Source organism: Thermobia domestica, chromosome 15, assembly GCF_964235325.1.
Source record: "Thermobia domestica chromosome 15, izTheDome1.hap1.1, whole genome shotgun sequence".
Taxonomy (NCBI): domain Eukaryota; kingdom Metazoa; phylum Arthropoda; class Insecta; order Zygentoma; family Lepismatidae; genus Thermobia; species Thermobia domestica.
Genome location: NC_137468.1, coordinates 103,328,416 through 103,450,311, shown reverse-complemented (window position 1 = coordinate 103,450,311; position 121,896 = coordinate 103,328,416). Strand labels below are relative to the sequence as shown.

The window sequence follows — 121,896 nt, the reverse complement described above, 5'->3', positions numbered from 1 at the left end:
GCAACGCTTACCCTTCTTTCAAGACCTCCATTAAAAATAGTAAATTTGATTCGTTAATCAGTAAAGATTATAAGTACTAAAAGTAATAATACGTGAAACGTACATATTCATAACTTGGTCTCTCTAGCTCATAGGCCTAGACTAAGCAAACTTATTAATCTAGAAAGCATACCTGAAATTAAGAAAACGTCTAGAGCATTTGCAAATTACTCAACTCGTTCATTCTTTTCCGATTGAAATAGAAGTTATAAAATTCTTCTTTCAGATTTTATTGATTTTTTAAGAAAAAGTTGTGAGACTGGTTTTACTTAAATGACAATTTCAAGAATTAAAATTGCTCGCCTTTCTTTAAAAGTTCTAGAATATCTGGAAACTCCAAAAGCACTAAAATCTCTTGAAATTTTCACAGGAAATGTGATCCAGTGCAAGTGATTTCACTGAATCTTAATTTCTAAAAGCATCTTCCACATTTGTCTGACTGTCTGGCCTACAATCCCTACACGTGCTCAAACTTCTTTACTGAGCAAATGCACTAAACAGGATTTGGTTTGACTAAGTAAATGTTATGTGAACCTCAACAGGTCGTCAAGAAACAATCACTTAGATCGGAAATCAAAAGGTTAAAATAAGAAGTCAGTCCGTTATACCTCTCGCATTAGAGTTAGACATACGTAGCTATCAGAGAGCCGAAAACAGCATATTTTCATTTGGGGAAATTTCTAAGGAAATCTATAAAGATCATTAAGGATCTGAAGCTTAATAAAGAGAAATAAATAAATAAGAAAAAACAACCTCTATCCTCCGGAAAGAGGTGTAGATGAGCTCAGTCAAATATCAAAGCTAAAACTCTCAGCCAAAACGCTATCCGTATCTATGGGGGAACCTAGCTGAAACTTGTCAGCGTCTAGACTAAATAACAGAAGAACTAAAGCGACTCCAATGTCCTCACCTCAGTCGGTGTCGAATCTCTAAGAATATGGTGGTGTAACATTAGATTCCTTTTGTACTCATTTCAACTGCTATGATCGTGACGTCACAGAGGCAAAAAAAAAAAAAAAATCAGCAACAACCCAGAGAGGGCCTCCAATGAACCTGTGTGTGCTGGCAGAAAAAAAAAAAGTTTCCACTGAAACTGCTCACCCCTCATCCCTCTATGAATTGGCGGGGAACAAGACATATGCTGGAAGCTGGCAATGAACGTTTCTAACTCAATAAAACTAGGAGAAAAAAATATTTTTCGATTATACACGGGCTGCAAATAGAACTAAAAATAATGTACAAATAACAATGATGTTATAATAGCTTAAACCTAAACCAGATCTGGTGTTTCTAAAACTATACAATCATTTATGAAATTAATATGTATATTATATATATAGGATACAAGTGACAAAGACTTTCAAACCTCAAGAGATTTCGACATATTGCCATCTCATTTTAACAACTGCAACGTCCCCTTTTTTCTTCCCACCTTTTTCCCCCTTATGGGGAAAGTATCAAAAATGCTTAAACACGTCCTTATTTCAAATGAAAGTATAAATACCAAAATTCACGTCTCCTAGCTTAAATGGATTTAGAGATGTGATAATCCCGTTATAATAAAACTAAACCCAACTTTTTTCTTCCCGCCTTTCTTGCTTCTCTTGTAAGGCAAATATTAAACATGTCAAATTAGTTTAACATTTTGGGGACGCAATACATCAACACACTAAAAAAACATCAAGCTTATGATTCAGTATTGAGTGCTATGCCAAATTAAACGTAACTGAGGCTTATAAACCACACCTGCCCTCTCTACGTTTACATATCACACCCATCAACGGAACGATTGGTTGTGTATATATGCCACGCCCGTCTCCAAAGGGTTAAATGGGAAGTACATATAAAGTTAACAAATTTAATGTCTCTCCCCTTCAAAGATATGAACGTTTTAATAATTAACATCCCAAATCACCCCTTCCGAATTTTGAAAATTTTTTAGTGGTATCTTACGTCAGAAGTCCTATGCTTTTCATATCAACATATTTCTAAATCTTGAGGGACTTCGAGATATGGCCATCTTATAACTGCAACCCTACCCTATTTTCTTCCAATCTAAGGAAATCAAAAAACGCTGAAACACCTCTTCAAATAACATGTCTACTCTTGGGGAATTTCGGGGCCGCGGTGGCTCAGTGGTAGAGCGTTCACCTCTGGTGCATGGGGTCCCGGGTTCAAACCCTGCTCCCGCCAAGTGAACTTCGTGGTGGACAAACACTGTGCGTGGGTTTTCTCGGGGTTCTCCCGTTTCCTCCCACTTTTTTCATTCCACCATTTCATTCATTTCTCATAATCACAGTCTCCTTTAGCCTACCCGGCATAACCGTGGGACGTAAAACTCAAGATTTCATTTCATTTTTTCTTGGGGAATTTCAAAATATTCCATGTTATTTTAAAACTTACAAACCAACCATTTTTCTTCCCTTCTAGGGCAAATATCAAAAATTGTGAAACATGTCTACGTATTTTAAATGAGAAGTCCAAATACCGAATTTCATGTCTCTAACCTTAAGATGTCCAAATTGCGGAATATCTTATAATAATTGTAACTACCACCCCTTTTGCCTTCTCACCACGTTTTCTTCCCTTCAAGATGAAGTATCAAAAAACACTGAAAACAGTGTATTTTAAATGAAAATCCCTTATACCAAATTTAATGTCTAACAGACATTCTGAGATATAAATATTTATGATAATTGGCACCCCTCTTTCTCCCCTAATCCATCGATTTCCAAAAATCATTTCTTAGTGGAACCTTACCTCAAATTCTATGCCCTGTCCAAATTTCAAGCTTAAGCGGTTTGGCCTGGACGTTAATCAATCAATCAAGGCTTCTTTTATATAGCTCTACAGATTGCAACCCGTAGTTATAGATTCAAGTTTGAATACTGAATTCGTATAGTTTGGAAGTCTACCGTAGTTTCACACTGCGAAACGAAACTAACTTGTTTCATTATTAGTATTAATATTATTTACTTACTAGTAAAATTCCATACATAATTAAGGCTATTTAATAGAGACACGGTATCTTCAAAAGATACTTCCATAGTTGATAAAGTTACAGCTAAGTTTCATCGTCTATAGAAGTGTTTTCCAACCGGTATCGCGACACTTCTTTTTTAGTTTAAAGCCCCATGATTATGCAGTTTAAGCTGAGAGAGACTATGATTAAGGCAAGTGAATGATGGAAGAATTGGTGCAAAGAGAAAGTGGGGGGGGGGGATGGGAGTAACCCGAGAAAACCCACGGACACTATGTTACCCACCACAAACTTATTTAGCCGGGGATCGAACCAGGGAGTCCACACACCAGAGGCAAGCGTTCTTCTACCGAGACGCCGTTCACTCTCTCCTCGCAACACAATTGTTACAGTCTCATAGGGTATCGCGCAATTTTATGATATAAATAACATGAAGCATTTCATAATTACTTAAAATCAATTTTGAGACAGTACCGGCACCAACAATGCTCAATCCTTACGTTATAGTAACTTCAAGTTGTACTCTATTATAATTTATATATTAATAAAAGAAATAAAATAAGCCTGTCGCGATGTTGTAGACGTTCATTAAGTCGTCCGCCAAAAAAAAGTATGGAAATCTCGTCTGGCCTATGGTATGAAAATCATGTGCTTGATACTTTATTCTCTATGAGAATATGTGCTATTGTTTTGATTCCACATCAAATAGTAGGTCCATGTGAACATTTTAACGGTTGAGTGGCTAACGCGAAAACATCTGTGCGTGTGGGACCATGTTTGATTCCTGTTAGGAATATGTGTCTTGGATAAAACCAGAATAATAGTTCAGGTTCCACAACGGTTTATGTATTTTATGCTTTATTTGCTTCAGTACAAGTTTTGTTTGGTATTTGCTCACTACATAACGTCTCAGCGCTGAAAGGGAAAGTTTAACTTGATCAATCAATAAGTTCAAGTCTGATGCAATTTCTATGATTGTTTTTTAAAGGATGAACGTTCACAAACTAGCATCGTCGAATCAAGAGCTTATTTCGGTAAGTCGCATCAGTATCTAGATATAGGTATCATTTCTTTACATTCTTTGTTTTCTTTCATATTCACTGACAGTATTACTGCAAATAATAAATCAGATGCATGAAGTCATCATATGTGGTCACCTACGAATTAAGACCGTTTTCAGAATTTTATGTCTGATCAACTTGCTTTAAAAAAACTGATGAGAGTGATACAAAGGGATACAGATGGACTTACTATTATGTTTGAGATACGGTAGTCAGATATATTTACCACAAGATATTCAATACCAGCGATTTTGGGCAGTGTCTTACATCTGGTGACTTACAAGCTGATTTCCTTAGTGGTTTAAATAGTTTCAGTTTATCGACGAAGAACGTACTTTAGATTTCAGTGGACAGTTCCAATGTAAACATCAAAATGCTGTGTGATCCTCAATTTTTTTAAAAGATGGACGATAAAAATGGTTTTATTTCGGAACTTGCTCACTTAATGCTGGACATTGTGCCTACAAAACTGTTCAGTGAAAGAACATGTGGAATATTGATTTTACTTTCATAAGATACTAAAGGCAACTTAGTATCTTACGAAAGGTTTTCCTTCGAGGAGAGAGCAGCACTTTTATGGTTTTCATATATGACAATTATATATCTAGTTGTCAAGATCCAGATGGGCTATTTCTCTTTTAAGACTGCGTATGTTACTCTGTGGAAGAATGGAGAGAAAATAATTTCCCTGTAAGCATAGATCCGAAGGATGTAAGGATCTAGATTTATTTTTTCGGACAGACTCTGGAAGGCAACCTAGGTTTTTGATAAGAGAAAGTGTACCAGCGAAGAACTACCACAGAAAAAACTAATGCAGTTAAGGGAACAAAACTACGAGTCGCTAGAAATTTCATACTAATAAGAGGGAACACGATAATGCAGTTCTGCAGAAGGTAAAGACTGATCTAACGAATATCTTCCGGCTTCTGAAAATCGACGTATCTTCTGTAGAACTCCAATTTAACTAGTAGGGCCATAATTTTAACCAAGATGCTTGCATTCTTGAAAATTCAGTGATACATCATAGTAATGCCTCTTTCCATACTGCAATGCAGACATTTCTACACTCTTGCCTGATTTTATATATGTAAGTGCATTTTCGTTGAAGGCAGTTACTTCGAACACTATAGTTTCCTCCCTACCATCTAATGCACATTTTTCTTTTTACCGAATATCTGAAGTTTTTCTTAGCGACATTATTCATTCTTTCCCTCAAATCATAAATATTACGCGTGTTCTATCATTATTTACTTTCTTTTGCTATCATAGAATACAAATGTCTATTATTACTACTACATAATTTAGAGTGATAGGCGACTGGCCACTACTATTGCCTACATACTACTAGCATCACACAATCCTACCTGACTTGTTTTTTTAAACATAACCGTGCTGCACTTAGCAAGAAGTAAGCAAGTCTCTTAAACCAACAACTGTTCACAGTGGGGAAAAATCATTTAATTCTAGAATTAGTGTGTGTGGTTAGAAATTATGATTCATGTGTTACAGACAAGAAACTGCTACGTTCCATATAGAATGGTTTTCTTTCACCATACGAAAAAACTAACTGCTTACAAACTTTTGATCTGTATGTATATACACGTTTGTTGGCTACTACTACACAAGAGTGACTTTTCGCTAAAAAAGTTGTCTAAAATATTGGCACTAACACACTTTTAATATCTATATCATAATATATCTATTCTTTTTAAGTAATCTTTTTATATATTGACAAACTTACTAACCTACAATTAAATCAAGTCAAAATTCATATTGGCTTTCATAATCTGCAATCTCACCATCATAATTACTTACCGAGCTGCACTGTATTTGTTAACCCACACATCGAGAGCTCTAGGAAATTGAACAATAAAATATATTAAAAATTAAGATAGGTCTTGTGTTTGGATATTGAAAAGAATAAACTTATTTTTCGACTTTTACTGGTAATTCATAATATACACATTTTGTTTACACACCACTGCTGAAAGCCAATTGACGAATTTGATAGGATTTGAATTTTCTTTTTTAAACTTTCGACACGTAAGAAATAATAATAATCTTTAAAAAGAAAAATGGTGCATTTTTAATGTTCATATCAGCAGCACTTACAACAACCTTCCCGTGTCAGTCTAATCACCATCAAACTTTTCATTAAGTTTGTACATGAGCACTAAATGTCTACACAGGTTAAGAAATTTACACTTTTAAATGCTTCTTCCTTTAACCAGTTTGTTCAGCAAGTTTCTCTGCCTTTTCTTCTACTTCAATGATGGGACCTACCATGTAAAATGCAACTTCGGGCAAATGATCCAATTCTCCAGCCAAAATTTTCTGAAAGCCCTGAAATTATAAATATTTTAGTCAGTTCTCGATTTTATTATAGATTAAATGTTTTAAGAAAAACATTCACAGTACTATAACACGACTTCAATGAAAAATCTTACTTTTTATAATTGTTCACACTACGCTATTCATTACAATAGCAAACCCTTCATAATTTTATTCAATACAATCTAATTACGTCTATCTTAAATCAATTTTATTGAAACATTTTCTCTACGCTTTCAATTCATTTTGAAGAATATAAGGCCTATACAAAAGATTATTAAAAAAAAAAAAAAAAAAAAAAAAAAAAAAATCAGTTACTAAAGGAAAGGTCCTCCAGAAGAGTAGATAGAAACATCAGAATATCACTATGGCACTTTAATAGCCATTGCAATAGATTTTAGCCCTATGGTACAAAGTCCCATCTTTTTTTTCTTTTTTTTCTTTCTCTGGTAACAACCGTCAATGCATTTTTTGGTAGTATTCTCCATGTGATGCAAAGTTAACCTTCGTCTACGTTTTAGCCTGAAATACGAATTAACATTAACAGATCAGGATTTCATGTTTCTTCATAAACGCTGGGACTGAAACTAGTAATACACAAAACATTGGTGTTTAGTACCAAAGAAATCGAAAGGATAACATCCGTATCTATAAAATACGCAGCATTATGCGTATTGATAATGGGTACTCGATTAATTATTCGAAATATCCTTAGGAATACAGTTTACTACCATTTTATTTGGTGGCAAGTTAGTTTCACAATTATTTTCTGCAAAATTTTAGTGTATATTTCTCCTTTAATTGAAGTAACAAGGTGTCACTGGTGACTGGCCATTGGTAATTCATTAAATAATGCTACTTAAATTCCTGATTTAAGTTTCCTTAAGATTTAAAAATTCAACTTCCTATGTATATATATATATATATTAGAATGAAAAAAATGTCGTAAGACAAATGACTCCAATTCATAATATCTTATTCTCGTAAATTACATCAAAACTCCTAGTAAGTACCAAATGGATCTACCTTTGTTATAGTCAAAAGACTATCACTATTTTATTACCCGTGACCAAAATTCGGAATTTTGGTAAGTAAATAAATTATTCCAGGTGTTTTGAATTTCATTAATTTGAAAGATACTGTAAAAATAACAAATCAAATTTCAAGGTTATTGCACAAGACTTTCAGTATTAAAGAATAGGTGGATACATTATAAATTGCAAAATAGTACTACAGACAAGGAAAACAGGTTTTACAAAACTTAAAACTATACTTTATCTGTAATGAAAGGGTTGCATTTGTGTGTGGCCAATTCCTATCGACGATCAGATCTCGGAAACAGCTCTAGAAACATGCCATCTTCACTAATATAATCCAATTTGTGTAGATTTGCTAGATCTCATTGAAATTTTCAACAACAAAAAGTTACTTTTCTATTCAACGTTTTAAGGGTTGTTTTGAACTCTTAAATAATACTGTCGCTAGGGTGTTTGTTAAGGCAAAGAAATAACGAGAAGGAAAATTACGCTTTTTCAAACGATCGTTCCTCCAATTTGAAAGCTCCAACTTCGGCCATTCTCAGTTTAGGTATTTTTAGAAATGCAGAATGATACGCTATGTAGATAGCACAAGTTCAGCTTGTCTGCTGATTAAAAATCCTCATAGTTCAAGTTGAATTACACCCAGATAACTAAAATCAACAGTCAGACTTTCTTCGACAGCATGCAAAATAATAGAAACTGATATGGAATCACTAGGGTTCAGTGACAAAGCCTCTTTCCACATTTCGGGTAGAGTGAATAAGCCCCATGTTCGAATCTGGAGGGACGGAAAATCTACATGCCTAGTATGTCTGATCATATCGGGACTAAACTGAACGTATTTGTAATATAACCCATGAGAAGGTATACGGCTCCTTTTTCTGATGTGGAGATGGTAACAGTAATTCCTCGCACCTGGATGTTACAGACATGGCTTCTTCCACAGCTAAAATACGCCATCCTAAGCTTCATTCATCTCCTAATAAGACGAGGTAACCCTCTTTCACATTCAGAAGTGACTACCAAACAGATTGTTCATATGGTCGTGTCGGTAGTAAACTTCTTCCTCGCCCTACGCGTTCTCCAAATTATTATTATTTTCTTTCTTCATAGGGATGTGTTACAAGCTACCCTTACCACCTAACATGAATAAGCTACCGGTACGCATCACAGAAGAAATTACATAGATCGATCGTGATGTTCCAACGTGCATGGTAGGACTCGAGGCTCGATATTATAAGGGCTTCACAATGAACATCATTGTTGTGGAAAACAATTTCCAAAACTGAGGTACCTACTCATGTATCTAAAAAAGGAACACTTTTGTATGTGTACTAGTAAATCGAGGGCGCCAAATTCAATGATTACCTCTGCTTTTTCTACTATAATACTCAGAAATTCGACAAACCATATGGTTTCTTTGTATTAAGATCTATATCTTTAGTGAGTGCCACCGATCTTGTCTACAATTTTAGTTCTGTCGTAAATTCTTCATACCAGAAAGACATTAAAGACAGAATTCCTAGTTAAGATGTTAACATTGTAAGTCTAATAAAAGGGGAAGAATCCACAGAAGTTATTGAAGAAAAACAATCTGAATTTTATGACCACGATTATTACACTAAAGAAGACAGATGATTAATGGAAGTGAAATATGAAAGGGAACTTGGAAAGCTCGAGAAAATCCACGGACATGAATAATGTCCACCACAAAATCTTATGACCGGGGATCAAACCAGGAATTCCTCTCACTACACAAGCGGTATACCACTGAGCCACCATGACCCCTAAATTGAAATGCAAGATTAGCCGTTCACAAGGAATGAGAAAAAAATATTAAATAACCAAAATAAAAGTGAGGAAAATTTAACTGAAATGTAGTGAAATGTTTTTGTCCACACATCAGTACACGTATTTTGGCAGCTGAAAATGTTGAAATGAAGTGAAATGTTTCAGTTTATCGTCCCACGTTTGTGCCCAGCTGAGGAAAACTGATGATTAATGAAAGTGAATAACTGATTTTTTTTTTTTTCTGCTCTCCCACCGGAACCACGTGCACCAAAGGCACACGTGCCAGTCATTGACTTCGCCTTCTCCGCTGGTCTAAAGTGTTAAAGTTAATTATTTAACTGAACTGACCGACCATAAACATTTTAATCAAGGTTTATATCAATGGTTGGTCCGCGACTATATACATAGTCTATCTCATTTACAAAGGTGATTTTCTGTGATTAAAATACCACTCAAAATTGACATTTTAAAAAGTATTTTTCAGGATTAGCTGGTTTAAATGCTAGTTTTTTTTTTTGTTTTTTTTTTTAAACCCAACTGGTTTAAACTAAAAAACGAAACTTGATGAACACACATTTGTGAGTTATCACGTTTCATTCCCGTATATTATTCGTATTATATTCAGACAAATTCCCCATTCATTACTCAAAGAGATTATACTACAAAGGCAACTTTTTTTTTTTATATAAGTTTATGAACGTTTCTTTTGTGATTTTTTATAGTTTATTATTATTGTTATGCAACTGCAATCAAAGATAAGTTCTAAATATTGTTTCGTTTTAATAATGTTTACTATTGATAAAATACATCGAAATGCCATACTTTTTTTAAGGGGGTCATACAAACTCCTCGAGAGGCATTTATTGAAATCAGAAGTATCTTTGGCATCTATTTATGTATAAATGGATCAGAGCCAAAGTGGACTAAAGTAATTCGTATCTTTATTCACTTTCCTTACTGATATGCAAATTAAGTCGTCGTATTTCTTTAACTTGGACTAATAAAAGTCGTAATGAACTAACTTGGAGTAAATTAGTTCTTCTGTACTCTGTAATATTTTGAAGTTGTCCACATCTAATTCTGAATATGGTTTCACTTGTGCAACTGTATCTTTTTGTCCTTCTGAAATGACTGACAATTAGATAAACAAGTATGTAAAGATCAGTACAACGTATTTTTATCAGGAACCCTTCGAGAGTGAGTCGGCAGACGTATCGCATTTGTGGCCAATTAGTCCCGGTTTCGAGTTCAAATGGAGGACAATTTCACTCGGATGTTAGCCGAGAAGCTGTTTGGATTCTACTTTAAGCTTATGTGACCCCTTCCAGCATAACCCTGTTGCATAAAACGCCAAGGCGAAACAAACTTATTTCTGTCCATATGTGATATAAATACATAGTGCAAATTTTATATTATATATATATATATATATATATATATATATATATAAAGCTTAAACCAAAAAACTGGAAAACCGGTTTTTTTTTTTTTGTTTTTTTTTCAATAAAAACTGGTTTGTTTGACAACTCTGGCATTTTTGACCTTAGTTTTTCTTTTTAACAAAATCAATCAGAAGAACAGTCATAGCACGAGATCTACAGACTTCAATCTTGACCAAAATTGACACGGAAGTAGATCTGGACCTGCTCAGTATGAATATGAAATTTTCATGTGCAGATCTTTGGTTCCTGAGTTATTAACCACAAAAGTTGGGGTTTATGAAGTCAAACTTAAAAAAAAAAAAAAAAAAAAAAACACTTAAACGTTAATTTGTGTCATCAAGTAAACTATGTAATGGTTAGCTACGCTGTGAACGCAGTGTATTCTTGTAATGAAGTGTTGCTGAAAGACGATTTTTTTCCTCACTACAACAGGGAAACTTTCCTATTTAAGCTACTTGTATGTGGCCTTTGTTAATTTAATAAGAATACGAAGAAAAAAAAACTGAAATGTCATGTATTCTTCCCCATAGATGGAATGTAAATAGTGTTAGCTCAATTGATAGATCTTGATTTACGTCACAGTATTCAAGTTTCCTACATATGATTAAAGCATATTGCCTTTGAAAGATTAAAAAGAGACTACATTGTTACAATTAGCTGCAGTAAATTTATGTCCACACGGTCGAACAGTGGATTCAACAGAAGCTGAATTTCCCTTTTGTCACAGAAGTCACTTATTTTCGACAGCCAATCTGCAAACTATACTCTGACATTCACATACCTTAATAGTTTCCTCTAATGGTACCAGCTTTCCAGGGTGGCCTGTGAACACTTCGGCTACCTGGAAGGGTTGTGACAAGAACCTCTGGATCTTACGTGCTCTGGCTACAGTTAACTTATCTTCTTCAGACAATTCATCCATACCCAAAATAGCGATGATATCTTGCAAAGACTTGTAGTCCTGGAAACATATGTAAAACACTCTTAATAGTGATTCACAAAAATGATTAAAGTATAACGTATGCAATTCTATTACTAGCAGGCAAGATCATTGGAAGATTAATTTCCACATCAACCCTATACTAAAAATAAAACTAATAGCAATTTTAAACTCTCAAACACAAATGTCTCATTAAAAAGTTAATCGTTTTCGTGAATCCACTTGGTCTAACCAGGGAACTGTACGAATGGGGCACTCGAGTTGCCGGACGAGGTGCATCACATGTGAAAGAGGATGTAAAAAGATGCCCATATGCAAAATTATAGCGGCTGAGGGCAACATGGACGAGCGTGAGAGGCGGAAGAAGTGGGGCCTACAATGGGACTTAATAACACAGAAATATGCAGAATCACACGTTTCGCTCCCGAATGGTGAAAGAAATGCATGTGAAATGTATAGGAAGTGGAACATGAGAAGAGGTGCTATATTGTGGGGGATATGGACATCATGGGCGCCATCTTGAAAGTAGCCATCTTGAATTTGAATTCATAATGTTAAATGAAAAGTGGGGCATGTGGTATATCAATTAAGACTGAAATTTTACCAGAAATGCATTGGTGCGATTAATTTTATAGTTTCTTTATTGTGAGTTAAGAAATACGAACATGGAACAACGTCTGGAGGGGATATATGGACATAGGCTACATATCCAATGTTTCATTTGAGGCCTGTTAAGGTATAAGTCAATTGTCCAGTAAAGAGTACATGACAAAAAGATATACTGTACGCATATGACAGTGATCGTGTGGAAAACCATATTATCTAAACCATTCGCAGAATGTACTCACTAGATGCACTTCTATAAGAGTACAAAAAGTGTGTTCACATGCAATTCACTGGGAATTTTGAAGGGGATAAAGATTGCTGTATGGTTGTGAACAATATACGTACTTGCCTAAAACACATTTCATTACACCGTGAGTCGTTTAAAATACAATAACATGAATCATAATATAGGCAATTACAAATAAATATAGGCGAAAAAAGATACCATGGCAGTCTATTAAATAGTTGATGTGGAGGGTATCGATAAGAATGTGCTGGAAGCAAAAGACATTTTCGCAGTGTGCACACCTGACGAATCTGGGATTAGTACACTGATCTTCCTGACAATTTGCTGCTATGTCAGAATCAAAACAAAAGGTCATTATGGAGTTTGGAATTTCCCCGGATGTTCTTCAAGGTATCCGGCTACGTAGAAAGCACGCACGTCAGTTATTCATATCGCTCGCGCAGTCTCTCTCTGTTAGCACAGAATGTTGTCGATGGTTCTGTATTACCTGCTCCGACCTCTATCGTTTGTAACTTCTTTTTCTTACGCACAACTAATTTGCATCTAGCCACAGAGTTTATAATGATCTACATTGAAATTGCAATTGAAATGTAATGCAACAAGGAACCACATTTACAACATTTTATATTACAATATGTGATAATTTTAACCAATTACGTCTATAAGTCACAGCATTGTAATATCAGTCACTTATTCCGACATTCTTTGTATTGTTCAGTGTTCAAAGCCCTACGTGCCAAAATTCCATCATTGTAGACTTGTAATGTAACAAACAATACATACGAATCAGAAACTGTCGTCAGCCTCAACCTAATTACCTTTGGATTTTTTATTCTTAAGGTTTATTTCATGGGTATGAGACATTTGTTTACCCATCTCTGTGCGCTTTCTTACCTGCTCGTTTTTTCTAATTCACAAGACAGTTACAATAGCAGTTTTCACACCAATGAATTTCTGGTAAAATTTCAGTCTTAATTGATATACCACATGCCCCACTTTTGATTTAACATTTTGAATTCAAATTCAAGATGGCTACTTTCAAGATGGCGCCCATGATGACCATATCCCCCACAATATAGCACCTCTTCTCATGTTCCACTTCCTATACATTTCACATGCATTTCTTTCACCATTCGGGAGCGAAACGTGTGATTCTGCATATTTCTGTGTTATTAAGTCCCACTGTAGGCCCCACTTCTTCCGCCTCTCACGCTCGTCTATGTTGCCCTCAGCCGCTACAATTTTGCATATGGACATCTTTTTACATCCTCTTTCACATGTGATGCACCTCGTCCGGCAACTCGAGTGCCCCATTCGTACAGTTCCCTGGTAACTTTCATTTATAAATTATCACCAATATTTTTGTAGCTTCAGACAAGAGCATGACAAATCAATCCGAGTACATAATCAATAGTATCATTTTGAAAACAAGTACGATGTTTCATACACATCAGCTACACCCCGTTCTCTTCAAATATGCTACAACGCACACCTTGACACGAAGAGATTATACGTACCCTTGAAAATTCACATATTTAAGACCGGGTTCAGTTTTAGGAAGTGCCTTTCAAAACTAAAAATTTGTTTATTACGAAAAGTATCCTAGTTTCCGAGCCCAATCGGTGATGCGTATATATATTTACGTATTTATGAACTCTCAAAATACGTATTTATTGAGAGTTCATAAATAACAAATACACAGCTGCTAATGGGATTATGTCAAGTTCGTAACATTGCTTTTGATTTAACACTTACTACTACTTAATATTTGATTAACAAAGTCGTATGCGATAGTTACTAGAGCATTTCTATCTCACCTATGCCCCTTCTGGCGCTGCTGTCGATATGTGATTTCTAGTACCTCTCTCGAAAGAGGAGGGACAAGTTTGTGCGGCCGAGATCTTTCAATTGTTAAATGCGGAAGTGTTGCCACAATGAATTATTTCTCGGACCTCGGTGTGCTCTGCCTTATTAGCCGCTCTTAAGTTACCACGTTCCAGTAGAGAAAAGGGACACCACCATCTAACAGTCTTTGAGTTACGTCACAGTCGGAAGAAACAAGAAATTGGTTCTTCGACGGAAATACATCTGAGCGTCCTCATTACAAGATGGATGGAAAGCGGTGACCGAGTTTAGAAATATCAAAAATAATATTTTGGCCAAACTGGAATAGGCTACAGGGCTATGACGTAGTTGGGTCCAAGTTACGGTTTGTAATGTGGATGAGAATTGGTATGGTTTATAACGACTTGTTTCAGTTCATTCGAGAAGCAGTACGATTCACACCTATGCGTGAGCTGGATCTCTCCGCAGTCTATCGTAACCCGCAAAGACCCATCTGTGGTCTGTAGGGCAAGTAAATAATTAGCTCCGAGACTTATCTCACTTAGCTGAATTAACTTAAGGCCAAAGTGTACTTGTTTCTAAGTCACTTTGTGTAGTCGCGAATTTTACTCGTCGTTACATTTTGTTTTATAGTGTAGGAATGGTTGTAATTATGTAAGTCTTATATTTCCAGTATGCATAACTGATTAATCAAGGTGATTCGAGAAAGTTAACCAGGTCTCATTATGACGTTGGCCCATTGTATTCTGGAATAGATAGGGAGCTTAATATCGCTTTCTCTCGAAATTCGTCTTCATGGCGAATGACTCTGGGTACACTTGAAATTACACTGTGTAATACTTATGCTACATATTAATGCTGTCAATCAAGGCTGGAATGTTATGCTTTGGACAGCACGGTCCTCGAACCCAGGATCTTTGATACTTTATACTACCTTTGTTATGATCCTTTATAATTAACTCAGAAAAGAACAAGAATTTACTACAATAAAATGAATAGGAAGTTCCAATTGATTTCTTTCATTTAATGGCTAATTTGTAACAGTGAATACCTAGATTATTTCTTGACTATGTTCTAAATTTACATAAACCGACTGAAATCATTTCTAAACATTTCTAGATGTGCAAATGTACGTAGAAGAGTAATCTACGATCTTCACTCGTCAAGACCAAGCGACTGAATGACAAATTGACAACATAGCTGAGGTCATTCACTTCTTTTCCCTAACCACAGGGAGGGTTTTACCCGCCCGCCAGAGGGTTGCGGGAGTAAAGTCGAAGTATAGTTCGCCTAGTTTTCGAGGGCTCAGGTGGAATAGACAGGCTCTAATACCTTTACAGATGTTAGAAATTGGTTTGAATTGATGGAACCCTGTGGCTTACAGAATGATTTTTGGCAATCTTGCGCTTTTAGTGCCTTTTTCATGGCCTGTCAATTTCATTTGATTTGATTTGACTTTAGCGTCCCTTTCAGCAGTGGTCTATATGAGACATGAACCTAGCCCTTTACGTCGGATCCGAACCATAAGATCTACGGTTTTTATCTTATTACTGACGAAAACGCTTGAAAGAAGCCTAAAGGACGTTAACCATATTCCCTAATCACTGAGACACTTCTGATTTATTCAATACACAGTAAAACCTGTTAACTCTAAGTTGACTACCCACTTAACTTGGCCTCATTGTTGTCGAACTGCATTTTTCCGTAAGATATTAATTATTATTCTAAATTGATCGCTTAAATTTACCTCTGTATGTTAGACATCTGAACATTTAGAACATACGAGATAATTCTAATTTCTTACAAATCATTGTGAACATCTTTTGTGTCTGGAAGGTCAATTAACCTATGGAAGAAAAAAATTTGACCACAGTGTAACTTCTCCAAAATTATAGGAGGTATAGTACTATGTAATATTTCTTATGTCTCCGCGTGTATGAAAAGGCCCCATTCATTTTTCACACTACAGCAGTCCACACTGATTTAAAAAATGCAATAAAATCTGAGTTTTATGTCCCCCGGTTATGCCGGTTAGGCTAAAGGAGACGATCATGAGTAATGAATGAAATGGTGGAATGAAGAAAATGGGAAGAAACGGGAGAACCCCGAGAAAACCAACGCACACGGTGTTTGTCCACCACAAAGTTCACTTGGCGGGGGCTGGGATTGAATCCGGGACCCCAAGCACCAGAGGTGAACGCTCTACCACTGACCACACTGATTTAAAGATGTAGATGTCTTATATCTGTTACACATGTTCCAAGCCTCTTTCTCCTGAAAATCTTGCAAGAAATTTATAATAAATAACGATAGATTTCTTTTTGCAAAGCGTAAACAGAAAAACAGAATACGCACAACTCGTTCAGTCCTTGGTCAAATCCCTGTAAGAAAAAATCTGTTTGGGAATCCAGACTAAAACTTGGGGTGAGACGGGATAATTCCAGTTTCTCCTCCAAACTAATTTTATTTGCACCTACTGTAATTGGCAGGCAGAATAGAATAAATAATGTACCGTATTGTTTCTAAGTAATTAACATATTGAAATTCCAACATTTAAATCAGTGCGAATGGTAAACTCAGATCGATATTTCTTACAAGTAATGTTCTTATACTACAAAAATAATTTCTATTACCGTATGTACTATGTAGTTGGTAGGTTGGTTCGGAGCTTAAAATCACTTTCAGCGCCGAGGCTGATATTTAGATCTATAGATGAACGCAGAATCAAGCCAAATGAGCTCTCACAGGGAATTAAAACATCTGTCCTACCCCAAAGTTGCGCACGCTAACCATATAACCATGAGCGCTTTACGATACAAAATGATAGGTAGTTAATAACTAGTTATTACACTAGCAATGTGTATGTTGTATCTAATACGTATAATAGCTATTGCTTCAAAATATTCTCTTTTGTAAGTTATTGGCCATCTGGTCTAAACTGACCATTTTTCAATTGAACTCAAGACAAGTTTCACTGTAGTTTCCTAAATTTATCAAAATTTAAATTATTCTATTGTACAGAAATATTAGCTGAATTTCAATACATGACTAATAGCTTCCGTTATAATTGAAATCCGTGTATTACGGTACTACAATGAATGATTTTCTAAGATCTGTCTGAAATGCCACATTATCATACCTGCAAAATTTTCTGGACACCACGAGCTACATCATAATGTTCCTGTCCAATGACGTTGGGATCCATAATTCGAGATGTGGAATCCAATGGATCTACAGCAGGGTAGATTCCCAACTCTGCAATGGCTCTGGACAACACCGTAGTGGCATCCAAGTGAGCGAAGGTGGTGGCAGGAGCGGGATCAGTCAAGTCATCAGCAGGTACATAAATAGCCTTCGCAAAAAGAAAGATATTTAAATACAAGAAATATACATAGTTACAATTTCACACAAATATATAGCACCTTATGACGTAAAATTAACTGTAAAGAACATTAATGAATTTTATTAATAGACCGAAACTTCCAAGTACAGAAAATACAAACGAAACAGAAGATACCACAAATAAACTAGCTGTTGTTTAATGCCTCAATGCCCTTACAGAACAATAGGAGATTGGGAATGGGTGCGTTATACTGCAAGTCTTTTTGAACCCATCAATGTCAATTTCAGTATGGTGGAATGAAGAAAGTGGGAGGAAACTAAAGAACCTCGAGAAAACCCACGCACACGGTGTTCGCCCATCACAAAGTTCACTTGGTGCGAGCTGAGATCGAACGATGGACCCCATACATCAGAGGTGAACGCTCTACCACAGCCACCGCGGGCACTTGAAAATTAATGAAAAAGATATTAACGATCACAATTTTACGACGAAAGAATAAATCAAAGTGAAATAACATGATTCCTTTGACTCATGCATCATGTAATAACATGATCTCCAACAGCAAGTATTTATCTGTTCAAATAAAATACGCGTGGCAAAGCGGATTATTGTACTTATACGTACCCAAAGCAAATCAATCACAAATATGTTACATACATCAAGCTGTTAATCAGTGCTTATTTTCTGAAGGAAAGAAACAAGGACATGCGTGTCATTACAGCGATTTCCACTTTTAACAAATTCTCCGACACACTTTCATCATCTCTGGATCGCTTACACTATTAAAGAAATCACGCTGCAAACGTACGTGTCAAAATCTACACAGGAAAAAGGAATTAGGAACTGCCATTTATTGATCGTATTACCTTTTAAATGTATATAATATAAACCTGCTTCAGCCTTTGAATGAATCGATTTAAACTGATGAAAACATTCCATAAATACAAAAATAAAAATGACCAAAGAAATAGCATTTAAAGAAAAAAAACTTAAGGTGCCGGTACTCCATACCCATACGTACAGCTACAAAAAAATACAGCTTTTAAAGATTCTCGTATCAGAAAACCGGATACAAGATTAACCGAGAAATAAACAGTACCAGAAATCACAAGATTAGGGGTTATAAGATTGAATTTATCAATTCTCCCCATATCCTCGTATTCCTCTTATAAATTCTAAACTGCTATTATTTCGATGAATAACTACAATTTAAAGATCATTTACATTAAATCATTAGTACTATAGTTTCTTCTTCCTTACCTGTACTGATGTAATGGATCCCTTCTTTGTGGTTGTGATACGCTCCTGCATGGTACCCATATCAGTGGCCAAAGTTGGCTGATACCCTACAGCAGAGGGGATACGACCCAGCAAAGCTGACACCTACAAATCAAAGAACAAAATTTAATAAAATCCTAGCCAAAACAATTTTAAAAATACAAACAAGGAACTTACACAAAAAAAAAAAAAAAAAAATCCAAACGACGAACTTATAAATAAAATACATCTCTGGTTTACATTAATGTAAATATTATTAGCCAATAACCAAAGAAATTACCTCTGAGCCAGCTTGAGTGAACCTGAAGATGTTATCAATGAAAAGCAACACATCCTGTCCCTCCTGATCTCTGAAATATTCGGCAACAGTCAGACCAGTCAGAGCTACTCGAGCACGAGCACCAGGTGGCTCGTTCATCTGTCCGTACACCAAAGCTACCTATGGAATAAAAAATAAAATTTACGTTTAAAAAATACTGAGTAACTGATGTTCAAAACTGCTAACGTTAACAAAATATTATAAGTTTAAATCACGCTAGTTAAACAACCTTACCGATCTCAACAGTTAAATTTTGATTCATTTTTGCCTTCCAAGCATCTATCTGTATACGATACTTGCAACATCGTATGTTACTTTATATTTTTCATGTATATTATGACAATATTTGTACTAGATTTAGCAGTATTAACCACCAAAAACATTCTAACACTAAGGAGTGATTGGCACATTTAACTGAGAAAATCAAATTAATTTTAAAATTAAATCTGGATGGATTAACCAAATACGCGTAAAACCTTGAAAAGCATATACCCAGAATATATTACTACCTTATAAAAACTAGAAAGAGAAACTTTTCTTTTACTACATAAATGCTGAAAATTATCAAAAATTACGTGAAATTATGTTATGAAAATAAAATACTTTAATGATTTTTATCAGGGTTGAAAAAAAAACGTTTTTTTAAAAAAAATCAAAAAGAACGTTTTTTATGTTTAAAACATGTTTTTTTTTAAAGTTTTAAACGTTTAAAACAAAGTACTTTGTTTTAAACAAAAAAGAATGTTTAAAATGTTTATTTTGTTTAAAACAATAATCTAAATACGCATATATATTACATTTTTACAGTCTTAGGTATTGCTTGCCATCTATATTCAACCGCTAGATCAAATTTCGGGAACTTCCCTAATCTCGACCCGCCCAAATATTCAATTCCGGAGAAAGAAATCGGGATTTTCCCGATCTCCGTTCACGGATTATGTAGTTTAGTTTCTTAGTGTTACGTTCTACTGGTCGTCTGCATTCTTAATCTTTAAACGCCCATTGACATAACTGCTGTGTCAGGGCTTTAAACCTCAATGGCTCATCTTAAACCTCAAATTAAGGCTGGAAGATGGTTTTGGTACCAATTTATTCCTGAAAGATGCAACTTTGCTAGTGTGCATTTTGTGTATATGGTAGGAGGGTAAATATCGTGTTTTTTTTCAACAGTATTTTTGGGGGGGGGGGCCATTCCCCCTCTTGGGGGATACATTCATAAAAATTGTTACATGAAGCAATGAAGTAGGCCGCTACATGGTAATATCGTGTATTTGTACTTCTTGCTTATATGGGGGAGAAGGGAGGAGGCAAAGTTAGCCATTTTTTGGAGTTTAAGTTTTTTTGACGTAAATTACATTTATTTTTACAATAAACATCAATAGCTCAGCCTCCAATTAAGCTAGAAAGATGATTTGGTACCAAAGTGTTTTTGAGGGATGAAGCTTTCCGTCAGTTGCATTTTATGTATATAGGGGTACGTATGTACGGCCGAGAAAGGGAGGATGAAGTTCGTTTTTTAATTTTTCATCAAATTTTTTTCATCAGGTTTTGGCGGGTATTCCTCCCCCCCTTTGTGGTACATCCATAAAAATTGGTATGTAAAGCAATGAGGTAGTCCCCTACATGATAGTAACCTGTATGTGTCCTTGTTGTTTATAGAGCAAGAGGGGGTCAAATTTGGTTAATTTACATTTATTTTCTGGACGGTCCCATATAACACAAGATATATTTCACTGAAGTGGTCTAGAAGCATAATTCTTGTTCGTATACATGATGTGTGCACCAAAAATGATTTGCATATAGACGTGGTACTAGTGGGGGAGGGGAGAAAATGTCTAATTCAATGAATGTTTTCTGCGCTTTTTTTTTTTTTTTTTTTTGAAAATACTTCCTACATAAAACGAATTCATTACGCAATGGCAGCAATGGCTACCATTTCTTACATTATTGTCACAAGTATGTGGCCTACACATTCATCATTTTGTCAGCGTAGGGTGGCTGCAAGGGTTGCCAGGGCCCCGCAAAGTCAATATTTTCATATTTTTTATGATTTCATATTCTTTTTCTACGAATACGGCGGGAATTTCACGAATGTTACCTCATTGGAATTTGTGGTCTATAAGCTTTCCAATGGTGTATAACTCATGACTCTGTGATAATTAGGGAGGTCACCAGAGCCCCGAACGTGAGAGTCTACCATTTTGTTAAAATTCCTGGCGGGCTTCTAGAGTTAATTGTGTTGTTATGCCGTAGACATTAATCATTATTAGCTACCCATGTTGCAGATAGAGATTTATCTTGAAAACTGTTTAGTAAAAATGTCATTTGCTCCTTGTAGGCTAGTCACTGCTCTTTTCTATGAGTTGTATTGTATTTGTCAGAGCATTTCTTCTAGCTTATGATGTGAGAACTCTTCATTATTATGGAAATGATAGTGATCAAAAAATACCCAAGTTTTGAATTTGTGAATTTGGATCTTAGAATAGTGTATAGTGTGTTTAATCTCAGTTATTCTTGGAAATTAAGAAATGTTGAAATACTTCATTTAAATTTCTGTTGGTTTAATTATACGCACATTGATGTGCAGAATTTCGTTCAGTAATTGCTGTTATAATAAGAATATAACTCTGCTTGTAATTTACTCCATGCACAAATCCTGCGGAGGATGGGTTGTTTATTAGAAAATTAAATTAACTTACTCAATCTGATATTTTAGTTATTTTAAACATGTTCAACCACCATCGAAAAAAAAACACGTTTAAAACGTTTTGTTTAAAACATTTAAAACAAACTGAGTAAAATAACAGCCCTCGTTTTAAACATGTTTTAAACATTTTGTTTTAAACATATCAACCCTGATTTTTATCTTTATTTTGATGAACCTACCTAGGTAAATTTAAAATAAGTTGGTCATTCATCCCAGAATTTTGAAACCAAAATGGTATCAATTTCACTGTGTGAAATTGCTCTTCAGTGCATTAACCCTTCAAGTGAATTGTTCTAGAGTAAATTCAAGGTATTTGATGTTAACGAACTACAAATGTTTTTTCTACGAACAGAAACGATACCGGAATGTGAGTTCAAGAATCAAAATAAAAATTTCCTAATGGACATGCACCAAAGATTGCAAGGAATCGCCGAAACGTATATTAAAAAGTTAATAATATGGGTATTTAAGAGAGTTCAACATTAGTTTACTATTATATTTTTTCAATAGTAGACACTAATTTACAATGTCTGTTCTCTAAAAAGTATATTTGGAGTGTTGTATAAAAAGTAATAAGTTTTAGCTACATGATTTTTTATCCTGCCCGCCTAAACTGTTATATCCGAAACAACTGCACCCCACAATCAATACAGAAAGACTTCAGCCAACGAAAAGAAAGTTTATCGTTACTAGAAACGCGAATGAAGACTCCAGGATTATACATACCTTAGATGTTTTATCCTTGAGGGAAATAACTCCGGACTCAATCATTTCATGGTACAAGTCATTGCCTTCACGCGTTCGCTCACCCACGCCAGCGAATACTGAGTAGCCACCATGAGCTTTGGCAACGTTATTAATAAGTTCCATAATCAATACAGTTTTTCCTACACCAGCACCACCGAACAGACCTTCAAACAAAAAAGAAAATGTTCACGAGTGAGAAAATTAAGCACATAATGAATTTATGAACAACTGCGTTTCCTAATGAACAAGTTGATTCACAACTTGCAACCGTGAACTTTTTCTCATTTAACTAGACCAAATTGTCCCAATAGGAGTAAATTAAGAGATGATTATTACTATTATATATACGAATTCTTTTTGTCCACGGCTTAACCTTGAATAACTGATTTTCACAACTTTTTAAGCCAACAGCGATTAAATTACTACCTGTTTTACATCACCAGGAAATACATACTAACAAACAAGTTTTAGTAAATTCAATACAATTGTAAAATCGCTCAATAAAACTACTTCATGAAATATTTAGTTCAATGTCCTTATGTCCTATAGACTACGGAAACCTAGTTAAATTACTTTGCCTGGAATCGAACAAGCTTTAAGTTTGTAAAAGTGCGCCGGAAAATAGCGTCTGTTCCTTTTATAATACGTAATATCGAAACTACAAAAACTAAATTTTTACCACATACGAATTATAATGGAAACAACTTCAAGCGCAATCTAAGCAAAATATCTCACAAGGTACTCGCTTTGCTTTTCAGTTGAGTTTAGCTTAAAAGGCTTTGAACGTATATTATACGGTTAAGGACTCATGTCTAATTTTTAGGATGCTTAGAACTAACTGTTTAACCTCTTGACACACAAATCGCATTATAAATTAAATTACTCAAATTTATTTTTTAACATTCCAAACGCTATACTTAACCAGAAAAAGAAAGTACACCTAGGACATTACGCCATAGAAGTAAAACAGTATCATGGTATACATCATGGTTCACATTGAAATTCTGACATTTGATTTTCCTGACTTTTCACAACTAAGTAAAATTTCCTGATTTTATGCACTAACGATCTTTTAATAAATCAGCACTGATGACACGCTTAACCCTAGGAACACCAAGGGGGAAGCCTTTGAGGCCCACATTATTTTTGTTACATTTCTAATTGTATAAAAAAATCTAAAAAAAAATTGATATTGTCAAGCTTGACCCCATTCATCATAAAACGTACTTGCTTAGTTTTTAGAGTTTTATTTTTTCTATTTATAAATAAAGAAAGTGATGTGGGCCTCAGAGCCCCCCCCCCCAGGTAGTACTAAGGGGCTATTCACCGCATACTCTAACTGCTATATTCCAGGGTTTAGGCTATTTATTTTATTTTTCTTTGAAACAATTTTGGTATTACAACATGCTGGGGCACAGTTATTCGGGTTCAGTGTTGCCAACTGCACATTATAAAAACTAAGTATGTACATTTTCTGTTTTTTTTTTTTTTTTTCCCACCGAAATAAAATAAGGAATACTGGTGTCCCAGCAGTAGTGGGACATGTTTGACATTTGTCCATTAGCTACATGTCGATATCAACATACACGTTGGCCACATTTCAATATCAATCACACGATCCCACTAGTGACATTCATTTAGTTTGTCCAGTTTCTTTGTGAGTCCCCTTGCACAATTTCAACTTGGCCTCAGTTGTTGCATCCTTATTGGTATGCAACCGTGCATATCATATTGCATCGGTTTGAGGGAATATTATTGGTGAATTGGCAATGGCCTTCAGGTTCTTGACCCTAATCCTTACATTTCCGACGCTTTGAACTCACGTTTACTGAGTATGAGTGCATTTCTGGGCATTTTTCGTTACATGTTTCCACACATGTGAATCACCCAGCTTCATCTGTTGTGCTCTACCGACACACCAGATGTCTTTCTAGAGTATTTGAGTACAAATTCGTTACATTTAATACTCAGAACGTCACTGTTGGCCAGCATCCGTACCTGGCGATTATGCAACCACACACAACAGGCATGAAAGTGTCCGCTATTTTGTATTTGTTCCAGATATCGACTTAATACAAACGAATTATTGTTACCTGGTAGAAACTATATCAATTCATATCCATTTAGACCAATTTTCTTTTGGCAGATTATCCGGGACTCCCTACGTTCCTTTGGGAAATCCCTTGCGCGTGCATCGTAGGATTGTGAAACATGCAAAATTCAATACAGCAGGTATAACTTCTTCAGTGAATTTTTTACCCGCCCTCTACGTTGGATAGTTTCCGAACTATTGACGTCCGAAAGTCATTTTCCCACGCTTTCGGCACCTTGTAGATCCGAAACTATGTCCGATAGCCGAAAGTTCAAGAGAACTTTTTTTCTTGTCTCAGTGGCAGGAGTCACCTCCCAAGAGTTGTAACACTTATTTTGCAACACCCGATATATATATATATATATATATATATATATATATATATATATATATATATATATATATATATATATATATATATATATATAGTAATGTTTTATGGGTAGAGTAAATAATAGACCGAGATTTTATCCAAGACCAAGGATATAATGACCAAGGTTTGCAGGTTATAATGTTCTGTACGGGTAACCCCTTAGCTTCATATGAGCCTCCAGGGTTCTCAAGGAGTAGGTTCTAGGGGACCTCAGCTCATAGCAGCCTTCACGGGCTCAGAAGTATGGTATTGTTTAAGGTGACATGTGCTTTTGTCGTGATGTGGGGATCCTTACAATATATATAAGGAAAGAGAAGTTTCAATAGTTCAATAGTGATGTGATGGGAAAGAACTATGCTGCTGCACCTCTGTTAAGTATTTTTAATCATAGAATCTACAAGCAGCAGCCTATAACACTGACTGAAGATGCATATTTCATAGGAAATTGTCAGTTCGTTATTCTGTGGCTGTCGCCAAAGTGCAATTGCGAAAGAACTTAAAGACTTTTAAATTAATGACATAGAAGGCAGTGAGCTCAATATAGCAAGGTGGAAATAACCCTGTCAGATTTTGATGCAAAACACAGTGATTTGAACATTTTATTTGATAATGCACATGGAATAAATGGAAGCAGTGGTACGTTTCTTGCAAGAAATCCCTTGTAATATTCATCATATTGTAGTGGTGTTAGTTTGCAAAACTGACAGACAAGTCGTTGCTTGTTTGCTTACGTTTTACATGTTCATTCCATAGGTGCAAAAACCTGACGTTGAGCTACTAGAAAAATTGTAAGTTACATTGTGTTGGCAACACTGCTTCTCTGGTGGCATCCCCTATAGTGTCCAATGAACGTCCCTCACACTATCTTTTAGCGAAAAAATAATTTGAACGAATTACGCCATTTCATGGATAATCGGGATGAAATTACAAAATATTAATCCTAAATTCATTGAAATACTGAAGCATGCCCCACTCTTCCCCATTCTATCCCACTTGACTGTACAACCACCAAAATGCTTTTAGAAGCCGCCTTTGTACAGCCATGAACTTTAGAAACTGGAGGTTGGATAGATAAGAAATGATAGTTTTTTCCAGTAGCAGAATAGTTTCACTGTATGTTTGATAGTTGGACAACCAACATGACAGAAAATACATGCCCGAAAACATAACATGCCAGGATATTACTCCACTTGGAGCAAGAAAGTATTTGCAGGTAAAAGCATCATTTAGAGAAACAATCACGAGATAAATATGCAGAAATTCCATTCACTTTACGTTCTAAGAGATAGAAATTAATGCAAAGAAAAGGAAAATAATACTATGCATCATACAGAGACCGAAAAAGTATGGAAAGCGAAACAAAATAAGATGAAAATAGGAAAAAAGCGAAAGACATGGGAATAAATGAAATTATAACGCTTAATGTAAACAGTGTTTGCGTCTTTCCCCCTTCCCCCCGTCTCGGGTTTTTCTCGCTTTATGGGATAAATCTCTTTCAGTATCAATCGTGACCATGATTTACAATGTTTAATTCCTTGAAAAAAGTAACAGTAAATCCAGGCTGCGAATCGAACACGGGAACTGTAGAACGACAAGCGCACACGCTATCCACTCAGCTACAAAGGCCGCATCAACTCTTCTTAAATCATCCATTACACCCACTATTATCAAATGTGTTGTTAAATCAGCCATTGTCCGCGAGTTACATTAGTTGATTTGAAGTTTTAATTTTATTTACGGCCTTTAGCCGTCTACGGCTAATAGGCCCTTGTTTTCATTAAAAGCATTTGTTCTGTAGATTAAAATCAAGAATAAATTAATCTATTATGAATTAATCTGTTGGGTGCATCAACACACACATTTATATATATATATATATATATATATATATATATATATATATATATATATATATATATATATATATATATATATATATATATATATATATATATTATCGGATTGATTAAGAATTGAGTTATTTCGTAAATTTATGAAACGGGTCTTGAAGGAGGTCGTCGCAACAGTAATGACATCTCGTAGCGTTGTTACGTAACACACGCAATATAAATAAAGCTTCAAAACCAAAAGTTACAAGTTCTGCCGTCGGTAAGTCGGTAAGATGTCTGCCTGTTGAGTGGAACAACGCCGGTTCAAATCTCGGCTGGTTCACTGATTTTTCTTTCCAAATACATTTCTATATGTTTGTATGTCATTGATAATTGTTTTATTGCATTTTTTGTAGATTAAATTAGTGGAGGTTAAGTAAAGTCAGGAAGGTTAAGATAAATACATGACTGTTTATCCGTGTGTGCAGTCCAGAGATGGAGTCAGTGGGTCAATTGTAAGTGGGTCGTGGATCAATAGGATGTGACTCACTGCGACAACCCACCATGACCTACTCTGACCCAACACCCATTCTGACCCACCGACCCACTGACTCACCAACCCATTCTGCTCAGTGCATTGTAGACAACTAGCTGCTTCTGAGCACTGGTGAATTCGTCTACGTTTTACTTTCAAGCCTCCATTTTTCTTCTTTTTTCATTTGTTTCTATTGAAGAAAGAACTTCAGGCACTCTTGCAGAACTTCAGGCAATTGACCATATTTGCAATTGTAATAATACCAATAGGACTTACTTCTTGACTTTTCAGACACAGCCTGTGAGCTTTTAGAGGAGTTAACTACTGGAAAAAAATTGAATCACCTATAATGTATGAATTATTATATAAAAAATTGAATATAACTGTGTGTGTGTGATCATCATGATCAAATTAAAAAGTCAACTGAAATGACATTTGGCATGTACATAGTTAGGCCGTAATCTCAATATTTTTTAAAACTCTTATTTGGGGGAGGGGCATTTTCTATATATAGGGTTGGTTTCTAAAAATAATCGAGAACGACCGATATTAGTTCAGAAACAAACTGAAAAGCAATTATTGAGAAATAAAAAACTACAGTGTTACGCATTTTACATCTACTGCTTTTTATTATAATAATTGCTGGAACTTGTGTTTATATATGCAGCGTTTAAAGCATAAGGGTATCACGTCAAAGTTGAGGAAAATGGACAGAAAATTTGTACTGTAACCTTAATTACGTGGGAATTTTAAATTTCTACGGGATGCTTAATTATATGGCTAATTTTAGAATTCTCTTTACTTTGATTACTTTACCTTGATTTGAGACTTTCAAATTTCACCCTATTTTTCACTGAGAATGTCTAAGTCAAAGAAATTATTATATATGATAAATTTAGATTCATCGCAATTTGGCCCATGACAAACACTTTACCACTGTATATCGCAAAGATCAGATTCATCGGTATTGTAACAGAGCGGTGCTTGAGCGTTGAACTGTAGAAATTCAAACTCCGATTAGTGATAATTTCACAGCCTTGTTTTATTACAAGTGTAAACTTTATTCAGTGGAGAAGAGAGCGTGGATCATGGGTCAGAGTTGCTGACTATGGGTTTTGGTGGGTCACGGTGGGTGGTGGGTCATGGTGCCTTCGAGGTCACGGTTGTGTGTCGTGGATAAAGTTTTCATTGACCCACGCCACCTCTAGACAGTTATATATATGGACCACTAACCCACTATAATCAACTGACACATGATCCACGGACTCTACCACTAAAGAGTTTACGCTTGTAATAAAACCAGGTTGTGAAATTCTAACTTATCTGAGTTTGAATTTCTACAGCCAATCGCTCAAGCATCGCTCTGTTACAATAACGATGCATCTGACCTTTATGATATAAAATGGTAAAATGTTTGCCATGGGCAAAATTACGATGAATTTCAATTAAATTATCATGATCTAATTATTTCCTTGAATTATCGATACTTTTCAGTGGAAAAACGGATGAAATTTTTGAAGTCCCAAATCAAGGTAAGTAAACCAACGTACAGAAGCTTACATTACAAATTTTATGTCTATTTTTATCACAACTTTATCGGTTGATTGCCCTGTGATCTAAGCGCTCCATATAATAAACAAGCTTCAGCAATTATTATAGTAGAAAGTGCATGGTAAGCACATATGGATATATGATGCGAAGCACTGTATCTGCTGTTACTAGCGCAATGGCTAGTAATGATAATTGCTTTTGGTGTGGGTCCAAACCCGGGCCGAGGAAAGTTTTTTATTTTTAAAATTTTTATAACACATTTTTTCATTAAAATACGATGAAAATAATACTCAGAAAATGATTTACTTACTTTACGTGTGCAGTTTTGCTATACGAATCCACAGTATAAGTAGTGGTGGTAGTACTAGGAACGGGTTAGAAGGCCCGCAGGGCTCGTTTTGTTCCACCTTGACTGCCATAATATAAATTTAACCTCAACTGCGTCTTACAATGTTTTTCTTCTTTAATTCCAACAAAATGACAATTTTCTTCTATTACTATAATACGCAATATATACACCAGAAGGTTTGGACAATCGCAAACTGCAACCAATCAGAAACGTGTCTTTAGTTTCTATGGCTATGATCGAGGGTGAAAAAATATGCTATTCAGAAGATGCTGTCTACAATGCAGTGAGCAGAGTGGGTCGCAGTGGGTCACATGCTGTTGACCCACGACCCACTCAAAACTAGACCCACTTGACCTACTCCAACTTTGGTTAACGCTTCGGCATCTGGAGTAAACAAGTTTTGCGAGGGGCACCTTTTTTAAAAAAATATGTATTTTTATATGTTCATATTTATTATTATTAATTACTTTCTTGCATTTTTTCACACATTATCTTAGATTAGTGACCGTGGATAGATATATAAAGTCAAATACGGTTATGTATGCTTACACTTTCGTTTCTTTCTTTCAAAATACACTCCTATCTGTTCACGTAGTCCAAAAGGAGGGATACACCTGTGCATTGATCAACTATAACATTCTAGTTTATGAGTTTATTTGCTTCGGCACTTCTGAGCTTAAGATGTAAGTAAAAACATATTAAGAACAAATAAAGAAACTAAGTCTACCTGATGAATAAAAATAAGAAATTGTATAAAATGCAATGAGCTGATCAATACGGTACTGTATACCTATTTTTGGGCCACCCTATACATTATTATTTTCTTGCATTTATTAACAACTAGCTAAATACCCACTTTTCGCATGGGTTAGATAAAACAAACTGAACAACGAAACGAAAAGATATCTGTCATTTTCTACTATTACATATCCCGGTAAACGTCCCCTGAGACCCCCTGGTTCAAAATTTAAAAGAACGCCTCTCGCCCCCAGGCGATTGGGCTGTATTTGGAAGGCAACGTCTCTGGAAGAATCACCATTCATCTCAGCGACAGTGAAAACTAAGGATTTGACACTAATATAGGTCATTTTGGAATATTTTTATATATTTCTGTTCCCCACCCCTCCGGGTAACCCCGACCCGCATACAGTGGTAGCCGATTTTGAAAGTCATCGCTAATGGAAGTGTCACCATTGATCTCAGCGACCGCGATAACTATAAATTCAATACAAATATCGGTCATTTTCTAATATTTTTACATGTCCCGGTAAACGCCCCCTTTCCCTGAGACCCCGGGTTCGAATTTTTTTTTTAAAAAAAGCTTCGTCCTGGTTAAAGGTATCAGTGACCAAAATTTAGTAACTCGGTCAACTCGTCTGATTCCCAGGCCGCACACAGACACACAAACTCGTATTTCATACACACAACAAAACAACCCAGAGTTTTTTTTTTTTTTTTTTTTTACGAAGCACGGCGTTCTTTCGCATAGAACGTTGCTATGTTGCTTCCACTCAGTTAAGCCTTGTACTAAGTGACGGAGGCATTGGGCCCCACGTAAACACGTCTGTTATATCTGTCTCTTCTGTCGAAGTAATGGGTCGCGTGTACTCCTAGTATTAGCTATTTTGTTGATGTATTGACCTTGAAGAACCAACGAATAGATTTTCATTGAGTCACGAGTCGCTTTTATCCCTGAAGTTGATATACAGTAGAAATGACCTATGCATTTTAACCCGATGTAAAATAAAGATTATATTGGTTTTACCTGAACATCCACAAATTTGATATAGCAAGATGCCTTCCCACAACTGCTTCCAATCTGGCATAAATTTCACGGCTAACTTCTTGAATTATACACAAGAGTATCATTGATGTGTTAGTGTTAATAATATGGAACCAAAAACAGGTTTTAAACTTCCAAACTATGCCGTGCATAAAAGTCGGAAGTCTTATAGAGTGGTTTCATCCGTGTGTGTCGACAGATACCAGAGCAAAGACAGTGATATCGAGAAGTGATTTTCTGCCATTGATTCTGCATCCAAAGAATAGGTTCCATCTCATCCGTTAACTCCATATTCAAGCCAGAAGTGGTTCAAATTAGCTATTTCCGGTTCTAACATTTAACCCATAGATGAAAACGGCAACATACAGGAAGATGTTTTTTCGTAAACGATTTCGTATGTATAAGCGACATATGATCATCCACAATACTCTACCAAAATTGAAAATGGTTTAAGTTTATTAATACTTCCGGTTTCAATTCCAGTTGCGGCTTTTATCGTCATAGCATGAAACGGTAACAGCGCGAACTGACTTTGGAAAACGAGTTACCATCTAGAGAACATCATGAGTATCCAAAATACTCTACCGAAACTATAAATGGTTGAAATTTACTATTATTTCCGGTTTCAATTTCCGATTTCCGCCTAATAGAAATAGTAAATGCTTCAAGACGTGGTCTTTTACAATTAATTCAGTGTCCAAAGAATAGATTTTTTTTATTTCCTCCGTTAACCTTCTACTCAAACTGGAATTGCTTCAAATTAGCCATTTCCGGTTTCAACGTTTGTCGATATACAAAGAAAATGATAACGGATAGCGAGAAGCGATTTCTGCAAACGATTTCGAGTGTCAAGACAACATATCATGACTATATACAACACTACCAAATTCGGCTGTAGTTAGAATTTACAATAACTTCTGGTTTCAATAACGGTTTCAACGTTTATCTCTATAGAACGAAAACGGCAGCAGATACCGAGAAGCTGTTTTAGGAAAACTATTAAGCCTCTCGACAAACATATCGTTACTATCCATATAACTCTACCAAAACTGGAAATTGTTCAAATTTACTAGCACTTCTGGTTCCAATACTGATTTCCGTAGAGCAAAAATGGTAAAAGATATTAAAAAGCTGCTTTTTGCAATCGATTCATCTTCTCAAGAATAGCCTCCTCCTCCTCCTCCGTGGCAGCTTGGATCAAAGCAGAATTTGTTAAAATTAGCAGTTATTCCGTAGTTCATTGGATCCGTACAGAACTACCACCCAGATGACCCGTGTTCTAAACTTCTTCGTGCTTTGCTTGTGTTTTTAATTTGATTGGATAGGACAACAGCTAAAAGAAAAATATGATTACAATTGTAATTGATTCGACATTCTGCAAATTTTGTTGTTGTTCTTGTTATCAAGCGAAAAAGATAAAGTAGAATTTTACAAACGTAAAGAACGTTCTAAATTTTAATATTAATAAAAACTATGACGAGGTTTACAACTGAAAACTATATTCAATTATCTTAAATTTTAATCCATAAACAGCTTTGATCAACGAGATGGGTTTCAGTTATTTTGAGTGTGGTCAGCACATTGCCCTTTATCATTTTTATTTTTGGAATTAACTATAACTAAAATATTTTTAGATATAAAATACTCATATTTAGTTCTAAATAAAACAGAGCGCAGTTCAAAATGTCACTACGCCACTTTTCTTTACATAAATAATTGAAACAAATGAATATATTTATACGTGTAAATGTCGAAGATAATGTGAAACTGTAATAAATTAAATAATAGTTTATTATAAAGTAAACTGCAATGAAGTGCACGGTATAGAAAGTTAGGGAAATATTTGTCGTTGTATGCTAAAATACAAGTTTATTCAATAGGTAGGGACACTTCACCTTCAAATATATAACTTGAATTTGATTATCGATAGAATCTGAAATAATATATATATATATTAAGAACGCTAAATCTTCAAGAACTAGGCACAAGTTTCAAGTTCCATGGTTTTAAAATTGTTACAAATGACCAAACTAATGATAAATCCAGGACGTGGTTTATTGAACTAGCTCCTGCTTCCTGTTTTGTCTATAAATCACCATACCTAATTTCATTATTACTACATGCTGTATTTTAGGTCAAGAAATATTTTTTCCTTTGTATATAGTTCAGGAAGAAAACTAACCTCAACATTTAGCAAATGCAGTTACTCATCTTTAATGTCAAAATGTCAAAAATAGCACACTTCGCTTGCTAGAACCTAATTATGGTGGAAGCCCATATATCAAATCTTTTATTTTTGAATACTTCTGAAGGTTTTACTGAATGTTTGTTGTTATGTATACATGTTTGTTCTGTTTGACATGAAGATAAGTTTATTATGAAGAAAATGGTCTGCAGAGCCCTTTCTAGAATATGTTATTAGTTGTAGTAGTTGGTTTGATTTTAGCGTCCAGTTCTGTAACGCGGCCATATGAGATATGCAGCTACAGTTTAACGTGGGATCCAAACCGCATGAGCTCCCGCCGAATATTGAACTCCGGTTTTAGAAAAGAGTATCTATCTGACTACAGTCAATTCTTACCTGTTGGGATTGGAACAAACGTTGTATTGGGAAGTAGGGATGAAACTGGTTAAGAATTTAGTGACCTGGAATCAGTCAGATGCGTGACTCGGTAAGACGAACAAATCTGAAGAAAACGAAACATCTTCATACATACGAAGAATTTGTATGACATTGTTCATATACCTTAGTTCTATTCTTTCCTGCTGGTCTAGTGGCTAACGTTCGCGCCTTTGGTGTAGGTTCCCGTTAGAAAATAATTGAAACTAACTAGCTAGCTAACTTTTATTAATTGTCCGTCTCCTTTAGCCTAAAGGACTTAGTGCGAGCGGTCGCAGGTTCGATTCCCGGTGGGGGCACTGGGTCGAAAAAATGTAAAAAGCTTTTTCAGGCCAAGGATCCTGAATGAGGTTTTCATGGGTTTTCCTCAATCACACCAGGCAAATGTCGGGTTGGTACCTAACTTGTAGGTCCCAGGACGCTTCCTTCCCCAATCCTTTATTCCTCCCCTTTCCCCGGATAGTGTGCTTGCCAAGGGACGTCATCCCTCAAACGTGACGGGCTAAATGGCCATTGATGTCGAAAGCCCAGAAATCTAAATTCTAAAGGACTTAAACTAATTTTTCATTACTGTTCATTTAATTTTGAAACGTGATTCTAGAAACACGATTCTGCGCTCCCTTCTTACTAAATCTATGGTTGGCTCTCTTGATGTGTGTTGTCTGTCACATAAGTTTATGCATGTTTTCCGCGGGATAGTATCTTTCGCCCCTTGAAGCGATGGAAGATATGATAAAATCAGTTGGCTTAATGTAACTGACCTTAAAAACTTTTAACTTTTAACTACTGAGGAATTTAAATGTCGCAGCCCCCCTTTTACGGCGCCACTTAAAGAGTTTTCGTAAGGGTTTACAAAGACGTCCATTTCTTCACTACTATTGATCGAAGACACATGAAACAAAAAGTTGTGTGTTCACGAGTGTCTAGGCTTTCAAATGGTACCACTTGCATGCTCATATCATATACCGAGAGAGGGAAAAAGTGAGGTAAAAGGAAAATTTCGGGGAAAAACATTTTTTTTACACTTTGGGCCCCTTTGGAACGGCCCTGTGTGAACGTAGATATCTCAAAAAAAAAAAAAAATCTGATAAATACTACTCGGTAGACTAAATGTGTGTGCCAAATTTCAAGCTTCTATCTTGAACAGTAAAGGCGGGAGAAATTTTATCAAGAATTCCCACAATGCCCCAGACTACCGCAAAAGACCCTGATCTCAGGTAAAAATTTTCATACACACACATTCCTTTGTCCCACCAGTAACATGAGAAAGGCCTTTCCGTAATGTAACCAGGAGTTAACAAGTCTAACACAGGCATTTTCCATGTGACAACAGAAATAATTTAGGACTTCTGCCAAACAAAACTTCAGACGGATGGCAAAGAAAGCACAAAAATAGGGGGGAGGGGAGCTTGTTTGGGCTAACAATGGTGAAGTATTTCTGGCTGATTTGTTTCTTCAGTCCTCCTACGTCGTCTTAGCAGCATTCAGAGATCTCTGACGCAGGACTAAAACAGGATTCCCAGTGTTACAAAAGTTATTGTAGTACTATTTCGAAATCGAAATATCCGTAGTTAAGACAAGAAACAGCGTATTTCGAAAACTAAATATCCGTAGTTTATAGGTTAAAGCTGTGGATCCTAATAAAACAACAAAATATATTACGTTTGCAAATGCGATTTACACAACAAATAACATAAACAGTGTAACAAGCAGGGAAAGCAGAGAAACTGTTATACGGTAAGACAGAAACAAAAAACATATGCTGAATGTTTAAAGTGTATAGCAAGAAAACAAGCACCTGAATAGTGTGGTGTAGTGGGTAACGCTCTATCCTACCAATTAGCTGATCCATGTTCGAATCTTCGTCAAGTGCCTTTTTTCTTTTCGTCGAAGGAACAGCAATTACTTGTAGTATTAGAGTTTTATACAAGACCCTATCAAGAGATTGATTTCTGATGGAAGTTCACTTAGTTTAGGATCCCAAGTTAAGTTGTAGAACTATCTCAGTCTCGGTGCTGAAAGGGATGTTACACTCCCAATGAACCAACTGATCAGTCTTAGAACTATCAGTTTCAGGAAAGATGATTGGTTTGTGAACTGTGAAAGGTCTCTATTAATCTACAAGCCAAGCTTGGAGCAATTTCCATGTAACCCAAAATAGATTAAAGTCTCAAATCTGCGTATAAAAGTTGATCGCTTGCTGAACTATTGTGACCCATAAACTTCATTTTTAGCTTCCTAAAATTGTACTTCTAGGTTCCCTGGAGCAAATACTGGGGGGATGAGAGGGACATGTCCCCTCCAATCTTGGAACTGAGGGCGACTGTCCCCCCAATAATCAGATTTGATTTTTTGGGGGGGGAGGCAGAAAAGTGATGATTTGTGTCCAATTGCCACAAAGGAAAGTGAGAGCAAATTGATGTCCCCCAGAATAAGCCTAAACTCTGCCTGCCTCCAAATGTTGAAGACAATTCTGCTCCCTTGATTCTCCACAGCATTGTTTTTCAACTTCATGAATATTTTGAACATCGCTTAAAAAAAATTGATGTGATCGGTCTTACCCGTCCTCCCCTCCCCTCCCCCAATGCTGAAGACAGTCTTGCGCCGCTGTCTAGGTCCTAATATGGGTTCAGAAGACCTGTAAATATATTTTAAAAATCAAAAAATAGAATGCACAATATTTAAAGGTCAGACACGAACTAGTTGAAATGCTCATTCTTCGAACGAGAAGAATGTTTATGGAAATAATATTTGCGAAATATTCAAACCTCTTCTCCAATAGAATAGCATATCAATCGAAGTGTAATGAAAAAGATCCAAGTGAATCCATATCTTCTAGATTTATTTTAAACAGCTCAAATGCTTACTCACTTTGGCCAGTTTATGAACACAAAATGGGAAATTAAGATATTGTAGCAGTTGCCTTGCTTTCTTTGCTAGAGTTGGAATTTCCGAAAACGATGCACCACGTGGTCACAGATTTGTAAGGAGGAGTTTAAATGCCGAGTTTCATCTTCCTATGGTAAGAGATTCGTCAGAAACTCTATATATATATTTTTTTAATAAACCTTTCCTCGCTTAGAACATGTATTGTATGAAAGTAACGTGAAAAAAAAAAAAAAAAGCCCAGCGAGAGTTAACAGACTTTTGTTTAAAAAAAAAAAAAAAAAAAAAAAAACTTCGGAGCCATCCTTCGCGAGATAGTAGTGCATATTTAAAGTGTTAATATTACAAACTGGAGGAGCGCAACAGCCAGACATAGTGGGAGAAAAGCGTCTTAAAGATTCCAACTCGACGCATGTATGAGACAAAGCGTAAAGTTATGAAGTGACGGCGTGGCAGGGTTAGAAAGATCCACGTCTCACGTGCAAAGGGTCCTGGGTTCGATTCCTGCCCAAGCTTTTTTTTTTCCTTTAACCAATAAAGTAGCCATTTTTAACTACAAGTAAAATATTAATTCATCATATATTTGTGAAGTTCTGTCAAGTTTCCAGTAGACGTCAGCTAATCATTTTCTTCCAAATAGTACTAAATGTATTCAAATATTCATTTCAAACAGTTCATTCGATTTCCCATAATGATAGGACAGACAACGATGTCACTTTTACATATTTGACCGCGTATTTAGAGCTTGTCCCCTTTTCCCCCCAAAAGCGGATTTTTAAGGACAACGGAAAAGATGGGCTCACACATTTGAAAATAAGGTGTTTATGTTCAGCTCTTCCTCTTATGATATATGCGTTAATGCATTATAGAAATCCGACTGGACCAAATGCTAAATACAGTAAATTAAAAAGATTATTTCAAGTGCTTCATCCGTTTTGCTATGATAAGACAAAACCTCGATGTCATCATTCTTAACTATCGAGCAAGAATGATACAAATTACCCCTATTCTCCACTTAATACCGAAAGTTCTAAACACGGTCGGACACGTGCACACACTTTTTTTTTTTTTTTTTTAATCAAGTTTCATCTCGCAAACGTTAGATATTCTATTTGGCATAAATTTTTAACCCCCTCTTCTCTGTTACAATAAGCAATTTAATAAAAATGGCGTGACAACCACCCAGTCCGAAGTAGATGTTAACTATGTTAATAAAATTCATTTCAAACGGTTCAGCCATTTTTAGTTATGACAAAGTATTTTTCATTTACATACTACGTAGATATAGATTAATAGTATTGTTACTGTCTTGTTATTTACTTAAAAGTTATTAATTGATATAAAAATGAGGTGTTATATTTAATGTTTAACAATACCTATCTTTCATGTTATCAACAATCAAGTAACGAATTGTGTGTGTAATATGTATATTACAGTGAATTTAATGTGTCACGCTAGTAGCAAATTAAGCATGAATGCTAAAAAATTGTTCAGTTTCAGTTCTTAAGAGATTTTCTTTCCTGTCTTTCTATTATTTTGTCAGTAGCTCACAAAACACTGGCACCTGGCTTTTGCATGCATAGTCTAACATTTTTCCCATATACTTTTCTCAGCGTTTAAGTGCTTTAGGCTAAAAGAGACGGATAATGAAAATAAATTCTAGTTAAAGCAAAATTTTAATTGACTCTTAAAGGGAATCGGAACACGAGACTACAAGAACCAAAAACGCACGCGCTAGCCACTAGACCAGCAGAAAGCAGGGGTAGTGTCATCAATTCTCCGTGTGTATGAAGACGTTTCGTAATCTCCAGGTCTGTTCCGACCATATCGGGACACGAGTGTGACTGCTTCTACGTCACGAAATTCTTAACCAGTTTCATCAATGCTTCCCAATATACTAGTGTAATAGGGTCTGTTCCAAACCCAACGGGTAAGAACTGACTGTGGTAAGATATTTTTTTTTTCTAAAAACGCAGTTCGATTCTCGGCGGGAGTTCATGTATTTCGAATCCCACGTTAAGCTGTAAGTCCATGTCTCAAAGCCTTGCTGCTAAATGGGACGCTAAAATCAAATCAACTACTACAATAACAGACATTCTAGAAAGAACTCTGCAGGCCATTTTCTTCATAATAATTTTTTTTCGTATCTCACAGAACAAACATATGTATAATAACAAGCATTCTGTAAAACCTTCCGAAGTATTCAAACACTTAAAAAAAAAAATTATGTAGGAACTCCCACCAAAAATAGGTTCTAGCAAGCAAAGCAGGCTATTTTTGGCATTATTCAATTTGATCAGTTGCTACATTTGCTAATGAAATGTTGACGTTACATGTTCTCCCTGAAATATATGCAGAGGGAAAAATATCTTTTTGACCAAAAATCCGGCGTTAGATACGTTAATTGTATATATATATAAACGAAAAACAGGAGCTGATTTAGTGAGCTGCTTCCTGTATTTATCGCTAGTTCAGTCAGTTTATAACGACTGGTTATATATCATAACCATGGGACGTCAAACTTGTGTTGCGTTCTCCAAGGTTTAAAGTTCTTAACATATTTTAGATTCTATCGAGAGTCAAAATCATGGTGCATATTTCAAGGTGAAGTTTCCCTATCTATTCAAGAAACTTGTATTTCAGCATATAAGTGCAAATATTTTTGCTAACTTCAAATACTCTGCATTTCATTGCAGTTTATTTTATTATAAACCATTGCTTTATTCTATTATAAAATTGTTCATAATATGTCATTAGCTTCGACATTTTCAAGTATAAATGTATCATTTTTCATTTCTTTAATAACGAAATGCAATGTCAGTGACATTTTGCACTATGCTCTGTTTCGTTAAGAACTAAGGTGAGTATTTTATATCTAAACGATAAATAAAATTAGTTGTATTTAGTTTCAGAAATAAAGATGATGGAAGCCAATGTGCTGACCACAAACAAAACAACTGAAATCTATCTCTTTGACCATAGCTAATTATGGATTACAATTTAAGAGAATTCAATTTATTTTTGAGCTGTAAATTTATTCATAGTTTTTATTAGTAGTCAAATCTAGAACAGTTTTACGCTTGCAAAATTCTACTTCATCTTGTTTGCTTGACAATAAATAAATACATAAATACTTGCAGAATATCAAATCGCACCTTAAACTGTAATCATGTGTTTCTTTTTACTAGAGTTCTACCTGATCAATGAAAAAATAAAGTAGTAGGACGAAGATTTGAACGCGGAAATGGAAATTCTGCACGGATCCAATGAGCTATGGAACAAGATATACAAGACCTCTACTCTATAAATAACCGTAAGCTTCACGCTGTGAAAGAACTTTGTTTTTTCTTTTTGTTAAGTTTTACGATATTTCTATAATATCTTGTATGAACTGCAAAGAGAGAGATCATGCAGTTATCGATTTGGTTAGGGATTGAGCTTTTAAAACCTTTAAAACGTTTAACTAAATCGCGAGGTGGTAGCAAAGAATGTGTAACGATTTAATTCTCGTAGTAAGGGGCAAAAGATACTATCCCGTGGAAAACATGCATAAACTTATGTGACAGACAATGCATGTGTGTGTATAGACACATTGCACTGAAAGATAACTTCAGGTTCTATGAGTATAAACGCATTGTTTTATAGAAGAGAGAACTTGTATGAAATTCTTACAAGGATTAGTCAAACTTCAGTCAAGCAAGTTAGAAAAACTTGCCATGTAGAATATAAGAACTACCGCTGAATCCAAAGTGTTCTGCTAAACCTTTCGTGTGCAGTGTGTGGCCAAAACTGCTGGCCATTTCTAGTATGAGAAGATGAATAAACGTAAAATTACATCTGATGATTGGTAGAGTAAAATGCTGTAGCGCTGACATATCAGCTACTTCCGGGTCATTGGGTCTGTCTGAATAATTAGGTTTGGGTCGCTGGATCTATCAGAGTGAGAGCGAGTTTGAAAAGCAATTCCGACTCGAGTGACTTGTATAAAAGTCGTGACCAAAGTGGTCTAAGTTGCACCAGTAACAAATAATTTACGAAGAAATAAGAGTTACGATATTGAAAAAAAAAAAAAAAAAGAAACTTTCGCAAGATGAGGAAACTAAACATGATATTGTATACAGTCAGTTTAATTTTCCTTTTAATCAGAAGCACTTTTTAGATTAGGTAATTTATTATTGAAACAATTTTCAATACTAAAAAGGTACTGAGGAAAATAACTAAATTTGAGAAAAATATACTGGTGTTACTTTGCACAACATACAAAAAAGTATGTTCGAGGTACGAACATAACGTTTCTGTGCAGTTTTCCCTTCAGTATTTATACATTTTACTTTGTACACAAAACTGCATGCAGTCTACAAATATTGATATTAGAATGATGGTACTGGTATGAGTACTTAGTTTGAATTATCGATATTTGTAAAGAAAATTATGTATTTTCTGGTACAGGCACAGGAACCGCATTCTAATTATTTAGCATATGTCCCACAAAAATGCCAACTCAGGAACAGAAAAAAATCCCCGTGAACTAATTTCCCTTGGTTATTCCTTATGTCCAAGAATATCATCTCAACCGTAATTAGTTTGAGATTTACGGGATTTGGGACTTTCAGGCTGAAACCCACCCAAATTGCATGATTTCTTTTCTAAGAAATCTAATGTTAGTCATTTCTATGCGTGTAAGCTGAAAGCCCCTCCTCAAAAAAGTAGTCATTGCTATAAAAAAAAACAGTCTTTGTGAGTGAAGCCTCTCTCAAACTACTTTTTTTTGGATCCGCCACTGTTCAAAATTAATTTTTCAACAAGAAATTCATTCCAGCATCTTCCTAAATAGGAAATTTACCTATAAAACGTTTCACATTTTAATTACAACTATTGCATCAAAGTCCCATTAAACACAGTAGTATTCTACGAAACTGACTTAACTTTGACGGAAAATATTGTACGTGATATCTTTCAAATTTTGGCGGCCTTTACAGTGACTGGCTTCCATACTTCTACAACAATGAACCCTCTCGGTAATTAAAACTGATGTTAACCGTCAACATTATAGCCTAAATACAGTTAGGTTTTCTATCTAAGGTGCCAGTTGATACTTCCTTTTTTCTGTTCATGGTTTTGCCAACAGAGGACTGTGAAACTCTTCTCATTTTGTGCAAACTAACCCCGTCTTACGGTATATAAAATCCTTATTAAAAACGAGTAAGCACGTATCCGAGCATTTTGATAAATTTCGGTATGAAGTGAGAAAGAGGGTCAATTTCTATAACTTGTTCATTTAAGAATGATGACATCGAGCTTAAATGTCGTGTGTTCACATTAAAACGGAAGATCTGCTTGATTTTTTTTTTTTTTTTCTATACTGTATGTAGCATTTGGCTCCAGTCGGATTTTTTATAATGTTACATTCATTAACATGTGTGCTGTAAGAGGAAGGTGAAACTAGGTATATAAATATATTGGTTTAAAATGTGAGCTCATCTTCCATAGTCTTCAAATATCAGCTTTGAAGGGGAGAGGAGGCAAGTTTCAAATACGTGGTGAATATGTCAGTGATAAAGTGATTGTCTGTCTGATCGAATAACATGAGTTGTTCTTAAACCTCTGATTCACAAGTTTGTTTCTTCTCCACACCAAACTAGATTTAATTCTCATACTCTGCATTTGTTTCAAAGCAGTCGGTATTACCTGATCAAAGACTTCTGTCCGGCACTATACAGAAAATGCACCCTTCCTCAAAAAAGAGAATTTAAAAAATGCTAGGACATGTTCTGTTTATAATAAAGAATTAATATATTGAATTTCAGCTCTCCAAGCTGAACGGCTTGTGAGATACTAAATTTTTCGCAAAAATTCGGACCCCTTAGAATATGTAATGCGTATGACAACTTCCCAGTTGGGATCGGGGCCTAACTAAATACCAAAAATCGTTTCATTTGACTTTGCAATTTGGATGTGATGGTCACGCACACAGTTACATTCATTTTTTTATATAATAATTCATATATTACACATGATTCACCCCTTTTTTTCCCAGTAATTAGCTCCTCTAAAATGTCACAGGCTGCGTCTCAAAGCTAACTAATAAGTCCTATTGCTATTATTACAATTGCAAATATCAATATCTAAAATTGCCTGAAGTTCTTTTTTCAATAGAAACAAATAAAAAAAAGAAAAAGGATGCCTTGAAAGTAAAACGTAGACAAATTTAAGAATGTACAAAAATATGCAAGAAAGCAATTATTAACAACATACATAAAAATATAGAAATGTACCTGGAAAGAAAAAGTAATCCGTGTACTCGAGACTCGAACCCGCATTGCCCCACTCAACAGGCACACATCCTTACCGACTTATCCACGGCACAACTTGCGGTTTCGAAGCTTTATTTATACTGAGTGTTACGTAACAACGCTACCAGATGTCAGTACTGGTGCGACCACCTTCTTGAAGACACATTTCGTAGTTACGAAATCACTCTTTTAACCTCCATTAATCTGATATCTATATACCTATATCTATCTACCTATATTATAATATATATCTACCTATATTATTATATAAGGTGTGAATCAGGTTTATTGTCCCAAAACGAAAAATAAGAAAAAATGAAGCATGATTCCCAAACCAAAACTGTTTATTTCGTAGACTACAGGATACATACATGAATTAAAATTTCTTCAAGCAGACAGCATATGGCCTTTTCCTGCCACGCGCAGCTTCTTGAAGTTGGCAAAAAGGCGTTTTCCGTGTTTTGCAGCCACCTGCTTCGAAATACGGGTCCAATTTCGCTTAAATTGCGTTATGTTCTCGCAAAGAAGCTTTTTGGCAACCATTTCTCTTCACCATAGCCCAGAACCGCTCAATTGGTTTACACTGTGGCACAGACGTTGGATTGTCAACTCGTGACACATGAGATGTGATTGTTCTCCAAAACTGCACGGTGATCTGAGCATAATGCGATGATGCCTTGTCCAGCCAAAATAAAATAGGCTGGGTAATGTTCAGACTATGTATCCATGGCAACAAAATGTTTCGTAGACAATTGGATACATACATTTCACTGTAATGTTTTGTCGATCACAAACTCTGGATAAAACCTCCCATTCTGTGTCAGTACCTACCACACCGTCATTTTCTTGGAAATTTGGATTTCGGTTTTTATCATGGCTTCCAGAGGGGGTTGGCAACCTGGTACAATAGAGACATATTCATTAGCATTCGTCTCTGAAGCGTCCCCATTCGACTTTTGTTTCATCATCGATGATGAAAAAGTTACCTCCCGAAGGTGTGGCTTTCTTATACACTTTTGCACAATTTTTCTTTGCTATCTCCAATTCATCTTTTCGTATTTTTGCCACTGTCTTTTTCGTGAATGAATTTCGGCTGTTTTCTGATTTCTCATCACTCATGCTTGCGAAATGTTTAGTTTTAGAGCAGCTTGTCGCGTTGACAGATTCGGTTGTTTCATGAACACCTTTGTTTTTTTTCACGATCTTCTGGTTACATGCTGTGCGCTGGGGCCCTGAATTTGTGTTGTATCGAACTTCACCAGTATCAAGAAATTGTTTAATAACTCTGTTGATCCTTCTCACACACATACCTAGTTATTTGAAGTAAGACACTGTCACCTGACGATCACAATTCTGATCTTGGAAAAACCTGGCAATCGCAATGTTTTGCTTTTCCGTCTCTTTTGATTTAGGCATACTGCCCATGTGAACCGTACTGTCGCTATCAAACACTCATAGGTCACTGCACAATTTGGGTGCAAGGCGCCTTCACTCCTTGCTCTTGTTCGCAGTGTGCCAACTCAAAGTTTGGGACAATAAACCTGAATCACACCTCTCTCTCTCTCTCTCTCTCTCTGATTTAATTCATTCTTGATTTTAATTCATTCTACAGAACAAATGCTTTTAATGAAAACATGGGGCCTGTTGCCGTAGATGGCTAAAGGCCGTAAATAAAATTCAAACTTCAAGTGTAATTGGGGTAACTCACCGACAATGGCTGATTTAACACGTTTGATAACAGCGCGTGTAATGGCGGATTTATAAACGCAGTTGATATAGCCTGTGTAGGTAAGTGGGCACCGTGTGTAACTGTCGTTCTAAGGATTGTGTGTTCGAGTCTCACCCTAGACTGAGTTACATTTTCTTCCAAGGAATTAAACACTAGAAATGATGTTCGCGCTTGATACTGAAAGAGATTTATCCTATGAAGGGAGAAAAACTAAGAGAGATACAGGGAGCAGGGGGAAAGACGGAGACTGTTTATCCTTAAGTGTTAAAATTTAATTTATTCCCATGTCTTTTGCTCTTTTCTCATTTTGTTTAGTTTCCATACTTTTTCGGTCTCTGCATGATCGATTATTTTCGTTTTCTTTGCATTAATTCCTATCTGTTTGAACTTAACGTGAATAGAATTTCTGCAGATTTAGCTCGTGGTTGTTTCTCTTAAGTGATGCTCTCAGATATTGTGCTGCCAAAATGTCTTGAGCCGTGGCAAAAATGCGAACTATAGCTCACACCCTCACACACATACGCGTTGAGCCAATAAGGGTTCAGCTGTTGCTAATCGAGAGAAAGCGAGTGGAATTCCTTCAGCCGATAGCAGCGCTTGCAACGGAAGACTAGGGATCAAGTCAATGTGGTATATCAATAGTAATACTTTTTCCTCCAAGTGGAGGAATATCCTGGCATGTTATGTTTTCGGGCATGTATTTGCTGTCATGTTGGTTGCCCAACTATCAGACATACAGTGAAATTAATCTGCTACTGGAAAAAGCTATCATTTCTTATATATCTCCAACCTCCAGTTTCTAAAGTTCGTGGTTGTACACACACAACACTGTACTAAGTTACTATTCATCTGTTTGATACTTTTTCTATACAAACAAATAAAAGAAATAGGTCACAGTTACTGACAAGTAAAAAAATGGTAGCTTAAACAGTTACACACACAGATGGCAACACTGTACTTAGAAACCTAGTAATAATAGAGAATAAAAATATGATGTCTTAGACATCCCAAGTTCATATCAGACAGGATAAATTATTTTTCGTGAGAAATAATGGCCTTTATTTTGTGGGCCTCAGAGCACACCGCCCCCCCCCCCTTCCCGCGTTGGTGTTGCATGTAATCCAAAAATATCTTGGTGTTCCTAGGGTTAACTTAAACAAGTCAACGAAGAAACTTTTTTTCCTTCTGTGGAAACTATTTTTATTTATTTATTTATTTTATTCTTTCAAAGCTTAAGTTTTAACATCTTGAGCAGTCAAGCTTCTTTATTTCTAAAGATAATTTTCTTTCTTCAGCCTTTTTCTTAGGTCTTGAACCTAACTTGATTCTGTGAAGTATTTTTCATACCTCTAAGCAGCTATAATTTACTCATGTAAATTTTGTAAATGTAAATTTTCCACAAATATCGGTATTACTTTTTAAAAATCATTCAACACTGCCATGTTTCCAAGTAACATGTCAATTCTGAATCAAGTTTTATTTTCTAGCATTAAAGTGGAAGAATAAAAAGTAGAGTATTGAAGATGGACAAGCATTTTCTAAAATTGTTTCGAACCTCAATTCTAACGTGGACTAAGCTTAAGTAAAAAGTAACTTACAGTTACACATTCAATTTTCATTCTAAAGACTGATTATTGCAGACTCTTCGTAAAATATAACAATTTCCTTTACTTCCGGAATAATTTGAAGGATTTCCCTGACTTTCTAGGTCAGTTAACACTACACATTTATAACCCAGTGGAAACAAATTTCAAAGAACCTGATACGATTATATGTTTACGGTGCGATAGCTCTAGGAAAAACAATGATGCAGACATACATACCGATTTTTCCTCCCTTGGCGTAAGGAGCAAGCAAATCCACCACCTTAATACCAGTTACCAAGATTTCTTGCTCCACACTCATATCAACGAACTCTGGAGCTTCTGCATGAATGGGAGCGAATTTGGTTGTTTCAATAGGTCCTCGTTCATCAATTGGCTCACCTAGAACAACGAACTTCCTTAAAACTTAGTAATGCCAAACAAACACTCCAAAAATACATGTGACATGAGAGATGTAACATTTTACTTCATAATAAAGTAGTTTAGAATCTTATGTTTCGCTGTAGCTACACCTGAAGGCAAAGCCAGTAAGGATTACCTAAAATGATCTCAAAATTATGTATATTGTGACCGAATATAAGATTATTAATTCTCAAAATACGCTTATTAGTTCGCCTTCTATGACTTAAAATTGTAAAAATGCATTCGGTTAAACCTCTGCCTTCAAAAATGTAATAGAAATAAAAGAAATTATCGTATTTACTCCAATATAAGCGCCTCACTAAAAATGTGTTTCGGAAATACATTTATTATTCGGAGACAGGCACCCCTTAAAGATCACTACAGAAAAATCAAGCAACGACTCACCGACTTCTTAACCATTCGGAAAAACATTCTGCAAAACTAAAAAAACAATTAACAAAAGAACTTTACAGTGTAAAATTTCTCAAGTCACCGTTACTTTCGTTCTTATTTTCACACAGAAAAATCAAACTGACAGTATTTCGCAGTTTTGCAATGGAGTTTTTCCGATACAGGGCGTTACGTCCCACTCCTTTTATTCCCCTTCTCTTTCGTCAGTTCTATTGTTTGACATGTCCAAAAACAAATAATCCGATAAGCGCTCCTCAAGAATTTTAGCTCTACATTTTGGAAAAAAATGGGGCGCTTATATTCGAGTAAATACGGTAGCTAAATTACGTAGGTAATATGTATATATACACCGAAGAGAAAAAAATGATCGAACACAAATTTTAAAGTTCAGAGACTGAAAATAAAAAGACTACGAATACATTCTTGAAGTCATTCAATTATCTCCGATTATAAAGTTATTTTCTTTTTGTTTTCTGATGTTTATGACCACAATTACAAAGAATGGAAAGTTTTATAGTTTCACACATCGTTTTATGAGCTTCTAAACACCGTACGAGACAACTAGAAAGAATATAAACATTTGCTATTCTATTAATTAAAAAGTTATAATAACGTTCGTATTTTTGTCTTCTATGTCCCTGTTTGTTCTCCAATCGTGGCTACAGCCTAAAGGGATGACTCAAGTAATTTCGTCACTCCCGTTCTCAACTGAAGTACAGAGTTCCAAAATGCATATTTTCGGTTTCAAACAATATGTCTGCCAGATAAAGAAAGGATAAACTGGTGCGTTTTACTTTATTTTCATGTAAATACGCTTCCTTCCCTTCCATTTCATGTTTGAAGATCCGAATTGCAACGCACGTAAAAATCATCATGATACAAATCAACTTTCTGAACTTTATCAAAGCTTTAGCACACAGTTTCTGATTTAACGCGAAATATATTTTATTTTATTTTATTATATATTTTATTTTCTATTGTCCCGAACCGATTTTGGCTCCCGAGTTGGAAACTCTGGAACTCGAAAACGAAGCGGAATTCGACTCATGTTTATAGGAACTTTTCTACTGGATTTGATGTCAGGATTCATCTCTCAATGTTCATTCTCTCTTTCAAATCGCCTTGTGTATAGGACCCAAATACCCATAGGAAATATTTACATTTCAAGAACAAAAATCGAAATTTCAATAATTAATTGCGTAAGTCCTTTACATCTTCAAAAGACCTTATGGAGTAGATTTCGATGCTAGAAGCAGATGGTTGATATTGCTCGTGAGGACAGAAAAAAAAAATGTTTGGCCCTCCAACGAAACAACTTTATACTCTTCCTGCTATTGCGATTATGTTACTAAGTACATTCGTTTCTCTACAACAGAACTTTTAATTTGACATGTTTTTCAGTTTTTCGAGCAATCCAAGAGGAGGGCGGCCATTTTGGAAGGCTGTATATCGAAGAAAAATCTTTTTTCAGCACAGAAAAAATATGGGTCTAATAATTTTGTATGTAGTTTCTTATTTTAAAAATAAGCTAAATCTGAGACAGTCGTGTGGACCACCCTGGACGATTTGAAATGGAATCACTCGTAGACTTCTATTATGTAGATTTATATTATGATTACATTTCTATTATGTAGAATGGCTCCCGGACTTCGAGGTTTATATTCTTGTTTTATCTTGATAATTAGTTTTGCATACTGCTTTGATTTCATATGACGTTCTTTAGTGTAACCTGTTTTTATGCGTTGGTTTAGCGCTATTCTCTCGTATATTTGATTGCTGTGTTCTAAGTGCATTTCTTATTATGGCAAACACGCGTTCCAGGTCTCGTTCACACGCAACAGATTCAGTTCTTTATCCTTTCCTTTCGCTAGAAATTTTCCCTGGTTCTCCCGGAGAAAATGCTGAAAAATTCTTATGTGGGTTCAACCGACTAATACAATTGAATTCTTGGGACTATTCCAAGGTAGCGGGTTTGTTCCCCACTTTGTCAGGACCACCTTTGTACTGGTGGACATCGCAAGAGGAGGAACTAAAAGCGAAGGAATGAAAGGATATTACGGATCTCTTTCTTGAACATTTCGGAACACATCAGACTACGTACAGGTCTAAGGCTCAGAAACCTGGAGAACCACTTACTTTCTATATATACGAGAAGAAACATCTCTTAGACAAGTATAATTCGAAACTAGCATTCAAAGAATTTTATGTTGATTGTATGTCCCCGGAAAATTTACATTATTTTTCACAGAGAACATTCGGTAGTTTTGACGCTTTTGTACAGGCCGCATGGACCAGACAAAAGACCGACATGCTGATGCATAAGAAAATACAGGAACCCCACAGCTTTTAAAGTAGTTCTCAGAAACCGATAATCGTCTTTGAACTTCCACGTACACCTCCTCCCCCTTCATATTCGAAACTGGCAGAAAAACTAGCAAAATTGCAGTTGCACTTCAGTAACCAGATGAATAGTCGCGCTCGGGTTCATTTTTCTGAACAAGGCAATAGAAATTACAATTATACTCCTCCAGCCTCTCCCCACCACACTAATTCTTCTACACCGTACGACACACGCTCGTACTCCCGATCTCGATCTCCCGTTCACGCATGAGTATCGCCACTGGAGATGCAGCTCTTCTCCGTGTGCTAGATAGGCACATGCTTGTGCAGCACATGTTCCAATCGCACACATTGTGGAACACATTCTGAAAATACTTCTTGCCATTGCAAACATGCCTAGACCTTTTAGGCTCAGTGTACTAACAGTTACCCACCATCTAAGCAAGGTAAATAGCACGTTTACACAGAGCCAAGGCAGTACAGCACAGGAAACCAATGCTAAGCACAACCAAGGGAACGGAAAGAAAAATAAACAATACAAGAATAAAAATGAAAACCAACAATTTCATGCTGCATACAAGAATCAGGCACCGTTTCCTCCAGTCTAACCTTCCCCTCCCATACTAGTTACCCTACTCCTTATCCTGCTTATGCCTTACCACCGCAGCAAGCAAACCCGGTGATCACCAACCCTTCTGCTTCTAGTCCGAAAAACTAGGAGAGGAACAAGAGATTCAATCTCCCACGGAATCACATACCGATTGTGACAAAACATAAGACCAATATGTGCTCTAAACCGCTCACTTCACAATCTGCCACAATTACGTTACCAATGGAACAAAAAGGCCAATTGCATTACATCACTGGTACCGTAGGGACAGCAAACGTTAAGCTCTTACTCTATTCTGGAGCTGAAGCGAATATTTGTCCATTTTCAGCTTTGCCCGCCCATGCTCGAGTATTTCCATTATGTACAGCCCGCAGAAAAAAAAAAAAAACTGCAACATGAGCATGTAAGTTTATTGTGAAACTACGCCTAAGAGCGCAGGGGATCAACATAATGTCTAAGTGGCACGAATCACGGCAGGACGAAACTGGACGTCCTCCCCTGCACACTTATTTTGGAGCAAAATACATCATCCTTTCACAATAAACTTCCATGCTCATGTTGCAAGTTTTCTGCTCTGTACCTCGCTTTACGGCATATCACAGGTGCCGACAGAGCTCACGAAAGCTGCATATTTGACAGTACGTTTAAATGGCAAATCATTCACGGTGTTTATATATATATATATATATATATATATATATATATATATATATATATATATATATATATATATACACCCTCCATTCCGAAAGAAACCGAACTTTTGAAAACAAATAGTACCACTAGTGCCATCTGTTGTAATATTTTACCGGTAGATGGCGTAGTCCCTCATTGACAACTGGTATAAATGTCATGACATTTGGATGCACGGCAACAAAGTTATTGCGTTTCAACTGTCAGTGTGTTGTGTACATCGGTCGGAAAATGAGTTTCAAACAACGAGCTGCAATTGAGTTTTGTGTTAAACTGGGTAAAACTTTTAGTGAAACGCACCAAATGCTACAAAATGCATATGGTGATGAGTGTCTATCCCGTATTCAAGTTTACGAGTGGTTCAGGCGATTCAAATCGGGTAGAGAGACGCTGGATGACGAAAGATCAGGCCGTCCCAGAACCGGATTATCGGAAGAAAACATCGAAAAAGTGCGTGAATTCATCAAACATAAAAATCGTCGGTGAAAGTTATTGAAATGGAATTAGGCATTCCTCAAACAACCGCATACCGCATTTTGACCGAAGTTTTGGGCCTTAAGAAGGTTAATTCGCGGTTTGTACCACACAAACTCACCGAAGACCAAAAAGTTGATCGAATTGCGCATTGCAAAGACATCGTTAAAAGTGCTCGGCAGGATCGAAACTTCTTGAAATAGATTGTAACTGGTGACGAGACGTGGTGTTTTGAATATGAGCCCGAAACAAAGCGGCAAAGTGCTGAATGGAGAGCGCCGGATGAAGGAACACCAAAAAAAAGTCGCTTGGTGAAGTCAAAAGTTAAGGTGATGCTGATTTGTTTTTACGATTCAAAAGGAATTATCCACAAAGAATTTCTTCAGCCCGGCCAGACAGTCACTGGAGAGTTTTACTTGGGCGTCATGAAGCGTTTGCTGGCAAGAATTCGTCGTATTCGGCCCGAATATCGCGAAATCGGCAGTTGGACTCTTTTGGACGATAATGCACCATCACATCGTTCGCGACTTGTAACTGAATTTTTGGTCAAAAATCACATTATTCGGTTGCATCATCCGCCCTATTCACCAGATCTCGCTCCGTGCGATTTCTATCTGTTACCGAAACTGCATTTGGCGATGAAAGGAAAGTGGCACGCATCGATTGATGCCATTGAGAAGGCGACGACCGCCGTCCTAAAGACCATTCCAATAAAGGACATGGAGAAGTCGTTTGACAACTTGTTGGAGCGTGCAAATATGTGTATCGATGCAGAAGGGGAATACATTAATAAAAATGATTTGTTCCAAAATGTACATTGCTTTTTTGTTTTTTTAAAACGTTCGGTTTCTTTTGGAATGGAGGGTGTATATATAATTTTTTGCCTCAATTTCCGATTATTCTTGGAAATGGATTCTTGGAGGAACTAACTGGTAACAATGAATACCTGTATTATCAATAATCTTAGCTAAGGTGTCGGGTTAAGTAAATCGTGATAATTCAAACGAAACCTAATATTTCCTATATTTCTAAATTAATTTTAGTTTATACTTTAGATACATAACAGTCGATTGACCAATATTATAAAGATTATTATCTAGACTTCTATTATGTAGATTTATATTATGATTACATTTCTATTATGTAGAGATTATAGCAAAAACAGTAGATTTTTTTCATATGGTTTTAGCATCTGAAAAAAACAGGCTTTAACTCAGACCTTATCCTTTTATTCTTCTGGAAGTACGGAAGTCATCGCAGTGTGAAATGCAAGTAACTTGGTTTTCTATGTCAATTCGTGTTGAAATCGGAAATTTTAACTCCTATCATTTCTGATTTAAATGTAGAGAAGGGTAAAGATGAATATTATTCCCGAACGTTAAATCCATATTTTAAAATGCATTCCTTGCTATCTGTTGCACAGATGGATACCCGTTCTATATGATTTCCCTCACTTATGCATAGCATTGTTTGGAAATAGAAATGTCTATATAGCGCACTTTTTATATGAATTTAATGTCTCAAGAATAGGTTCAATCTCCCCCCCCCCCCCCGCTTCCCCCATTACGCAGGCAGGCGCTAAGAAAAATATCCTAAAATGGGTTAGGGTATTACTTACGCCAAGAAAAGTGATGTTAGAATGTTTTATCTGGACCTTATCTGGATTCTATTGAGGAGGATACTGAGGAACTACAAAGTATGGTGACTACAGTAGTGCTTTAGTGTGGCTTTGCTATATAAATTATAACTGCTTAATACAGATGCATGTTCACTAACTAGAAACAAAAAATAATAGCCATATTTGGATTATAATGTACGCCTGATAACTAGCCCACTAAAGCAGAAGATATGAGTTTTACATTCTAGTATCCACAATTTTGACACCCACCCCTTTATACTGGTGTATCCTTGTCGCTTGAATTACAAATGGAGTTGAGTGAATCAAAGGCATTGATATGAACATACTAAAAATACTCTGTAAACGCATTCGTAACTTTTGAATGGCGTAGGATTCACTATACAATAACTTTCAAATCACCATACAATAAGCACGAGGCATACCAACGAAGGCTTTGGTAAAACTTTTCACATATATTAACATTTTAAATTTTAAAATCAAGATTTTTACAAAAAGATTTAAATCAAGATTTCTACACACAAAAAAAAAAAAAAAAAAAAGCCTGATATACATCAGTAAAAAGTGAGTTGGAAGAAAGACATTGGGATTCCTTAATTCAAAGCATTCGTGAAAAAAACCTCAGTAAGGATTGTATTAGCCACACGGAAAACTTACCAATAACATTGATGATTCTCCCTAGAGTCTCATTACCCACTGGAATACTGATAGGGGTTCCTGTATCTAAAACAACTTGGCCCCGCACCAAACCCTCAGTACCATCCATAGCGATGGTACGAACTGTGTTCTCTCCTGTTAATTAGAAAAAATAAAAATATTACTTCACATCTAAATAATATAAATCACTTCAAAACATAACACAGCCTTACCATAACTTCGACCTAAGATAGCTAAACTCAACTTGTAATGGAAGAACAATAATGTCAAACCCATAAAGAAACACACTTTGCATTATTTAGAACTGCAAAAGGCGGTCCTAAATAATCCCTGAGTGCCTATGTTAGATTCTGGAATTTACTACACACACATGTGAATGTGTACGTAAATTATTCCAATTTCATACATACGTTCATTTTTAAATCTTCATTATTAATTATTACTGAAAAGCAGAAGTCAATGATTTGAAGCAAATACGTTCTAAATATTTCTTCTGAAAATATCTCGTTTTAGAGTTCCAAGCGAAAAGAACAACTTATGTGTACACGAACGTCAAGTAATGCTAATTATGACAAAAATAAACTTCTCACCCGAAAGGATGGATATCGCTGCATATTTCCGAAGGAAAGCGACATCACTGTCGAATATTCGTAGAAACTAATAAAGCATCTGATACTTTTACAGTAACTAAAAATGATTTAACTATTCTTCCATGTATAAATTTTTTATCATTTTAAAATTAATCCACTTTGAAAAAAAAAATACGTTTACCAAATAATTAATACTAATATTCAGTACTGGAATACTTCAAAATATCAAATATTGGTTTAAATTAAAATACTTCGACATACGGTTATAATATGTAAGAAAGCATGCTTTCATAATACTTACCTAAATGTTGTGCAACCTCCAGGACCAACCTGGGTTTCCTATCCTGCACTTCCAGCGCATTGAGGATTGGAGGCAAATTATCTTCAAACTGCACGTCTACTACGGCACCGATAACGGCCACTATACTACCTCTAGCTACTGTAGCTTTAGGCTGAGCTTTCGCAGCATATTTTCGATCTAAGTAAAAACAATTATTATTATTAATATTAAAAATATTAACTTTCAACCTTAAATACACACAGGTTCAGATACTTTTAACATCTAACAAAATCATGTCCATCTAAATTACCACTCACATTTAACGTTTGCATATTAACCACTTTCATATATTTAAACAATAAAATACTAGCTACCTGTGATGCTTTATTTTTTTTAATGTTATTTATATTTTTCAAAAATAGCAAATGGCATAAGTATTTGCCTAATTTTCAATGATTTAAAAATTCCGGTTCTCGAGTTTTGGATGCCTTCCAGCTCTAGTACTTATAATATAAGTACTAAGTAGAAGTTTTCATTTTCCATATACCAAGAAATTCGAGGGATGTAAATAAAAAAATTCTGTCATTTTCAGAAAATGAAACTGCTAAAAGTTATAGCAAAGGTTAGAGATAACGACATATAGCAAAAGATAAAGTAATTACATGTAATAAAACAATTATTATTTAAAGTCAAATTTAGTTCTTTTAAGTCCTAAATCTTAAGTAAAACTTCCCTGTAGTTTACAATGATTTCTTCGATGAAAATAATAAACATTCAACAAATTATTTTAGAAAATAATTTTATTCATTATTTATTTATATTTTAATATCTTGTACACTCAAGAGTAGTTTATTGCTACTTCCTTCACATGCAGTGGCTTTCGCATATCGGAGAATAGAAAATCCTTCAAAACTTTCCTTCGATTACCGCCTACCTATGAAAATTAAGTAATTTCTTCGTCTATACATTTTTGGTCTACATCTGACATTTCTGATATTTCGCAATGGATATTTTTATACATAAAACAAATTCTTTTGTATGATTTTTACATATTCAGGGACATTTTTAGCCTCACCTGCACAGGATATCAAACTCTCTTCGAGGTCACCAATGTTCAGTTTTGACAAAGTGTACGTGAAAGTAAGTAGTTATTTCATAAATACTGTCAGAGGATTGGAAATGAAACACAAACACAGTGTTGCCCATTTATGTGTATTAGTATTCTTTTGCAATATATATGGAAGTGCGGGACATGGAGAGCACCAATCAGTTTTCAAAATTTCCACCTTGATTTGATTTTAGTTTAGCGTCCCTTTCAGCAGCGAGGCTATATGAGACGTGGACCTACTGATTAAAGTGGAATCCGAACCACATGAGCTCCCGCCGGAATCGAACCCGGGTCTCCTACGCCAAAGGCGCGTACGATAACCGCTTAGCCACGAGGGGCCCTGGATACTGTCCCACAACTCAATGGAATTATGAACAGTGTTTATGGAGAAGCGGCCGGCTGCCTTAACCAGGCAGCGCTCTAGACTCCACATTAGCGTCTTTTGTTGCAGGCTATTGATCGAAGCACTAACTAGTTTGTAGTCGAACGGGTTCAGCTCCTGTCTGCTAAAGGGCCAGACTAATGTGGAGAATAAGTCTGGAACGTTGTTTTGTAAGCCCCTCCTGTTAACCGTGCCTTGCGCCAGAGAACAGAATTCTATTGAAAGGTCCACTGTTGGTTGGGGAATATGGTAGTACTCAATGGTTTCACAATGGGCTCCAATACTGTTTGGTACACAGTAGCCGATGTCTTCACCCCTTCACAAAAATGCAGCCATGTTGTGCCGTTGAAGCTCACAATCCACCGCACTGACTGAAGCTGGGTGATTGGACTTTTGTATCCTGGAAACACGTTCAGCAGCTTGCACTGATGATGTGTACACATACAATCATTTTGAACATTACAGGACTGCTCAACTGTGAAGAGCTTCTCATCGGAAAAGACAACTGTCCAATGACCACTTTCTGCGTAACGCAGTCGGGAATTGACCTGTACGTTGTTTGCAGACTAATTGAGCACTCGTAACATTGTTGGTCTCAAAATGGACATTATTTGGTTATCACTGAGTCCCAACACGGATTTCACCCAATCCTTGCAGCTACGACTTGAACTGTGCATTGAACAGAGAATACAGGCCCCTCCTCGATATGGGGAGATGAAGCTCTCTTCCATCATGGGCAGCAACCTTCACTGCACGGTCAGCTTCTTCATTCAAAACAATAACCCATTCATCAGTGAATATTGAAGAAAAGGCATGTAATTTAAAACCATAAGTACGTGTAGTTGTAAAAAGTTACATTCGACAGAATCAGCATCTTTGAAACCATTAATATAAAATACAGTAAAGTCTTGAAACTGCTCTAAGAAGAGAAAGTCTTGTTAAAATTTGTGAGGGCTGGAGCTTGGCTTCTTGCATTTGGCTGATGGAAAGAAATAGTTTTACAAAGTATCTTCCATGGAGGATGTAGGCAGAAAACCCAACTAACAAAAGGGGAACTTCGACGGGACGGTCATTCGAAAGTTCTAGAGCACGAATTCCAAAAGGCATGGTGGATCGTGCTTGATAACGCTGGTAGCGATCTCCAGCTCCCAGTGCAAACGATGAAGGATGGTAAAGTATTGACTTTAGATGAGGAAAATAACACATCAAGCTGGGAATAGGGCTGGTACGGAATGCACCAGTTGCTAAACATATGCAAAGATGATTGACAGTGTTCAGTTCGTGTAAAGTGATAAGTCTGGTTGATTCATAAAGAATGTATCCATAGTCCAGCTTGGGCGGATTAAGGTATGATACAAAGAAGACAATACCATAAGCACTCCAAGAAATATGGGTAATATTCAAAAGATTGAGTGCTCGTCGAGAGCGATATTTTAGCTCTCGTAGATGGACTGCCCAAGACAGCCGTTGATCAAATCGAAGGTCTAAAAATTGGATGTCAACAAAAGATGAGTGTATGACCCAAGTAAAAATCTGGATGATATGCGCAGTTGTGCACGCGACAAAAGTGAACAGGATCTTGATGAAGAAAGTAAATCCAGTGATCGTTGACCAACGTGATGCAATAAACTGCCAGGTCGTCCACACACAACATTCAATAAACGGGAGCTGGTATTTGTGTCATTAGCATCATTTATTGCGACAGTAAAGAGAATTATACATTTTTTTTTTTTTTGCAAGAAGCTGTTGGAGAGTATGGCTCCTAATCGAACTTGAAAGTATTATATTCCAGGAAACTGGTGTAGAAAGAGGCCCATATGGCCTCGTAATCCTTAAAGAAGCTGAGGTAAAATTTCATAACAAGTGGTGTCATAAACCTTCAGAAAATCAAAGAGACTATTAGATGTTGGCTACGGCAAAAAGCAGCCTGGATTGCACTCTCAAAATGAACAATAGCCACGAATGTACCGGAAACTACACTCGGGATTGGAAAGCCAGATGTTAGTTTCCAAATACTACACTAGCGTGCATTAATAGTTTTCTTCAGTAACTTGCATAAGCAACTTGTTAAGGTAACTGGCCTATAAATGGAGTTGGGTTTCCCAGGTTTCAGGATAGGAAGAATATTAAGTTTCATGTCAAGCAGCAGGAAAGGACCCTTCAATCCAGATACGATTACAGAGGTCTAAAAGAAGTAGTTTACCAGCAGGAGGAAGACAGCGAACAATAGCGTAATGTATGGAAACTGGACCATGTGCAGTGCTTGTGAGAGCAGTGTTAAGTTCAGCAACAGTGAAAGGCAAGTTGTAATATTCATTATTTGACGACGCAAAATGTAAAGGTTTAAATTCGTTCATGCTATAACTTGTACAAAGACAGACGAATAATTAGCTGAACTAGAAACTGCAGCAAAATGCAAGCCCAATTCATTGACAATCAGCTTCTGATCAATAATCAGTTTGTCTTGTACAAAAAGTGCAGAAACGTCGAAGACTATGAGCTTTAGACTAAACACCATTCACTAGATTATTTGTAGTTAAACTGGAGACAGTCGTGCCAGCTACGCAGTTTCCCTCGTTTAACAAAGTAGAATGCTCTGATATGAAGACTACGAAATGCTCGGTGTCGTGCAAGATGCAGTACGTTTTCAAGGAGCCCCGCCTAACAATGGAATCGAAGCATTAGCAGCTTAGGTGAAAGGGCTTAAGGTGTTCAACAGAAAACTTGGGAATCTGGTATGATGTCAAAGAATCGGTGGAATGATAATGTAGGACGAAACGTAGTGACCTAAGAAACTCCACGGAAACAATGTTGTCCACCATAATTCATTTGGCCGGCGATCGAAGCAGGGACCATACGCACCAGAGAGAATCGCTTCACCACTGAGGTCTTCCAAAAGAAATGAGGATTTATCAATAGAATTTTCTAAAATTTAGAATTATGTCTGTTGAATGATAACCTTATTACAATTATCCATATCGTGCGTACATATACTATTGTCTACACATGAGATCGTAGATCAGCTTTGCTGTTCTGAAAATACTTTATTTACATTGTAGATCCTGTGTTTTTGTCTTGTTCCGTCCTTGCTACCATGAAATTTGTGTTATACATACCTGTAGTTAATAGTTTTTAATTAAATTTTAAGTTTAAAAAGCTATCAGGCCAACCTATTTCGATGAATAATATTTATTTATTTAATCCACACCTTTCAATGGCTAGATAAGACAAACCTATAGTTTGTAGTGAGATCCAAACATTAACTGTCGCTTTGAGTTCAAGATGAGTCTTCCACTTCCAAGACGAGAATTGTAGTCTTTATTTATGATCTAGGAATATTGACTCCCTGACAAATGCAGTGGAAATTGCTGAGGGTTGATTTTTCCTTTTTGTTTTATCTTCCTGTACTTATTGAAAAGTACACAGATTTCGGTTGATTAACCAATGGTCAATAACCTATCTTTGGTTAATATTATTCACCTTGTGTGAACAAGACAGAAAATGCAGAGGAAAGCAAATCAAAGTTTCAACAAGGATTGCATCCAGAGGTAACAGAATACAAAACTCGATAGCATTCACCTCTTCAATCATAGAAGAAAAGAATAGCTTTATTATTTCCTATTACTTATTAACTAAATATAATTTCCCGTATTAGCATACTTTATAACTATTTCAAGCAGTGTTTCTTTGATGATAGAATGATAAATCCAATGTAAAATATGAAAAAAAAATCCGGCAATGTGACCTGCCAATTTAGCAGAAATCTACGATAATAATTTCGAACTGAGCCTATTGTTAGTAATACTGCAGCTCTTACGTTAATATTAGACACCTAGCCATCAATCCCTATAATTCAAATGTATAACAAAACCCTTCAATTCAATGGTACCGGTAATTTTACGGCTAAAATGAGTGAATGTATACGAGAGAATTCTGAAACACATTAAAACAACTGTATGCGGAATTTTCACAATGCAGGATCCCACCATTTCATATTTGCAAGCGTGAAACACCTATAAGGGGTATAATAATAGAACTACAATGAAAGAAAGTATATCAAAGATTGCGTAACACAGATTTCCACCGGCGGAGTATTTCTGCATATGCAGAGAAAACCTGTGTTTTATTTTTACACGTACACAGATACAAATATAAACGCCGATCTGGTTTACTTCTGGCATACCTTTGGAAATAAATATTTGAAAAGTATAATCCCTTTAGTAATTTCCTTTTTATTGTCCCCTAAAATATTTCCGATTCGGCAACAGGGAAACATCTCACATAGCATAGATAAAATTCAAGAGGCAAGCAGAAGTAATTATTGAAAACTTACGATCCTTTTACGATTTGCGTATAAATACGGCTTCTGGATGTGTGGCATAAAAACTGCAGTGCGAAAAACTCAAACGAACTTGTGCTAGATGATCACTAGAAAGCATGAATACCATCTTACCGTCCGGTCAGGGCGACGCTGGTGGGCGCCAGCGATGATAGGTATGCGCGAAAAACCAGGGTAGTGAAAAGTGGGTCTTGGCAAAATACGAGTTTCAGTAGTAGTTGTCATAGTTTCACACTCGTAAACACTATACAGTGTCTGTACACTGTCCTTCATATGCACTCAATTATTTTATCCGTCGTAACTCATTTGTAATGATTTTACACTGGTAACCCTAAAACAGAGCTCTACTATGAATTTAATTCAGTCACCTGCAAAAATTTGTTTCTTATAAACACATCTTTTCACGCAAAGTACTGAATTTCATCTGTAAAGCTTCCAAAACGTGGTGCGCCAAAAGTACACCAAAACCGTGAAACCATTACAAGAGCTCTAAACTTGCAATTTTATGCAATATTGCCACAATCCTCGTTTACGTGCATACCCTCAGTCTCTGACGCGACCGCTATCCCGCACACGTAGCGCACGTGCTCCGACTTAGATAGTACTCTGCATTTGTGTCCATCTAACACAAGTTGGTTCATTGTTACAAAGTTTTTATGGAAAACGTCTGTATGCGTACTTATATCCGTGAGGGATAGGCCCCAGTTCTTGTAAAGAATTAATAGGGCCTACCCATAAATCATAGTCCAAGAATTTCTAAGTCTCTGATTGAATTTTGTGATGAAATAATTTCATACGTTAGATAGCAAACAAGATTAAATAGTATATCCATGGCTCATCCGTTTGCATGCAAATTATCAATCTGTACGTACTTGGTAATGCGCCAGGGTAATAATAGTCTAGAACGTCTTATGGGGTCATTAAAAAAAAAAAGTGAATGGAATATGTTCTCTTAACTATTTTGTCCGGATTTTTATTTCATAATCTCCTCTCTATACACATATTCATTGAATCTGAAGATTTTCTCAGGCTTAGCAATTTCTTCCCACAATTTCACCCCAATCTTTTCCTTCACAAGCGTTTACTTTTATTGACCATACGCCGCCTTTAGGCAAAAGAGCAAGAAAGTTGAGTCAAATAAATACTCCGGTTACCATATTAGCCTTGTACATAGCCATAATAAGGGGAAAATGAGATTACAATATATCACTCAATAAATGAAAATTTATCAGAAAATAAGGCCAATACGTAACGAAGATTACAATTATAAGCTATCAAAACGAAGAACATAATTTATCGTATATTACTATGTTATCTTGATATTAGGATGTAATAAAAATAAAACATGTAAAGAGCAAAAGGGGGGGGGAAGCGATTCGACCTATGTAGAATGGATGTTATGTAATGGAGAGCACCATTTTCTATTTAAAACTTTTACTCTTTAAGGAACGATAACATATTACACCAGCTGTCTTAACTACGCCGTAAATCAGTACGAACTAAATCCCAAACAAACTACATATGCTTCTAATTTTTTAATGGAATACAAGCAAACTATTTTGGGCAGCACTTCGTACTGCCGGCCGAACCTAGAACAAACTCTTTGCTGAATATTAGCTAAAATGCATGTTACAGCTATAAATTTGCACTTACTATTAACGTAAAGCGCTGGAAGTGACCTTCTTGCCTCATTTTGGAGTTTTGGAATAGAAAAGGCAGGTTTAACTGCCCTCAAAACCCCTGCAGAGGCCCTCGCCGTAGCACTCAACATCATGGCTGACCCAAGAGGGAAGATATGGCCGGCCCTTCTCGTCTGGTCTGCAAAATAACCCGGATGTTAGTACGTAACACCACGAGATGGCAAAAATAATAAACAGAATAATAGCGTTATGCGTGTAGGAGTTTAGCTGAACAAATTATTCAATTTCACAAATTAATAGACAAGCTCGTGGTCAATTTAGAATTTAAATGAACTTCGAATGAGTTATGCATTCTTCTCGAGTTTAATGAAACATTGATAAATATGAAGATAATAATTACCAAAGACACTTAAAAAGTCCAGCAAATTTCGAATCACTTGGGTTTAAAAAAGACTGGTAGTGGAAATAAAAAGGATTTTCGGTTTTTAGAAAAAAAAAATGTTTTTGATAGTTTAAAACCAGATCGATTATCTAAAAGGCCGATTTAAAAAAAGAAACCGATTTTGAAGGAAACTAAAAGGTCAGTTTTTGCTTTTTGTAGAAACCGGTTTATATATATAAACCCGTCCCATCCCTGATTCATAAATGCCTTGTTTTACAAAATATCAGATACGAGTCTATGTGTACGGGTTGCTATTAGAGGTCTGCTTTATATATTACAAAGCATATATAACTTCGGGCCCAGGCCGGGCTCGGGCCGTACATTTATAAATATACAACCATATTTCTCGGACCTTTTCGGGCCTCACTTTGTAAATATACTGTACAACGATATATATTGCACTGTTCTTTCTGGATAACTTTTAAAGCACAACTGTAAAATTAAACCTCTAATTGCTGTCAATAAAAATACAGTTTTGCATTCATTATTAAGTTTCTGTATTTCGGGCTCATTTGATTATCAAGCGGGCTCGGGCTAAAAATTCCGGCCCGTGCAGACCTCTAGTTGCTATTCAAAATGTACGGATGAACTAAAAACTTTGACACTGGTTTTGATTTGACGCTTTCTTCGTTAAGACATTGTTATACTTAAAGGAATACTATGATTACAAACATTTCGTATACAAATATTGTGAACCATTGAATTTGGAAAAAAATCTCTCAATTGGTATGATATTACTGATATTTTGAATCATGTTAAAGTTAACGTAAACATTGACAAGCTATATTCAGAATTCACTACTACTTTTTAGTGATGTATCGCTCGCGAGTGAGCCGACTCTTATAACCAATTCTTTTGGATGAGTGAGTGAGTCGTTGTTCACTAGAAATGAGCAACGATTCTTCGAGAGTCGTTACTCTTCGAGAGTCGTTGTTCTTCGGGAGTCGTTATTCTTTGGGAGTCGAGGTTCTTCGGCAATCATGATTCTTCAGGAGTCGTGGTTCTTTTTGAACTACTGTTCTCTGGAAGGGACGATTCTTTAGGAGTGACAATGTTTGGAGAACGTGAATCTTGTACGTTACTCACTCGCGAACCGCCCTCTTGCTTTTTAATTTTGTTGGTTCATTCAGTCAGTTGCTGTTTTGGAGGGGCAGTTTCGCTGGTTCTCACTATGGCGAGCGCCTCTTCAGTCGAGTTCGGCAAATGTGCGTTGCCTTAGTGTATTTGCACCTTTGGCATGAATAAATTAAACAGAGTACCAACAATGTAAATGTTTAGCACTTTGATGTGTCAGTTGGACTCACATTGATTTTTTTTACATATAAAGCGTAAACTTTTAACTATCAATTAAAATCGAATCTGCAGAATGGGGGAGTAGGTCAAGTACGTAAAAGCCCGAAAGAGCCGGTTCTTTCCTGTTCCCTGGATCCGCTCTTGCAATCGCACATAGACAATTGAATATTCAGTTGAGAAATTAATGAAAACGAGAGCGCACCAGCAGTAGAGATTAGTCACTCTGCGTTTGTTCGTACATCAATATTGTGCAACTGTTGGTTTTAAACAAAAGTATGTGTTACACAATTCTTAAGGGAAATGGTATGTTAAAATGAGCATATGTAATTCAAATAAATTCGTAATAATTACAGTAAATTTTAAAAATACTTTATAATAGGAGAGAATTGATCCTGATTGTCTTAGTTCATTATTTTAGTTGCAAAAGGTAATTTCAGCTTAAATAACGAAGGTCTACTTAAGGGTATTTTAAGATACTTTTATAATGTAGATCTATATGGAAATCCATAAGACTGTGATGTACAAAATTCAAAACGTATTACCCGTAAGTTCCTACAACATAACTGAATTTATGGAAGCACACACGGTTGGGATGGGTGGGACCGATGCCCCTCTTAAGGTTTTCTGTACTTAAAACAGTTCTTAAACCGCAATGTTATGTTATTGACAAAATACGTCTATTATATAAAAATGACAAGAATCTTGTAATCATTCCAAGGGAAAACAGTTGAACCGTTTAAAATTGTTTTTTGATATAGTTATTAACACCTACTTCGAATTCAGTTTTTATCGAATTCGGAAACGGAAGAGGTGCTGGTGTACGGAATGGCTCGACCTTATAGCGTCTGCGATACGCTCCTTTAGACAGAAGTTGATCGATTAGTTGTGGTTGGTCTGTAAGCACTCGTACAAGATAGGTTGCTCCTAAGTTATTCTTTATTCGGATGCAACGTTTTACAGGAAACCCTTCTTGATGCAGTTCCTCGTGGATTTCTTCGTCTGTGAGGTCTGGTTCTACTCCGTGTATTACCACCGATAACATTGGTAGACCTTTAGGAGGCGGTGGTGTTTTACGTGTGGTAGGAGTTAAGGCAGAGAGTTTTGCTTTTGGCCCAAAGATTTCGAAAGTTACCTTATTCCGTACATGCGTCGCAAAATTAGACCTGGTTGATTTTATGATAATGCCTTTACGTGTTTTGATAATTTCACGGATCTCAGGTCGTGGTACAAATTTGACTAATTGTTGAAAGACGGCACGTACCGAATCGTATTTGGTGTCAAAATCGATTAGTAAGAAGTTATAGATAATGTCTTGAGTAGAGGTTGCTGAGGTATCTGATTCATTAGTGTTTGAAGCCCAATCCATGTTGTTTGTTTGCTGGTTGTCGTCATTACTAGCGCGTGGGCGTTTTTGAGGATCAGAGGTAGAGTCACGCCCGTGTGGTGATCTAGAACGAGTTCGTTGATCTCTAGGTGAGCTGTCCCCGGTTTGTGCATTACTGCTTCCCTAGTGCCAGTAACAATACGGGGATGAGTTTTCTGACGTCCGTTTGGTCCGATATTAATAGGAATTTGTTGATCGAGATACAGTGGTCCGGAAGCGTTGCCAAGGTCCGTCATGATGATAATAGAGCCTAGGGCCGAAGCCCAAATGAAGATAGAAGCGAGATGAAACATGATTAAATGATGTTCAAAAAGCAAGCTTGCCCTCCGAAAGTGAGAACTTTCGTCGATCCTCTAAGTGCGTAAGTGTGCTATGCTCACAAGTACGTTTTGCAATACTTGGTCCTCGCTGGTACAGTAACTAACACAAGAGAGGCTAGGTTTCTTGGTTAAGTGAGAGTATGAACACCAAAGATTTATTATTATTATTATTATTAACATGCAAAACCCGTAGAAGGGAATACCTTTTCTTAGGAGTGAAGTTAATTGTATAGGGAAACTAAGGATAAAGTGGAAGGACAAAGAGGTTTAATTTCATTTATTTCATATCTTTATTCATCCATTATATGGGATCTTTATTCATCAATTTATTAATAATCGTCATTCAACGTATGTTCATTATTTGTCATTGTGTATATATGATGGGATGAAAGATGCAGTGCAAATCAGACGCCACAACCCAGTGATATTGGTTAATTAGACATATGAAGGGTTATCTCCTTCTACAATTTTGGGAAACAGTTTGACTTCTTCTTTTTGAGTGTGATTCTGCTATCAGTACGCCATTTGAAGGATCAGATTTTTGAAAAGCTTGGTACAGGGATTTTATATCTAAGCAGCACTTTACTCTTTTAACTTAAGCTAACCTAACCCGCATTTAATGTAAAAGGAACAAAATACTTAGTGAAAATCGAAGGGGGTTGCTACAAAATCAATTGACCTGTTTTCTAAATGATTTAATATACCGGTAATCTATTAAATTCCAAATGCTTGCAGAAAGTTAGGAAAGATATGCTAATATTATAGCTATTCATGCGTAGGTCTGAAGTAAACCAGTACGCAGTTTCGCTTTCATTTGTTTTAATAGTTTCAGTCACTTGTTTTGGACTGCCACCTATCAACAAATATATAAAACATGATTCAATACCGCTATGATCGTGTAAAAGTTGTTTCAAGACCATTCGAGACTCTCGTTCAAGTGTGTTGAACAATACTTCTTTGAACGTGTAAATTTGAGGTATTGAATGGTCTTGTTCAAGCTTTCTTGGATCATCTACAAGCAGCATTACGAGTTATCTTGTTAACCCCCTACGAAATTATGCTTATTACGTCACTCTGCGTGGTGATTAAATGAAAATTGTTGGCAAGCTATCATGATCAAACGATTTGGCTGAACTCAGATCAATTACTGAACTGATAGGTCAACTTGTTAACAAAAGTATGAGTGTTACGTTACCACGTGTGGCAACACAATCCTAATTGTTGGCGATCAAATGCAATCAAACAACGATCGAAAGATCTGGTTTAATTCCGCTCAATTACTCTTACAGAACGCTAGTAGGTTAATTTGTTTACTCTATACAAATTATGCGTATTACGTCACCAGGCGTGGCGATTAAAGGCTGATTGTTGACGATCAAACGCGAACAAAAGATCCGGCCTAATGTCGATCAATTTTATTACCATGGGATACTACCAGGTTTACTTGTTAACCTCCCCTAAAAATATGCATATTGTCACTAGATGACAAGCAAGCAGCGGCGCAAATCTGTCTTCAACATTGGGGGGGGGGAGTAAGACCGTTCCTTTTTTATATATGATGATGTTCAAGATATTGATAAGTTTAAAAACAATGCTGTGGAGGATCAGAGGAACAGAGTTGTCTTCAACAATGAGAGGGGCAGATTAGGCTTATTCTGGGGGACATCAATTTCTTCTCACTTTCCTTTGTGGCAATCAGATACAAATCATCACATTTCTTCCTAAAAATATATTTCAAATCGGATTATTGGGGGGGCAGTCCCCCAGTTCCAATATTGGAGGGGACATGACCCCCTCATCCCCCCGGGATTTTCGCCAGTGCAAGCAAGCAGTAGTTGTTGACGATCGAACGCGATCAAACGACAGTCAAACGATCCAGCCCATTTTCAATCAATTTTGAGTCCATACCGGCTTACAGATTATCTCGTTAACTCTCCATAAATTTATGCCTATTACGTCCCTGAGTGTGGTGATCAAACGAAGATAGTTGGAAATCGAACGCGATCTAATAATGATAAAATAATCTGACTCAATTTCAATCAATTACGCCTATATGGAGGGCTTATGGGTTAACTTGTTAATCTTCAAAAATAATGCGTAATCAATACGTGTGGCGATCAAATGCTAATAGTTGGCGATCAAACGCTACCAAACCAACTGGCTCAGTCTTATCAATTTTGCTTTCATTGCGGTGAACAGGTTAACTTGTTAACTTCCTATGCAAAATATGTATATTACGTCACTACTCGAAGCAATCAGAAGATTGTCGACTACTCACTATCAAACGACAATCAAACAATCTGGCTCGATTTCAATCAAATTTGCGTCCATGGAACCAAACAAATTAACTTGTTATCTTTCTACTAATTACGCTTATTACGTGACTACGCATGGCGATCAAATGAAACCGAACAACGATCAAATGATCTCGCGCATTCCGATCAATTTTGCTTCCACAGAGGCTTACATGTTAACTTTGTTAACCCTCTATGAATTTTTGCTTATTACGTCATTACACGTGTTAACCAAACGACGATTCTTGGCGATTGAACGCAACCTAACAGCAATCAAATAATCTGGCTAAATTTCGGTCAGTTACACTTGCATTGAGTTCTGATAGATTAACAATTACACTCTCTACAAATTATGCGTAACTACGCGTGGTGATCAAACGTTGATTGTTGACGATTAAACGCGACGAAACGATGATCAAACGATCTGGCTCAATTCCACCAATTCTGCTTCTGTGAGGGCTAACAGAATAACATGTTAACTTCTCCTACAAAATATGCATATTACGTTACTATGTCTGACGTTCAAACTATGATTGTTGGCGATCACTCGCGATCAAACAATCGTGTCCAATTTCAATCATTTTTTCTTGTATAGATCCGAATAGGTTAACTTGTTAACTCTCTACATATTATGCGTATTACATCATAATGGGCGGTGATCAAACGACGATTGTTGATTATCAAACGATAATCACGCAAGCTTTTCTAATTCAGATCAATTTTGATTCCATTGAGATTTGCTAGTTAACTTGTTAACCTCCATACTAATTTATTCTTATTACGTCAATCAAACTATGTATGTCTTATTACCGTCTATGTGTGGTAATCAAACTATAATTGAAGACTTTTAGGCAAAAACCCGTCAGGTCCTAAAAGTGAAACTGTAAAGGAGATAGTTTCACAAAGATTTCTCCACACCCAATTTTCTTCAAAGTTGGCACATATATACTAGACCGAAAATAAATTGACACGTATTTTTTTGTTTCTCTCGGAAAATAGGTTGAGGGGGGGCAAAAAGCTCCTTTACAGAAAAGGGTCCTCTTGATTAAAAGGGACACATTTAAGAAACGAAACTCTGCTGATGCAAAGATGACTTCAAAGCAGGAAATACGTATTTTGTGGTTTTTGCGAGAAAAGGGTAAGTGCCCTATTCGAAATGACAAAGGATTCCGCACAATCCTTACAGAAATTGGTGTTCCTGAGAAAAAACTCTCAATAGGCACAACTAGAAATCATTGACCGTTTGGCCACTACAGGGCCACTTTTTTGAAAACAGCAGAAAATAACGATATTCCGGATTTCGGTAAAAATAACTGAAACCGTGATATGTTGTAGACATTGTGATCCTGAGAAAAAGTCTTAATGGGCATAATTACCAATCGCTCATCTTTTGGTCACTACAAGACCACTTTATTGAAAGCAGTCGAACATAGTGATCTTCTGGATTTTGGTAAAAAAAAATAAAATAATAATAATAATAATAATAATAATAATAATAATAATAATAATAATAATAATAATAATAACTGAAATCGTGATATGTGATAGATATTGTAATCCTGAGAAAATGTCTCAATTTGCACAACAATGCATCACTGACCGTTTGGCCATTATAGTGCCATTTTTAAAAAAGGGCTAAATGTAACAGTATTCTAAATTTCAGTGGAATTGCTTGAAACCGTGATAAGTTGTAGATATTGTAATTCTGAAAAAGAGTCTCAACAGGCACAGCCACTAATCATTGACCATTTGGCCACTGTAGGGACACTTTTTTAAATAATCAGAAGGTGATGAGTAGATTCGTATAAAAAAGTAAACCAAGTTCCTAATTATATATTCATTACACGTAGAAAACTGGTGTACTTTTCTGACAATTTAGGGACTTGGAAACTACATAGTACACTAACCTTGAACCTACTTCTGTGTACTTTTTTGACTAACTGGGAGAAGTGACAGATAATCCTTGTTGAGTTATAGTAGGATACATAATAATTGTTTTTACGGGCGGTCTTTTTATAGTATGACAGTTTGAAGAATTGATACACCTTTTTTCCGCATATTAATGATCTTGTAAATGACAGAAGAAATACGATATTGTATATGGAAAACAGAACATGACATATAATAAATGTTTTCCGCTTTAAAAAAAATGCTAATTGGATAAGTAGAATACAGAAAGACCTTTAGGAAATAAAATATGCAAATCACACACGTATAACAAGCTCACATAAAGTTTGAGTCATTTATATGCATGACATGTAACGCAGCAGCTGATGTTGGTAGTCAGAATGAGTTAAATAAAATGCTGGAAAGTTCCACATCTTTTCTCAAGGTTATTATCGTTGGAATAGGGGAAAGAATAGTTTTGAAGCTTCTGGAAAGATTCAAGGGTATATAAATAAAGATTTATTTGCATGATTCGTACAACGTATAGGAGATAAGAAACGCAAGTATATTGTTGGAAGAAGTTATTTTACTACTAGGAGAGACTGGAAGAGAAAATTATTGGTAGGTACTAACTTTGTAGTTTCTTGTATTATACTTGTTCATTTTTATATGGGAGGTGACATTGGAAAATGAAATACGTGTAAAACAGATTGTAATTGTCGGGATTATAAGGGGACGGAAGTGTTTGTTTTAATCGGAAATTAATTGTGGATTTTCCGGCATTGAAGAGTTTCTTCTTTTTTTCTGGCTTGAGGGAAAAGCGAAAACACTTATTCTGCCATGAGTCTTATATACTCATCTACTCGAGACATGTTCAAGTAGGTAACGTTGAATGGTAAATGATTGTAAAATGTTGAATATGAAGAAAGTGGGAGGAAATGGAGAACCCCGAGAAAATCCACAGGGTGTTGTCCATCACCAATTATCATGGTCTGGGATTGAACTAGGGATCGTCGTGCCAGATGGGTGCACTCTACCAATGGACCAAACTGTTTCCGTTCAAAGAAGGATTCCGTACAGTGATAATTAAGAATGCTGTCTAATATATCTCTCGTAGGTTTTCGTGCTCATGTTGTTAAATAAAGCATTTTTTCTACTAACATTACAATGGTCAAATGATGAAAGTGATTATGTATAAGAAATAAGAAATATTGAATGGTTGTATAAGATAATCTCTAATATTAAAAGTTAAATAAAATTGAATTACTCGCACACAAATCGTGTTCAAAGAATCAATATATAAACGTTTCATCCACACCTGTATCGCCCTCCTATAATGCAACTAGATAGTTCGTTCGTTTATTCCGTAATCTCATTCATTTCTCATCATCACCGTCTCCTTTATCATAGCCGGCATAAATAGTATTGAATTCAGGCATGTTCAAGAGGGGGATGAGCCCCCTAGAATATCTATACACATGCATTGAATTATTTTTTTGTTCAATTTTTTCGGAAAGAAAAAGAGTCTTAAAAGCAAAGATTTTTTCAAAGAAAATTAGTTTCTTTTTTTTTCTTTTTTTTTTTTTGCCCAACCAAATTTTTAAAATAATAAGTCACAAACTGCGTTCTAGTACAAAGTCGAAGTTAAATAAAAATTTAGAAATTAGAATAGACTCACACAAGCGTTATACGACATTAAGGTGGATTTTCATGCCCGCGTTAGAACGGAAGCATCACATGTAGCGTATTCACCGTAAATTATTTTCGTTTTCATACATCCGTGCGTGTATTGCGCCAAATTACTACTCCCTAGGTAATGCGCATGCGTAAAATAGAAAGTTTGCGACTTCCGCCATGTTAGTCAGTGAATACAATAGTGTACGCGCGCTACTTCCATCAGAATTGAACAAATTTCTACTCTGACGCGAGTGTAGCGCGCCATCTCCGATGCGTGATTTCATTGGCTGTTTAGCACAATCGCTCGCAACTCACGGAGGTAAAGGACACGAAAATCCGCCTTTAGTTAGGAAAAATGGCAATATGTCAGTCTTTTTTTGAATATAGCACGGAGAGATGAAGGAGAGCTGGGATTGGCATGAAACCCAGATAGCACAGAAAAAATTTTAAAAATGTTTAAAAATTTGCAAAGGCAAACTAAAAAGTTTGCAAAAAACTTGCCTTTTCAAATGAGAAAATTTGCCGAAAGTTGAATGCAAATAACGAAGTTGACGCTGGCTGAGTTTGCAGCAAAGTTGACTCAGAAAATGAAAACATCTGCCAATACAAACGAAATGTTTGCGACTGCACAGCAAGAAAGTTTGCCAGGACTTTGCTGCAAATATTTTGTGAAAATTTTCTTTGACAAAGTTTCCGAAAATGAGCTGATAAATTTGGTGGAAATATTAAAAGGTTTGCAGCAACATTGCAGAAAGTGTTTTCACGATCGCAAGATCATGTTTGCTGCAAATGTATCAGGTAATGTTTGCTGCAAATTTATAAAGTGAAACCTAACTTTATGAAACATCAAAACTTTTATAATGTGGATCCGTCTTTTCTTAGTGGAAAGCATTAAACATCTTTAGCTACTTGCCAAAGATAAGAAACTTACGAAGGATAAACGCACAGACAAAGAATATCGCAATTTAAATACTTACTCAACGATCATATCCCTGTACTTACTCTCACACACATACACAAAATAACGTCAGGCTGCCTGGGTCAATAAAAACATCTGATAAGAGACCAGTGAGTTTATTCTGGAGTCCTCTGGTGTATTGGATTTTCTCGATTCTCACTTCCCGCTTGTTTTGTCACAGTTGATGTAGCGCAGTGAATTCTGGGTACGATGCGCGCGCACTCCGTAATATCATCACATATTTGCTTTCAGCAAGTTTTTCGAAACAAGTTTTTTTTACAGAGTTGCAAACTGTTTGCGACGGCAAACTTTCAACGCTATATTTTCAAAAAAGATGCAAGTTAATTGCAGTGGTGAATTTATTTTTACAAATCAGCGAAAATTTGCAGATCATATTGAAAGCTTTTAATAAATATTAAGAAATTTTGCCTTGGCAAACTTTCAGATTATTTGCTCCACTAAACGAAGCAAAAATTTGCCGCAAGTATTCGTGCTATCTGGGAATGTTGACATAAAAAGGTTGGGAGGTGAAGCATTTCAGTAAGGACTTGGTAAAACAGCCCCAAACAAGATTCAAATTAGCGTTCATCCTCCTGATTCATTCTTCACATAATAATGTATTGCGTAGGTTTCGAGACGTGCTGTTTTAGAGCCTTCTTGCACTGTTGGGAGCAAGGAAGAAAGGCAAAAAGTCGGAAAAGAGTGTCTCACATGGAGTTGTAATATGAGGGTTTTCCGTTGTACTTTTTATGCATTCCTTAATTTTCCTGGTGGGACTAAGAAAATACTTCGGCAAAATTTGAGTTAAAATGGCCTTGCCGGATGAAATCCGGAAGTGTTTTTTTAATGAACCCCTTAAATTTTTATTGCTCCCCTTGAGCAAAAGTATGAATTCAACACTGGGCATAATCGTGGGACGTAAAACTCAAAGATTTCATTTCATTTTTTCCTTTGTCCCGCAAGATAAACATCGGAATATTGTCTATGCTTAAATGATGTTGGCCGCTACTCTCCCCATCCCTTTTCCAGGTTGTGGGATAGGACTTTTCAGGGTTTTATAAATTCCACTAAAATTCCAGAATATCCCTACCTTCTGCTTTTTCAAAAAATGTGGCCCTGTAGTTGCCAAATGGTCAGTGATTGGTTGTTGTGCTCGTTGAGACTTTTTTGAAGTTCACTGTATCTACAACATATTACGATTTCAAGCAATTCCACCGAAATCCAGAATATCTTATCTTCGGCTGATTTCATAAAAGTGGCCCTGTAGAGGCCAAACGATCAGTGATTGGTGGTTGTGTCCATTGAGATTTTTTCTCAGGATTACAAGATCTACAACATATCACGGTTTCAAGCAGTTCCTCCGAAATCCAGAATACCATTTCCTTCTGGTGTTGTCTAAAATCATGGTCCTGTAATGGCCAAATAGTCAGTGATGGGTGGTTGTGTTTGTTCAGTTTTTCTTAGGACTACAATATCTACAACATATCACTGTTTCAAGCAATTCCACTGAAATCCAGAATACCGTTACCTTCTGCTGTTGTCAAAAAATGTGATCCTGAAGAGTTCAAACGGTCAGTGATGAGTGGTTGTGCCTGTTGAGAATTTTTCTGAGGATCACAGTATCTACAACATATAGTTTCAAGCAATTCCACCGTAATTCAGAATACCGTTACTTTCTGCTCATTTAAAAAAAGTGGTCCTATAGTGACCAAACGGGATATAGTAATTATTTCTTGTTTAATTATTTTAGCTGTAGTGATGGATAGTTCTGCAAATTGAGACTTTCTCAGGATCACAATACCTACAATATATCACGGTTCCAGTCTTTTTTACAGAAATCTAGAATATCGTTATCTTCAGCTGTTTTGAAAAAAGTGGCCCTGTAGTGGCCAAATGGTCAGTGATTTGTGGTTGTGTCCATTAAGACCTTTTCTCAGGAACACAATATCTACAACATATAATGTTTTCAAGTAATTCCACCGAAACCCAATTTCCGTAAGCATTGTGCGGGGTTCTTTGTCATTTCGAACGAGGCATTGCCCCCTGCAAACTTTTCCTCGCAAAAACCACAAAACACGTATTTCCTACTTTGAAGTCATCTCTGCATCAGCAGAGTTTCGTTTCTTAAATATGGCCCTTTTAATCAAGAGGACTCTTTTTTGCAAGGCAACCTTTGCCTCCCTCAACATATTTTCCGAAGGAAACAAAAAATTCGTGTCAATTTATTTTTGGTTTAGTATATACGTGCCAAGTTTGAAGAAAACCGGATGAAGATAAACCCTTGTGAAGCTATCTCCTTTACATGTTAAAGGCAGGTAACACACTCAAAGTTTTCTACCCTAACTTAGTTCACTTCACTTGTGCTGCACATGAACTCCAACGTGTCGCAGAGGAAGTAAGAAGCAACTTCCCTGACGTGAACAAACTTATTTCGAGTACAAAAAAGTTTTTTGAAAGTTCCCCAAAGAGTTCACTCTTTCAAGGAACATTTGCCATATGTACCTCTCCCTCCCGAGCCGGTGTTAACAAGATGGGGTACTTGGCTAGAAGCAGTGACATTTTACAACGAACATTTTGAGGGCGTCAAATCCGTTGAAGACTCTTTCCCCGCCGACAGTGCAGTTTCCGTGCGTGAAGCGCAAGCTGTGTTTTCTGATCCCCAGATGTCTTCTTTGCTTGCGTACGTTACAAGCAATTTTGGTTGGCTTCCGGAGAGCATCAAGAAATTTTAAACTTCTGGACTCTTGCTTCAGGAATCCCTGAGTATCCTGAGGATGCGAGAAAGAAGTTAGATGTTGTTCAAGGAGAAGCTGGTGTGAATATTGCCGCGAAGTTCCAGAGGGTGCTGGATTGGAACCCTGGGTTCTTCACAGTTCTCAGTGTGTGTAAAATTCTGAACGGAGAAGTTACAGAAGATCTGCATGATATTTCCCCCGAGAAAATTCACTTAATGAAATACGCCCCAGTGACATCATGTGACGTAAAAGGTCATTCTCTTTCTATAAAAATGTAATGTCAGACAAGCGTCTTTCTATGTCTTTTGAAAACGTCACAAAATATATGGTGGTGCATTGTTTTTCTAAATAAGTGCCTTAGATAGTGTTTGGATTGTATTTGAATATTAGAAAAAATGTATCATTTCTTAAACTGTCATACAACAAGTGATTGTTTAGAAATAAAAACGAACTGCTTTAATTGAGTGCAGTGTATATATTAGTCCTGTTTTCAAATCCATGCAAGAATAGTTTTGATAAATACATTGTGAAAACTTTCTATTATATTTAATACGCCCTCTATTAATATTCCAAATATATTTTTCCAAGTTGAACTGCGTTTTGTTTCATGTTTAATGAATGACCTAATTATTGGAAAGCTTAGGAAATTAATTTTCAAATTTGCTTAATTAAAGTAAATATAACACATACAGTATATGCATACAATATGAAGTATTGAAATTGCATAACAAACAAAATCATATAGCAGAACAGTAGAGGGTAAATGTAGGTTCTGCAACACCCTCGTCCCCACCACTCCTGACTGCCTATAACTTCTGGACCCGCCACTAGTCAATATTATTTAGCGCAGGTGCTTTAGGAAAGTTATACAGCATCGATATTACCGAATACGCCACTGATACACAACTGAACAGAGGGAATGAAAATAGTGAAAGCAATTCCATTAACTACAGTTTTAGTCCCACTCAAATCGGTTCACAGATGGCTGTGCAATGAAGTGAAGTTTTAGACTATTTGAGTATTGAAGACACCCACACTAATGCAAACTCATACAGTCAACTGCTCTCATCTGACTCATATATGTATTCAATTCGTTGTTACATACATACATATATACATACGCTTACATTCTTCCTCAACACAAAGAGAAAAAATAATACGTGACTTGTTTACATTCATCTACATATATGTATGAGTTGAATTGCTTCTTACATGCGTACGTGACCAGGATTAACTCACTCACAAAGAATTAAAACTCCGCCACAAGTTTTGTCTGAGTGTCTGTCTTCATATTTTGAAACTCCTGTTGAATCTTCCTTCACGATCATCGCTTATGCAAATTACTGAATGGACAAGTTTAGCTATGTTAATGAATTTTCCATGCTAGCATCTGGCGAGGAACTGGTTTTAGAAATTTCTACCAGATGTCACCTAAAGCCAATCAGTTATAGTTGAAAGAAAGATGTTTACTGCTAGATGGCTCTAGTTGTAGACCAGTGTTGGAAATTCATATAATTATAATAATAATCGTGTTTCCCAGTTCCACTTGATGCACAACAAATATAAATATGAGTTTCCATTTGTTGTGCATGTTGATTGGCATGCAGTTTCTTTATTGAAGACTACAAATAACATCGAAGATAAAGCCAGACTTTTAGCGGTCAGTCCCGAGAAAACGGAGCATGGCTTCAAGCTCTACCATCACCATCTCTGGGCCTACACCTATCCTATGAGAGCTTCCGGGTATCAGTTGCACTACGGTTGGGAGCAGGCACTGCCCCATTTGTAACACCTTTGTAGATAAAAAAGGATTACACGGTTTGTCGTGCAAAAGCAGCGCAGGCAGACACCCACGTTATTCAAGTGTAAATGATATAACATTAAGAGCATTAATATCAGCAGGGGTCCCAGCAGTGAGGGAACCGATTGGATGCAGCCGATCTGACGGAAAAAGACCCTATGGTATGACATTAGTACCTTGGAAGAAAGGAAAGGCATTGATTTGGGACTTCACATGTTCAGACACCTATTCCCCCTCCAACCTACAATATGCCTCAGTACAAGCTGGACTCGTAGCTGCTCGAAGAGCGAAAGAAAAAGGAATAAATATAGCAAGCTACTGGATAACTATTGCTTTGTCGCAATAACAATTGAGTCTAGCAGTTCTTGGGAAGAAGGAGGCCTCAAATTTATAAAAGAAACCGGCCACCGTCTATCAATTAAATCAGGAAATAATCGAGCAAAAAGTTTCCTGATTCAACGCATAAGCATAGCCATTCAACGTGGGAACGTGTCGGCTATAATGGGAACGTTACCCACTAGTAAAGAGCTAGAAGTCTTTCTTCTGTAATTGCGGAGAAGGGAGGTTAGGAGTAAAAACAGACATCATTGGTGCATCAATTTATGTAGCAACCGAGCAAGGAGTATGGAGCGACAGCTCACAGTCCATAAGTTTACATGAAAAATTGCGGTATGAATGCTGTACCGTACGTCAAGACAGTGACATAACATGACAGGTTGGAGCCCTTGGAAGCAGAAGATTTAGTATTACCTGCCGAACATTATGGGAACAAAGTACCGAAGAATAGATATTATATATATATATATATATATATATATATATATATATATATATATAGATATATATATATATTCGAGCTAGTTTTCAGGAGTGGATTTATTTTAAGTATATACGAGGGTAGGTTAATAAGTAAATTTTGATATAATTCTTAGCCCGAATACTATTAATCACAAGTATAACAATGTATATGTTTTTGAACAGCATTTAACGAGCTGCATCTACATACGAGGGTAGTTTTTATGATGACCGTAAAAACTTACTTCCAAATTCTATGCAGACCTATGTATTATATGTTTACATGATTACAAGTTCGGATACTGATAGTGAAATCTCCTGCTTATATCATTCTCTATGGGAAACAGTAACTTCTTAAACCCAGACCATTGGTCATAGTTTAAAGAAAATAGACAGCCACTTACCTCAAATACTATTTCAGCACGGTTCTGACGTTCTTGATGATTACCTTGACTGTGTCGGTAAGAATAAACTTCTGAAGTACCGGTACCATAATAGTAACTCACTTTTCCCTTGTAGATTTTTAAATATCACTTTTTACTTTGACTCAAACACAGAATTCAACAGTTGGGTAATTATCTTTTAGTCCAGTGTATTTAATCTTCAATCCTCTAACTATATCACATCATTTTATCAAGTCAAGTGTTTCGTAAATATAAGTGGAAGAAATACCTTAAAATTTTCATGCTCAACTAAAATACTCTTACCATATTTAGTCTTTACCTTTTCCATTTTTAGAATTTGAAATGGTGTGTCTTGATCCAGTTCCCGTAAGTCTGTAACTGGCTTTTATTCCAAGTTTCCAAACTTATTTAAAAATTCGACGTGTTTTACTATATTTATTTAATAGAAAATTTTTATCTACCCTTATGAATATATTTTTTCATAACAACTTTTATGAAAAAGTATACTCATAAATGTTCTAAAAACTTAATATAAAACAAATAAACTTAATCTAATCTAATCTAAAACTCTTCTACTATTTTATCATTCTTAGGATCATACGTAAAGTTCTTTTGACCAATTAAAATCGCATAACAAATTGTATTATTAGGTACTGCTTCTGCAAAATCTACTACTATTTTTATTACTTCTCTCATTTGTAGATATATTCTTTCTCTTACTACAATTAATCACATACATTGGTCTATTTTTAGAAAACTGATCTGGATTGTAGTACATTTCTGTATTTCCACAAATTATTCTCTTAAATGCAGTATAATCTTCATACATCTTAAATAATCATTATTATCAATATCTAAATTTCTGTTTTTTTGGAAAGACCTCTTGTCTACAATTTTTCAGATAGAGATTCTTAACTTTACAATGATCAAATTTACTAAAATCTACAGTCTGCTTATTGCTTTTATCAGTTTGAAATTCACAATTACAAAATCAGGCATATCAAATTGTTTAGAATTAAATTGAGTAGTTACATCAAATTCCAAGAAAGAACCTTCTATATTCTTTTCTACACATTGATAAGTATGAAATGAAAACATAATTTCAGGTTCTTTAAGAATATTTAACTTTAACTTGCATTCGTAATTTGGTTCATACTCTACAATTCGCGTTCTTATCTCCATATTCTTTATTGTTATGTTTTATCATGTGGAGCTGTTGCACTACATTTATATAAAACATCATTATTATTACCAGCCTTTATAAATGTTATTCTCAACCCACCTTTCCACATAACCCCTTTATAATCACTTAAAAAGCCTGGAATTAATCTTAGCGGATATAAAACAGTAAAATCTTTTCTCAATCCAAGTTTATCATCTGTTTCGAAACCTGCTTGTTTTAAGTACTCAACTTGTGATATAGAAATCTTTAAAGTTCCGATAGCTGTAGAGGTTATTCCAGATAGATCAATTCTATCTATAATTACTCCATGCTTTCTAATTTCTATGCTAGAAAAGAAGAATGGGAAGAAATTATTTACGAGTTTTATTGTACCATTAGATCCAAATGTTCCTCCAGCTTCAGCACCTACAACTTCAAATTTCATAAAACAGTCTGCTCTGTGAGAATGGATAAATCTAACTCCTACTTCGAAATCAAATTCAATATCCTTGTTAGGTTCATTCAAATTATTATATGTTCTTCTATTTGCTGTAAAACTTTGCAACTCATAACTTCTCAATACTCTCCATACTATTTATTATATAGAAAAATTTAAAGACCCCATTCCAACTTAACTTTAGCATTCATAGCAGTACCAACTCCAAAAGCTTTGATCTTTCACCAATTGATGCATCCTTACTAATACTCTTCACCATTCTTTATTTTCTAATTCTTTATCAGCAATATGTCTTGAAACTGTATCTCTATTATCTCTGTAGTATATATCGTGTTCTTTACAAGTTTAATCTAATGGGTTAATACCCTTATCTCCTCTTTCTAATCTTTCTTGCAGCTTCGTAAAGGGCCCGCAGTACGAGTAACCTGGTAAATGTAACTCTGGAATTCTTTTCATATTTAAAATTTTATTCATTAACCCTTTGCCCAGTTTCTCATCATTCCAAAATCTTGCTGGTAATGTGTTTAATATCTTTATCAAATAACCTATACATTTTGGATCGTTAGGAATAAATTGTGAAAGCTTGTTATTAATCATACTTACTATACTTGCTTTCTCATTGTAAAAATTAATTATTACTAGCTTTCTCTTCTCCATCTATAACAATTAATCTTTCTATTAACTTTTGAACATCATCCATCCAAATATATTCTTTAGGCAGTTCAGTATATTGTTTAATTCCTTCCCCCGACGTTTTAGATTTTGGAGCTAGAGATAAGCTTGGTTTAATCTTTGTTTCCCAAATAGGTTTTATAATATTTTTGTATTTTGCACTTCTACTAGACGCAACTCTTTTATTATCTGGATCATAATTTTGAAACGCAGCATTTGATTTTATTATTATTTCTTCATAACTTTTAAAATCATCCTCATCGTAATCCTCAATATGTTTAGTAGTATTCATTGTTAACAACTCCCATAAACCATCTGTTCCTTTATAGGTTTTACTGTTAATTATTAAATCATCACCATTAACTTTAATATTAGAATTTCCTACTTTATTTATTATTTTACCATCTGCAACACGTCTTATTCCAAATACATCATCATTACTTTCAGCATATTTCGTTGCAATTTTACCAAAATGAGTTGCTAAAGTCTCTACTCCTTCTACTTTATCTTTAATTTGTTTCTTATTTGCTTTATCTCTTTAGTCACTGGTGAATCATCTTCCTCTACAGAGCTGTCATACATTGCAGGTGATTAAAAATATTTCGAATCTACTCTTGTACGATAATTTACAACTGGAACAAGTTCTGTTATTAGATTTTTGTTTTGTTCTACTACTTCTTTAATCTCACTACCTAAATTCTCAATAGCATCAGTTACAGGTTGTTCTTGCTTTTTGTACTTGGCATATATTCCTGCTCTTTCTTTTTTCTAATTTTTAAAATCTTTCATAAGGAACTTCTTTAACTTAAGGTTTCTCACAATTTCTTTCTCACCCATTTATTATAAAGAAAACAAACAAACGTGAACAAACGTCAAAAAACATGAACGAAAGTCAAAAAAGTATAAAAAAAGGTCAAACGTGAACAAACATCTAGAAAACGTCAAAAAACGTGAATGAACGTCTAGAAAACGTCAAAAAACCTGAACGAACACCTAGAAAACGTCGATAAACGTCTAGAAAACGTGAAGAAACGTCCAATGTTTATAAAATGTTTTATCTTGTCTCTATACTTACCATTATTTACTTTCCTTGTCATATCGACAACTATAAAACCATAGTCATCTTTCCAAGTAGAACATAACATATCTCTTTAAATTAATCGTAGGACAGATCTCCTCCCACAAACTCATTGTAAACATGCTTTAAATTAGTATCATCTTGACGAAATAAACATAAGAAGTTAACATTATCTCTTACTAGCTGTTTAGGTACTTTGGAATATGTTTGTACAAGACAGAAACAATCTAAATGCTTATGCCTTCCTCTTGTAAAGTAATTTCTAACACTATCTTGATTCTCTAAAACATAATCATCAAATACAACAATAGAGTATTTTTCACATTCATCAATAGGTACAATCGAGTCATTACCACTTAGAAATGTTGCTATTTGTTTTTTAAATTTTAATTCTGCTTCTTCAAATCGTTCTTGCAGCTCTTGATACTTTGGCTGATTCATGCTTTTAGAGTAAATGTAGTAATAATTATTGTTTAACCAACCTGGCTGTGTAAAAATTAAATAAGAGAAACGTTTCACCACAAGCAGATGGACTTACAATAAGACAACGTATATCATCAGGTATAAGTTCTCCATTTCTCTTCTTAGTCGTTTTTTTCTTTAATCATCTCTCGCAGATCCCAATTAACAGTTTTCTTACCCCTGCTCATTTATTATATAACAAATCTTAATTACGGGCCCTCATATTTTTTTATTTTCAAGTGTTTGTTTAATCTTATAAACAGTATCTTTAATATATTCCTCATCCACATCATCATTTAATGTTATTATCATCTCTAATTGTCCTTTAAATGAGTTGATACAATTTATTGTAGCTAAATGTGTTGTTATAATTAAATAAACTGTCACACGGATAAACGCATTAATAAAACCAGTTGTTGCAGATAATATGGATAAAGTGGTTAAGCTGTAATACGCATATTTAACATAACGTAATTTCTTCTTTTTCTTCTTTAAGCTATATTCTAATTTTCGAATATCTTCTAATAACTTGATTTATTTTTCTCTTGGAATATCTTTAGGTAAATCAAATTCATTTATTTATTTTATAATAAATGGGTAAGGTGATCAAGTTAACTGGTGATACTTCTATTTTGAAAAAGAAACTACATTATGAATTAGATAACAGTAATAACGATTTAAGTATAGGACTAGTTGGATTTTATAGCACTTATTTAACTCCAAATGTTGCAGATAATATATTAGTTATATATGGGGATAAACGAGTGCTTATACCAGGTGGACAATAGTTTAAAGAACCTTAACGATTATTTAAATTCCCAGTCTGTAAATATAACTAACAGAAAATCAGATAAGAAATAGAATAAAAATAGAAACAGGCGATAGTGATTTTGTAATAGGAAATGTAAATACTGTTCTTGGATTTGAGCATTTACCAATATTAGCAAAAAACGAAACATATAATGGAAGTAAATTACCAGTTTCATCCTTTTGATGTAATTAATGTTCACTGTAATGTAGCTGATGGCATGATCGTTAAAGGTGGTGATCATACTCATAGAGAAACAGGAGTAATAGCAACATTTAAAACGAATGCTGAGTTTAAACATGGTATTATATATGAACCCGCTTATCCTTTATATTTTCCTTTAACAAGAAACAAGATCGATGGATTTGAAATAAAAATAACACATGAGAATGATACTTTAATTGATTTTGGTGGAGCAACAACAACTATACTTTCACAAAAATTTTCTATTAAGTAAATAGGAAGTATGTGTTCTATTAAAGGTTGTGTTTTTTATTTCTCAAACTGGACTTGAAAATTTAAAGATTGATCATATATTATCAAAGAAACGAGTAACTGATAAAGCTAAGAAGATGAAAGAAGGAAATGGTATGAATGTAACTCTAATCACTGCAAATGAAAAAGATTAATAAGAGTTCACCTAAAGAACACATTGGTGGATTTACATTTACGATACCAGCTATTCTCGCGGCAGTTGGAGATTTAGGTTCTTTATCAGGAAGATCAGTAGCTATAGCTAAAACTGTTATTGATGCGAAACAGAATAAGCAAGAACTAGAAGAACAAAAACGACATAATTTAGCATAGGAAGCCGAACAAGGTGGTGGTAGAAAGTCAAAAAACTAAAACCATTAACCAACTTCGACATAGAGAGGTTGGTGAAAGAATTACAGATAAAGCACTGTCGAGGAGTGTTGAGTAATGAATTACCTAAAAAAATGAGTGTGGTGTACTCAATTTAGATAAATCAGAATATATTTGCACACATTGGATGTTATTGGAAAGATAAAGATGTTAAGTACGTGTTTGATTCTTATGGAGGAGTACCACCTAAACCATTAATACAATATCTTGGAAATCAAAATATATTTTATAATGTCAATCGAATACAAGATTTTAATTGTTATTTGCGGACATTTATGTGTTAAGGTTTTAAAATTATTAAGTGATGGATATTCTTTTAGCGATGTAGTGTATATAATAAAAAATGAATAAAAATATATTTGTAATGGCGTTTATGAGTAATCTTCATAAAAATTTGTTTAAAATAAATATGGAAGTTATACATAATAGAATTAAAGATTAATTTGAGAAGTGTGGTGATATTAATATAGACGATTTTCATAAATATTTAATATATTGTAAGCATGTTAAATATATAGATTTTAAAGATAATTATATTTATTATCTCATTGATGTTTGGAAAGCGCTTATTCTTGAATTTTTATATACACATGAAGAGTTGGAAAAGTTAATACCGATAATTACCTTAGAAGACTTGAAAAAAAATTAATAGATAATTATCATGGCTCCAACTATATAGAAGAAAGAACAAATGCTTATTATAGTGCTGGTATGAGAAAACCATGGTATAATACTATAAAATGATTTAAGTTACAATTATCTCGTTTACAAGATTTACAAGATAGAGTTATACCAAAAGAGGTGTTTATAATATGAATTTAAAAGTATACCGAAAGATCAAATATCAGTGCAAGATATATTAAAAATACTAAAGAAACATAAATACTCAAAATATTATTATGTTTATTTAATACACTCTGGCTTTATAGATCAAACACCAATAAACTTACAACATGTGAGAGATAGACTTGAATACGAATTTGAAAAATTATATTACGTCTTTTATGAACTTTATTATGGTAAACGGAGCGCCTTTATAAATGTGAAGTATGTTTTGTATTGGCTATTAAGAAAACATGGTATAGATATTGATATTGAGTTTTAAAAATCGAAAAAGAGTGACATTGTATTGAAAACATGTTGGGAATTGCCGTTTTCTATATAATAAATAATGGATATCTTTGGTAATGTCATGAGTAAGAAAGGTGATGTTAACATTAGTGAGCAATTTAGTTGATTTTGTTAAGAAAGAAGAATTTAATAGTTTTAAAAGGACTTACATTTTCATGTATTCTAGTAATGTGAGTAAATTTGAATTAGATAAAATTTTTACATCAAATAATACAACATGGGTTGATTTTTAAAAACAAAGACTTGCTAATGCAGTTGATGAACAAGATGTAGTAACTTTAGAACAACTCGAGTCAATAAATAGTCAATTAGAAAGAGATAGAAAAAAGTTTGAAGACACATACTTAAAGAAATATTATATTGATGCCTTAAGGAAAGAATATATGGAAGAAATCAAAAAGACTAATCATAATGTAGTTCTTTTGTTTAGTGTATAGGTTCCTATACCAGAAATCAATAAATAGAAAGCGGAAATGTCATCGCAGTTAGAGAACGTTGTTAAAAAGAATGATATAGATATATTTGTTACAAAAGAAGATTTCCAAACATCAAAGAAGCAAATATGTTCATTATGAAGAAGGAAACTATACATTTATTATGTCGACTGAGAAGTAAAGGTGGTAAAGATCCTATTTTCAGAATATTCAATCTATGTAATAGTTACAGATTTCTCTATAATGGTAAACTAATGCATATAGAATCATATCTTGATAAATCCCATCTAAACATATATTTAGGTTATGATAATTTGATTGAAAATTTACCTTTCAGCTTTGACAAGGATAATATAATTACGATTAAACCAAAAGAGAACGCTGCTATGGAAGAAGGACAGTTGTTATTTGTTATTATGTATATAGAAAGAGAACTGAAATGATTTTCTATATAACAAATAGGATGTATTGTGTTAAGTGAAAGAAATCAACAGGTAAAAAAATATACCATTAGAATAGAGCAAACAAAGAATGGGAGATATATCAAGAAAGGTGTTTGTTCTGTATGTGGTGTTACTAAATCTCAATTCGTTAAAAAGATTGACTAGAAGGTGAAGGTGTTAGAGAAGACATCATAGAAGAAATTCAGAAGCCTGCAAGAAAAAACTATCCTAGAGTAGGTGTTATTATAAAAGGTATCGTTGGTCTTTGGCAGGCTGGGGTATTAAAAGGTATTTCCAAATTAAACAAAGGCTATAAGTATTTATTAACGATTATTGATGTGTTCTCGCAATATGCGTTTGCTGTTCCAGTTAAAGATAAAAGCGGTAAGAATATTACAGAAATGTTCGTTCGAATCAGTATTAAAAATTAGAGAACCTTGTAACTTACAAACTGATCAAGGTAAAGAATTTTATAACAAAGACTTTAGAGAGTTGATGAAGGAATATAATATCAACTATTACTCAACTTATAGTGGTAAAAAGGTTTCCATCGTAGAACGCTTCAACAGAACTCTTAAACAAAACATGTGGAAGAAGTTTACTACGCAAGAAAATTATAAATGGATAGATATTACCAACATTAGTTAGCGAGTATAATAATAAAATATATAGAACAATTGGTATAAAACTTGTAGAAGTTAATAAAAAGAATGAGCAAATAATATTAGAGCAAGTGTTTAAGAAAGAATATAAGCGTGTTAAACCTAAATATAAAATTAATGATTACGTTTGTATAAGTAAATCTAAAGGGTCGTTTGAGAAAGAATTGATCAACAGAATTATGTTATTAAAGAAGTTATTCTATCCAAAACACCAACATACAGAATAAAGGATTTAGATAACGAGGATGTACAAGGAAGGTTCTATGAGCAAGAACTATTAAAAATTAAATACAAAGATGAGTACCTTATTGAAAATGTATTACGCAAAAAAGATAATAAAGTACTGTATATGTCAAATGGTTAGGGTTTGATGATTCCCATAATAGTTGGATAATAGAGATAATGTAGTTTTAGTATATTTTATCTTTTTATGATTATTACTCATAAAAAGGTTTCTAGCATCGGTTGAAAAAAGCGAACGAGAAAGACCTATTAGTTTCCGGCTACTCAAGTAGTCATAATAAAAATTAAATCTTTATGAATTATCAAAGTGAATATTGTATCATGTCTCTCAAAGTTGTTTGTTTAAATGCAAATAGTGTAGTCCCTAATATTATGGTAAAAGATTCTCCTGGCTATGATCTCTATTTTCCCGAGACAGTAAGAATAAAACCTGGACATACTCATTTACTTAAAACTGGAGTTAAGATAGATATACCAAAAGGATACTTTGGGAAAATCTTTTCTAGATCAAGTTTAAGTTTAAAAGAAGATATAGATGTATGTGCAGGTGTTATAGACAGCGGATATCATGGAGAAGTTATGGTACTAATTAAGAAAAGAACATCTATAATATGGTTTATTTGTGATCTATTTGGAGTTAACGCGATGCTTAGATATTTTAACTTTCTTCCTTATGGTGAAACTGTTCTTCAAAGATTTCAAAGGATTGCACAGTTAGTTTTAATAAAACATGAATCATTACCAATCGAAATAGTTATAGAATTTGATAACGAAAGCGAAAGAGGTTCTGGATGTTTCGGATCATCAGGTACTCTCTAATCGAAATAGTGTCTTAATGGAAATAGAAATTTGTTAGGTATCTTGTCTTTAAATTCTAAAACAAAAGGTTTAGATAAACGTCTCGTTGAAATTCTTATCCAACATACTCTATCAGCATAATCTCTTATAAAGTTCTCAGATAAAGTTTGGAAATATATCTTCCCAATTACCTTTACCAGCAAACTCTCTTATAAAAACTTCAGATATTTTTTGTTTGATATAATCCCCCAATCAACCTTATCAGCAAACTCTCTTATGAAATCTTCTGATAAGTCATTGAATCTTATAGTCAACCATTAACTCTATCTGCAAACTCTCTTATGAAATCTTCAGATAAGTTATTGTACGTTATGTCTTCCCAATTGATCTTATCCTTGTATTTACGAATGAAATCTTCTGTAACATTTTCACTAAAACGCATATAAGACCATTGCTTATCTGTTACTGTATCTAATGTTTCATCTGACAAGTTCATAATATACTTCTGAATAATATTTTGTATAAGACGTTCGTTATCTTCCTTAACAGCCTTTTTAAATAAATGATCTAACATACCAATAGCAATACAAAAATTACTCAGTAGTAACTCATCATCTAAATTGTCATACTCATCTGGGTTATAATAAATATCTGTATCATACTCCGCATCTAATAAATATCTGTATCATCATCTAAGTAATAACACACGATTGATACAGGTGTAAGAGATAATACTTGTTTAGCAAGTGACATGTTAGATTACGATTTCATGTAAAAAATAGAGCTAATTTCATTTTAAAGATTTTCTATATAATAAATAATGGATATTTGTGATTTAATACATGATCAACTTAAACTTATTCACGAAAACCTTAAACTTCTAGCAGCACTAATAGAAAGACAAGTACTATTAAAAGAAAATGAGATATTGTTAAAAGAAATAGAGTTAAAGGAAAAACAAGAATGCAGAACTAGAATCAAATTGGTATACTGATAAAGAAAACGAATCTGTACAGGGTCATAATGAGGTGAATTCTTAAGTATATAGTTTAGAATGTAATTATGTATGGCTTTTATGTATCTCATAGAAGCCCCTCTATAACAAATAAGACGAGTACTGTTAAGAAAAAATGAAATCAAATCAAAGTTTGCAAGGACAAAGCAAGAAGATGAAGTCTTTAGTTAAACATACTGTAGTAGAATTAAGGAGTATATGTAAAGAGAAAAGGATAAGTGGTTATTCTCGACTGAGTAAAGCAGAACTTATTGATCTTATTAATGGTAGCGATATAACAAAAATGAAATCAAATCAAAATTTGCAAGGAAAAAACAAGAAGATGAAGTCTTTAGTTAAACATACTGTAGCAGAGTTAAGGAGTATATGTAAAGAGAAAGGGATAAGAGGTTATTCCCGATTAACGAAAGCAGAACTTATTGACCGTATTAATAGGTATAAAGATGAAGACAAACAAAACAGATTGAAGTTAGCCCAAACATTTCCATTTGAAGAAGACATCTTTGGAGAACCAAAACCTAAAAGACTAGAAGAAAGGAAGCTTTAAAACTGTTTCCATTTGAAGAAGTAACTGAAGAAACTAAATCAGCACGCATAACTATTAAAGTAGAAGCAGAGGAAACAACATTAAAAAAGAGATTGCAGACCATTAAAGCCGATAACATAGGTGGATATAAAGACCCGACAAAATTGTTAGATGTAAGTGGAAGAGTTGCTATTAACAAAATTAAAGAAGAGCTAAAGTTCTATACTGTTAATCTTGTTTTCATTTGTGACTATATCAAAGAAAAAGAAGTACAAGAATTTAATTTTAAAACGTCAAATGAGAGAATATTATAATCAACTGACTTAGATGAATACATATATAATGCTAAACAAAAACTTCGTAGAGAAATGGAAGAATTTCAAGGTAAAGGATGAGGATGAACATTGCGCCAAATTAAACATTTAGAAATCAGATTAAACAAATATGTACCAATAAGAGCTTCTTCCCATATTGAACTTCATAAACGAATTAAAGACAAGAAAGCAGGAATTGATATTCAAAATAAAGACAATAAATGTTTCTTATATTCTGTGGCAAGTTACTTAAAACCTATAGACCGTGAATCAAATGCTCAAAGACCTTCCAATTATATACAACTTGTTAAAGAATTAGAACATAAGTATTGTGATGGGATTGAATTCCCCGTACAATTAAAAGACATAGTGAAGTTCGAAAAGAGAAGTAACATTTCAATTAACGTTTATAGCTATGATAAGAAATATAAAATATATCCACTTCAAATCACGAAACATAAGCAAGAAAGACATGTTAATCTATTATATATAAAAGATGAAACAAATAATCATTATTGCCAGATAAAACTTATCAAGATTAATGAGAAGTCACGTAACAAAACATAAAGAGAAGTTGCACTTCTGCGATAGATATTTAACAAAACATTTTAGAAATGTGAAGAAGTTACAATAACATGAGCTATATTGTAAAGAACATGAGGCTGTTAGAATAAAACTTCCGAAACCGTATGACAATTCAACAGAATTTCAAAACTATAATCGATCTTTAAGAGTACCATTTGCAATATATGCTGATTTCGAATGTATATTTTGTAAAATGAAAATAGAACATAATTGTTCTAAAGCAGTAAAATGCCAAAAGCACATTCCAATGAGTTTCTGTTACTATATTAAGTACTCAAATGGAGATTATAAAAACCCTGTTAATTATATTGTCTAGATGCTGCGAAAGTATTTGTTGAAATGTTATAAGAAGCAATAGAAATAAACAAGATATACAATCAAAAAGTTGAAATGGATATTGTAACTGAAGAGGAAGAAGAAACATATAACAGCTCAGATACTTGTCATATATGTGAGAAACTTAAGTGATTTACCACCAGCAGTTGAAAAGCAAATAAATACATTCCAAAAGAAGATACTATTCTACAAAGATGATATGAGGGACAAAATAGAAGAACGGAAATATGAGTTAAGAAAATGTTTGTATAAGATAAATAAAAATAAAGCAAAAGTAAGAGATCATGATCATTTAACTGGAAAGTTTAGAGGTGCAGCTCACAGCTATTGTAATTTGAGCTATATGAATCCTAATTTTTATTCCAGTATTTATTCACAACTTAAGTGGTTATGATGCTCATCTGTTTGTTAAAGAACTTGCTTACGATACGAATGAGATAAAACTAATTGCAAATAATGAGAAGAAATATATTAATACTCGAAATACGTGAATGAGCTCCTTTGTGGCTAAGCGGTTAGCATACGCGCCTTTGGCGTGGGAGACCCGGGTTCGATTCCCGGCGGGAGCTCATGTGGTTCGGATTCCACGTTAATCAGTAGGTCCACGTCTCATATAGCCTCGCTGCTGAACGGGACGCTAAACTAAAATCAACTCAACTCGAAATACGTGAAAGTTGATGAAAAGAATGAGATCCATTTATGATTTCTAGATTCATTTAGATTTATGTCAAAGAGTTTAGCAGAATTAGCGAATAACCTTACAAAAGAACAATATAGAGAAACCTTTGGCGGATGTAGCCCGGGGCCGGAGGGCCTAAGCCACCCGTTTTTTGAGTGACAAAAATAATTGAAGCTATTTTTATATATATATATTTTTGGAAGTTTATAATAAATTTATGATATACCTATCATAGTCTGGGTTCTGGCCGGCCCCCAGTTTTTACCTTCTAGATCCGCCACTGAGAGAAACATCAAAATACTTTCCCAATGATCTATTAGATTTCGTAATTCAAAAAGTTGTGTATCCCTATGATTATATTGACTCAATTGAAAGATTAGAAGAAACAGAACTACCACCAAAAGAAATGTTCTTTAATAAGCTTACCCAAACTCACATAAGTGATCAAGAGTATGAACATGCGAAAAAGGTTTGGGAATTATTCGATATTAAAAACCTTGCACAATATACCGAACTTTATAACAAAACGGATGTGTTAATATTAGCAGACGTGTTTGAAAACTATAGAGATGTATGTATAACAGCTTATGGTTTAGATCCTGCTTGGTATTTCACTACTCCTGGCTTATCGTGGGATTCAATGTTAAAGATGACAAAAATTAATCTAGAAATGTTGATGGATTATGATAAGATATTAATGATAGAGAAGGGTATAAGAGGTGGAATCTCGCAATGTAGTAAAAGATGTAAAAGCAAACAACAAATATATGGAAAGCTATAACAAGAATGAATGTTCAAAGTATCTAGCATATTTAGATGTAAATAATTTATACGGTTGAGCTATGAGTAAAAAATGCCTTATAAAGGCTTACATAGATATAATGAATATTCCAGATGATTCTGAGGTAGGTTATATATTAGAAGTTGATTTAAAATATCCAAAGTGTCTACATAATAAGCACTCAGATCTACCATTAGCTCCAGAAAACATGTGCCCATCAGGATCAAAACAATCAAAATTATTAACGACACTTTATAACAAAGAAAGATACGTTATTCACTACTGTATATGTCACTTGGGATGAGATTAAAGAAAGTTCATAGAGTATTAGAGTTCAAACAATCAAATTGGTTAATGAGAACGAAAGCTAAGAATGATTTCGAGAAGGACTTTTACAAATTAATGAATAATAGCGTATTCGGGAAGACAATGGAAAATATTAGAAAGAGATCCGAGAGACCTTAGAATGTGATCCGAAGAAGGTAAAGAAATTAATAGCGAACCCGAACTTTAATTACATAACAACATTTACTGAAGTTTTGTGCTATACATATGAAGAAAGAGAAATTAATATTCACTAAACCGATATATGTTGGAATGAGTGTATTAGAATTATCAAAACTATTAATGTACGATTTCCATTACAACATTATGAAACCTAACTATGGAATCAATATAGATTTATGTTACATGGATGCAAATAGTTTTATATATATGAAATAGAAACAGATGATTTCTACAAAGACTTAAAGGAAATGTTTGACCTATTTGATACAAGCGAATACGAAAAGGACAATATGGAATACCACTAATAAACAAAAAAGTATTAGGTAAAATGAAAGATGAAAACAATGGCAAACTAATGACTGAATTTATTGGACTACGATCTAAGATGTATGCCTTTAGAATAAAAAATAAAGAAAAAAGTAAAAGGAATAACTAAATGTGTAGTAGCGAAAGAGTTGGAAGTTTGATGATTATAAGAAAACCCCTATTCCATAATGTAAAAACATATAAAGATATAAACCTTATTCGTAGTCATAAGCATAATGTATATACTATAGCTGTTAATAAGTTAGCGTTAGATCCGAGCGATGATAAAAGATACATGTATACTAGAGGATGGTGTAAATACTTTAGCTTGGGGACATTATGGGATAGAAGAGAAGTAGATTTAAGTTAGTTGTAATATTAGATATAAGTTTAGTTATAATTCTTAGATATAAGTTAGTTGTAATTCTTGAATATAAGTTAGTTATAGTTCTTAGATATAAGGTTTTATGAATATCATAAAGCCTATGCGTACACCATAAACTATCCCTCTGTAAAATATTGAAAGAAGAAAGATGGCGTCTAGTGGTGTGTCGGTGTTTTGTTGTGCTCTGATATTCTTAAGTTTTTGTCTCGTTTGCCCGTGTGTTAGAGCGTTTTGGTTATCTGTCATATTATCTGTCATTATCTGTCTGCACGATGGTGTGACATTGAAAAACAGTGTGGCTCTCAGTGTTGTGTTTGTGACCTGTTTTGCTCTGAAAGGATGTTTTCTTTTCCGGTATCATCCTTTTCAAAGGCTTTTTGGACTGCCATTACGAAACCTTTTTCTTCCGGGCAGACAGCTTCAGGTAAGAAATCTATCAATAGATGGCACCATCTACTGCTGATCATTCTGCTTAGTGGCGATGTTCACCTCAATCCGGGACCCAATGAGGGCTATGCCCTTTCTATTATAAAAACGCCCGATCCATTAAAAACAAACTAAGTGACTGTGAAATACATTTACCTGAACTTCTAGAATATGACTGTTTAGTTTTTTTCTGAAACTTGGATGACTGATGATGTGCTTGATTGTGAACTGCCATTCTCCAATAACTTTACTATATACAGACGGGACAGGGTTTCACGTGGTGGTGGTGTAATGATATGCGTGAACTCTAAACTAAAAAGTAAAGAACGTAATGACTTATACAGTGAGGACTGTGGAATCTTATGGGTTGAAATAAATATTCCAAACGGTCCAAAACCTCATAGGCTGCTTTTATCGACCACACACACACACACACACACACAAACTCTTACTTGTACATACTGGAAGCATGTAGTGACTCTATGATTGTCGCCGTAGCAGACTGCAATGCAACACTTCTTGGAGATTTCAATCTCTCCATTGACTGGCTTTCCCCCACAGGTGGTGTCCCACATTCTAAAAACTATAATAATGACTCTTGGTTTTTGGACAATTTTATACATGTTCTGGGCTTAGCACAGCATAATGTGCATTCTACTAGAGGCGATAGTAACCTGGACTATACTGTGTCAACCCACAAATCACTGGTTGTGGTCCCTAAGTTAAACTTTTCTCCATCTGATCACGATTCCCCCAGTGTGTTCTTTCCTGACGTCAAGCACAAAATATATCAACGACAAAAATCAGTGTCTTCTTTGCCACAGTGGAAAAAGACCCCTTGGAGTGAAATACAAGTTCTTCATACTTTTTCATGGTGCTTACTTGCCTCAGGTTCAGCTGACGATGCAGCTGACTTATTTACTGACTTCATACAGGCTGTGGTTAAAGATTTTGTGCCTTTCCGTAAAAGATCTTCTTCAAAGTTCTCCCCGTGGTTTGATGAACTAAAGTGCATACTTCGCAACAAAAAAGTGCATGGAAGCTATGGAAGGATTTTCCCAGTGAATATACCTACAAGAACTTTACAGATATTAGAAGACTAGTAAATATCTTATGAAAAGAAAGTATGAGGAGTACATTGAACACATTACAATCGATACAAGTAATAACCCTAAGCGTTTCTGGACCCTAATAAACAACCGAAGAAATAGTTTTTGTATACCGACAGAACTGACCTACAAAAATGCATGTGTAAATGAAAAAGACAGGGTAAAGGTGTTTAATGAATATTTTGCTGGTAGCTTTGCTTCATCCCCTCCCACCTCTCCTTCCTTCCCCTACCCTCTTCAACGTGTTTGTTCTCAATCTTTGTCTTCTATCAGTATCACTCCGACCGAAGTACTTTCTCTTCTCTTGACATTGCCCCAGCAGCGCACCTTAGGGCCAGATAATATTTACACTTGCTTCCTACGCAGTGTTGCCAGTTCGCTTTCTCAACCCCTTTCGAATTTACTAAATCGCTGTTTTGCAGGTGTCTTTCCCACCTGTTGGAAGAGAGCTAATATCACTATTCATAAGTCTGGTAAGAATAAAAATGGTGTGTCCTCCTATTGACATATTTTTTTATTATCACCTCTCTTACTCGTTTGTGAAAAGATGATCAAAAACAGGATCTTTCAATTTGTTGTTCCATTTATAAACTCCTCACAACACGGCTTTTTGCCAGGAAAATCTTGTGTTACTAATTTATCTGTTCTTCTGTCCGATGCTGTGGACAGCACCTCAGAAACTTTTCAACTCGACATTTTGTATTTGAACCTGGCTAAGGCTTTCGATTCCCTTCCACACCATCTTCTTATATACAAACTCATTCTAGATTCAATTTACATGGCAAATTGCTTAGTCTTCTGGAAACCTATCGCAGTAATAGGCACAACAAGTTTGTTTACTTTTCTGATTTTATTCCCGTAACTTCTGGAGTTCCTCAAGACAGTGTTCTGGGTCCACTTCTATTTCTATTATACATGGACGATCTGCTTTCTTTGTTTACAAAAAGCTCTACCAATATTCTTCTATTTGCTAATGACTGCAAACTCTACAGACAAGTTCAATCCGAGTATGATGCCCTAGCTCTTCAACATGATGCTTCAATTCTTCTCAACTGGTGTAACTCTTGGAAACTTAGCTTAAACATCGAAAAATGTGCTTCTCTTACGATTTCTCTAAAAAGAAACCTATAAAACACATTTACAAAATTGGTCATAAGAACATAAATCTAGTCTCCTCTTTCAGAGATCTTGGTGTTATCATTGACAGTAAGCTTACTTTTGCGGATCATATAAGCACAATATCTTGTACTGCTATGAGAAAACTGGGACTCCTCTATCGCTTCACTGACATAAAAAATCCTAATTCCTTAAGTTTGTTCTATAAGTCATATGTTGCTCCCACTATTGAACACTGTTCTCCTATCTGGTCTATGGCCTACCCTACTCATTTAAAAAAATTAAATTCCATAATTAATTTCTTTTAGCCATTATATCCTACCGAGTACCTCACCTCCGAACACTTCCAAAAAATGACTTTTTAAAATCCCCCAATATCAAACCTCCCCTAGTGAGAAACCAAATTTCTGACCTAATATTTTTGCAAAAAATTGTAAATGGCCACATATGTGAACAGTTGTTAAGTCAGATCAATTTTCGCGTACCCGCTAGAACTCTTTTACATTCAAGCGGCGAGAGTTAATATTGTCCAAAGATCCCTTCTAAACCGTTGTGGATACCTGGATTGAAATTAGAGATAGCATTAAAATTTCAGCAAAAGAAAAATTGGGACACGCGGAAATACGTAGGAACAAACCATGGTTCGACCAGGAATGCATTAAACTAACAGAGAAGAGAAAACATGTAAAATTACGCTGGCTACAAAATCCGAATGAAATAACTACACAAAATTTCGCAATCTGGCGGGAAACTTCCAAAACTTTTAGAATTAAAGAAACGCGATTTTTTGAAAGCTAAAATTAAGGAACTTGAAGATAATAGTAAAAATAAAAACATCCGGGACATGTATAAGGGGATCAGCGAATTTAAGAATGGCTATCAACCTCGTGCTTATATATTAAAGAAATCTGACGGTACAGTTCTCACTGATACGGATAGCATCTTAAATAGATGGAAAGATTTCTTTGACGATTTGCTTAACACGAAACCAAAAACTAGTGTCGTGGAGAAAAGGAGATACACAGTGCAGAACCGTATATTCCAGAACCCAATCGAATAGAAGTACAAACCGCTATAAAGAAATTAAAGAAACACAAATCTTCGGGTGTAGATGAAATTCCGGCTGAGTTAATTTTAGCTGTAGGCGAAAAATTGTGGAACAAGATACACAAACTCAATCTCCTTATTTGGAACAAGGAAGAATTGCCACAAGAGTGGAAAGAATCAATCATTGTTCCAATTCACAAGAAAGGCGACAAAACTGACTGTGTAATAATTATCGAGGCATTTCTCTTCTGTCAACATCCTATAAAATCCTTTCAAATATTCTGTTAGCAAGACTGACCCCATACGCAGATGAAATTATTGGAGATTATCAGTGCGGATTTAGACGAAATCGATCAACTATCGACCAAATATTTACCATTCACCAAATACTCGAAAAAAAGTGGGAATACAATAAGCCGGTACATCAACTATTTATTGATTTTAGAAAGGCTTACGACTCGGTTAGGAGAGAAACATTATACAACGTTCTTACAGAACTTGGAATACCGAGAAAGCTAATTAGAATAATTACGATATGTTTAAATGAATCCCAAAGTAAAGTCTGGGTAGGAAAATTTTTGTCCACGAGCTTCCACGTCGAAAATGGCCTGAAACAAGGAGATGCGTTGTCGCCATTATTATTTAACTTTGTTCTGGAATACGCTATAAGGAAAATCAAAGATAGCAACCAGGGCCTAGAGTTGAGCGGTATTCACCAGGTTATGACATATGCTGATGATGTAAATTTAATAAGAGATGATAGGAGAACAATAGAAAGGAATGCAGAGATCTTATTCAACACTTGCAGGGACATGGGTTTAGAAGTAAATGCAGAGAAAACTAAATACATGGAAGTGCGTCAGGACCGTAATACGGCAAATTATGGATGCGTTAAAATATTAAATAATACTTTTGATAAAGTGGATATTTTCAAATATCTAGGACCAGTATTAACAGAGGAAAATCATATTCACGAAGAAATTAAATGTCGACTAAAAGTAGGGAATTCGTGTTACTATTCGGTTCAAAATCTCTTGTCGTCGCTAATTCTGTCGAGGAATCTGAAGCTTAAAATATACAAAACGATAATCATGCCTGTTGTTCTGTATGGTTGCGAAACATGGTCGCTTACTCTAAGGGAAGAAGATAGACAAAGTATTTGAGAACAAGATCCTGAGACGAATATTCGGACCCAAGAGGAACGGGAATGGGGAATGGCGGAAACTTCATAACGAGGAGCTACATAATTTATACGGTTTACCCAACATTGTTAGGGTCATCAAGTCTAGGAAGCTTAGGTGGGCGGGTCATGTAGCTAGAATGGAAGAAAGTAAAAACGCTTTCAGTCTTGACTGGAAGACCAATCGGAAAACGACCATTAGGAAGACCTAGGCGCAGATGGGAGGACAATATTAAGATGGATCTCGCAGAGATTGGAATACAAAGTAGAAACTGGATGCAGTTAGCTAAGAATAGAAGTCGGTGGAGAGCTTTTGTGAACGCGGCATTGAACCCCCGGGTTCCATTGGCCATAGAGTTAGTTATAATCAGTTACCAGAAAATGTAGACGTTTTTTCAAGTAAGTATACTTTCAGATTATCTATAAATAAGCTATTTTTGTAATTTCGCTGTTGTGTTGTACCATCTTGACCTCAAATTGTTATTAAATTGTTGTTATAATGGCCTAGTGAAACTGTTATAAATAAATAAATATTTTTCAGTAGCTGAGCAATGGAATTCATAAAGAGGTATTATAAAGACACTTTCTGAAAATAGGATAGGCAAGTAGAGAAAATGTTGATTTTGTGAAAAGTTACTAAATCTGGTCATTTTTGGAAAAAGTTACTAAATCTGGTTTCAAACTTGCATTTTGAAGAACCGCCAAGTGTTAACAACTTCTCCTACAAATGGAAAAAGGACATCCGTTCAGTAGTCGAAATTATAGGTGATAGATATCTTTGTTGGAGAGTTAAAAGGTAGGATATTTATGATATAAATGCTCATTGCGCTCCATTGCGAACTACAAATGTTTATTTATTGAAGTACTGGATAATATCTTAATTATATAGTAAGAGATAAGTTTGAATCTACTGAAAACTTACATTTCTTTTTCCTTAATTAACTTCTTGCTGTTTGAAAGCAGTGAAGTAAAGCATCTGAAAACAATACATACACACATCTTCGTTGATAAATGTAATACAAGGGTATTCTTATGCTCGCCTCAGTTCTGATCTGTATGAAAGTAAAGAATAACACGTAGAAATGTAAATTACCATAAAAGAATCCTGGCTATAATCAGTTAGTTGCTTCTTTTTGTTTATGAAGTTTAGCGTCCCTCTTCAGCATAGAGGCTATATGAGACGCGAATCTAGTTTACAGCAGAATCCGAACCACCCTAATGTGTTCAAAGTTTTCAAGTCTCTCCCACCGAGAATCGAAGTCAAAACCCTGTGCACCAAAGGTGCGCACGCTAGCTTATAAAGCAGCAGTGGTTTTTCATAGCTGGACCTGAAACAAGTTAATTGATATGAAATTATTTTAACAAGGTTTAATAACGATAAACGTACGAGTTTAATAAGAAAACGGATACCGTTGTTATTAGAGAAATTTGCACTCAAATATCAGAGGTCACCGATAGAAATCCACGGTGTGAAGTAAGGGATATGATTAGGCATTTTTATCAATATCATGATCAATTTCCGTTTACAAAATTAGAATAATTCTTACCTCATTTTTTCAAAGGTCTGCACTTATTCTAGAGGCGTTCCGACATCTATATAGCTTTCTGGGACACAAACTGCTTAACCTTGCAAATTTACGTAGTATATGCATTTAACAGCGCCACAGTCGGCCCTAGGGCCGGTCCCGGACAATTGATCAGTTCTTGAAAATGTATTTCTTACATAATCCCTCAACCTGAATTGAAAATTTTTCCTGAATAACTGATGTCCACCTTGAAAATATTCTCCGCGCTGGAATATAGAGTGTATCACAGAGACTATTGCAGAACATGAAGGATCGAGTTTCACACTAAAATGATGAACGAAATGATTTTTTTCTGCTTTTCTTTAGTAAGTAAATATTTTGGTTACCGTTATAAGTTATTTGATCCTGCGATGTTACTGTACGTTGAACGATTTCCTCCATTGAGTATGGTTATTCAATTCTTGTATGGTTACCAGTAAATCCTCTGTAATTGGTCCATCCCCTCCGCCAACTTGTACATGCTTGCTTTAAATATCTATAAAATATTTATATATATAAAATAAATATATATAAGTTCTGAAAGATAAACATTTTGAATCTCGTATAGATCACAATTCAGGGCACCTTAGTGGTTAACACGCTCACTTTTGGTGCCCTGATTGTCGATAAGTACACGTGTGGGATGTAAAATTAAAATAAATGTTAAAATGGAAGGTACTATCTGAATTAAAAGAATAAAAATCCAAATAATCAAACAATTGGCTATATTTACAATATTATACATAGTGATACAGTTTTAAATAGAAATATAATTAATCATTTTTTTTCACATACATAATTTATTTTATATGACTTGATGCAGATTATACATTTATAATAAAATAATCTGATTATATTTTCTTTTTATATAAATTAGTTAACTTGACATATTTACATGCAGATCAAACAAAAATAATAAATCTATAATAATAATCCAACCTCAATAATACAACCCCAATGAAAAAATAAACATACGCATATTTATTATAATTTAGCAATAATTGTGATAGGAATATATACGCAAAGAAAAATCGAATGTATATTGATTTCAATTGGATAGCAACATAAAATGTAGATGAGTATGGATTGATCACATGAGATAAGACATTTCAACATTATTAACGAACAATGAACTATACGTAGTAAGTAAAATATTGTCCTTACGTACCACATAAAGTTCAAAATAATTCGAATTCTAATTTATTCCTTTTTGTTTAGAGTATGTTTTGGTTTCGTTTGAGTTATGTACTACTTTTCTTCAATAAATATATAATTCTCTATACTAACTGCAAATTTATTGGGTTGTTTACAATTTTATTTAGCTTGTTTTTCTGTGTGTTATCCACATTCTTTCTACTTGTTACACTACCCTGTCGGTTCATGCAAATTATTATCACCTTCATTGTTTATTTAAGTGTACTTCCGATCACACATCGCATTTTTTTCTTTTTTATGTTAATACTTTTTCATTTGTTCTTTAAGACATATTACATTGTATAGTCTGTCATCGTAAATTCAGATATATTTTTTTTCCACATCACAATTTTAACTAGAAACATGACAACTTTCGCAAATATAATTTTTCACTGAAAAGATGGATAAAAATATACATGTAACGAATTATAAAAACAGTACATACGGAAAACGAACTTACGAACAGCCAGTATCAACAACGTCTACGGCTTTTACGAAAAAGGAATTAAATTAATACAATAAGTTTGCTTCAGTTAACTTCACTCAGTATGTCAAAATTGTGGAACGTCTTCCAGTACTTGGTTCTTTTTCATATAAACACTATTATTATGTTAAGATACCGTGCATTTATATAATAAGATTTGATTTAATATTCTTTTTCAGGTATAGGATTTTCAGCCCAGAATAACTATTGTTTATAATCTTTCGTAATAATTAGTTAAATGAATAAAATATACCCTATTAATTAGACATGGATGCAAATGAAATGGAAATTTCAAGACCCAATTCTCTCTCTAAAATAACCACAAAATACCTTACGATTTATTCAACATTTACCCAGCATGATAGTAGAAGAAAACAAATTAGGAAGAACCAGTGAAGGTGGATTTACCATTGGTCAAGAATGATATAACCAAGGGGTTCCCAAACTTCGTAGAAACGTTTTACTATAAACGTTTGTGTTTCTTCTATAAACAAGGAAGTAAAATTACAAAATACAGGATGACATGTTTCGATATTATAAACAAAGTGTGCACATGAGATCATGTATAGTCAAAAGAAAAAAAAAGGAAAAAAAAAAGTATTTGATACGCAGAATGTATATAAAATACGCTATTTTGTTTTCAATCACTGTAATAATCACATATTTTTTCTTACTTAGTTCTGTAATTTTACTCTAATTTTGCACTTACAATAATTATTATTTATATTAAAAAGTAAATAAATAAAACAATTAGTAGAGAAGTGTCGGACTGAAAATATGTGAACATTGACCTGATTCACGGAAGTTTGGAAAACACCGGTATGTATATGGTTAAATGAAAACTAGCTCAAGTGAAAACACCGGTATTTATATGGTTAAATGAAAACTAGCTCAAGTGAAAACACCGGTATTTATATGGTTAAATGAAAACTAGCTCAAGTGAAAACACCGGTATTTATATGGTTAAATGAAAACTAGCTCAAGTGAAAACACCGATATTCATGTGGTTAAATGAAAACTAGCTCAAGTTCATATTAAAAAATTTCAAAAAACCTTCTACCACGAAAATATGGAGCTTGCTCGTAGTTATATGATCAACATATACGTCCCTTCGATTTCCCATAAGATTTCACGTAAATCTCGTATTAAGTTGTAGTTCGACGTCCCATATAGTGTCCATGCTGAAAAGGGGTGTTAAATTCCAAATCAACCAACCACCAAGAAAACAAAAGATACAGATCATATTGCCACTTCATTAAACTGAGCTTCTCCTTCTTTATTACAGTACACTAAACAACTACATAGGTGCTGGTCCTGGTGAAAGGACCATGTCCACACTAGAGATAGAGTTAGGAAATAAAGTCAAGAATATTCACACACACATGCACTGGAAAATAATAAATTTTTCACCATACAGGATATTTCACCCTAACCTTCTCCCCACCACTTTCAATTACATTTTTTTTTTCTAAAATATGCTTTAAGGTACGCATTTCAACGCGTTATTTTCTATAGAAGTCGAGATCTACTTACTTGAGACCTGAGATAAACAATAGGGTTCACTCTGAAATTCTGATATTGATTTCATTGACTTTTCATGACTAAATAAGTAAATCTTCCCCGACTCCGACACCGTGAACACTATAATTTATAGTTAGGTTTAGAAAAAAATTGATTGGAATATAATAAAACACTAGTACCAATTAATTATACACTAACGATATCTTTAATATCTAGGTATCCTAATTACATTCACAAGCATAATCAAGTAAACACATACCATAATTTGGCATATATCTTTGATTATTAAAAATTTAACTTAACTTTCTCTTTTGTAGATTTGAATTTTTGATTTAATTAGTTGTTCTATTTTCAAACTTTTTCTTATCATCTTCTATCTTCATTCTTTCAGGTGTCCTTCATATCCTTTGCAAGCAGTTTAAAAAAAAATCTATGAAAGATAAGTTTTGCTTGATTTCATGATCAGTGCAAACCCTGAACAAAGGTGACAGCCGGCTTATACTCACTGTATAGTGTTCAATAGTTATTTTTTTCGATCTTGAGAAGCAGATAGGCTTACATAACTATTAATTTTGACAATTTTACTTTAATCAATAAACTGAATTCTACACATTACATTTCCATACTTTTCTCCACGGTATGAGTAATATATTTCGGAATTTTAAAATCACGATTATGCATTTGTGGCCTATTATGCTCCATGACTACAAGAAAAGATTTTTTGAGGAAATATACCTGCCAAATATGCATTCCCGAAATAAATCTGACTCGGAAACAATATAGAATATATATATATATATATATATATATATATATATATATATATATATATATGAAGGAACGTTCGTATGTACCAATTCGTTCTTTTTCCCTTCCTCCATACGATAACGGGTTTATTCTAGACATATTTATAAAAAGAAAATCTATCGTATTTTATTTTATTAGCCACCACTGCTTTTAGAAATTCCACTTACTTCGCCAGTTTCTACTGAGATTCAAATTAATTAACCTGCACCAATATTCATTGAACTTGATTCTCAGTGTCGGTCATCGCCTAAAATAAATAAATAAATAAATAAAAAGAAGAGGAATAAGGGGTAGCAGATTATGTCTCATATAATCTCGGTGCTGAGAGGACGTTGAACTTGAGTTTAAATTCTGCATTTATTTGAAGTTTTATATTGATATTTTAATGACTTCAGCTAATTTTCTTTCTTTCTACCATAGCAACTTTCGCTTTTATTTTTTTATTTTTGTTTGTTTGTTTTCGCATCAGATACAGCATTATTTCACTGAGTCTTCCGTCATTTACCAGAGGAATATATCTCCCCTATATTTCCTAATATTTGCACTCTTAAAATACAATGGTATAATTTTCATGAAATTGCAGAATTTTATATAAATTTTTATGTAATTATCTTACACTCTGTTTCTAATTTATCTACAATAACTATTACGTTCAATCACAGGTATCTATATCAATAACAAGTTTTCTCTTGTATCTATTATTACCTCTTTCACTAATTTCAATATTTTTTCGATTTTTTTAAAAAATAATGACTTTCCCTCTATATAATTACTAGAAATGATTAAATTCTGTCAAGAGTCAGTCTGGAAAACATTTTTAAACATGACAATAATCTCTTTTTATGTGGTAAACACTCTTAATTCCGTCATGAGGAATAAAATATAAATAAATAAATAAATTGCAAGATTCTAAACCTGGATCCCTGTTTTTAATCGGACTGGAATTGTGCTGAGCAGAAAATCTTTATGGAATCTTCCTTATCGATATTTCTTAGTAAAAACTGACAGAAGTGGCTGAACAGTTGAACTTCCTGTCCCAAATTCCCTAGAATTTGCATTGTTAATATTTCTACTATTTTGATCTTTTGATCCTTTTTTTTTCTTTCTTTCTTTTCGGAGGAAATATTAAAAGAAACTAACTGCACTTTACTAGCTTGAAAAGTAAACATATACTATAATCATAATTTACAATCATTAAAATGATACCATTAACATTTTATTCCAGCTTGTAGCTGTAATAACATATACATAGCAAGTATCGGTACTTTTTTTTAAATAACACACAAACAAAAAAGAATTAAAGATAATGTAATAAAATTCACTACCCAGAATATACTTATTTTTAGAAACATATTCAAGATTTTTTTCGAATTGAATATACCGAAGCTATAGAAATAGATTTGTAGTTTACACTAAAACGTAAGTAGTAAGTGCACTGTGTAATAGCAGCTCATACCAGTATCATAAAAAGTCAAAGATTCTCAAGCAACGAAACCATACATTATAAGCCCTCTTCATAAAATAAATAATATTTATTTAAAAAAAAAAATGACGCACAATAATCTAACGTTGGTAGAAACGATATAACAGCATGACAAGAATACAGTAACAACTTCAATAGTAAAAAATTGAAGTATTAATGCTTGTAGTTTACAAGATTACCCAGTAATGAAACTATGTAAATAAAATCATCAAAACCCCCCGTTATTAACTTGCTTCTAGCCTAGTATCCTCCAGTTGACTTTGGTATTTATAAGGAAAACCAGTGAATCACACGGAAGTGCTTGAATGTAAAATCCCTATTACACGAAACAACGAAAATTTGTGAATATATAAACATAAAGATAAGTAAATCTACAAGAAACTGTACAATCACAAAATCAAATACAGATTTAAAAGTGAATTACGAAACAGAAAAAAAAAGTCGGTGTTGCAATGTTTGTTTAAACTCTTGATTAATTAAGCCAAGGTTTTACAAAGTGACAGACTTAAGCAACAATACGTCATTCGTTCAACACTTTGCAGATATGACTTACTTAAGCAGTCCATTTAGAACTTCTGTGGACTTGGCAACAAAGGTGGTGCAAGAGAAAACCCCATTTACACTTAAACAACTCAAAATTATAAATAAATCAATAAATAAAAAAAAAAACATGCCATAAAATTTTAATCGAGTCAGTCACTTACTACATTTTCCAATTTTCAGTAACAAAAATGAGTAAGTTAAAAGAACAATCTTCAGTAATAACCCACACGTAACGAACTCATACACATGGGACTAGATAATTAAAACAAGAACTATTCCTTTAACTTCGTTCATGGAAAGAAACTCATAGTAACGAATAATAATATAAGTAAATAATTCAAAACTTACAGTTAATCCCCTTAAGTACTGTGTACGTACTTTACTAATACCAAAATTCTAAAAAGATTGATTCATTAAAACAGCTCTGTATTATATGATGCTTTTATGTCTTACAAGTCTTTCTAAAAAAAAGTAATAAAAATACTTTAAAATAAAAATTATAATTTCGTTATTTTTTAAATGTATAGTACTTTAGGGAATATTTATAACGAAGTTACAGCAAAATGAATTACATTGTAGAAGCTCACAGCATTTCCAAAGAAATACACAATAGGTTTAAAAAAAAGTAATGAAAAAAATAACAAACTTTTGACCTGGAAAAGAAAGTAGCCTTTATAAATTTTATTTATATAAACATTTTTTACTTAAAATTAATAGTACATATGTATATATTCATACTGTATATCTTTAATGTTGGACAACAAGTCAATCATACTATCATACAAACATTAGTATGCGAAACTTCCTCACCAAAATAAATACATAATCTCTCATAGAACAGCAAATAGTTCTCAACAAACATACGTAAGTGTATAATTATATAAAATATATATATTTATATGCAACACTCATAATATTATAAGAACCAACGTAGTTAACAATAAATCATATCTCTTTACAAATTCTCCATAAAGCAATTCATTATAAATCTTCTTGGATAGTTCTTGGTATGAAACACAGGTTAGGACACTCGAAACTCACAATGCCACCGATTCGCTGCAAAATTCCACTAGGCTTCAAACAGGATCCCCTAGTTTATTTATTTTACATCTGGAATGGGTAGAAGGCCTAATTTTAACCAATGATCACAAAAGCCCAAACTGTCCAAGCTGTTGAAAAGAAAAGAAAAAGTTAGATTTTTGGGCAATGAATTTACCTTAATGAGTATTTATCAAATATTATAACAAGCAGCGAAGGATACTTTTACTTTTCTCTACAATTTATAATAAAAAGAAAACTATGTATGAGCTCTCAGGTCTGTCGTACAAATTTCCTGTCTGAAATAATACAGGGAGTCTACTAAAATTCCAAGATAAAATTTCGTGACTTTTTCGTGACCTTTTCTTTACCAACCATACAATTTCGTAACATTTTCAAGTGCGAATTTGGGAGCAAATTAGACTGAATTTTCATACATGCGATAGTAGTATGCTTTGCTTGCGATTTGGTAGCGTCTAAAGCCGACCATAGACATTTTTGGTGGTGAATTTTTACGTTTTATAGAATAAAATTTTCCATTCTGTACTTATATTTGTACAGATAAAATGCCTTTGAATAACACTAAAATTATGTTCAAAAATATCAATAATATTAGCATGGCCGTTGACAAAGTTATATATGGGTACATCATTGAGCCAGTGAATAGGCTTAAGAATTTTGGGATTTCTTGTATGATAGCTAGTTGCATGCAGAGTTACCATTGACAATAAATTCAAATTACCATGAAAAATTGAGTGCAACATTTTAACATAAAAGTAATAATAATAATAATAATAATAATAATAATAATAATAATAATAATAATAATAATAATAATAATAATAATAATAATAATAATAATAAACAGTTAATTATTGTTTGGCTGCTGGGAATATGGCCACAAATTTTCATGCTGCGTTTTAAAGTATATTATCAAAATCTCTATAAGGAAGGAATTAAATTACAAATTTCCACAATTAAGTAAAGGAAAATAAGTCTATACGTTACAGCAGAAAGAACAGTCAGGTCATTTTCTGTGTTTACTAATTAAAATTATGATAATCAGTATCTCTTTCGTAACAGACAATTTTGTTTTCTTGCACATTTGGTAGATTCCACTAGATTGTGACTCGTTTATTACTTGAAATCCGGTCATCATCTTACGTGAATATATTCTCGTTAGATTCCTAAGTTCAAATTCGTGCTGGTCTACAGGTTCCCGTGAGATGACCTGCCAAGCAATAACAAGGATCTAGTAAATATCTGAACGACGACTACCCGGGAGCTTCGGCAACTTGCTCAGTAAATTATATTATGTCTTCTTCTTGTTCTGCTCAACCATAGGTTGGTGGGCAACATGGAAATTTTAAAACTTCTCTCTCTCTTGGGAGAGATGTTTTATATTTTGATAAGGTCTCTTCTTCGTAACTGAATCTAAATATCTAAATATTTTATTCTTGGTCGTCTTCTTCCTGGTTTTCCTTCTGCCTTTCCCTCTATGAGCAAGGTGATCCAATCTAGAGTGCCGAATAAGATGGTCAAGCATACTATTTCTTCTTTTTCCTATTATCTTAATGATCTGTCGTCCTTCATTAGCTTTCTTTAGTACGTCTTCATTCCTTTTCCTTTTGGTCCATGATATGCGCAGCATTCTGCGCCAACACAAAATTTCAATGCTTCCAGTTTGGATATTTCAGCTTTTTTCAATGTTCACGTCTTTGATTCGCAAAGCGCCACGCTCCATACCAGGGTCTTAATAAATCGTTTACGAACGTCCAACGACGCATTTCTTGATGTTAGCAGTTCTCTTTTCCTATTGAATGCTTGTTTAGCCTGTGCTATTCTGAAACTTAAGTCTTTTTCATTTCTTCCTTCTGAGGATGTTAGATTTCCTAAGAGGGGAACGTCGTCGATTTTCTCTCCATCTATCAATTCGGTTTTCTTCTTATTTATCTTTATTTTGCATGTTTTTTCCAGTTGATCGTTCAAGTTTGAAAGTGGTTCCTGCAAGTCCTTTTCGTTCTCCGCTATCAGTGCTATGTCATCAGCACACCTTATTGTGCTGAAAACATGGCCATTTACTTTTACGCCTTTCTCATTTTTAAGACGTTGAACAGGGGAGATGAAAGTCCACATCCTTGCCTTACTGCTTTACTTACTCTTGCTTCCTTCTGAGCTTTTCCTGTAACAGCTGTCTGGTTCCTGTAAAGCTGGTATATTATTCTTCTGTCTCTGTAATCCACTTTCACATTCTTCAACGCTCTGAACATGATATTCCAATCTACGTTGTCAAAAGCTTTTTCTATATCTTTGCTTTTGACAACTACTACTATTACTACCTCTACTACTAATACTACTACTTCTAGTATTACTACTACGACCACTGCTAATACTACTACAACTGCTACGACTTCGCGTCAGAGTTGACATGTCTGGTGGTACCGAATTTACCTTCGAAGTACAGAAAAAAAAGGAGAAATACGAATTATTATGGCCGGTCTGCGTAGAATGTGAACCGATGCTTGATCTACGAGGGACAACGGTGGGTCATTAGGAAAAACACTCACATCTGGTGCTAGAGGTCGTCAGATCAATCCCTGCTCGTGCTATGTGAGCTTTGTAGTGGACAAACACCGTGTGCGTGGGAGTTTCCGGGGTGGTCCCGCTTCCTCCCACTGTTTTCATTTCACCAATTCATCCCATCATCATCCACACGCCCTGAGCCGTAGTTACCTAAAGAACGTATGATAAAGTCAAGTATTTGACCTACTAAGTAGAATCTGTTACGCTACCATTAGCCCACGGAGGCCAAAACCGTGAACTGGCGTACTCATAAGATCAGCGCAATTTGTAGTAATGTTCAATTAGCAAGGGAAATATCAAATGGTGTTATATGTTCCTGTATTGTTTATAGTATGATACTACAAATATAACAAAATATAATGATCAAATAAATCACCAAGACACCAGGGTCGATTAGGTGTTCCTGGAACGGTGGCTCAGTGGTTGAGCGTTCACCTCTGGCGCATGGGGTCCCTGGTTCGATCCCAGCTCTCGCCAAGTGAACTTTGCGGTGGACAAACACCGTGTGGGAGGGGGTTCTCGGCGTTCTCCCGTTTCCTCCCACTTTATTCATTCACCATTTCTCCTTTAGCCTAGCCGGCATAACTGTCGGACGTAAAACTCAAAGATTTCATTTTCATTGCTTTGTTTTCGTATTACTAGTAATAGCAGTAGTGGTATTCGCTGTCGTATTAATATAGTAATGAGTAGTAGCAGTAGTGGTAGTAGTAATAGTAGTATTAGCAGTAGTAGTTGTAGTATTAGTATCACATATGGTGTAGCAGTTTTACATATCTTCTCTGTTACTCGTAATGCACGAGTGAGTGTAGTATAAGACTTTTACGTCCATGAGCTGTATTATTGTACCTAGGTATAATAAACATGGCTGGACAGAGCAAGCACAGGTAACACATAGACAGACAGAATAGGGATATAGAAAACAAATCTTGAGTAACCTTTCACACGATTTTCCCATTCCAAAAGGACAAATAGACATTGCAATATTATGACGACACATTTCTCATTTTCCATTGCATATTGAAGGATTGACTTGACTTATCAGACTTGGTTGTTCTCTTGCCGGTTACGCCCGGCCCGTTTGTGCCCGGCCCGTTCTCCGCCCGGCTCGAGATTCGGGCCGGGCCGGGCACAGAATACAGATCCATCCGGGCCGGGCGGAGAACTACAGGGCCAGAGTTTGCAGGGTCCATTCGGGCCTGGATTTGCAGGGCTCTGCTTTATAATGTTTAGAAGAAATTTGTAATATGTTCGAAAAATCCACGGCTTCCTTTTCTTCACTCAGCGAATTGCGTTTCTTTCAATTCTCAAATATGTCAATAAATATTTTTGCATCTCATCAGAATTTGATAATTTATCGCATATTTTCCGGTCACTGCTTGAGTTTCCGTACATTGAACGGTAATCACAATTATCGTACATGTTGGTAGTGTGGCGTTCATCCAGCGTCACGAGTTCAAGTAGGGAGATAGTTAAATGAACGAAGTGCCGGACTCCACTAAAGAAAACCAGCATCATAGGAGATGGAAATGAAAATGAAATTGTCAGTTTTACGTCCCACGATTATGCCGCTTAGGCTAAAGGGGACGGTGATGATGAGAAATGAGTGCAATGGTGGAATGAATAAAGTGGAAGGAAACGAGAGAGCCCCGAGAAAACACACGCACGCGGTTTTTGCTCAACACAAAGTCCACTTAGTGCGAGCTGGGATCGAACCAGGGACCCCATGCACCAGAGGTGAACGCTCTACCACTGAGCCATCGCCGCCCTAACATAGGAGATGGGTCTCGCAAAATCCCGATTATACATCTCCCACTGTAAAATCCTCGGCTGGTCGCCGTAAACATTTCAGGGCTTTTATGCTGCAACTTAGGTGCAGTCCCTTAATTTTCGCTAATTGAACAGAAAAAGCAGAGCGAACCCTAACAAACTAATTTTGACTTACGTCTTTGTGCAAAACTGCGGTTATGAAGGGCGTAACCTACTATCTTGTAAGACTAACCATTATTCGAGTTTCATCTGAGGTGTTGCACTCCCAGCAGAGTTTAAGAGCACGAGCCTTGAGAGAAAGTGCGGAGATTATCAAGCTGCAGGGAACCTCAGAACGAAAATTACGTAAGATAAGAATATAAGTTTTTAAACAATAAGTGACAATAGAATTATTACAAATTCAAGCCATTTATAAACACCTGTAACTTACAGCTTCTAATGATAATAGCCAAGCTTACCAAATCTGGTCTACGTCTTATATTATAAAACCAATAGAGTCATATCAGATTTTGCTTAAGCGCAGGAGCTGGAGTAAAAGAAAGAGATTTTCCACCGACAAAATAGTTACCTATTTTTCATTTTCATTACTATATTACCATATTGTTTATTAAAATATGTATTATACACATCGTATATGTACATATGAAAACCGTAACAGTATGAGTTCATAAATGTGCTTCCGAGAAAAAAAAAAACAAATTTAAAGTTGACTGGCCCCATAAGTTTCTTAAGGAAAGTGCACTTATAAACAGTTATATCTGCGCCAAATAACATTATTCTGCTTAGACTTCTTTGCCAGACGAACTTTTTGGTGTATAGCTGTCATTTATGAATTCATCTCAATTTCGACCACAATGTTACTTATACCATTATGGTTTTCACCCATTTATACATTTAGGAAGCAATTGCCCCTGATTCGCCTATATGATGTACCAGTATAAAACCAGTAAGTTCTCTATCTTGAATGCCTTTTTTCGAAACCAAAGAAAAACGTGAAAATATTATTAAACATAAAAAATCGTTTAATATGGACAATTTTGTAAGCCAATCAGTCTTCATTATTTCACTTCAACTTTCAGTGATCATATATTTAAAGAACGTAATTGGGCAAAAATAATGACAATGGGCACATTTCTTTCTCAGCACGTTCTCGTGTTTGGTATGAAAGACCAAGGTTCGATTTTCAGCAGAAGCTTATACGATTTGAATTATATGTTAAACTGTAGTCCCAGTCTTATATAGCCTTCGTGTTGTGATCCAAACAAATAAAAATAGAAATATGCTCCAATTCGAAAAACGAATTCAAAATTACATATTCCTTGATTTTTCTTCTTAAAGAAAAGATACTTATACGATCAATTTAATTTGAAGATCGATGTTTATGACATTTACGCAATACAAAGAGTTCAAGTACTGAAATGCCTTTTATCTTATTTAATCTGTACACACGGAATGAAAATCTAAATCTGTTGAAACTAGTAAGTTCTCATAGGAATTAGTTCTTCGAAGTTTCGTTTGAAAACCTGTAAACCTCTTCAGGAGAAGGGAGAGCCAGTACAAACAATGATATTGCCTTCTGAATTGTATGAAAATGAAATATCTTTAATTTAATGCTCAATGGTTAAATCTATTAGGTTAAAAGAGAAGGATGGTTAATGAAAGTGAACTCTGAATGAATTGATGAAATGAACATAAGGAAGGAGACAGGAGAACCCCGAGAAAACCTACGGACATGATGATGCTCACCACAAATTCTCATGGGCTGGGATCGAACCAGTGACCCCTCGTACCAGAGGTAAGGGTTCTACCACTACGCCACCGTGCACCTCTCCCCAATTATGTGACTTTAGTCTAGTAGTTACTCGTAATTTCACCCATAGTCGATCTATTTACTTTTTTTCAAAGAAGATTGAGCTTTTCCAAACGAAATCTTGGCTACAGAGTTCCCTCGTAGCTATGTAGATAGCACACGCGCCTTTGGCACGGGACACCCGGGATCGATTCCCGGCGGGAGTTCAGGTGGTTCAGATCCCACATTAAACTGTAGTCCACATTTCCTAAAGTCTCGCAGCTGAAAGGGATGTTAAACTCAAATCAAGAAAGTTAGACTAAAGTAATCATCATACCAATTTTGGTAATAAAATTTGTTTTTTTTTTACCTTGGTTTACACTGATATAGTTTTTTTTTTCTTGGTAAACTTTAGACAAAATCACACTGAATGAGAAATCATTATGTACAATTGTACACGAAGTTAATCAATAACAATTTTTTTTTTGAATTTAAATTGAGATTTCCAAAACACAAGACTGAAACTTTAAAGTAGATCCAAAGTTGTTGAACGTTTACTAATTGTTACTGAACGTCATATTTAACGTGCGACATTTATATTCTGTAGGCTAAACGAGACTAAACGGCGTAAACATGGGACGTAAAACTAGAAATTTTATTGCATTTCATTTCACAAGACATTTCAAAGGATATACGATATAGATTCTTCGTTCTAATTCACTTCAATTTCATGAATTTAGCATTATAGTGTATCGTTCTTACTTCAAAAAGCTCACAATTTGTAGATATTTTTTTCTTATTCATGTATTTTTTCACCCGTACAAGGTGGTAACAGAATTTTACACTTATAAATGCAACAGAAGCCTTCTGTCGAAACTCCTCGAAGATTAAAAATATTGACACAAACCAAGGTAAGTTCTAGATTGTCAAATACAACAATAAGGTTACGTACCACCGTCTGCTTCTGCTCTTCCTTTTGGAGAACTTTCCTTGTTTGCTCATCATTGAATTTCACAACAGCTGCTAGTACTTTGGCTAAGACCTATAAGAGAGCAAAAATTATCATCATGTACTATCAGTATTATCAGTGTGCAGTGTGACACAGTACTGCGCAATTATGAAACAAAGGACAAGCTCAAAATATTGAAATTTCAATTTTTAACGTGGATTATTTACTTATTATAGAATACGTATTTAAAAAATGCCGACAATATCAAAACTGCACATAAAGGAAACTATATTGAATCTTAGTAAGTGAAAAGTGCAAGTGGGACATGATTCAAACTTTTTATGTCAATGTGGAGATTGTACTATGCTACCCAATCCTTCCTGAGATCAACCTTACACTTTCACACCTCAGTGCGTTGAGAAACACAATATGTCCACAAAATAATCTAGAAAGAACGTCAAGTTCATTACATTACACAGCAAAAATTAAGAAAAACTATAAAAGACTTTACACACACACACATACCACAGGTTCCTTTCCCATCATATATTCATACAGAATATTTCGTAAATACTCGAGCTCTGTGGCATCTTCTAAGCTAATACTCTCCATTTCACTGACTCTTGACTTCCCACTTATTCCAAGCAATCGACGAAGTTCAGAAACTTCAGCTCTGGAATGGAGGACAAAAATTAAGACATTTTACTAGTTGATCTGAATTTGAAGTTTTAACAGAAAATAGAACATTTAACGAAAAAAAAAAAAAAAAAAAAAACACTGAAAATACAACTTATATACATATCTGTTCTGTGTAACTATTTTCCTTCACAATACAACGGCTCTCTCTTTCGAGCTCATAGTTGAAGCTCAGTGATAAAGATCCCCTCAAAAATCTGACGTCCTCTTTTAGGTGTCTAGGTCTCAATAACAGAAACCAATCCACTACGAACTATAGATCCTATTACTGGAGACTGGCCATATAATTGACGATAAAGAAGTCATGCACACTTTGGTATTAAGAAGCACCTAAGAATAAAGCACCTCAATGCACTTTCGAAATGAAAGACACCAGCTTACGTTTGGGAAACAAGATTACTAGCAAAACCACGCGACTTTAAGCAGTAACCCATTCCCTGTCCTCTATCTTTTCATACTTGTTTCACGCTCTCTAGGAGGTTCGTAAATGACACATCTAATGGCTTCATAGCACTGGCATAGAAATATTCTTTTTGCTACGCCTCTTGATTTTCATTAAAATAGCGAAAGAAAAGTATTAAAAAAAAAAAAAAAAAAAAAAGCATCCGCATTGCATTTGACTACAACAAGAGTTACATTTAAGTTATTGTATTTTGTCATAAAATGAAAGTCTTACTATATGAACTGTGTACGCAATATTCTCGTTTTGACGGCATTACAGATTCAGCACTGAATAATAAGCTCTATACATACATACACAAAACCAGTTACAAGATAGACAATCTGCAGAATGACAAAGTTAGTACTTTCATATATATATATATATATATATATATATATATATATATATATATATATATATATATATATATATATATATATATAATTTTCTTTACTTTCTTTTCATATCACACTTGTTTGCGATATAAGAAAAATATATTTTTATCATTTCAAAGGAAAGTAAGAATATGGGAGGTTAAAAAGAACTTATTTTCTGCTCAAGACCACATTAAAATGAATGAATGAAAGAAATAATAATAATAATAAAATAGTATGAACATAAAACAATAGATTTCTATATGAGAGCCCAAAACAAAATAAACATTTTAAACATGATATTTGACATGATGTTAGGAAAATTTAGTGCCAAAAATTAAATTTCCTAAATGATTTAGACGTTGTTTTTCACATTAATTACTTTCATTGGTATCTTTGTTTCAATTAAGGCAATGTTGTTTCTAATAAAAAGTCACTGGATGGATATGCGACAACCTTTTCACGAAGTCAATACATCACCCGCTAAAAATTGGCCGTTCTGGAACACTAAGCCACGTAAGATAGGCTACATGAACTAAAAGAGGTGCACACACCCTATTTTTATTCTTTATGCTGAAAGAATTAATGAAACATTTATTATTATTATTTTGTTTGGTCAGTATACAGGGTACTTCAAAACTACACCGACAACGTTTGCGAGGTGATTCCTGACTCCAAGATAAGACAAAGAGTACAGATCAACCTGGGTGCACAAATGTTTCCTTTCGGAGTTATAGGCTGCTGAAAACACGATGAAAAAAAAAAAAAAAAAAAAAAGAATAACTTTAAAGATCCATAGCTCCAAAACTATGGGACCTACCATAGAAAAGTCAAGACTTCCTTAAGAACTAATACCTGCGCTATCCAAAAATGCATGTTTCAGAATCCTAACGTACTTACGCAATAATTTTTATAAACGGAGTTTGGCTACAGGCATATAAACAGAGGTTGAAGTACCCACCAACTACCTCTACAAAAACTGTTGCGGAAGTACCGCATGGTTCTGAAACTTAGGTATTTGGATAGGGTACATACTAGTTTCTAAGTGAAGTTTTGACCTGACTACGGTAGGTTCCATAATTTTGGATCTATGGACCTTTAAAGTTCATTTTTTCATGTTTTCGACAGCCTATAAATCCGAAAGGAAGCATTTGTCCACCGAGGTTAGTCCATACTTTTTGTTAGGAATCACCTCCCAAACGTCGTTGGTGTTGTTTTGAAACGCTCTGTATATATCTAGAGTATAGAAATTATTTTTTCTTTTCTTTTCGCTGTATATCATTAAATGTTACAATAGGGAACACAACATTAATAAAAAGAACTGAATGCATTAATTAATCACCTGTGCTTCTTTTTAGCTTCTTTCAATTCCTGAGTTAAAGCCACCACTTGACGATGAAGTAATTCGATACTCCCAGTACCACTTTCCACAGCAGCTACTGCTAGCTGGCTTGTACATTCAAGTTCCTACGGCAAAGAGATATACATTTAAAACAATAACATTGCTTTTTGTCATGACGTAAGATGCATAAGTAATCACAGACAGTAGTAATCTTGAAGCAAACAAATACCTAACTCTATGAAAAAAGAGAATAGTATGTAAATATACCCAGGTACACATTTGTATACTTTAAGCTTAGTCACACCGCATAATGCATTTAAGTTTTATAAAAATAACACTTCCAAAAAGACTTTTACAAAGTACTTAATATGGTTTGGCAAAAAATAATAATAATAATAATAATAATAATAATAATAATAATAATAATAATAATAGAAAAATATATTTTTAAAAATCAGTCTCCTTTTTCTTAATAGTTGTCCATTTAGTTTATTCGTTTATTTATTTATTTTTGTACTTTTGCATCAGACCCTAGTCCCTCAAAATAAAGGCAGAGAGTAGAATGGAGAAAATAAACGGGATAAAAATGGAAAAGCTACGGTGACTTATACAGGAAACTTGATAGAACAAGAGCTCGCGGCAAGTGGACTTTGTGGTGAAAAAACACCATGCGCCTGGGTTTTCTCGGGGTTCTTCCGTTTCCTCCTACTTTCTTTATTCCACCATTTCATTCATTTCTCATCATCACCCTCTCCTTTAGCCTTGCCGGCATAATTGTTGGACTAAAACTTAAAAATTTCATTTTTGATAGAATAATATTCGACATAGTAAAATAAAAAGAAGTACAAGAAACTAAATCGATATTCAGACGAAATTATAATCTAAGTACTATGGTAAAAATATGGTGAAAGGGACAAGGAAGGACTATAATGATTAAAACTGATGGATGAGTACTAAAGAGGATAAGTCCTATGTCAAATCAAAAGTGCTAGCGGGAAAACATAGTATGTGAAAACTATCAACGATAGAAGTAACCAGCCAACGATAGCAAAATTATGTGTCATATTTTTCTTGAACTATAATCTAAAACCAGAATTAAACCCATGATCACTGAATGAATTTTTGACACAATCCTATCACTATAGCACGCAATTAGAGAATTAATTATTTCATCATTGAAAACTTCTATTAATACCATAAAAAATTAACAAATTTTGGCTGCCATGGAGTTATATTTGTGACGATCGCCCTACAGCTATACAGAGTAATTAGTTAATGCGCTATGTCCAGTAATGAGACAGCTGGTTAGTGAAGCTATCAAGATGAAGATATTGTAATGAAATGGTGCTAGTGCTGTTAAGACAGTCTGTCGGGGCGATAAGATGACGCTTTAAGAACACCGACAGACCATCGAATATTGTGTTACACTGGGTATGATGTTTACTGAGACATATAGTACTATTCTATGCCAGTGCATGGGACATAGTAATGACGCGCATGACAAACGACTCATAAGTGGTCACATATTTATCACACTTAAGAGGACTCATAACGGTAAGAACTGAAAAGTAGTTCCCTGAGTTCATGAAGAGGTCAGATGAGATCGTAATCATTACCTAATTACTTCCTCTTTTCGAAGCTCAAACAGTTGGTCAAAGTGTCAAGGTTCGCTTCAGCCAAAGAAATCAGAAGTGTGTGACGAGTCTGCATGACTGTTTTCATAAATAGTATGAACACTGGCAGAAGTATATCACTGCCCAAGGTCATTACTTTGAAAGTGGTGGTGTGTAAAAAGTTGTATTTTATTTGCAATAGAGATTTCTTAAAAAAAAATCTTTTGTTTATTTTCAACTGTACTTGAATACGTTAAGGAACTGTGTTCAATATTACTACGAATGACATACATTATTATTAATTATATTATTGACATTATTCCAATAGTTTTTGATATTTTGTCTTTATCACAGGCTCGAGAATCACTTTCACATCACTTCTTAACCCATATATGCCCAGAATATTTTTTGTCACGAAATTAAGTAATATTGTAAACATCAATAATAGAGGTGTGTAAGAACCTGAATTTATAAAAACTTTTTTTTACGTATTTGCACTACTTAATGAAAAAAATGCCTGTTGCGAAAATCGAACACCGAGATCGTTATAAAAAAAAAAACGCCATTTATTTAACAACACTACAAATGTTGCGAAAACGCAACTATGGACATACATGGGCATAATTGATAACATTTCAATTTGCATTGCCATCATGAATTAAAAATGATTCTACTGAAATTATAAGAATTTATCAAAAACAGCTATTGCGCCACGCGTGATCCTCACCGTGTCAGAGCTCGGACGCGACTGCCACCCATTGCGTTGTTTAGCTTGGATCCCCCACCACATTCCTTATCCCCGGGGAGCGTGTTACTGGCGACTGGAGCGCTGCGGGGCGGCTAGTCTCATTACTTTCTGGACATATCTTGTAATGTCTCACTCAATTTTCTTTTCTCTTTCTTTAACTATCTTTAGCATTTAAAAAAGCAAATATTGTTACCTGCCGCGTGTCGTGCGATATTTTACAAACCTCGGTGTTCGATTTCTTCCTTTAAAAAAAAAAAAAAAAAAAAAAAAAAAAAAAAAAAAAAAAAAAAAAAAAAAAGCAGTCATTTTCTTTGGAATTAATTCTAGAACTGCTCACGTTCATGTTCTTCCTCTTGTGTACGGGGAAAAAGAAGTCCTCTTCTGAGAGTTGATGAATTATATACTAAGATTTTAACACAAGCGTGTTGTAGCGTCATATTCCTTTTATGTAAACAAACAGTTTTTGAAAACTCAATAAAAAAGAAATATGGAATTACAATATGCTCATATCCAAGTGTTCAGTAAACATTTATCAATTCTCAGAAGAGAATAGGCGTACTAATTCATTTAATTTTGACGTTAAGTACTGAAGTTATCCTTTCTCCCATATACACAAGGAACAACATGAAAATGTAGCAATTCTAGGAATAATCCATAGAAAATGCTTGCTAGAAAATCAAACCGTGAGATTTGTGAAATACTGCAGCAAAATAACGCAACGACGTATTACAGGTAACAATATTTGCTCTTTTATATAAATTAGTAAGTTAAAATGCATCGTTAATATATTATTTTTCGTATTATTCCTCTCCTCCCCACTTTTGCTAATATCTTTACATTTTCTCCACTCTTCTCCATAATTACATTTCGGACCTTTCGTCAGTTTTTAACGCTTTTTTCTAACGAGTATATTTTTGCTCAGTACGATACAAACGAAACTCTTGATACGTAGTTTACGTTAATTCTTTGTTTAGTAACCAATAATATAACGCTTTTTATATAATTTGTGCACTAATACATTGTGACGATCAAATGTGACAAAAAAATATTATAGATTACATTTTTGAAATCTAAGCAGAACTTTTGAGAAGATTTACGAATTACATGAATACTCTGCTTTACAAATAGTATGAATGGTCGGTCGGTATTCAATATTTATAACTATCATGCCTATTTCTATTAACCGTATAAATTGTGGTGACGCGATAAATGGTAGGCAGGTCGATAAGTGTTATTCTGCAATGAGCTTAATACCGTACCCCATATTAACTTTACTGAACATTACAACTATGGCAAAATCATAATTGAGGGAATAATTGTCTGTTAACTTTTACGCAGTCTGACATTAATCGCTTCTTATTCAAAAGAATGTTTACAAGAAATCACAACGCAAGTTCAACATGCATTTGCAATGCACATCTCACTGAAAATAGTACAGCAATTAGGAAAATTCATGACTTATTATTAGCAAATTATGTATAAGGTAGTACTATGGTCAGTTTTCTTTACATAATAATTAATTAACCATTTAGGGACGGCTATGACTGCTTCAGAGACGATTGGGTACTGAGTAACTTATTTGACAAATTAAACGCAAATTAAGCTTATAAACCATACAGTTCTCTTCGCCTAGATGATGTATTTATATATTATACCCGTTCTCAACGGAATGATCAGCTGTATGTTTATATGCTACGATCGTCTCTTAAACAGTTAAAAATGATCAGTTTAAATAGAAATCGCAGATAATTACTGACATTACAAATTTGTATCATTGTCACTCAACAGTCAGTCCCGCGGCAGTGTATTCATCTTTTCCATTCGTGAATTGTGTTCGTGTATGTCCGAACTTCCTTCCGTGATCATGTCTCTATTATATGCATTGAGGATACAATTAACAATAAAAAGCAATGTTACCGCATTATATTTTCTACATGTAAATAAATTTCTTTACTATTACGACTGAAAGTCAGCAACTTGGATCATGAAGACAGTGATGAGGTTTTTATATTTTTTATACAGTTGCAGTTTTAAAATTTCCATCCTATTTCCCTTCTCAAAATCTTCGAAAGAACCTCATCCTATCTTCGTGACCAAGGCTGATGACTTACAGACGAAATAATGAATTATGTTTACTAATATGCAAAGGATATTGCGCGATAAAACTATTTCTCAATAACACTTAAGTTTATCATAAACCTCTCATATTGAAAACATAATATATTCCTAAAATATTTGTAAACCAACAGGAAAGACATTCTGAGCATATAAGTCGCATTATATCATCCAAATTTATTTCACACTGCACCAAAATGGGTACGTCAGACAATTGAAATATAATCTTTACTGAAGCAAATTAAATTTCTATCAGTACTATGGACAGACAAAGCAAATTTCGACTTAACGTAAACGTTAATAATCATAACTGATGCGACAGAAACTGTTTTTATGTAGCTGAAGCTGATTAATTTAATATGATACTCAAAGATTTTTTTTTTATAAATACATATAGTCAGAATTAGGTAAGATATATCTGCATAAAAGCAATCGATACATACACAAAAATGTTAGGCTACAAGAAATTTAAGAATTAAAAGAAACTGTTCTGAATATGAGGAGGAAAGGTTCTATTAAAGTAAGTGAAAGATGAAAATAGAACAAAATGATGATGAAAATGTTTTGTAAACTTTTGCTTCATCGTATATCTTTACCGAAGATATTTTCTTTCAAAAAATATGCCACTCTATATGCTTGTAGTTCGACAGATACAAATACTATGGTGATCTGTGAAAATAAAATGTTTCAAAATAAAGGATTATTAGGTTAGTTCCTTATAATATGTAAACTGAGTTCAAATTTCACACATTTGGTATTATTGCCTGATGAAGAATTTCGAAATTTGAAGCAAAGGGTTTTTAGCAAAGTGTTACACCAGAATCTCATAATTTAGAACTATTAGACGACACTGCTTTTCCTCCGTGGTGAATCCGCTTTAGTAATTTCAGCATTCAACTCCTATTTTCTTCGAATTGGAAATCCTTAGATTATTAAATCTATTACACCTGTTTTTAACGAAATCAATCATTTATATTTAACTATTCATACATCCTACCGTCATTGTAGTACAAACCAGAATTTGAAATTGAATTGAATTTATTAAAACTTGTACATTTATGGCAGAGGAAGTAAGGGGCCAAAATCTCTGGAAAATCATGTTTATATTTCAATTTGTGAACCTGCTGTATGAAGGAATACAGTAACCCATTACGTGTGTCCTGTTCTGATTTACTTTCTTCCAATCGATAGTCTCACTGGTAGAAAATCCATCTCTCTCTCTCTCTCTCTCTCTCCAATTCAGTCCAACCAACTTCCACCTGTAGCTTCAAAACTTCTTTATGCTATAATGCCTTCTGCCAAGTTCTCTTCTTCCGCCTCCTCCCCCTCCAAATTCTGTGTCTATTACAATCTCTCTGCAACGAAATATCCCGCCATAAATGTTTGTATGGGAATATGTATCTTT

The 121,896-nt window shown here is 34.8% G+C and overlaps 2 protein-coding genes across 5 annotated transcripts in view; both read right to left on the bottom strand.

Annotated features, from left to right (window-relative positions):
* Nucleotides 1–6,006: 6,006 nt before the first annotated feature.
* On the bottom strand, nucleotides 6,007–62,102 carry ATPsynbeta (ATP synthase, beta subunit). The gene is made up of 10 exons (XM_081740027.1): nucleotides 61,936–62,102; nucleotides 54,475–54,651; nucleotides 53,584–53,718; nucleotides 46,580–46,741; nucleotides 22,696–22,880; nucleotides 19,224–19,382; nucleotides 18,926–19,048; nucleotides 17,462–17,674; nucleotides 11,466–11,645; nucleotides 6,007–6,423 (listed from the first exon to the last, which is right to left on the bottom strand). Exons 1-10 carry the CDS (start codon nucleotides 62,054–62,056, stop codon nucleotides 6,304–6,306), a joined length of 1,575 nt encoding a protein of 524 aa, XP_081596153.1. The 5' UTR covers nucleotides 62,057–62,102; the 3' UTR covers nucleotides 6,007–6,303.
* A 42,447-nt stretch (nucleotides 62,103–104,549) lies between these two features.
* Nucleotides 104,550–121,896, bottom strand: part of LOC145671176 (uncharacterized) — a 126,268-nt gene continuing 108,921 nt past the window's right edge. For all 4 annotated transcript variants that reach the window (XM_081740022.1, XM_081740023.1, XM_081740021.1 and 1 more), the window contains 4 exons: nucleotides 116,016–116,140; nucleotides 113,687–113,834; nucleotides 113,165–113,254; nucleotides 104,550–106,204 (listed from right to left, as the gene is read on the bottom strand). In XM_081740022.1, coding sequence (XP_081596148.1) covers nucleotides 106,181–106,204; nucleotides 113,165–113,254; nucleotides 113,687–113,834; nucleotides 116,016–116,140 — 387 coding nt within the window. In that variant the 3' untranslated portion in view covers nucleotides 104,550–106,180. The remainder of the gene's footprint in view (nucleotides 106,205–113,164; nucleotides 113,255–113,686; nucleotides 113,835–116,015; nucleotides 116,141–121,896) is intronic.

Excerpts from the sequence above, each read along its gene's own strand:
- ATPsynbeta (XM_081740027.1), bottom strand. The coding sequence starts at position 62,056 with ATGATGTTGAGTGCTACGGCGAGGGCCTCTGCAGGGGTTTTGAGGGCA. Across the intron at positions 53,719-54,474 it reads GGAGGTTGCACAACATTTAG|GAGAGAACACAGTTCGTACC; the intron begins GTAAGTATTATG and ends TCTAATTAACAG. Across the intron at positions 11,646-17,461 it reads GTGTCCAGAAAATTTTGCAG|GACTACAAGTCTTTGCAAGA; the intron begins GTATGATAATGT and ends ATATGTTTCCAG.